The sequence below is a fragment of the Callorhinchus milii genome, unplaced genomic scaffold (genome assembly GCF_018977255.1).
Source record: "Callorhinchus milii isolate IMCB2004 unplaced genomic scaffold, IMCB_Cmil_1.0 Scaffold4, whole genome shotgun sequence".
NCBI lineage: Eukaryota > Metazoa > Chordata > Chondrichthyes > Chimaeriformes > Callorhinchidae > Callorhinchus > Callorhinchus milii.
In genome coordinates, this window is record NW_024704745.1 from 42843954 (window position 1) to 42988132 (window position 144179).

At 38.8% G+C, this 144179-nt stretch overlaps 1 long non-coding RNA gene across 1 annotated transcript; it reads right to left on the reverse strand.

Annotated features, from left to right (window-relative positions):
* Positions 1-16536: 16536 nt before the first annotated feature.
* Positions 16537-117309, reverse strand: LOC103186407. The gene is made up of 3 exons (XR_006085065.1): positions 117286-117309; positions 116646-116799; positions 16537-16586 (listed from the first exon to the last, which is right to left on the reverse strand). It is a non-coding gene; the product is annotated as an uncharacterized LOC103186407 (long non-coding RNA).
* Positions 117310-144179: the final 26870 nt, after the last annotated feature.

The following is a 144179-nucleotide window of genomic DNA, read 5'->3' on the forward strand; positions in this document are numbered from 1 at the left end:
TTCTTTAATATGTGATATGCTGTTATTGCAGTTGTAAATTTACAGTGAGGATCACAAATTCACCAAAATATATGCATCTTCACAGTATATTTTCATATGGAAAACATTGCACTAATCAAACAATATTTGGCAAACTTGAAGAGTCTAAATTCTAGGCAAGAATCCTGTCATTTCCTAGTTGATCACTTTATACATGAAACAAAATTGGACATGTTCTGCATAAGATTTTGATCGTAGAATATAAAGTGGTTCAGTGCACATTCCTGGTGTATATTCCATTTTGGCAATTTAATTTTTTTATGTCCATTTCCAACTCCAGCCAACCTGAAGCAGGGAAGTATTGTTAAACTACCATAACATTGAAATTAAAAAACAAAGCTTAAATGATGGTAGAGAGCAAAAACATGTTTTATTGATTGGAGGCAGCATGACTATAATTGGAATGTAGTGTAAGACAGTATAAGTCACTGACAACTAATTTCATATGCTTATTTCCTATTTGTGTTCAGTGTTCAGACTTAGTGCTGCGTGACATGAATATATTTTAGGAATCCGCAACCAAATCTGTCAGTTAACTTACACTTTCACAGAGAATAATATAGGGCCCGTCTCTTTTAGGGATGGCTGATTGGTATTATATTCAATGCCTGATTTACGCATCAAGAGAGAGTGACTCAAGGGAAGTGCTTTTTAACCGCTGCATTATTAAAAATAAATATCAATTTCCCAGTGGCTTTGGTTCTGGGTGGATCCCTGCTGGATCTCATAACTAACTAGGCTTTTAGATAAATAGGGGTGGCGGAGGTTTAGTATTGTATCTGGCTGTGAAGTGACTTCCTTCGGGAGGAGTCCTGTAGTTTAGTGGTTAGAGCACTCCTCACAAGTGAGAGGACCTGGTTTTGATTCCCAGTAGGGTGTAATCTTAGGCAAGTTTCTAATTCCACAAGCCTCTGTTTATCTAGCATCAAGCAGGAACCCGCTTGTTAGTTGATTGGCGGATCACTTTTCTGGGGCTAATAATCCCTTCAAAAACAAAAAAAAGTAATAATTTGGTCACTCATTCCCGATTGTTTGTGGGATACTGTTGTGCACAATTGGCTGCCGCGTTTCATCCACGAAATATACAGTCAATTCATTTTACCGTATATCTGTGAAGAGCTTTGAGACATCTCGAAGACGTGATAAAGCTCTACATCAAATGCAAGTATTATTATTCTCAAGCTGTTTTCCAGTATTCATTATCCTTACTTAGGATAATGATCACTTCATTCTGGGGTTTAGCAGGATTCTCTGCATGTCATGGTCTCAAAAAATTAGATATCATTCTCTATGCTGGGAGTGACGGATCTGGGCAACAAATACAAGGCTTGTCACAGATGACTTAAAGAAGACATGCTCCTGAAAAGTAAAATCTTGGTCCTGAATGCACTAAATTTACATCATCCTTCAAATAATGGAACACTTACCTTGACTTCTCTATAAGATCACTCCATATAATGTTGCGAGTAACGTAGCTAATCATGTTTTCAACACATCTTTGAGAACAATTCTGATTACTGCTTCCCTTCAATAGAGAAGAGATCCATTTTCACGATGTTTCACTACATGTTCCCACTTGTACCTCTAGCAAATTCAGAGCATTTGCCTCCAAGCATTTGTGTTGCCAAGACTGCTAATATCCATTCTTCATACCTTTATAAATTATCCTTATAAATTATCAATCATAGATGTTGAACCTCTCCTTGCTATATTCTGATTGCTCTCCCTTTGGCCTGTTCTGTTCCCTCTAGACTGTGCACTGGCCTTGAACCATTGCCTGCCTCCAATCCACTTGACATCCGAATACAAAGCAGCATCTCAGCAAAGATCAAATTGTATTGTACAAGTCATATTTTACTTAAGATTTGCCAGATCAGCCCTTAATGATTAGAATTATACAGCACAGAAGGAGGCCATTCAACCCTCATGTCTGTACTGGCTCTTCGAATAGAGCTATCCAAATCAATCCCATGGCCCCACTCTCTCCTCATAGCCCCACAAATTTGTCCTCCCTGTTTCTATTACCAACCTGCCCGCCAGTGGAAATAGTTTCTCCTTGTTCACTCTATCAAATCCCCTCATAATTTTGAAAACTTTTATTAAGTCTCCTCTTAACCTTCTCTGCTCCAAGGCGAATAATCCTAGCTTCTCTTGCTTCTCCTGATAACTGAAGTCCCTCATTCCTGATACCATCCTGGCAAATCTCCTTTGCACCCTCTCCAATGCCTTGATATCCTTCCTAAAGTGTGGGGCCCAGAACTGAACACAGTACTCTGATACCGAACCAGTGTTTTTTAAAGGTTTATCATAACTTCCTGACTTTTGTATTCTATGCCCCTATTTATAAAGCCTAGTATCCCATATGCTTTTTAACAGCTTTATCTACCTGTCCTGCCACCTTCAAAGATTTACTTATATGAATCCCCAGCTCTCTCTGTTCCTTCACCCGCTTTAAGATTGTACCATCAAACTTATATTGCCTCTCCTCATTCTTCCTCCCAAAATGCATCACTTTGGAGTTCTGAAGCTCAGAGGTTAGAGCACTCGCTTTGGAAGCGAGAGACCTGGGTTTGATTCCCAGCAGGGTGAAACCTGGGCAAATTCCCTTACTCCACATGCCTTATAATAATCCCTCAAGAAAAAACCCCAATAATAAATTGGTCACTTCAATCCATGACTGTTTGTGGGAAACTGATGTGCGCAATTGGCTGCCACATTTCACACACAAATATACAGTCAATTCACTGTACAGTCTATTCTGTGAAGCACTTTGTGATGCCTAGAAGACGTGAAAGGCACTATATCAAATGCAAGAATTATCATTATTATTATCACTTCGCCTTTAAACCTCATCTGCCACATGTCCGCCCATTTTACCAGTCTGTCTATGTCCCCTTGCAGGCTGCTACTATCCTCCTCACTATTTACTGCTTTTCCGCTTTTACATCATCTGTAAACTTGGAACTTGTACCCCCTATACCCAAGTTCAGGTAATTTATATAGATCGAAAACGGTAGTGGTCCCAATACTGACCCCTGGGGGACACCACTGCACACTTCCCTCCAGTGAGAAAAACAACCATTCACCCCCATTCTGCTTTCTGTCTTTCAGCCAGTTCTGTATCCATGCTGCCACTGTCCTTTTAATACCATGGGCTTCTATTTTGCTTACAAGTCTTTTATGTGGCACTTAAATAATTTTCACTTGTATAGCACTCTCCACGCAGGATAGCCTCTCAGAGTATGTAAATCAGTGGTGGAGCCTGACTCTGAGCTGGTGGAGGGAAGGTAGCCGGAAGCACGGTCGAAGAGGTAAGTTTTCAGGTGGGACTTAAAAAAAGTGAGAGGGGGCAAGGCAGCGGGACTGAGGGAGAGCGTTCCAGAGTTTTGGGACATAGTGGCTGAAAGCGTGACGGTGCGAGGAACACGCAGGAGGCTGGTGCTAGTCGAGCGGAGGTGCTGGGTGGTGGATTGGGGAGTGAGGAGGTCGGAGAGTGGAGTGATTTGAACACAAGTGTGAGGATCTTGAAGTTGATCCATTCGGTGATGGGGAGCCAGTGGAGTCTGGCCAGAACTAGTGAGATGTGGGTATGGAGGTTGGTCCGGGTAAGCTTGCAGGTGATAGAGTTCTGAATGAGCTGAATCTTTTGGATAGTGGAGCTGGGGAGACAGGCAAGGAGAGCGTTTGAGTAATCCAGGCGAGAGGTGACAAACGCATGCACGAGGGTTTGGGCTGCATATGGTATGTGACTATCGGAGGCGGGCAATGTGGCAGAGGTGAAAGAAGGCGGTCCTGGTCAAGGATCAGATGTGGGGGAGGAAGGAGAGCAGGGGGTCAAAGCTGACGCCGAGATTGCTCACTGGTTCAGTGAGGGAGAGTCTAGGGAGGTTGAGGAGTTTAGATCCACAGGAGTGAAGACATTGACGGGAGCCAAGGAATATGGCTTCCGTCTTGTCCACATTCAGCTGCAGGAAATTTGCACTCATCCAGTCCCTGATATCTGCCAGACAATCTGATAGAACATCAGCAGATCTGGAGTTGGTACTGGAGGAGGCAAAGTAGATTTGTGGAGTCCTGTAGCTCAGTGGTTAGAGCACTCACTTTGCAAGCGAGAGACCTGAGTTCAATACCAGGCAGGGCGAAACCTTGGGCAAGTTTCCTTACTCCACACGGAGCCTAATAATAATCCCTCCAAAACCAAAAACAATAATAAATTGGTCATTTTCAATCTACGACTGTTTGTGGGACATTGCTGTGCGCAATTGGCTGCCGCGTTCGCCCACAAATATACAGTCAATTCACTTTACAGTGTGGTCTGTGAAGCGCTTTGGGATGTCCTCCCGACGTGAAAAGCGCTATATCAAATGCAAGGATTATTATTATTATTATTATTATATCCACATACATGTGGAAGTTTACCAAGTGTCTGCGGATGACATCACCCAGAGGGAGCATATAGATAAGGAAAAGAAGAGGGACAAGGATGGAGCCCTCAGGTACCCTGAAGGTGACTGGGCGGGGGAGGGAGGAGAAACCATTTGCTGAGATGAAATGGAGGCGGTTGGTTAAGTAGGACTCGAACCATACGAGTGAGGTCCCACTAAGGGAGCAGAGCTGATGGTGGAGGATGGTTGGATTGACTGTGTTCAACCCAGCAGAGAGATCCAGAAGGATAAGGAGGCAGAGGGAACCCTGGTCACAGATAGAGAGAATGTCATTTGTGACTTTGACAAGCGCTGTCTCTGTGCTATGGGCAGGGTGAAAACCAGACTGCAGGGGCTCGAGGAGGGAATGGAGGGAGAGGTGTGACCGAGATTGACCTGCAACAATGCATTCCAGGACTTTGGCAAGGAAGGGTAGTTTAGAGATAGCTTAGTAGTGTGTGAGAAAAGAGGGATCGGGGGGGTGTTCTTTGAGGAGGGGTGTGAGGAGTTTTCAGGGGGAGTGGAACAGAGCCTGAGGAGAGAGACGAGTTGACCGCGTTATAATAATAATAATAATAATTGGTCAGCAAGGGGGATTTGAGTGGCAGGCAGCAAGGTGGGGAGGGGGTCAAGGCAGCAGGTGGTGAACTTTATCCGGGTGATTGTGGTTGAGAAAAAGGAAAGAAAAATGGGGACAAGAGTGTAAGGAGGGGGAGTGGCAGAAGCCGTGGTGGAGGGAGAAGGCAGTGTAGATGGTCTGGGTGGTGTGGAAGGGGACATGGGGGGTGGGAGGACGATGCAGCCAAGCGCATGTTTTCAATCTTTGAGGCGAAGAAGTCTAGGACCTCTTCTCACTTGGCATTTGATATGAGGATAGAGGAGTTTGAGGGGGAGGTGATGGACGGTGGAAAACAACATCTTTGGATTGTTGTTTGCCTCCAGGATGACTTTGGAGTAAAAGTCAGTTTTGGCCTGTGAAAGGGAGAGGCAGTAGGTGCGGAGGTGCTCGAGCCAAAGCTGGCAGTGAATCATGAGGCGGATTTCTGTCATCTGCGCTCGAGCATCCGGATTTCTGGTTTGAGTGACTGTTGTACCAGGGGAGCGGGGTTTGTGTTCAGTTTAGTTTAGTTGACTGCAAGTCCGTGCTATAATATCGATTCTTTGAACAGGCTCAGATAACCTGTATAAACACAAAGTCCAGTACTGTATAATAATAATATCTATGATCAGGATTTATTGCTTGCCCCGGGGCATCCAATTCCTGTAAGAGTAAAGTTCTGGACTCTAACAGGTAAATCAAAGGCAACCAGTCAGGTTGACTGAGCTCCTGCATATTTCAAACCAAAAAAACTTAGCACTGTTATAATATAATAATAATCCTTGCATTTGATATAACACTTTTCACGTCTTCTAGACATCTCAAAGCGCTTCACATGTTATACTGTAAAGTGAATTGACTGTATATTTGTGGGTGAAACGCGGCAGCCAATTGCTCTCCACTGTTCAATAAGAGAGACAGGATTGATGCTTATTTGGAGTGCTTGAGAAATAAAGTATTTTAGAAATTCTTGTCAGTTTTAAGCTGTCTGAAACACACATACACATTTCACGAAGACATCAACAACCAAGAGTTTTATTTTATCATTTTAATTTCCAAGTTCTAATATAGCAAATAAATGAATCGCAAAAATCTTGATTATAGTATTTTAGATCATGGAAAAAATAACATTTGGTTTATTGTTATAATGTTTTGTCTTGGTGATAATTATAACAGTGGATCTATTAAGAAATAGGAGAATTTCAGTCGATAGTTAACAACTGATTTTGAGTATGGGAATGAGCATCCATCCCTTTCCTGAACTTCAACACAATGCTTGCATGCAAATGTATTCGGACTTTTAATGTTGTTTACAAATGTAGAGAGTAGGATTTCAATGCCCAAATCAAGGGGTAACCTGGTGAAGCAATAGTCAACACACTGACTCCATATTGCGAAAAACAATCGGGTCTGATAAACAATCTGAGATTTCGGTGCTAAATTTTGAAAATGAGTTTCAGACTTAACCACAGTGCCAAAGTTGGGCTAAGAGTGTTCACATGTCCAAACCATTGGACAATTATTGAAATTCTTCTGTTTTATCTCAATTATCATTTGAATCTGCTATGAAGTGCCATTTTTACCTTTATATTCCAATAACAAATATCACCTACAAATACAATCACTACACTTCACAATATAATCTTGGAAAGCACTCTGAAACACCTTGATGATGTGATAGGTGCTACATCAAAGGCAACTATTATTATTATCCACATATATGACTGGCACTAGAATTAAACTATGCATTGATGTTGTTGAACATGGTGCTTAAAAAATATTTGAAGAATATTTTAAAGCTCAGGAATGTATGGTTTAAACTTTAATCGCAGACTTGTGGAACAAGTAGTATGGCTGAATAACAGTTTCATTAGATGCAAGCATTTTTATTATGTGTACTAGAGCGGTAGACTTCGATGCATTCCCACTTTTGTGTTAACAGATTCATTAATAGGTGTTAATGCAATGTTATTAATCTGTGTGAATAGAAAAAAAACCTGAATGTCATTTATAATAAGTTCATTGCCAAGAAAAAAAACCTGAAATGATAAATAGTTTGTTCTCACTTGGAACAATTTGGCTGCTGTTGGGCAATTATAAACAAAAGTTGAATACTTGGAATACACTTGCGGAAGTATGTTGCCTCATTTTATGACAAGTGGAAACGGACATTTTGATGGCATACATTTTCTCTACATTCTTCTCCAGTCATACTAAAATTACTTTGTGTGAGAATGTGCCATTAAGAGAAGGATGGAAAATGGAAAGGATGACACCAAAGATGCACTATCATTACTGCAATCATTTACCTTCTTTCCTTTTGGTGGCCAACTCGCAATGCAAACCAGCTGATTTCATCAACAAGAGAAATCCATCTGAATGCTCACATCTGCAGCAGATCTGAGCATTAATATAAAAGCTTTTAGGTGCTGTATGTCACTCATGTGGGTGGATAAAGGCAAGATATAAATCAATGATAGCTTGCTTACAAAATACAAAGATACTACATTTTGCAGTAAATCTTGTGAAGTTCTTAAGAAGTCCACTTGCTGAGAAACGCGTTACATTAGATGCAAGCATCATTATCATGATAATATAGTCTAGAACAAGAGTTCTCAAACTATGGGACGGGCCTACCTAGGGCACTTGATAGTTTGAGAACCTTTGCTCCAGATTACACAATAATAATAATAATAAATGCACAAACCCCTGCTCCCATGAGCGTGCGTACACCAGCCTCATGAGAATAGTTTGAATTCAATCTCGCCAGGCTGGCACATGTACACTCATAGCCAGTACCTTCTTGCACTCAAAGATAAGAATTTTCAATTCTTTGTATGAGGACTGATGAGCAAGATTGACTGGAGTAAAAACAGGCTTATGTTGAACAGCAGATATTGGGGAATGGATAGATATTCTGCAGTTTTGGTCAAATACTTTTGCAGATTAGGGTGTATTCAGACAGGTTTTTTTCTGAAGAGATTCATTGAAGGTGGAATTTAGGGTGAAACGTAGTCTGTGGAAGAAGTGAGCGATATCGGCAGAATGACATATTTTTTCTTCCATACATTTTTATTCTGTATGGTGAGGCACAATTATTTTTTGAGAACCAGGTTCTCAAACTTTGTTATAATGAGCCTCTCTAAGTTAAGAACCATTACGAGTCCAGAGAAATTAATGTGTATGACAAGACAAGGATTAGATATCATTGGTACACGTGAATCTATTTTCTGTAAAATAGCTTTTCTGTAAAATCATGATAATATTCTACTTTAGAGCCTTTTTTACCCTGAACATTTCCCCAATACTTTGTTCCCTACAATCTTCTTGAGATACCTCATGAAGATGAACTAGATGCCAATAGATTACTTATTACGTCTATAATCACAATTACAATAGTACTTTTTACATTTCTAAACTATTTTTGTCTAGCCTTATAATGATAAAAAACAATACTTGTATGTTTATTTATTAATATCTATTCATCATAATATAGTGCAACAACAATTATCAAAGGCTGCCTTCTGTCTCGAGAATGATTCCAACCAGCAGTCCGTGACTGAAAGATGGCAAAAGCCTTCAGTTGCCATGTGGCTGCTGATAAAGTAATACCATTTCACAAATCTGTTTATTTAATGTAGCCATTGCTAAGGCACAGATTGGCATTTGGTGAAAGATACAGAATTACTTTTCTGATACAATAATAACAATAATGGGAAAAATAATAATCCTTACATTTGGTATAGCACCTTTCATGCCAGCAGGATGTCTCAAAGTGCTTCAGAGGGTATACTGTAAAGCGTGGTGACTGTATAACTTACAGGTGAATGTGGACGTCAATTAAGGCACTTCTGGCCACTTCAAGAACATAATGAAACAGAAATCAAAAACAACTCGCGTTTATATAGTGCCCCTCACATAGGGAGCATCCCAGAGTGCTTGACAATGGCGGAGCACGACGCCGAATCGGGGGAGATGACCATAGGCATGAAGAGGAAGGTCTTCAGGCGCGACTTGAAAATGGGGAAGCAGGGGCAAGGCGGAGGGATGTAGGAAGAGGGTTCCACAGATTTGGGGTGCAGTGGCTGAAACTGGCCAACGATGGGGGAATGGAGATGACGAAGAATATGACAGAGGCTGGAGGCACTCGAGCAGAGGCAGCTGTTAGTGGATTGGGGAGTAAGCAGGTTGGAGAGGTAGGGAGGCGTCAGGGCATGAAGGGATTTGAAGATGAGTGTGAGGATCTTGAAATGGATCCATTCAGTAATAGGGAGCCAGTGGAGCCTGGCTAGAACTGTTGTGATGGGGGTATGGAGTTTAGTGCGGCTAATAATAGTACTGTCATTTTTCACTTCCATGAGGAACAACAACAACAAAATTACATTTGTATAGCCCCTTTCACATCAGGAGGATGTCCCAAGGTGCTGGGATTTCAATAAAGCAGGTTCCCAAACAGAATGGAGGGAAGAAAAGGGATGTAGAAATTCTCTTAAGGTGCTTGTTAGGTGCCAGATTTGCTCAGTTGGTAATTCTCTTGCCTCAAAATAATAATAAATAATAATAATATTCCTTGCATTTGATATAGCGCTTTTCACGTCTTCTAGACATCTCAAAGCGTTTCACAGAATAGACTGCAAAGTGAATTGATCTTATATGTTTGGGCGAAACGCAGCAGCCAATTGCGCACAGCAGTGTCCCACGAACAGTTGTGGATTGAAATGACCAATTTATTATTGTTTTGTTGTTTGGAGGGATTATTATTAGGCGTGTGGAGTAAGGAAACTTACCCAAGGTTTCGCCCTGCCTGGAATTGAACCCAGATTGTCTCGCTTGCAAAGCGAGTGCTCTAACCACTGAGCTACAGGACTCCACAAGGTTATGGGTTCAAGTCTTACACAGCAACTTTGAACTCATTCTAATAACAATAATAATCTTTGTATTTGATTATTACGTCTGCGAGATGCCTTAAAGTGCTTCACACAATATACTGTAATGTTTAGACTCCCCACCATCGGAGGTCTCGCTTTCAGCCACTACACCGCGAAACTCTGGAACACTTTCCCTTAATCCCTCCGCCTTGCCCCCTTTCTCCCCTTTTTCAAGTCCCGCCTGAAAACCTTCCTCTTCGACTATGCTTATGGCTACCTCCCCCTCCCAATGGCTCAGAGTCAGGCTCTGCCACTGTTAAGAGCTCTGAGATGCTGCCCTGCGTGGAGGGTGCTATATACATGCAAGTTGTTGTTGTTGTCTACTTATTCCTGTGACACTACTGAAAAAAGAGGAAGGATTTTCTTCTGGAGGTCTTGCCAATAATTCTCCAGATAAATAGATTATTCACTAATAATTGTTTATGGGTCCTTGCTGTGCACAAGTTGTTTTATAATAAATATGTCATTACTGCACTTGTTGGCAATTTCATGCAAAGTGCTTTGAGATGCTTTGAATTTATCAGCATTGTATCAAATGTAAGTTTTTTTTATTACTTAGCACATTAGTCTCTGGACAGTGCTAGTCTTCCAATAATATTTAAATGGAAAGGATGTAATATACTCCATAGCACCAATATACAAATAACTAATTTATATTGCTGGAAGTGAAGCTAGGTAATCAACAACAAGAACAAGTTGCCTGAAAAGATGTTAGAGACCAGCATACTGGATTCAATTAAAAAGCAGTTTAATGCAATGATGGGAGAAGACACGATGGATTTTCTGGAAGCATGAGAATGGAAGGGCCGAAATAACTTCTTCATCCAGACGGATCTTGCAATCTTGTAATTTCACTGTAATTTTTGTGATGTGGGGAGGCTGGCTTGCAAATGTGCCCATTCACATTATTTTTCTTTTATTGGTATTATTAAGAGCTCATTTTGGGACACAGCTCGAATTAACTAACACTCGCTATATTTATACTGCAGTATAACAGCGCTGCCAAAACCACCTCCTTGAGGTAGTCTTGGCTTCAGGCCTTCCACATCCAAATCACACTGCTCAATTCAGAGTTACTTTGTGCTTTTTACAGACAATTGCAGTGAGAATCATCACATGGAGCACAGTATAAACACAACATGAGTTCCTAAATAGAGGCTGTAAGTCACAAGTTCTGTAAACTGCAAATGCTAAATCTTCAGAAGGTACACAGAGACCCCCAGACACATCACCTGTTAGTGAAGGTTTCAGTGAATAATGCATTAGTGAGAAAGTCCTTGACACCTTTTCCATTTACAATAGAAATAATGGATTTTAATTCAGAATATGTGAGACAGCCTTACTGCAGATAAAAGGGATTTTTTAACATCCTAGAAGGAGAGAAATCATCTCCAAGGAGCAAAAAAATACGATCATGCGCTGAGTGGGCATTTATACCCCCTCTGTTCTATGTCTGCAAGTGAAGTGACAAGGCTCAGGAGCAATGACAAAGACATGGGGATGGAATAACAATATAATATCAATGAGAGGATACACCAATGATATGCACACCCTGTGGCAGCACTGTTTTACTAACTATCAATGTAAAGGCATTTCAATATGATCCTGTTAAGGCAAGAAAAAATTATACTGAACAATTCCGAAAACAAATCTACTTCAAACCATTTTGATGTTTTGTACACCCACAATTTACAGAAATGTAATGATGTTTGCTGCAATGTTCAGCCCCAGGTGATCCAATTTCAACTGTTAACCTGAATTCAATTGGTTCAGCAAAGTAGATATATGGAGCAACAATAAATTAGTGAAGCTCATTCATAAGGTTAAAATGAAGCTTAATGTAAAATTCAGATGTATGGCACACACATGTATATTCTGTATGATGTGGAACAGCTTAATGACCCATTTATTTTGGACGAGTTTCCGCTGGTTACTTGTGACTTCTAGGTTATCGCTGCAGTAAAAACGTCTGGATTGCAATTTTTAGAACTAATCTGAGAACATGTTGAGGTGACTGCAATGCTTCAGGTGCAGCATTACAGAGCTTATTGTCTCATCCAAAGGATAGCAGCAGAAACAGCGCAATCACTGTATTATTGGAGTGTCAACTCAGTCTCAATCTAGTCTGAGAGGCACACATCCTGCTCACGATAGATAAATGGAGACTATATTTTTTTTAGTTTTAAGCCTGCTGTACAGTCTGTACTGTAATATTCACTGTAAGATGAGTTTCGTAATGTAGCACATGACCACATAAACCTGGTAGACAGTATATTTGGTGTGGGGGATAATTGTTAACCCCTTGAGTATGGATTTGGTAAGGGCTGAAATACAGAACAGTTTCTAAGATCAAGAGGGGGAAATCAATATTCTGCTTGTGGGAATTACTATTAATATATTACTGCAGGTGATGGAAATCACCCCCCTACCCCCATAACTGTTACAATAGAAATATAGATAACACAAAACAACTTTTGAAAGCTCAACTTATTTTTTGTATCCTTATTGCATATCATAAGTTACTGCTGGTTAAGATATATCACAAAATAAGACCAGAGAAGACATGTTCAAAAGTTGTGATTGTGGAGTACTCACCAGCCTTAATTGATAATTTATAATAATAGCAAAAAAGGGATCCTTCCATTAACAATCTGGATATTAATCCTTTCATTGCCATATTTCCTCCCTACAGCACTTATCCTAGAAGGAAAGATTTCACCGGTGGCAAATGTTTGGGAATAGGGAGAAATTTATGATGTATGGAATGTGTTACAAAACACCATATTTTGCACCCCATAGTGTTCTAGGGCATGGATGAGAGCCACACAAACTCACACAGTCTTAGCATTAAGACCATTCTCTTAAAATATAATGTGCAGAATTCAGGGAAATTCTTAAATTTATCCTTAATATGGAAACTGCTTTTCCCCAGTACTTTGTACCAACTGTGGAAAACTGGCTTTCTAATTAAAAGCCAGTTTTCCACAGTTGTCAGTTTTATATTTTCTCAGGTTAGGCATGTCAAGTAATTAATATGATTGGTTTAATTCTTACTCCTTTTATGATGTGAGATGAATCCAAACTAAAAGAAACAGATGCAATGAAAGCATCAATGTGTCAGCAGACCAAGTGTGGATCTATGGAGGATCTTCTTTTAATATCCTTTCCAACATATGGTTAAAGGATAAAATAATTAAGTTTGAACAACTTAATTAGAACAGCAGCTTAACGTGTTGTTGCAAACCATCTTTACTGATGTACTGGAATGTGTTTGTTGTGCACAATTACAATTCTGTCCACAAAAGTTGATGGTAGTATCTATAATCCAGAAATCTGATTTATTTTCTATTATAAAAAGTATACAGGAAGGTTATAGTTTCTCATTTTTTTCATTAAACATTTTATTTGTTTTCTTTTGAATTTTCTTTATTATATCTTGCCATTGAGTCCTGTTGTGCTCAGAAATCCAGTATAATGTCACCATCTAGCCATTTCCCCATCACTAGAGCATTGTAAGTATGAAAGTGGCATAATAACATAATAATAACATAATAATAATAATAACAATAATAGTCGCTGCATTTGATACAGCGCTTCATCACATCTTCGAGAAGTCTCAAAGTGCTTCACAGAATATACTGTAAAGTGAATTCACTTTGTATTTTGTGGGTGAAATGCGGCAGCCAATTGCTCACAATAGTGTCCCACAAATATCATGGATTGAATGATCTATTGCCAAATCTATGTGGACCACCTCAAAATTTGCCACCTCACAGTGTACCTCAGGTCTCTAACCTCATTCTCCTCTTTTTGTTCATTTATATGCTCCCCTTCGGTGACATTATCTGCAAATGTAGGGTATATTTCACTCGTATGCTGATAAAATCTAAATCTACCTCTCTGCTTTCACTCTTCATTCCAGGTCCAGGTCCATTAATGTTCTGATCAGCTCACTTCTGGACATCAAGCCTTGGTTGACAATCAAAATCCTTCAGCTCAACATGGACACAATGGAAGCCACCTTACTCATTGCCTCCCTATCTCCAGTTCTGATTATCTCAACCTACTTGGCTGTTCTCTCCATGACACTGAGCCTGTGCACAATCTTGGCATTCGATTTGACTCACAGCTTTTATCCCTTCCTTCCATCTGGGCCCTGACCAAGATTTCTTTTTCTTTATTGACTCCCTCCCAAAATTTCTCTATCTCTTGTCTTCAAAAGCCTCCTGAAACATATCTCTTTGACTGTGCCAAATTCATTTCCCTTCTCTCCACTCCCTCCCTACTCAGGGTCAGGCACTGGTTCTGTGAAGTGCTTGGAGGCATTAGCCTGCAGTAAAGATCCTACATAAATAGGAGTTGTTCTTGCTGCAAACTTAATAATTAATAATAGATTTTTTTGTCAATTGTGACATTGATTAGTATTCTCTCCATATGAATGCTTATAACCACATACAACACCAAAATAAAAGCAACATAAACAGTTTGCAAGTGAGAACTATAAGGAACTATTGCTTTAATGCCCTGTTTATGCACACCGGTTTCTCTAATTGAGATTGATAGCAGGCCTGCAACCTAATTTTATCATCTGGGCTTTCAACAAAAACTGTAACTTGTTTTGGGATACTTGGTGCTAACAAGGTTTTCTTTCACAGTGATTAAAAATAAAAAGTAATTTTAGTGCTTGATGCTTAAATTGATGCATGTATGGCGAAGAAGGAAATAGAGAGGTATGGGAGAATGGATGAGGAGGGGTAAAAGCACCGGCAGGGGCTAGTTGTGCCAAATGACCCATTTCCATCCACTAACATTCTAAGTAATTCTATGTTGAACCACATACTGCTCCTCACAGCACACTATAATGTGCTTTGTGATTGAAGAAGCACAAAGACCACAATAAAACTAGTGTTTTATTTGTCACTTTTGTGAATGTTTTTGCACTGGCATAATAAAGCCTATTCATTTTACTCAAATTTGATAATTTCTTTCCATGACAATCTGAGTTGTGGTGCAGTCCGCAGTTTGAGGTCATTTTCAGTGTTCATTTTCGTTGTTGTGGAACACAGCCTATAACATTATTTTCTGGTGCGCACGCAACCATTCTGGGCTTGTATTGCTTTGACAGAAAAAGAGATGAATTGTAGCCTTTATATTTCAACGTAGATAACATATGGAAGGATTATCAGAAACCGGGTCAAGTTACAATTGAAGACAATTCTGAAAACAGCACAGTTAAAATAAAACCATGATCACTTTGCATATCAAATTTGTATTTAGTTAAGTTATTATGTTATCAAGCGTGATCAGCAAAATTTAGACCAAGCTTATCACCATTTCAGCAATAACAAACGTCCAATTCTGACCTCATCTATTCAGCAGGAAATAAATGAGCTGTTTCAGCAACATTTGCTTAGCAACAATAAATTATCTGTCATAAAACTAGCAGTGTAAGACTGATCCATGGCTCATCAGACTGGAACTGGACATATTTTAATTCATGAGGAATTATATAGCTATGATTAAAGAGTAAATAGCGTTATCAAGATCTTCTTAAAATATATTAAATATCCTGACATATTAGAAATTATTCCTTTTTTGTTCTGTTCATTTTGCTTGTTTAAACTATATGTAAGTGTTGACGATATTAAGGGTACTAGCTTGAATGAGTTACTGAGACTGATATTGTCAATTAAAGCTGAATTATCCTTACGAACTGTCATTAATCAAGTAACTTTTATTACCAATTGTATATATTAATTCAGCTCTCTCACTTTGTCGGGTTCAGAAATTGTTCCAAGCCAATACCGCAGTTGTGGCACCAACACATGCCCCAGAAGCAAATATAAAACTCAGAAATGCATGGGAAAAGCAAGAAGGTCTATTAAATCTGCTCACAATTTTTTTGCACAGATTCATTTTAAACAGTGGGCTTGAGATTGTCATTCACAAGCAGAAAACTTTGAAACATGGCATCTCAACTGCTGTCCTACTCAGCACAAACCAGGTTCAACAATGCACTGAGGAGGCTTCAGTTATGGAATTGACTCATTGAATTATTTAACATATAAGTCACAGCACATTTAATAAAGTGTGAATACATGTTACTGTATGTGGATAATCAACATTTGAGGAAGCCACAAGCTGCATTAACCAATAAAGCTGGAAGTGGACTATGGTATTTATAGTCTTCAAATGCCATTTTTTACCATGAAAAAAACTAGTAGCAAAAATACTTCAGTCAATTTACAAAATTTACCAAAAATCTCTTGGAACTCTTCTGTGATTACACCACTACCCAACATCACTCAACATGCTAGAAGATGGCTTCTTGTCTTCTTTAATGGCTCCTGTGTTTCAAATCCATGATAGAAATGAACATAAATGAACCTGGAAGATTGTAAAGATTTCTGTTCTGCCCAATTGCACTGAACTTCTGAAGAATCCACGTTTCTGTATCCTGAGCATAACATGCTGAAGAACACTATTACACTATTACAACTTATGTTGTAAACTCAGACTTACCCAGCTGGACCTCCACAGCATTATGTCTGTTTTCTAAAGGATAGAGTACCTTGGGTGGTTTGTCTGTCATTGGAGCTGTAAGAGAAATAACCACATATTAAGATACAGTACAGCAGACTAATTACCAATGATCCATAATGCACATAATAATTCTTGCATTTTATATACTGCTTTATCACATCATTGAAACATCTCAAACACTGTCATCATACTTCATACAAACATAATACAACATATGTGTGTACTTAGTGTGCCAGCTTCCACATGTACAGCATTTTGGTGCTGTAACCTAGTTAATTGAGTTAATTGCTTTACTTAACACAGCACAAAGGTTGGTGCTGCAAACAAGATGTGTCAACTCTTTTATGGAGGCAGTTAGCAGTGACACCATATCATCTTTGAGAGGTCTCAAAGCGTTTCACAGAATATACTGTAAAGTGAATTAATTGTATAGTTTATGGGTGCAATTCAACAGCCAATTGCACACAGCAGTGTACCACAAACAGTCATGGATTGAGTGACCAAATTATTATTATTTTGGTCATACCATAACATCATACTGCCTGTGAATATGCCAGAAAACTACTAAATACATCAACAAAGAGAGATTTTAATTAGATATTTTTAAAAATACAATTACACAATGAAAGACATTCACTGCAAAAACATAACTGTGAATAACTATCTGAAGTGTGCATTCGGTGAAGATGGAGTCAATATTTATCTATCTAGTTTTTCAGCTAGACACCAACTGGACAAAGAGCATGTACTTCTCATACCTATCAATGACACATCTCCCATTTGACCATTCCAGGGAGTGCAACTGCCACTGGATATGAAAATTAAGCCAATGTCACTTTCATAGACCAACTCTTTTAATTGAAAAAATGTGGCTACGTCAGTGGAAAAGGGACAAAGGGGGAACAGGGAAAAGTAGACACCACTCATTTTTAAACAATGTCATTTTTTGGCCATAAATATACAAAGTGAATAATATGAACCAATTACTAGACTTAATATGCAGAACACACCTCTAATGTCCAACTGTAATTACTAATTCAATTTTTATCAACTAGTTCATTATTAAAAGTATTTTATCTCACAAACAGCTATCAAGTGAATAACTTCCAGTTAATGGGAGCAACCATCAATTCCTTTTGGGAGGTAGTTAGCAGCGATACTGTAACATCACACTGCCTGTGTGTATGACAGAAAACTACTAAATGTGTCAAAAAAGAGAGGTTTTAATTAGTTATTTTAAAAAATCTAATTACAACATGAAACACATTCACTCCATTGGAATACCATTTGAAGTGCACACTAGAGAAGTGAACTCCAACACACAGAATGGCTACATTTCTGTGCATTTCAGGTCAGAGAAAGTTTTGACACATTACCAGACAATGTAGGTTGCCATTGACCTCCCTGAAGTATTTAAATGCTCCCGTATGTAAGTGAAGATCATTAACTTTGAAACGTTATTGCAATAAATTAAATAAATAACAAATTATAATAATCCTTGCATTTGGCACAGTGCTTTATCACGTCGGAAGGACCACTCAAAGCATTTCACAGGATTTACTGTGAAATTAAGTGACTGTGTATTTGTAGGCAAAGCAATGTCCCACAAACAGCCATGAAATGAGTGACAGATTTTATTTGGGGGATGTTGGCAAGGTCACATTAATATTAGGACTATATAGGGAAGTATTACATATAAATTGTGTATTGCATGTAAACTATTTGAAAGTTGGGTGCGGTTTGTTCCATAATTCACACACATTTAACTTCCCATGAACCATGTCATTGTTCATGACCTGTAAAGTGAGGTGCATTTACTTATTGACATTTATTATAAAATATCTTTATAACATTCTTTCCTAGGGAAAAGGAAGTCGTTTTTCATTTGCAATTGTAGATTTTCCATTTATTTCAATATTAAAGAGTCAATCATTCTCTTAGAATGACAGCCTGGTGCAATACAAATTAAATATGATATCCAATGTATCAACTTTTTAATTTTAATTGTTACTTCTATAACTTTTATAACTTTACGTGAACAAAGATGAAATGTTCTGCTCTCGTAGATTGCTCTATGTTTAGTGGAGAAATACCCAGCTGTTTTTTCTGTTAATACCCACACTCCTCAATGTACTTTATTGGAGTTCCCTGAAATACTAGAATGTATTGACAAACTCCCAGGTATAATCCCACCTCTCCTGCTTTATCCTGTTCTAGACCTTCCAGTCTGTGTTTAAACCTGTCCAGATTCCAACCGACAAACAGGACTGAGAGTGCCAGACCAGGTCACCAACCATATCTTCTAAATCTGCAATTAGGGCTTCCTAACTTCTTCAAATCCTTCACCACTTTTGATACCATTGAGTTGCTTCAGTCATCTCTAGATTTGTTTTCTTAAATGTTCTCTTCATTGACCTCCCTAGTTTCACCTTGAGCCATACTAGGCACCAAATGACCCCTGCTCCCCATTTCTGCTGCTCCACACACTTGGGTTGCTGCATTTCTCTTACTCCATCCATGCCATGATTCAAGGCCAAACTGTCATCATTGGGATGTCTTCCCAATGTGAAAAACACTAAAAGTGTAAATTGGATTTTATCTCTATGTCCCAACTTCCTGGAATTCCTTTCCAAATTTTCCTTGAAGATACTTATTATTTCACTTGCACACAATTAAATACCTGTAGTATATCATGAATTTCCTTCAGCTAACATTAAGTCCTGTAGTTTAGGGGTTAGAGCACTCGCCTCACAAGTGAGAGGACCTAGGTTCGATTCCCGGGAGGGCGAAACCTTAAGCAAGTTTCCCTAGTCCACATGCCTCTGTTTACCTAGCAGTAAGTAGGAACCCGGTTGTTAGTCGATTAGCAGATCGCTTTTCCGGTGGTAATAATCCCTTCAAAAAAATATTAAAAGAAGTGGTTACTCAATCCACGACTGTTTGTGGGACACTGCTGTGCGCAATTGGCTGCTGCGTTTTGCCTACAAAATATACAGTCAATTCACTTTACAGTATATTCTGTGAAGCTTGATAAGACGCTATATCAAATCCAAGGATTTTTTTAAAGTTATTATTAATGGCATTATAATAGCATGTTTAGTGGTTCATCTGCTTTTTAAAAAATCTGATGGATTTTGTGACACAACGTACGAAGTCAGTGGCAAAATAGCTGCATAGTACATATAACAAAATCATTACAAGCGGAGAATTCTTGAAGCAATCACTGTTCTGCTGTCATTTTAAATCTTATTTCACCATTACTTTATATATCTTCTGGCCATGTTGCCTTAATCAATAAATATAAAAAGATGTGCAATCTCATTGTCCTTGTTCAGTGGTAGCATTTTATCTTCTCCACTACATTGATGCTGATACAGTATTACAGGCAATGTCATACATTTAGGTAACCAGTCATATTTCTTTTTTTCATTACCCTTCATACCCCCAAGCAGGGGATCAATCGTAGCAAATGATATTTCAACAATAAGTACAAATAATCCAACCACTACAATAAAGCACTGTCACTTTGTTTTAATTCTCTATCCCAAGAAATGAAAACCTAACTCTAAACCAATGCAATGATTTAACTGCACTGTTAATACATATTTTTCCTGGCAATTTAAGCCCTCTTTATAACTAAGGGCTATAACTTAAAAAGGTTCTTTTATTTTTGAGGAGTACACCATGTTAAAAATTATATATGACATGCATTTTCTGCAAGGCTTTTTTTAATATAATAAACCTACCTTATGTTTTTGGTCAGCCGGGTGACTTAACACTTGCGGAAATCCAGTACCATGCTTAAGAATATCCAAACCAAATTGAGTTCCATCCATCCCACCTACTCGTAAAATTCAAGAGATGCTTGTCCAGCTAGGACCATCCTACCCATTAGGCTTTGGCTTGCAGGGTTAACGGAGCTAAGTGGGGAATAGTCCTTGCCCCAGGTGACTGATCTGCTCTTCCAAGCCGTGCTGATGCACCAGATTGGCGGTGTTGTCATCAGCAGTGCCCTGGAGTACTGCAGACCTGCCTGGCTCAGGAACAGGACGACCGAGACTGTCACAGAGGGTTGGCTCAATTCTGACATTTCATTGGCAAACATGTTACCTTGGCATCAGTTCAAGGAGGATCCCCAAGGAGGGTAGTCATCAGTTGGTCATTTAACATTAGACAAGCATGGGTTTGATCCCTCACTAGGTGGATGACAGGTACCAGAAATTCCCTGCGAGCTTCCTGGTTGGCAACATAGCTCAGCATGAAATGTGAGAGAGCATTTCCACCATCTTCCTGCCCACAACTTGGACACACGTCCCTTTCCATTGAGCGATGGTTCCACCAGTTGGAGGTGCGGAGCTTAAGCAGCATCTGATTACTTTTGCAAACCAATCAAGGTGGATTCCAAATTGTGGATGCACAAATGTGTGTTCATGCACTCAGAGTATAGGTAACACCTTCGAGCAGCTTTCACCCCAAGCCTCGGAATTTCAGCTATCTGACGGACATCATCCTTTGGCAAATAGGCATTCACAATTTATACATTTATAAAAGTAGACACTGTTTTTAGAAATACTAACTGATTCACCAATGTGCTTGCAGTATATCTTCATTTAGGACTGCTTTTAAATAGATATTTCAGTGCTTTCACTCAATTTTTGAAAGCATTCAAGTGTCCACCTTTTTGTGTTCAAAAGAATGTCAGCACAGCAATCATTTAAATGCAATCCATTTTTAAACGGCCCCACTATTTTTTAAATTATTTTTGAAAAGCCTCGTCACCACATTTCAGCTATTCCTTCAAAAACTGAAAAAAAGGAATAATGCTGAGTTGCTGCATGGGATAAAAAAGAGTAAATATACAACCATAATCTAACTATACATAGAAAACTCTTATGAATTATGAGACAAGTGTAAATAGGAACTTGACCAGTGCACTTTGGCTGACACAGTGTAAAAACCCAATTAATATAATAAGCCCAATTGTACTGTTCTTCTATCACCACTCTTCCCAGTTTCCAAGCAATAGAAAAGGGTTTGTGATAATAATAATCATCATCGCGTTTGATGGAGTGTCTTATCATACCTTTGAGATGTCTCAAAGCACTTCACAGAATGTAATGTTTGTCAAAATTGTTTAATTTGGGAGTGCCCAAATTATTTATTTTTTGAAGGATTACCCTCAGAAAAGCGATCTGCCAATCGATTAAAAACCAGGTTCCTACTTACTGCTAAGTAAACAGAGGCGTGTGAAATAAGAAAACTTGCCCAGTGTTTGCATCACCTTGGAATCAAACCCAGGTCCTTTCACTTGCGAGGCGAGTGCTCTAACCACTAAGCTACAGGACTCCACTTGTAGTGTGTGCGATGCAATCTTTAATCATTGAAACACACAAATAGGTCTTTCAGCTAATTAACTGCAACACTGTTGCTGTGCTTAACGTTCTAATATAAAACAACATTGATTTTTACTACTGAATTCCAATACAACTATGAAAGTAATTGTTGTAAGATAACTCATACGTGTGCTGGTAAACTTCTTCATTTGTCAATCCAAACACTCATAAATCCATCACTCTACACCACACACTTTGTCCTATTCCTGTGTCTGTGTCTGTGTCGCCTCGCAGCGAGATCGCGGCCGGGACCGACCTATCTGATCAGGACGGTGCTGCCTGTCCCTCTGCGGGGGCGAGAACACGGCAGAAGTGTTTTATAGAGAGCCTAATAANTTTTTAATTTAATTTTTTAATTTAATTTAATTTAATGTTTTACACAGAGCCTAATAATATTCCCTCCAAAACCAAAAACAATAATAAATTGGTCATTTTCAATCCATGACTGTTTGTGGGACATTGCTGTGCGCAATTGGCTGCCGCGTTCGCCCACAAATATACAGTCAATTCACTTTACAGTGTGTTCTGTGAAGCGCTTTGGGACGTCCTCCCGACGTGAAAAGCGCTATATCAAATGCAAGGATTATTATTATTATTATTATTATTATTATTCCCAGTGTCTATTGTACTTCCTGCCCTTTTTCTCATTGGCTCTTTTATTAATTGTCAATTTACTCTTAAAAGAGTATCCAACAATAGTCCTCCTATAACTATGATTGGCAATATGGTTACTTGTCTAAGTTGGTAATGGCCTTAGCTAGCATCTACCAGGCAAGACCATTTTCAACTCGTGGCAAAGTGAAGGCAATGGCTTATAGTTTGATTGAATGCAATAGAACGATAATAATGCTTGCATTTGTTATACTACCTTATCACCGCTAGAACATGTCTCAAAGCGCTTCACTCGATTTACTGTAAAGGGTATTGTATGTATGTTTGCAGGCGAACACCAACAAATCTCTTCGACAAATCACCAGTGATAAGGGAGACTAGGGGCGTGGAGAAAGAGTAATTTTCTCAGTTTCTCACCACCTATTTTGTTCATTACAAAACAATGCTCTAGTTTTCTGCATGGTTGGATTCATATTCTCAGTCAGGCATGACTCCAGCTTTGCACATTGTCTTCTTTTCTCCCCTCCTTTTCAAAATGCTGTTAAATGCTAGTCTACTGTTCTCTGGGAGCCTGCAGCCTTCTGGTACTAGCCCAAGTGGCCAGTCTTCACATTGTGAGCCAAGAGAATTAATTGCAATGGCCTATTTAATAGTGGAGTGCAATCTGTCTTCACTATAACTTCATACCCATTCATTATCTGGTAGTTGTCACTGGTAACAAATAAGAGCGAAATGTTGTATGAGATACCTTACTTTACCAAGGGACACTGATGCCGATGTTTCATTTCTTACCCTGAATAAGATCAAATAGCTGCACAGACCATGAATCACTTCAACAATACTTCTTATCTCTATGGCTCAGTAGCACAAGGAATATACTGAGTAGTAGACAGGGAGAATCACTATTTTGCCAATAATAGTTATCATTTTTCCATCCATTCAAAATTCCACTCTTGGGCTAGTTGTCTTCTCGCTCCCCATTAGTTTCATTACCATATTTGATGACCACTGTTGGGAAACGAACATTTTTAAATAATGAACTCAAGAAATAATGGTTCAAATGAGCTGCATGCCATAAGGTATCAGCCTGGCTCAGGTGGTAGCACTATCTCATTTGAATCAGAAGGTTGTGGGTTTACATCCCACATCGGGACTTTGAACTCATTTAGTCGATTGCGACAGTTTTCACTCCTTGATGAATGTGCAAATTTTATAAACGCTTTCGTACTAAGTGGCCTCCACTTTCTCTCCTAACCTAGTCGGTGTGAGTCCCTATTTCAAAGGTGAACCAAGCAAGTCACAGTCACACACAGACAGGCATTCCCAGTTAACGCCAATGTCCGGTAACTGGAATGTCTAATCGGAATTTGATCTCTCTAGTAGACCTCCGATCGGACAACTACTCTCCGAAGTGTTCACTCCTTTTCTTGTCTGGAATACTAGAGACTCGAGGATACATTCGGTAGGAACAACGGCTCTTTATCAAAACCTAGCCACCCTAGGCTACCTTACATGTAGGGAACACAACAATGGAAGATAAACAACAATGGGATTAAACATAACCTCACACATAACTATTACAACTGGCAGCACAATGCTACATCAGTAAATATATATTAAACCAACCCTGACTGTACAGTAGTCCTGTAGATGTCAGTTCGTACCGAATGACGACCATTAGTTAGCAACCACGAGGAGTGCCGAGCATTGCTTTATATAGGCGTGCGCCTCCGCCCACTTTATGATGTGAATTCGAGGGTTTTTTCCTGCACTTGCGCTCACGTGCTTTTTAGCTGACTATCAATCAAACAGCCCTGGACCTATACATTGTTACAACTTGTGTACTTGCTAACTCTATTGCAAGCCGCTTCTACCACAGAACCTATTAAAGGGGGCAGGCTTCCCCAGTTCCCTTAAATAATACTATATAGTTACATATTATTTACACATTACAAAAGACTGCAAGAATAGGGTAATCGTGACACTATGCTGACACTCCAATATTGTGCTGGAGGTGTGCTATAGTCAGAGGTACCGTCCTTCAGGTAAGATATTAAATTGTGGTCCTGTGTGCCCGTTTTGATAGACGTTAAAGATCTTATGGGACTTTTGAATAAGAGAAGGCAGTTGACCTGGCCAAAAGTCCCCCAGATACAACTGGTCATTCACTTCATGGCTGTATGTAGGACAATGTTGTGTACAAATGACCTACAAAATACAGTAAAAAAAATACATGGCTAATGCGTTCGTTGCAAAAGGGTTAGAGAACAAGAGCAGGGAAATCTTTCTGCAGTTGTGTAAGGCCTTGGTGAGACCGAACCTAGAATACTGCGTGCAGTTTTGGTCTCCTTATTTAAGAAAGGACATACTCGCCTTACAGCATAGATTCACTAGGTTGGTTCCTGGGATGAGGATAGGTTGAGTATTCTCTAGAATATAGAAGAATTAGAGGTGACCTGATAGAAACTTATAAGATTCTTAAGGATCTTGACAGGGTAGATACCGTGCGACTGTTTCCCCTGTTTGGAGAATCTAAAATTAGGGGTCATAGTCTCAAGATTAAGGGTCAACTTTTTCGAACTGAGTTGAGGAAACATTTCTTCACTCAGAGGGTAGTGAATTTGTGGAATTCTCTACCCCAGAAGGCTGTGGACACTCAGTCATTGAAAATATTCAAGACTAAGGTTGATAGATTTCTAAAGGATAAAGGGATATGGGGATAAGGTGGGTAAATGGAATTAGGTTAGAAGATCAGCCATGATTTTATTAAATAGCAGGGCAGGCTCGAGGCGCCGAATGGCCTACTCCTGCTCCTATGCCTTATGGTCTTATGGTCTTAATATTCAGTAAATCCTGTGAAGTACTTGGAGAATGTCTTTCCAATATGAAAGGCACTATATAAAAATTATCATCATCATAACAGCTTTGTGCCACTGGTAAATGCATACTTATTTCAATAACTGGTTAATGCAGAACTATTTTGTGTTCAGTTTACTATTCCCTAAAGTTAAATCAAATGTAGCCTTTTCTATTCTTTATAAGTTTTGAAAAAACAGACGAAAACCAAATAAACCTGCTTGTTCCCTCCGCTTGGCGGGCACTGGCCTGCTCCAATTTCCCTGCATTGTCCGCCTCACCATTGTCGGTCTGACCTTCACCTTTTCTGCCCCCACCCTGCGAAACTCCATCCCGGAATCCCTCTGCTGCGCCGCCTCAATACTTTCCTCTTTGATCATGTTTCAGCCACCCTCTCACCCCCCTAACCCTACCCCTCTTGATTCCAACCCCCAGCCTCAAGTGCAAACCCTTGGGACATCCTTCCGACGTGAAAGGCGCCATATTAATGTAATTTTGTTGTTGTGCTCTTGTTGTAAATTCGTATTGACCAATTCCAGCCTGAAAAACTCTAAATTTTCCAAAAATAGTTCTGCAAAAGCTGATTATTAAAATAAATATACCTTTAGCATGTCAGACAGCAAGAAAGCTGTGAGACAACAAAAACAAAAATTTGTATAGTGCCTTTCATGTCGGGAGGATGTCCCAAGGCGCTGGACAGACAGAATTACGGCAGCAAGAAAGCTGTTTGATTCTCTGTTGTACAAAGTGCTGTGGCATCACCACAGTTTTAATCTTTGATGGATTAGGCTGTTCTTTTATGATGCAATTCATTTCTGCTGAACAGTGCTGTGGTTATTTTCTCTCCATTTAGAAACTTAATATAAATGTCAATTTTTTTTAACATAACTATCTTCAGGTGGAGATCAAAGAACTTCCAAAACAACTTTGATTCATTTGTTAATGAAATACAGGTTAGTTTGTATGTAACAAAAAAGCAGACTTGCATTCCGACTCTCTCTCTGTCTTGCAGAAAATCACTAGGAAATTCAGTCACAGAGCCTGTAGAGCACAAGTGCGCTTGATAGAAGAGGTAGAACATGTCAGGAGAGTCTTTCAGTAAATACTTTTCAGGTCGTATGCAGAGGTCCCAGTTCTGCACTAAAGGTTTGTAGTCTCCTAGTTTTTAAGTATGTCACTCACACTTCCTTTTGGCATGCTGCAAATTGGTACTGATCCACACAATTTTGTTTGAATTCAACCTCTTTCCTCACCTAATAATGGATTTTTACTCAAGGGTATCCTTGAAGAGTTCTTTCCCTGCTGCAAGCCACAAATAATGAATGTTCTCCAAAAGTTTAAATACAGATGATTGAGTTCAAATAATTTCAATTACATTTGTTTTTGCTTTAAACTAGCCAATCTTTCTCACTAAAAGTATCAGGCACCTTCTGCAAGACCGTACAGAGTGTTTTAGCTGCAAGCCATAAAAGAGTAAAATGCTGAAATGAGAGTATTGCCATAAATTTTCAAGATCCAATTATTTTGAGTATATTGATTTTGTGTTAAATGAATTTAAATGGATTTCTCTAAAGCAAGTGGGTTTGAACTGAAATGGGTTTCCTTAAAGCAAGTGGGTTTATGTGCTAGAACTAAAAAATTGCAGAAATCACCCTATAGTTAAATATCTACCCATGTAAAAAACAATATAGAAATGTATTCATTCCTCATCAATGAACATGGACTAATATGCATGTAATCTTTATTAAGCAACAGGTAATATTTTGAATGAGTTTTTTTCACAATTCATGGATTATTCAGGGTTAAGACATCTCAAACACAGGAGTAAGTTAAGACCATCAAAAGTCAGGGCCTTGCAGATTAGTTTTACAACAGCACCAGGTACCTGGAATGAAAGGGATTTAAAACTATAAAGAGAGATTGAGCAAACTGGAATTATATTAGTTGGAGTTCACAAGGTTAAGGGTTGATCTGATTGAGGTGTTCAAAATAATGAAAGGTATTGACAAAGTAAATGATTCTTCAGTGAAGATTCTTCAATGCAGGTCAAGTGGACAGAACTTTAAAGCTAAATAAAAATTGGAACTGAGCACACAATCTTTCACAACACAGCAAGACCCCATCATAACGTGGTATTTGGTAGTTGGTGTTCATAAAATCCTAACCTGCTTTATACTGGGATGTGCTTGCCAGTCAGCTCTTCTGTATTGCAATGTTACTCATGACCTGAATCGTTACTGAGTATGAGGCCAAAAAAAAGGCCGACGTCCTCATCGTTAGGTTGCCATCGCTGTCACTTCCTACACACTGCACATGCAGAAAGCTGCTGATCGCATAATACACAACCAAGCTTATTCACACTAGTTAATCACATCCCCCACCTCGCCTGCCCCACCATTGGTGGGCGGGCTTCAGCCACTTCAGCCCCCACTCTCTGGAACTCCGTCCTATAGTCTCTTCACCTCGCCCCCTCCAAAACCCGTTTCAAGACCCTCCTCTTCGATAGTGCCTTTCATCACCCTCCATCCCCCCTGCCCTCCGCACTCCCCGATTCCAACCCCCAGCTCGTGTCCAAAACACTGATTGTCCAGCGCCTTGGGATGTCCTACTGACGTGAAAGGCACTATGTAAATGTCATTTTGTTATTGTTGTAAATAAGTTTGTGGATTGTCCTGATGCCCGCACAACCCTACTAGATTGAGTAGGTCAAGTTGTACATTGTCACTCCTGAGCATGTACAGCTCAGGAATACAGCTGCAAGTCCAAAGGGCTCTTGTCTTTATATGTGAAATCTTGTAGCTCAGTGGTTAGAGCATTCGCTTCACAAGCGAGATATCAGGGTTCGATTCCCAGCAGGGCGAAACCTTGGGTAAGTTTCCTTACTCCACATGCCTGGTAATAATCCCTTGAGAAAAAAAACAATAATAATTTGGTCACTTCAATCCATGACTGTTTGTGGGACACTGCTGTGTGCAATTGGCTGCCGTGTTTTGCCCACAAAAGTGCAGTCAATTCACTTTACAGTATATTCTGTGAAGTGCATTGAGAGGTCTAGAAGATGTAAAAAGCGCTATATCAAATGCAAGGATTATTATTATGTGAACCATGTCATAACAAAACAGAGTATGAGGGAATTGACTGTATTTGGAATTGCCCCATGATGGCAACCGGTTTCCTACTTACTACAAGGTAAACAGAGGTGTGTGGAGTAAGGAAATTTGCCTAACATTTCGCCTTGCTGGGAATTGAACCCAGGACCTCTCGCTTGTGAGGTGAGTGCTCTAATCACTGAGTTACCGGACTCCACAATGTGATGTATAGTTCTGAGAAGAGATTTTTTTGTTCGAGACATAGTGTTTAGCTTAATCAATTCCCAAATGCCCCATACTGTCTGGGTTACTTTGGAATTAGTACATATAGAGAATAAAAATCCTCTGGGAGCAATATTCCTCTTGTTGGTCATGAGGACCTTTAAGAAAGAAATCATTTTATGATTATAAGATTGGTGATAATTTTCCATGAACTAGCTCCATGATGTCTATAGTTTAAGAGTGAAGCATCCACTTAGGAAAAAGTCGTAGGAAGCACTGAACAGACAACTGATAAAGTCATTACTCTGTATAAGAAACAAAGGATGCAGATTTAGCAAGGGATTGGAGTAACACAGGATAGGCATTTATATAGTGCCTTTCAGTCGGGGGAATGTCTCAAAGTACACAATATGTAGAAAAGTGTAGTTACTGTACTTTGTACAGTAGGACGTCCCATCGTCCTCCCGATGTGAAAGGTGCTTTCCAAATGTAATTTTATGTTGTATTTGTAGGTGCCTAGTATTTTAATGACTGCCAAACTAGCAAGTCAACCCCATTTTATAGAGGCAGAAGACCTCCAATACAATTGTGGAAGAAACAATGCAATGTTTGACTTTCTGATCTATGGCTCAAGGAGAGAGATGGGAGTAGATGGCTTTCTTTGAAAATGCATCTTCCATCATTCGTCACATGTGGCAAGAGGTATGGAAGAGATCCCACGATGCAAAGAAAGGCTTATGTTCTGAGGTTGGATCACAAGATGTGAAGACTTGACAGTGTGATTGTGAAGAAGCTAATATGGAGTTGAATTTGTGCCATGCCCACATGGAAGACCCAAGCTCTGCCACACCCTCTCTTCAGTCGGGTCCAGGTCCACAGATGCAGGCTCCTGCAGAGACCTCTGTATGCCTCCTATTCAGCCCTTTCATTCTTGGTCATCACAGTAGCTGCAAAATAAATCTCACGAAAGGATGGCTCACAAATTGCCAAAACTAGCACTCTGCAAAACCTACATGCCTACATGATTAAATACCACAACATTTAGAGAGAACAAAAAAGTGAAAAAGTTAGATTTCTTCTATTTATTGTATTAATTAGCATCAATTAAGTGACTTAATGTCTCTTTTCAGAAGGTTCAGAAACTGCTGTGGGTCACTTTTAAAGAAAATCACCAGCTCTGCTTCTAAATACTGCTAAAACTTTGATTATCAGCCTCTTAGCATTCCATTTAAATTTTAAAAAAAAACACAACGGGGGAAACTTGCTGGATTCTGCCAGATCAGCAATGACAAAACTTTTATTTTTGGTCACAAAGAAAGATAATCGTTGTGGAGGGGAGTGAGGGGGAGTATCAAGTATTTACCTTTTTCTCAGAATGGTCTTACTCTGTGGAGTAGAGTCAAATGGCCTATTCCTATTGCTATGCCTCACTGCTGACAGATATTGAGCATGGCTATAAATATTTCAATTTTGGTCTGCTCTTAATTAGATTTTTGTGTGTGTTCTATTATGGGAAGAATTTCACTTTGATTCAGTTACAGAGCTGCTATACAAAATGTGTCAGCTGGGCTCAGTGGTAGCACTCTCACTCTGTATCAGAAGGCTGTGGATTCAAGCCCCACTTCAGGAATTGGAATCACACAGTCTAAGCTGATGCTTCCAATGTAGTGCTGGGGGTGTATTGCATTGTCAGAGGTACCGTCCTTTGGATGAAACGTTAACCCAAGGTCCCATCTGCCTGTTCAGGTGGAGATTAAAGATACCATGGCATCACATAAAAAGAGAAAGGTAGTTCTCCCATGTTTCACCCACAAAATACACAGTCAATTCACTTTACATTATACCCTGTGAAGCACTTTGAGATGTCTTGATAATGTAATAAGGTGCTATATCAAATGCAAGGATTACTATCAATTATTAACAACAAATTACATTTGAAAAAGCACTTTTAACGTCAGGAGGACATTCTAAGATGCCAGACAATCTGAGATTTGGACCCGAGCAAGCGTTTGGGATTAGGAGGGGTGGAGGGCAGAGAGGGTAGGGGTAGGAAGGTGGCCGAAGGCGCGGTCGAAGAGAAGGGTCTTGAGATGTGTCTTGAAGGAGGCCAGGGAGGGAGCAAATTGAAGGGACTGTGGGATGGAGCTTGAAAGGGTGGGGGCAGAGAGGCTGAAGGCCTGAATGCCGATGGTGGGGCAGGCCAGGCATGGGACATGTAGCAGACCAGAGACTGCTGAGCGGAAGGAGCAGACAAGTCGATTTGGTGATGGGTTTGTCAGATACCCAACTGACCAAAGTAAAGTTTAACTGGATGGTTCTTGTTCACATATACACAGAATTGTAGCTACAGATACAAAGGTTAATAATAACAATAATAATAATTGCTTATAACAATGTCTCACAAACAGCCATAGAGTGAGTGAACAATTTTATTTGGGGAATTGTTGGCCAGCACACCTGGAGAAACTCCATTATTTATAGTACCGTGGGATTCTCCTGGTTTACTGCCCCCCCCCCAAACCTTCTAACTCCATCCTCACAGATATCTCCTCTCATCTCTGTCCCTCTGCACAAAACTCCTGCTCATAACGGGCAATTTCAACCTTCATCTCATTTCCCCTGCCTCATCTCCTCTGACTTCACCACCATCCTTTCTTCCTGGACAAGCAAATAGATAATCTTGGGCTCATAGAAACCTGCCTATACCCAGGTGACCCATCCCATCGAAGCCTCCCCACCTAGTTACACTTTCCACCACACACCTCACCCCCAATCAATGAGGCAGCAGGGTGGCCCTCATCTCCAAAACCTCTACTGAGCCACTGAGAGTTATTCAGTTCCTATTAACCAGGCAAGCCAAAACCCTAATGGGTAGGGTGCTCCAAGCTCATAACACACAGAGGTGCACTTCCATGCTACAATGTTGTGTATCTGTGAACAAGGACCATCTGGGTAAACTTTATTTTGTTCAGCTGGGTATCTGACAAACCCATCACCATGCTTAAGAGTATACAAACCAGATAGAGCGTTCCACATATGTGTGCCAACTACACTTGAAATGTCCCTGTTTCTGGAATGGATTATAGGACCAGATTTCTTAAAATAACCAATGTGAAAACTCCAAAGGAAAAGATTCTTATATCAAGCAAGAAATGCATTGAACAGATTACTTCTCAGACATAGACTCCCAGTTCAACCTCCCAAAGTACTCTTAATCTGAGACAACGTTACAAGCACAGGTATTATGTTCCTCAGCAGACTGCCTAAATTGTGCCCTGAACCTGGGAAAAGTGGCTTTAGTCGTAAAATACATCTCTGCAGGGAGACCCTATGTATATCAGCTGATCTGCAAGAACTTGGCTTTGAAGTGATCTTGGGTTGCTAAGGTGTCACTGGTTGACTTGATATAAATGGGATTCACCGGAGAAAAGCCACTTTTTGTCCCAAAGTGCTTTTTCTTGCATTAAAGCACCATTTACTTTGCCATTTTCCCAGTGAGCTTCTTCTCCGTCCTTTAGTCCATATGTAACTATTTTATTATGTAACCACATGCATTATTTTAGATCGATTGTTAATAATGGAATAGTTTTGTTAAATGATTTATTTTCTGTACAATTCTTTTATCAAATGAAAACAGTGTCTGGTCAGAATATGCAAGGTAGTCTATTGCAGAAGTACAATGGACTATTGCAGAAATGACGAACACAATGCAGCAATATTGAATTTTCACCCATCATCAAATAAAATATATATACTGTACTTTGGCGTTTTCTGCTAATGAGGCCAGAAGAAATATGGGATCAGCGATGAACATGCAACAAAGATATTTTTAGTACTAAAAGGCAAGCAAGAACAATGTTGGTAACTAGTCAGTCTGCTGTGCAGCACAAAGCACAACCTGTTTTGTAACAGTTAATAGCACACTTGCTCTCAGTGAAGGCTGACACACCAGTGCAGCATTAGGAGAGTGCTGCATTGTCAGAAGGGTGTCTCTTGTACGAAGCATTAAATCAAAGTCCCACCTGCTTTATCAGTTGGCTGTTAAATATACCATGAGAAAGGATTTTCACCTAGTGAACTGAATAACAATCTTCTAGAAAGATGAATGATCGTTCACCCCATGGCTTTTTTGGTGGGACCTTGCTGGTACAAATGGATACCATGTTTGCCTGCAAAAACTGTTAGTGCACTTGATAATAATTTGACGTGATCACTTTGAAACAGTTCGACATAATAAAGTGCTACAGAAATGCAAATTTTTCTAACAGATGGTGATTCAGGTGTTAGATAAAATAATGGATATGTTGTGAGTGATTTCCATAATAATAATAATCCTTCCATTTGCCTTTCACATCAGGAGGACATTGCAAAACACTTCACAGGATTTATTGGGAAATGGATTGATTGTGTATTTGTAAGTAAACATGACAACCCAATTGCACACAGCAGTGTCCCACAAACAGCATTGAAATGAATGACCAATTTTACTTGGGGGATTATTGACCAGAACACAGAGAGAAACCCTCTTCTCTTTTCATGTGGTGGCATAGAATCTTTAATGTCCGCCTGAACAGGTAGACGGGATCTCGGTTTCACATCTCATTCACAGGATGGCATCTTCAACAATGCAACCGCACCCACCCACAGCTCAGTGAATGTGAGTTCAAGTCCCGACCTGGGGCTTGAACCCACAACCTTTGGACTCAGAGTAATCCTAATTGAGCTAGCAGACACTTGCTGATAAACAATGCTGATGAGCATCCAGCAAGATGGTCAGAAGAAGATCAAAGTGTGACCAAAAGATGAATTAGATATGATTCATAAACTCTACTTAATGCAAAAATACTCAGAAACTTGATATATACTAAATATAAACATGAAGGACAAGGGAATAGAAGGATATGGGTGGGAGTAAAGAGATTGAGACTCATGTGGAATATGAACATCAGCATGAATTAGTTGGGCTGAATGGCCTGTTTCCATGCTGTACAATCTATGTAAGTCTATGTAAACCTTAAAAAAAGTTGCCTTCACATTACCCCCTATTTTGAAATGCATTTTCTCCTCTCTTTTGTTCTTCCCAGAACCACACATTATTCTCAAACTCAAGAGATCAGCTCGCAGGGAATACATCTTTTAAACTGTTCACAGGATAATGGACTGAAATGACTCATCCCTTTATTTTTCTCTTTTCTTTCTGTGGACAAGCAGCTAGGCTATGTTCAACACCTACCATAACAGTGTGGCTAAGATAATTGCCTCACCATTTGAGGAGTCACAGGCTCCAAACTAATTCTACTTTACCACCCCCTAACAGAGCACAGTTCTTTGGAGAATTGTTTTTAGAGTATTATTTTAAAAAAATATATATAATTTACAACTATCATATTGAATACTGTAAATAAAATATTATAGAAACTGAGGACTCCGAATAAAATATCAGAATAAAGATTATCAATACTCACAGGAAAGACCTTTCTGATCATAAAATCCTGACTATGAAAGATATCACTTTATTCCTTAGACATCACTAAGGAGTCCTGTAGCTCAGTGGTTAGAGCACTCGCCTTGCAAGCGAGAGACCTGGGTTTGATTCCTGTCAGGGCAAGTTTCCTGATTTCACACGACTGATAATATTCCCTCAAGAAAAAAAACAATAATTTGGTCGCTCAATCCATGACTGTTTGTGGGATACTGCTGTGTGCAAGTTGGTTGCTGCGTTTCGACCACAAATATGCAGTCAATTCACATTACAGTCTATTCTGTGAAGTGCTTTGAGACGTCTAGAAGATGTGAAAAGCTCTATATCAAATGCAAGGATTATTATTATTACAATGAAAGGACATTAAAATGTTTGAATAAAAACTATTTATGTATCAAATTAAACCTGTAATGATAATATTTAAGGCAAAGGAGAAATCTTTCTGAAAGCAAAAGGTAAAAGTAGAAACTTTTAAGATTTTGCCTTTATAAAAGAAATCTCTGTAACATCTCCAAAATGTTGAATCTGTACCTAACATTACTACAATTTCAAAGATGCCATTGACGAGGATAAAAACTGCATTTCATTTCAGTCATTAAAAAGCTAGAACCAGTTAAACCACAAAAAGAAGCCAAGCAGAACAAGAAAGGCATCTGTAACTTCACAGCAAATCTGACCATTTTATGTTCACCAAAGTTAATCATCCATCAATAAACCAAGTTGACAGCCAACAGCATTATTGCTCAAGAACCGGCCTCTGTTCACAACAAAACGAATATTGAATATTATGAGAATTGAAAGATGAAATAAGGGCTAGGGAAACATTGCCTATACATTTGTATTTGGTAAGTTGAGTAACACTGTAGTGAATACAATTGAGTAATACAGTAATGTGGTCACTATGGAAAGAAGATTGGGTTTGATTAGTATGTAATTACTTAGTGTAAAATTACTTTTGTGCAGTATTCCTAGGGCTCTGTCTTGGTCTTCTCCTCTTCAACATGTATGTGCTCCCTCTTGATGATATCATCCGCAGATATGGAGTCAACTTCCACAAGTATGCGGATGGCACCCAACTCTATCTCTCTGTCTACCCTTTGTCTAGCTCCCTCCCTTGCCTCCTTCAAGGCACATCTCAAGACTCTCCTATTTGACTGCACTTATGTCCAGCCTCCTACCCCTACTCTCCCTACCCTCAAACCCCACTGATTCCAAACCCCTGCTCGTGTCCAAATCAATGACTGTTCAGCACCTTGGGAAAGACGCTATACAAATGTGATTTGCTGTTGTTGCCAATTTTGCAGAATGTAGCAATTTCACTATTGAAGAGAATGGTTCAGGTTTTTAGGATTTACAATAATGTGGAAATTACAACTGCAATGTTTCTTACAGATTCAATGCTTTACACATGAAAAATGTTGAAGACCACAGTTCCTCCCCCCCACCCCCCGCAAACTGACATGGCTAAAGATTTTTTAAAGTCATATGACTCATTCATTTTAATCATCTGCAGAATGGCTCAGTGGTATATCATCTAAAAATAATGGTTTTGTTTTTCCATTGATAAGCCTAATGTCCTCATCTCTGAGACTGGCATGTAACAAGTCAGCTCTCTGTCATTTCGTGACATAGCTTTGTTACATTTCATAGCTTTGATGTTTTCCAGGAGGTTGGTAACATTTTAAAGGAGATATCAAAAGTCTATGTAGTGACTTTGTCCCATTTTGTGATCACATGCACAAAATGCATAGATTTATCAGGTCAATGTGTCTCCAGGTCCTAATAAAACTATTTGCATAGATCTGTTGAAATTTGACTTAACTGAAACAAGAAATTTGAAAAACACATTGTACAAAGTTACTGCATCCCGCATTCACGTCTTTATATGCGCTACAAACATAGTTACTGAAAACATCATTGTGGCATGAACTGGTGTGCAGACACCTGGACATATTCTGTAAATGTAAACGTAGCAACCAGTGTGTAAAGGTATATCAATAAGGGGAACAAATGGTGAATCTCACCAGGTCAGCTGAAGGTACTGGAGGAAAAAAAGTCTGTTGTAAAAGAGAATACATCATATATTGCGATCTTCAGACAAATATGAGACAATGCCAGCCCATTCCACCATTCTGTGTACGTCTGCTTGCAGTTGGTTACAGTCCTCCTCGCTATTTACTACCCTACCTAACTTTGTATCATGTTCTCTGCCCACTTCTTTTATGGTTGAAAAATGTCAAGAACAACTTCCACTGGTCCATGAGCCAATAACTGTAATAAATACATTTAAGATCATTACCATAATATTAAATAAAGGGAAACATTATATTTTTCTTTTTCACAGAGAGTTATGAAATGATGGGTGCAGCAAAATATATAATAGAGTTTAAAAGGGAATTTGAAAAGGAAAAAATATTAAAAGGTATAGGGAAAAGACAGGGACACAAGACCATACAGATCATATGAGCCAAATGGCCTTTTTCTGTACTATGATTTTATGAAACTTAACCTCTAGATTTTGAAGACCACTTTGATACAGGTCATGAAAATACAAAGCGTCCTTTTCCATAACACTATACATCATTGTCATTTTATAATTGAGGTAAAGCATTCAAGTTGCTTTTAACCACAAGCACTGGAGTGCTGATGAGTTGTTGTTTTTCTTAACAGTGCAGGTTAAAATTGATTATTGGACTGTTTGCTTATTTCAGCACCAATTATTTTCCCTGACTTTATTCCACAAAAATACATACTTTAATAAGATGTGCTAGGTGGACACAAAAGATAACCAAACCTGCAGAGATTGAAGTTACCAAAATATTGTTATTCAAAACTAGGACTAGTTTATATTCTGGAGTATTTCTCGCTCTTTGCAGGTTATTGAATGATATGCTTATGGAATCCAAATATTATTAGTTACTTACCTCTAGGTAGTAACAGTCAACAACAATAATAAAATATCTTGGGAAAGATTTTCCCTGGGATCCTTTTATATGTTATTCATCATACAAAGTTGTAGATTTTTTTTTCTTGTGATTATTATGAAAAGTGACAAGTTGTGAACTGGAATTTATGATGTCAGACTGGTTCCGTTGGTAGCACTGAATCAGGAAGTTCTGGGTTCAAGTCCATTTTGGGACTTTGAACTCATAGTCCATGCTGATACTCCAGTTGGAGTGCTGTGTTGTCAAAGGTACCATATTTTGTATAAGTCGTTAAACTGATATCTTGTATTCAGGGGGATGTTAAGGATTCATTGGCACTATTCAAAAAAGGAAGTGTTTTTTCCTGGTGTCCCGCATAAATTGCTCATTCACTTCATGGCTACTTATGGGTCCTTGCTTTGCACAAATTGGCTGCCACAGTTGTCTACAAATACGCAGTCACTACAGGACACAGGTCCCAGTGAAGTCCATTGAAATGTTTCAACATTATAGGCGTGATATCAAATGCAACTATTATTATTGTCCATTTCAGATGTGGTTCATCCTTTCCAACTCATCACTATCCAAATATATATTTGTATTTTACACAACTGGATATTTGTAGTTTTTAAACCATTACAATGATTCTGTTTCATATTGTTTTTGTTCTTTTTATTAATGTTCTAAATATTATGCTGAGAGAGAACAGTTGGCAGTTTGATACTATCGGCACTCTGGTCTGTCACAGGTCACTGGAGGTTTAGTAAGTGTTTATGGCCCTTCACAGTGAAAGCATCTGTGTAGGAGATATTGAAGGAGCAGCAGCAGGAGGACAGCTGGGATACAGAAAGAAGAGAATAACCAAGAGTGGGCTGGAAAATAGAGAGTTTATTAAAGGGTAATACATGCAACACGAAGCAGAGATAGAATGAAAGGAGACTATTATCTGCTACCTTATTCTATATGTTATATGTACAGGGTTCTATAGATCACACCTAACAGTTGTATAGGGTGCAACTACCAGTTTAAAAAGGTCAGATTTACCAAACTATATAGATTACACCTTCCACAATATATAGCTTATAACTATCAGGTTCTATAGGTTTACCACTACCAGGTATAATTGAAAATGTGATTCTTATTTAAAAAAAATCAATCATAGCGTATTCTTACTGAAGGATTGACCTCTTCAAATTCTCCCACTTTATAAAAATTGGATTCCGGATTTGGGGGCATAGTTTATGTTTTTTAGTCAAACTCATTTACACAGACAGGGAAGCCCAAAATACCATGGTTTCAGGTAAGATTTATAATGTTTGCTCTAATGGGGAATTTTTAAAATATTTGCTTCATTAAACTATTTTGTAATCTATTATTTCCTGTTGCTTTAGATTCTATCCTCTCTCTATGTCATGTGCCATTTCCTGGTAAGAAATGACAAACGTAACTTAATTTCTGACAACTGAAAATCCTGTTCTAGAACTGGCTATGGGAAGGTGCAGATTTTCAGAATTGGGTTGAAATCCCTTTCATCTTTCTCTCCCATCATCACCGTTGATGGTCATTCTGGGAGCTGGTGGGTGTCAGCATGGGGAAGAACATCCCCTGTACTAAACTATTGACTCTGGTTAAAAAACGAAAGCTTTTGGGGTCTGAATAATCTTCCTGTGTTCACTATGTACCATTCCTTGGCGAAAGTATACTACCTCAGCTAACTAGCATTACCAGATTACCCAACAGCCAAAGTGTCATAGCCATCAGGTTCCGTGCAAATCAAATTCTGTAAAAGGGTGATGTTTAAGTTATCACACAGAGGATACAGTTCAAGAGCCTGGTCCTCAGTTTCAAAGCCCTGCATGGTCTTGCTCACCCCTAGCTCTGGACCTCCTAATAATCCTTGCATTTGATATAGCGCTTTTCACGTCGGGAGGACGTCCCAAAGCGCTTCACAGAACACACTGTAAAGTGAATTGACTGTATATTTGTGGGCGAACGCGGCAGCCAATTGCGCACAGCAATGTCCAACAAACAGTCGTAGATTGAAAATGACCAATTTATTATTGTTTTGTTTTTTTGGAGGGATTATTATTAGGCATGTGGAGTAAGGAAACTTGCCCAAGGTTTCGCCCTGTCTGGAATTGAACTCAGGTCTCTCGCTTGCAAAGCGAGTGCTCTAACCACTGAGCTACAGGACTCCTAACCCCCTATCAAGCTGCCTGCTCCCTCCACTCAGTGGGCTCTGGCCTGCTTCATGTCCCCATTGCCGGGCGGGCCTTCTGCCACTCTGCCCCCTGCCTCTGGAACTCCATTCCGCAGTCCCTCCACCTCACCCCCTCCCTTACCTCCTTCAAGACGTGTCTCAAGATATACCTCTTCGACCGTGCCTTCAGTCACCCTCCTTCCCCCACCTGCCCTCCATCCCCCCCGACCCCAGCTCGGGCCCAAAACACTCACTGCCCAGCGCCTTGGGACATCCTCTCGACGTAAAAGGCTCTATGCAAATGTAATTTTGTTGTTGTTATTGTTATTAATGAAGATTTTTAAAACACTTACACATGAAAAATGTACATTCCTTTCTCATAGGAAAAGTTGAAATATATCTACTATTTGAAACAGAAAGTGTCTGTGCTATTCAAATCCAGCTTGGGATGATAAATAATAAAATCTTTGCTTTATTATTTGCCTTATCGTGTCATTGAAACACCTCAAAGCACTTCACAGGATTTACTGTTTACAACTATACATATTGTAGGTGAACAGAGCAGCCAATTTGTGCAAACAATGTCCCACAAACAAGCATAAAGTGATTGGCCAAATCTATCAAGAGGATTGTTGGCCGGGACACCCTGGGAAACTTACTTTTTCTTGCAAATAATGCCTATGGATCTTAACATCCAGCTGATCAGGTAAATGGAAACTTGGTTCAATGCCTCATCCAAAGGACGACATTGCTCAGCCAATGTAATACTCCCCTAGCATTGTAGTGGCTTGTGATGATTAACTCAGAAGTTCCTGCTTGGGGCTTGAACTCAAAACTTTCTGACTCAAAGATGAGAATGCAACTAACTGAGGGAGGCTGACACCTAATCTCTGATGGGAGCTTTTTCACGTCCAATTTGATACTAAAGTTACCTTGATTTTCTACATCTCTCTCATTAAGGACTGAGTTTTACAAAGCACACTCTAATTGAGATATCACAGTGTCTAATTTGAGTATCTATTTCTTTGAGTTCTGCACCAGCTTTCAACATTTCTAATTAACTATGAGCTATCTGCCTACGTAACACATGATCTGCACTTAACAAGACTCATTATCATTACATTTCCAATTAACCTATAATGTTTCTTGCTTGTCAATGTCAATGGAAGCATAGAGAGCATGTCTGTACAGATTTTCTCTATATGTCTCACATCTGCATTCATAATTATATTATGAATTCCATTCACATTTGGTATTTTAACTAACAAAACATTTGAAGATGCCTATTAACTAAACATTAACTCAACCTGCTTTAAAATAAGGTCATCATAAGTCTGAAAGTTAATGGCTAAACCAGCTCCATAAAGTCCCTCTGTTTTACGAATTAATCACAGTGATAGTAGAATTACATAGAAAGTTGCGAACAGATATAAGCCATTTGGCTCAGCTAGTCTGTTACTAATTCTCCACGCGAGCCTCCACCCTTCCAATGCCCTCTCCCATACCCATCTCTTGTCTGCTCCATCATGTATGCCAATAGAAAATAATCATAGAAATATTTTTTTTCTGTAAAAGCATTAAAAAATATTTACATCAAGATAGGTTTACACATGTTTAATCTTAGCATACAGTAATGAATTAAATGTAGATATTTTTCAAATGTTGTTTGCATTCAATAAAATTGTATATTTATATCAGCAGTAAATAATTTCTAATTTCCTTCACTAGTTAAATGATCTAAAAATGAAATGCTGTGAACTTTTGAAAATAGAAATATTCCTCTCTGAAGGCTTTGACAGCACATTCCTTTGGGAACACAAAACAAAATTATTTTCTTTCCAACAGACATGTCATTTGAATTAGGAAACATGCATATTTGTGGTGGAGCATCTATCTTTGATTGCAGGAGGTTCATAGTAAAGTCAAGGCTGACACTCGATACGGTGTTGGGCTGTGCTCCATTGTTGGAGATGTCATATTTCAGATGAGACGTTAAAATGAGATCTCATCTCCCTGTTCAGTTGGATGTTAAAGATCCTATGGTACTATTCAAAAAGAGAAGGGAGTTTCTTCCAGTGTTCTGGCGTACAGTCCCCCAAATAAAAGTGGTCATTCATTTTGTGGCTTTTTGTGGAACATTTCTATGCCCAAATTGGCTGCTGTGTTCACCTGCAATTTACATAGTCCAAGTCATGTAAAGTCATATAGTCTATACATCTCAAATGGCACCTTTAACATCTATTTGAACAAGCAGACGGGACATCAGTTTTGATGCTTGACACTGTCTCGGAGTGTCAGCACAGACTGCAAATTCAAAGTCCCAATGTGGAGCTTGAACCCACAACCTTTTTACTCAGAGGTGAGAGTGCTACTAACTGAGGGTGACACCACAAACAAACAAAAAACTAAACAAAAATACAAACAAGGACTGAGGCAATGATGTCAGTCAGTAAATGTATACACTTACTTGATTTATATAAAATACTGAAATACTAAAGAAGCATATAACAGCATTAATATTAATATCGCAGTCTTGTATAATTCGTTTGATTTGTAATTTTAATTAAAGTTCATTTATTTGAAAGCTTGGAGTGCAAGATGTTATATCAGACTTGACTGATTATTTAAACAGGCTTATTTATTTTTTATCTTGAACATTTTCATTTCCTTATAGATTGAACTTTCTTTTATTAACTTGGTATTTGATTGCAGCAAATGCTTTCATAAGTATGATATCAGCACCTGTCAGACAGTGACTGTGTTTATATATCAAACTATATGTGCAATGAAAGAATCAAAATCTTGAATGGATTTAATTTTTTTAAAATCGCTTAATGTTCAAGTGCATCATCCTTTATTTAATTCCATTTATGTTACTGAAATTAGTTTTGTGGTTGTTCTTAGAAACAGACTTTACTCAAGTTTCATGTTTGAATTAAAAATATATAATCACAGTTTCTAGTCTAGTTTTACAGCAGGAAATATTTGAGCCCTGAAATCTCACCTAGTCTTAGCCTGTCAAAGCAATTTTATCTTAAAATTGAAGATGGTACCGAAATTTATAAAATTAATAAATGCAGGTTTAATTTGGAAACTATTATTCACAGTTCTATAAAAAATAACTGGCTTCCAAAGTGATACTGAATTTAATCATTTTCTACAATTCTATGCCACCTTAAATATTAACATAAGTGAGAACAACGTAAAATATCAGACATTTCATATTCAATAATCCTTTACAGGATTTTACTGTGAAGTGTGCTGAATGCGTATTGTGTAGGTGAATGTGGCAGCTAGTTTGTGCACAGCAATGTCCCAAAAACAATCATGAACTGAATGACCAATTTTTTCAGAAAGACTCTTGGGCAGGACACAAGGAGAAACTTCCTTCACTGTGGATATTGCCATTGACTGTTTAGCACCTGAACAAGTAGACAGGGCTTTGGTTTAATGTCACATCCGAAGCACAGCACCTCCTTCAATGCCACAGACTGCATTGGAGTGTTAGCCTAGACTGTGAGTTCAAAATCCCGGTGTGGAACTTGAACCCACAACCTTCTGACTGAGGCGAGAGTGTTAGTAACCGAGTCAGGCTGACATAATGACTAAATGCATTGAATGACACAAACTCTTATAGCTTCAGTACAGTTCAGAGGCTCGGATTCTGATTGTGAGAAGTGGTGCGAGACTTAAAAGCAAAGTTGGAAAGTTTTTGTGGAAATCTCCATAGGATCACAAAAACATTACAATGCTGTTCTAATTTAATCTGATTCTCCCTTTGTTCCCAATAAAAATGCACAAACTCCTATTTTGCTTGAATGTTGCCAGAAACACTAGGCTGCCGCTGTGCATTGCTCAACTCTGTGCATCAGTTTGACATAGATATATAGTAAAAGTGGACCAGTACAATTACCCATAGTTTCTGTATTTTTGGATGGGGCCTGATCCAACTTTGTCTCTGAAAATTAAAGTGCAGTAATCATCTACTTGTAAAATGGTTTTATCTTTCCTGCATAAAATAAATCTTCTGCTGATAATATACTCATCTGTTTCCAAGTACTTTAACTAAAGAAAAGTATGATATGCAAAATTTTTACATTATGCCAATGGTCACCATATTTCTTGTGCATGTAACATTCACAATTTTGGAAGCTTTCACAATCATGATGCATAAAGCTAATGTTGGCATGGAACTCTTTATGAAATAATGGCTTCATGTGCTATGTTTTATTTTAAATAATAGTTTACGACTTCAAACAGAATTGTCTCCCTCTCTGCAAACAAATCATCTGGTTGTTCAAAGGTCATCCAAGAGGTCAAGAACAGCTCCAACCTCCTCTTCTCGACCACCAACTACTTTCTTTAACTTCCCTCTCCTTGTGCCCTGAATTCACACCTCAGACACAAAATTGGAGAAGCTCTGCGATTTGTTCTTCGGTATCCAAGATTTTATAATAATGTACAATAGAATATAAACTTAGAAATATAAATTTACATTTATATAGAGCCTTTCACATTGGGACAAAGTCTCAACAGACTTAACATTACTGACTGGGTACCAGAGCTGGGGTTGGAAGCCAAGGGAAGTCAGGAGGAAAAATTTTACTGGAAGTCAAAGAGGTAGATTTTCTGATGGACCATGAACGAGATGTGGGAAGGATGTAAAATATATCTGGACATCAACATTTCTGTTCCATCCTTTTTTTTCTTTTTTGAAAATATGAGGGATGCGTTTTGCATAAAGATATAACTGAGTTGATAAAGATGTTTGTGGTGTGATCTACTTTATGGGGCCAACCTTTTTATATGAGAGAGAAAGTACTGTGTTTTGTAACGTAATATATTTCAAATAATATATTAATAATCCCTGCATTCTATATAGCACCTGATCACATTGATGCAATGTCTCAAAGAGCTTAACAGGAATTATTGTAAAAATGGCTGTACAGAAAGACAGTAAATTTCCTACATATTTGTATGCTCCTTGGATGTTATCTGAAATGATAAATCATGGTTCAGTGACTTTGAGGGTATAAATCACATCAGTATCCTCTGTGGTGAAATACTGAAAATATTTATTTTTAACAGACTTAATGTCAAATTATGTCTGTTAATGCCAATAAAATCAACTTTAACCACGTAGAACAACTTGTATTTATATAGCGCCCTTCACCCTGGATGGCATCTCAGAGCACTTAACAGTGGTGGAGTAATTATTTGAAAGCATAATTTCCAACTGTTCTTAAAGACTGGTCGTGGAAAAAAAACCTCTATCCCTGACCTCCATATATTGGATTGTTTGAATATCTGATTTGAAAAAAAATTCACAGCCGCCTTAACATCTGGAAACTGAAACTGGTGTTTGTTTCTAAATCTTGGAGGCAAATTTGAATGTCGCTTTACAGAATACCAATTTGTTCTCAAATTGGCTGATGTGATCGCCGAAAAGATACTCAGTCCCTACATTTTACAATACATCTTTAAGATAGTCTGTGGACATGAAAGGCGCTATATTAAATGCAAGGATTTCTATTTTTATTTATATACCATCAGTTGTTTGCTGCACCTGAATGCTGATCTAGCTGAGAGAGAGGGTTACTGGAATGGTGGTTATAGGTGGCTTTAGAGAATAAAAGGAAAGTCCTCATACCAACACATTTTCAATCAAGCATCCAACACAAATTATGGAATGTGTTTTCTAAACTGTGAGCTTCTAAACACAAATGCACATACCAATTTCTCAACAAAAAAGTTCAATTACTCTAATCAGAAGGTGACCAAGAACTGATGATGCAATTTGCTGTGAAAAATGGGAGCTTTCAGCTTCATTCTGATTCATAGATATTTGCACAATTGGAAAGAGAAAACATGTTTTATGTTTACTATTTAACTCAGGCATGCTCATATACTTTGTACAAGTATTAATCTGGATATTTTATTGGGACTCAAGACAACTGCCAAATTCAAAGTGGGCCAAATTGGCTCTGTTGAGTTTTATTTAGAATAATTAGGATGATTGGGTTCCTTTGTATTCAGATTTGTTGGTTACTGGGATACTGACTATGCACTGATTTGGATTTGTTTAGTTAAACCAATGTCCTTTGAATTGGCAGCCTAATGATACAAACCATGAGCTGGAAGTACACTGGATGGCATGGCCAATGTCCAGCTGCAACCTTTGAAAAGGACGACAATAATATTAATAATAATCCTTACCTTTGATAAAGCACCTTATCATGTCACCAAAATGGCTCAAATTGCTTCAAAGGATTTAATGCTTATTTGTAGGCAAACAATTGTGTCAGGCAATTTGTGTACAGCCATGAAGTGGATGATTAATTTTATCTGGAAAATTGCTCACCAATAAAACAGGAGAAATTCCTCTTTTCAAATACTGGCACAGGATCTTTAACATCCACCTAAACAGGCAGATGAGGCCATGGTTTAAAGTTTAATTTGAAGGATGGCACCTCTGACAATACAACGCTCCCCCAGTACAACAGACGAGACTGAGCTTAACGTGGGGCTTAATGTCAGGGGACTGTGTCCAAGCACCATCATCTGGGGACAGTCAGTGTGTTAATTATCAATGGAGTGCCTGCTCACCTGCTTGTGTTAATTGCAATATTTAGTGTTAATTAGAATATTCGCTGCGATTTTCACCCCGAGGAATTTCAGACACTCCAAAATTATTTCAGTGCACATTACTGCTTGGAATGTTTTCATACGTCCAGGTAAAAATATAAGACATAAGTTAATTGATACATAAATTATCAGAAAGAACAATGAGAGTTAAAGTACCTGCCAGACTCTCACAGCCTAAGGCTATGACAGAAGCTACGCTATTCAGATCTCTATTGTTCCTAATGATAGTTAATGACCTGTCGCATATTCACCTATAATCATGCATCACTTCATTTGCTTTTGAAAACTATATAGTGGAAAACTGTACATATATTTGACTTGCTGCTCCGTTAGCCCATGACATACAGAGAAAGATACTTATGTATCCACAATTCAGCAACCTGAAAACAGTTATGATGAAGGTTAGTTGTCACAAACCTCTTAAGAATCGTACTTAAAATAATAATCCTAGCATTTGATATACAGTAGTTCTTTCTCATGACGTTGAAATGTCTCACGGCACTTCACAGGATTTTACTGTAATGTGCCTTTGTATTTGTTGGTGAATGAGCCAGTCAATTTGAGCATAGCAATGATCCACAAACATCCATAAAGTGGGCAATACCAAGCATCTCTTAAGTTCCAACCGAAGGGAACACTAGCTAAAGTATGGGAACATACCAATTGCCTGTAAGGAGCTTTAGATGAAGCTGGGGTAATACAAAAAATATTTTACACTTCAATTTTTTTGGCATGATGTGTAAACACACTTGTACAAAGAAATTTACAAGCGTTTTTCATTCTGTAATAAATATCAAAGCAATAATAAAATGAGTAGAAAGGGTAAACATAGAAAGGGTATGTCAGCCTGGGTTCATTTATTGGTGGAGGCATTATACCCTATTTGGAAAATAGGAGTTTTGTGCTAGTATAATGCTGTTGAAGAGATTGTTCTCAGCAATCTTTATCCTTACAACTGTGGTGTCAGCCTGCAACCTCTGAATCAGAAGGTTGTGAGTTCAAGCCCCACTTCAAGACTTAGAATTCATATGCTGACACTCCAATGCAGTACAATCTGGGTGGGGTGGGGGCTGCCACATTGTCAGAGGTGCCGTCCTTCGGATGAGATGTTAAACCAGATCCTGTTTTCCTGTCCAGGTGGACGTTAAACATCCCATAGGACTATTCAAAAAGAGAAGGGAGTTTATTCCAGTATCTGACCAATAAACCCTAAAATAAAAATTGGTCACTCATGTTTTTGGACATTGCTATGTGCAAACTGGCTACCACGTTATGCACAAAGCCACATCATTTTACAGTATATCCTGTGAAATGCTTTGCAATGTCTCAACAATGTGATAAGACACTATATCAAATGCAAGGATTATTATGATTATTATTATATATACTGTACCCTACGTCTTCATTCAAAACTCTTTTTACAGATTTGGACAAACACACAGAAAATTGGTATGTCACAATCACTATCTAATCAATCTATACGTTATGTCCTCCTGCTATTTACTCACCATTGCAATGGGGACAAGAATGTTCTTGCAACATCCAAGAAAATATTTGAATATACCTTAATAGATAACTGTAATGATAATGAGCTTTGTATTTTGATATGGCGCCTTATCAAGTCATTGAGACATCTCAAAGTGCTACATAGAATCTTACTGTGAGTCTAGTAGGCAAATTTGATTTTGCGCACAATGATGTCCCACAAACACCCAAGAAGCAAATGACCTTTTGTATTCAAATAGTATCATGGGTTCTTAACGTCCACCTAAACAGGCAAAAAGGACCTTGGTTTATCGTTTCATCTGAGCAAAGGCATCTCCAAAAATTCAGCGCTCTTTAAATATTGCACTGAAGTGTCAGACAATATTTTGACCTCAAAGTCCTGACATGAATTTGGACACATAACCTTCTGACTTACTCAGAGCCAAGAATGCTACCAACTGAGCCAGACTGACACTTAGTAATGTATAGTGGACAATTTTCCAGGTTCTCAAGATGCAAAATGTTAAAATTAGATTTTTTAGATCATTGGTAAAAAAATAATTTTTTTTGTCAAATTTAGACCAATGGATCAAAATATAACAATAAAATCTGTAAGTAGTTCTTCATGCACGTAACTAGATGAGAGCTAATTTTCTTCAGTTGAATGTCAACAAGACCGAGGCTCTCCTAATTGGCTCCCATCAGCGCCTCCACACCTCAGGCACTGACAGCATCACCATCCATGGTTGCACCCTTTAATTTACAAAGCCACTCCGGAACCTTGGGGTCTTGTTTGATCCTAAACTATCCTTTCTACCCCACATCTTAGCCATGTCCCGCTCTGCCTTCCACCACCTCCACAATATTCCACCACTGTCTCACTCCGCAGGCCGCCAAGACCCTCATACACGCTTTCATAACATAGAGGCTTGACTCTGCAAACTCCTTGCTTGTTGGCCTCCCCAAATCCTCCCTCCAAAGACTGCAGATCATCCAGAACTCTGCAGCCAGTGTCCTCTCCCGCACCAGGCTCCGTAACCCTATCACCCCCATCCTTGTCCAACTCCACTGGCTTCCCATCACACAGAAGATACAGTTCAAGATCCTTGTCCTCACCTTCAAAGCCCTCCATAGTCTTGCTCCCCCCGACCTCTACGACCTCCTAACCTCCTACCATCCTTTTCGCTCCCTCCGCTCAGCACGGTCTGACCTAATTCACGGCCCCCGCCTCTCTCGCCCCACCCTTGGTGGGCGGGCCTTCTGCCACTCTGCTCCACCCCTCTAGAACTCCATCCTGCAGTATCTCCGCCTCGCCCCCTCCCTTGCCTCCTTCAAGACTCATCTCAAGACCCTCCTCTTCGATCGTGCTTTCGATCTCCCTACTTCCCCCTGCCCTCCACCCTCCCCGACCCCGATCCCCAGCTTGCGTCCAAAACTCTCTCTGTCCAGCACCTTGGGACGTCCTCAGGACATGAAAGGCCCTATACAAAAGTAATTTTGTTGTTGTTGTAACATATAAATAAGTTTATAATGTGGCTTACAGTATTTAATAGTTTGATTCAAATTGTTGCAGTTGAATTGTGTGTACCTCTGTTACCAAACTATTTAGGAGGAAATCATAGGAAAACATGGTGTAAAAAGAGATGACAAATGAAATATCAGTGCTGTATCAAAAAATGTTTGAAACAACATCAAACTATAGGCTGATAGTCTTTTCATTCAAGGCATGTGCTATTGTAATTCCATATGCACAAAATAAGCCTCGTAAATCATTTGTATTTTGACAAACTGTAGCCTAAAAGTCAAATTGCACCATACCGCTTCAAGAGCCATGATCATAATTCTGCTGAAAACATCTGGCACTGCATCCTGTGCCAGGTTTTTGACAGGGAACAAGAATGTATGCTTTTATACCAAACTCTTATTCCCAGAACATCTGAATAAAAGTTTAGAAGTGTGTTCCTCCCATGCCCACCCTCTGGCTTTGTTAATGTAATGGATCAATTTAAGTCTATAGTCGAACTGATGCGTTATATCTTCAGGGCTAAAAATTATGCACCAATCATCAGCCTCAATTCAAAACTGTAATTCGTCCCATCTGTACTGCAGATGAGCTCCCTAATCCATGAGTTAGAGAAAGACATCAACAATGATGGATTAAACAGGGCAAGGTTGATACAGAAACCATTCTGATTAATTGATCCAAGAAAAATTGTTTGGGATAGCTTGTTGATCTGAAAAAACTAGTTTTAATTTTGGTATTGTGAAGGTAGTGATTAGGTCCCAGAGCTCTTATAACCGTATTGCATGTCATAAATATTCTAAGATGTTTGTAGATGCCCAGGATTCAGTCCCCTGATACATAATTTCTCCCTAGTAGCTCCTGGAATCCATCCTCTATGAAACTAATGTGCTCTGAGGGCTATATTTGCTGAAAAGCAGTTTTGTAAATATTTGTGCCATCTGAAAGATTGCTTACAGAAATGCCAATGGGATTAAGTCCTCAGATAGGTTAATTTGTACTACTCATTTCTCCTGGCAGCTATCAAAGCCTTTTTTTAAAAGACTATTAATCATTGCATTTCACATAATGGCTTACATCTTTGAAATGTCTGGGCAGTTACTTTATATTTGTAGGTGAATGTGGCAGTCAATGTGCACTTGACAATGTACCAAATGGCAAGTTTCCTTACTCCACACGCCTAATAATAATCCCTCAAAAAAAAATTGGTCACTTCAATCCACGACTGTTTGTGGGACACTGCTGTGCGTAATTGGCTGCTGCGTTTCGCCCACAAATATACAGTAAATTCACTTTACAGTATATTCTGTGAAGCACTTTGAGATATCGAGAAGATGTGAAAAGCGCTATATCAAATGCAAGGATTATTATTATTACCACAAACAGTTATAAAGTAAATGATTAATTTTATTTGGGGGATTGCTGGCCAAAACACTAGCAGAAACTCCCTTCTCTTTTCAAATAGTGCCATGGCATTTTTAACATCCACCTGAACAGACTGATGGGAACTTGGTTTAATGTCTCATCTGAAGGATGGCCCCTCTGACAATGCAGCAGACTCCCAGCATTCTACTGGAGTGTCAGCCTAAACTATGAGCTCAAAGTCCCAAAGTACTGCTTGAATCCTCAACCTTCTGGCTCAGAGAAGAGGGTGCTCTCAACCTGGTAATAATTATTCTGCAAATCTTCACCATGGATCAATGAATCATCACAATCACTTAATGGTTTAAATGCCTTAAGCCTAAAAATTAAACTTTCCCCGGAGGCGATCAATATGTTGGCTTCCACCTCCTCCAATTTATTTTCCACTTCAGTGCACAGTAATCCAGATTGGTTCTTATTCTCTGAGTCTTTATTGGGAGAATATAATCCTGGTGATGCCCATTACTAGACTAGCTACTAATAGCAGCATAAAAAATGCTTAGAGGGCACACTGAGTAGGACTACAGAAATCAATTCCTTAGCCCCTTTATGGCTTCTGTAAAGATCTCAAAACCTGCTTCAATAAATGGTATCTTTAGGATTGCTGTAGGATCTTCATAGTATAAAGGTCAATAGATTCTGAATTTCTGTTACAATAGTTATTAACTTCTTGCATGGAAAAGGATGGATTTTAAAAAAACTGAAAGTCCTAACATCCCACTAATTGGAATCAATGGCTGTGATGAGCAAGTCCAAAACCGTGGCCTTGGCTTCAAAGGTTTACTATTGAGAACGGTGGAAATTCTCCAGCACATCTGATGTGATAAATAACTTGTGCGCTGAAAATTCAACCTAGTTGTAACCATTGCAAAAGGTTACAACTCGCACATCTGATAATAAATGTCAGTGTAAAAATAAGAAAACCTTTCCGAAAGCAAAATCTTATTTGACAAATTTGTGCATGATTATTTATGCTCAATTTTATGCTCTAGTCATTACAACTGATAGTAGGAGAAATAAATGATCAAATATAATGCTTTTTAGTGATGATAAAAGTGAAAATCTAAGATCATCATGTTAGGTGAATGAATTATTAAAATATTATTTTATTAAAATAACCTTTTATTAAAATAACCTTTTTATTAAAATAACCTTTTATTAATGGAATGTTGGCCTTTATCTCAAGGGGCCTGGAATACAAAGGGGAAGAAATGATGCTTCAGCTCTATAGAGCGTTAGTCAGACTCCATTTCGAGTACTGCGTTCAGTTTTGGACACCACATCTCAGGAAAGATATATTGGCCCTGGAGGAGATGCAGTGCAGATTCGCCAGAATGTTACCAGGCCTAAAATGGTTAAATTACAAGGAAAGGGTGTGTAAACTTGGATTGTATTCCATTGAGTTCAGAAGATTGAGGGATGATTTGATTGAGGTATTTAAGATGATAAAGGGATTTGATAGGGTAGATAGAGAAGTTATTTCCTCTGCTGGGGGAATACAAAACAAGGGGACATAGAATTAAAATTAGAACCAGGGAATTTAAGAGTGAAATCAGGAAGCATTTTTCACTCAAAGGGTGGTAGAAATACAGAATTCTCTCCCCCAAAAGGCTTTGGATGTTGGATCCATTCACACCTTCAAGAGTGAGGTTGATAGATTTTTGGTAGGTCAGGGTATTAAGGGATATGGGGAGAAAGCGGGAAATTGGAATTGAAAGGATTAGTTGAGGTACAGATCAATGATCTAATTAAATAGTGGAACAGGTTTGAAGGGCTGAATAGTCTCCTCCTGTTCCTATGTGACGTTCAACAAACAAATACATGTTATTGCTATGCCTGATTTTATTTCTGTCTCTGTAGCTTCATATCCATTTCTTTGTTAGCTACTGATTCAATCCATTAGGATTTAGTAACAGAGAGAATAATATGCACTCACACCCATGGTAGTGCTCTTTAATGCATTGTAATATGTTTGCATCAGCAATTTCTGAAGCCATTTTGGTTCTGGAAGTGGTGTAGGTTGCAATATAATAAGAGCTTTCCAGCAGCAGACTCCAGCTTTCAAATTCTTCTGGACTGCAGGAGACTGAGATGCAGCAAGATTGAACCTTCCAGATAAAAAAAAGATAGACTGTTCCTTGCACTGATTCCAAGAGGCGACTCACATACTTGTGATTGTACAATGGATCTGACACCATCTGTTGTTCATACTTATAATAGATTGGAAATTCATCTTTTTTCATGTTACACTAGTTTATCTGGCTCAAGAGAAGAGGATTACAATGACAGCAGATGTGAAAGCATTACAGCCCTTTGCTCCAGCAATGACAGACACACAGCAAGACACTCTTCCATTCCATTACCATTATTCTTGTGTCGGATTGTGGCAACTATCATTAGTGCCAACAAAACTTATTCTGTTCTTGCTTTTTTCTCTCTTGGCCTATTGATGCCATTTTTCTAATGTAGCCAATCCATCAGTTGACAGTTTTTGCACTTAAGTCCCTGCAGTACACTTTGAAAATAAACTGGCCCTTCACATGTTTACCCTGATGATCCTTGGTCTCAACCGCAGCAAACATGTTCCACTATATCAGTCAACCTGTCAACACACTAATCAATAGTCTCAGCAGGTCTCTCCTTTGGATGTGATCTTTGTCACCATGGCTCAATCACGCACTCTTTGTTAGCAAACATTTTTTTCTACCCAACCGTCATCTCCTGATAATTAGGTGAGGTGCAAACTCTGAATTCACGTATGCTATACTATGATTCTTTAACACTGTAACAATGTCATTTGACCAATTTTTCAAACCTGTTTAGCCATGAAATACAGTTCCTGGTGAGTTAATACTTTGTGTCCCATGTTGACGCAGCAGCAACTCTCTCTTTCTCTCTTGCAGTGTTCTCTTTAAGAACAAAAGGGTCATGAATTATTTAGTGATAAGCCACGACTGAAGCTAATCAAGGGTGGAATCGTTTTCCATCATCTCTCTCCTCACCCCCTCCCCTCCTTTCCCCCATAGAGGTTCAAACTCAACAGAGTCTGATGTGATGACTCATTTAAGTTTTGTTAACAATGAACGAATGATCGGATTTTGGAATAACTTCAAGGCCAAATGTTTCCAGCTGAATGTTCTCAGCATATACTTGAACAGATTCAATAGTGAGATCAGAAATCAACAACTACAGTGCAACCGATCTGTGGAAATAACAATTCTGCATTTCAAAACAAATGCAATAGGAACTCTCTTACAGGATTTATTTAAGTTTTGCAGTATTTTTAAATTCTTGGGATGATTTATTGGTGTGGGGCACAAACACCCAACCTGGCCTGAAGCCAAGCAGCAATGAAGAAGTTTAAAGATTCATTGCATACAACTTATTAGTCATTAAAGGTGATGGACCTTTGAAATAAAACCATAAAATAACAGCTCAAAAATAAAAGTGATTGTACTTTATTTATTGTTGATGACTGTCTAACTTAGGTGGATGCTAACACTAGTTGATAATTTCACTGTGATTTCAAAATTTGAATTTCATTGTGGTGAAATTCAGTTTTGAGTTGGAAAGAATTCACCTACAATATGTAACGCCAATGCTTTACCTTGGAGTGCTTGATCCTGACAGTGATTGCAAAGTGTGGCAAAGTTTATTTTTGCACATTACAACCTACAGTATAAGAAATTCTAAAACATCACCAAGAGCAGAAAACCCTAGAGCTCTTTAGATTGTAAATATCATGAAATGGGTCTCTTAGATAATGAAAAACAAGATGTAGAATCAATACGCCTGATTTCTCTTGGTGATTAGTTCAGGAACAGGAAATATCTTAGGATTTTGTTTCAAAATAAACTATTATGACAAGAATATAGCACTGCCTGTAGATTCTAATCATTTAAACAACACTTGGGATCAATGTTGAACACTCAACAATTTTGCATTGATCCCCATGTTTACTGCAATTGACCTGGAACTTGGCACTTTTTCAGCGCTAGGTCAATAAGGCTCAAACAGTGGACCTGTGGTATCATGAACATTCTCTACCACAATGTTGCTGTAATAAATTATATCCATTCCTTCCTAGACTACTGCCATCCCCCAAAACACCTAGCTCATTCCTCTTATACATCTCCTCTCTCCTCTCATCTCTCTGCTTCTGAATGAACCCCTGCTCATAATGTGCAATTTCAACCTTCACCTTATCTCTTCCTGTCCCATCTGAGTTCTGTACCCTCTCCTCCCTAAACCTCACTCTCCACATAAACTCCCTGACCCACAACCGTGGCCACCCCCTCAACCTCATGATAACCCATGGCCTTGATGAGGAGGGACCTTCTTTCCCTTTGGCCTTCCACCTGCGGCAATCTCGATACAGCTGTCAAGCGTTTCTTCTCAACTTTTAATTCCCTTGCCCCCCTGAAATCCAAGACTGTCTCCAATCCCCCGCCCCCCCGGTATAGCAGCTATCTCCACTCCATTAGATGTCAAACCCAGAGTTCAGATAGCACAAAGCCAGCCTCATGATAATAATTATAATAATCCTTGCATTTTATACAGCAACTTATTTCATTGAGATGTCTCAAAGCACGTCACAGGATGTACTGTAAAGTGGTTGACTCATGGTTCACCGCCAGATGTGGCTCCAGCATCTGCATACCTATCGCCTCCCCATCTCGGCCAAAACTGCTTTCTTTTCCCAGCCTGTTCTAGAGGTCTGTTGTTCTTGAACACTCATCACCTCCTTCACTTAACCCCTCAACACCCCCTCCCCCCCAGTTTTCATATCTGATGCCAAGTGCAAAGAGATCCTGAACTTTTTGTCTCAAAGATAGAAAACACCCACATGGCTGCCTTCCATTCCTCCCCTGTGTTCTTCAGCACCCGCCACCCCCCATGCCTTCTACATCATCCACTCTTTTTCCCCCGCCTCCCCGGCTCAGCATCAGGCTCTGCCACTGCAAGCACTCCAAGATGCAACCCTGGTGAAGGGCACTATATAAATGCAGGTTGTTGTAGTTGTAATATTACAGCTGTTACACAATCTTTTTAAATACAATGTGAGCAGTAGTCAATTTATTTGAAATTGGAGGTAAATTTGGATTTGGAGGGGAACACGGTATGAGACAAATGGGATAATTTAATAGTAACCATTTGCAATCAGATTCTCAAAATTTTATGCAGAGGAGGTAAATAATATTGCTGTACCTTTATTCTCATGTCCCTCAAATAATTTACATTCATTCATTGAAAAAAAGCTTTTTTATTATAGGCTTTTGATAATTATAATACACTGTAGTTTAATTATGAACCAATTTTCTCTCTTTAGTCATTCATTAGATAGAATTTGTTTTGTGTCAACAACAAAAATGTGCAATGCTTAATAAGCAGTTTGCTTAAGCCTAATTTTAAGTGAAAATATGGTCCGTTTCAAATTTGTTATGCTAAGATAAATTTTTGCCATAACACGTTGAGTTTGTAAATTAGCATTGCTTTCTTCTGAAACATACACTAATTCAACTAATTATCTCAATTCACCTCAGAAATGGTCAAGAAGCAGTGTTGGGCTGTACCCCTTAAGAAATACTGTACTTTTCTTATTGCCAATGACCTTACCAGGAATCCAGAATGTAATAGTTTGAAGTATTTCAATTGTTGTGAGGAACTCATGCCTGTGCTGAGGTCAACACAGTTCAGAATAAAGTAGTTGTGGCAATTTCAATCGCAATCCCATTGGACAAGATTTCAAACTGTAACTTTCCACTTTGGTAATTTTAGCTCTGAGAGACCTGCGTTGAAAGGGCAACAAATGGAAATGTCCCAAGTGAAATAGAAACTTCATTTCTTGTAACTCCATTCCAGTTAAGGGCACACTATTAAGACAATGTCAAAAAAGTAACCAGCATAGTTGCAGGGTTAAATTATATGGATTATATGAAGAAACCAGTATTGTACTTATCACACATACAGGAAAGAGTATGTGTGATAGTACAATACTGAGAACAAAATGTTTGAATAACTAATAGCAAGGTTTACCAAAATCTTCTGTTACACTCACTCAAACATTTGAGATAAAGTATTGTTATAAGCAATTGTTAGAAACCATAAAATCCTAACCTCTGCTATTGCAAGGCCTGTTTCTACGCTACATGTTTGCAGCTGCCCGGCTTGCTCCCTGTGTGCTCGCTGGCTCCTGTGCTAGGGACATGCTCCCACTTGGTGACATCGTCCACAGACATGAGGTCAACTTTCACATGTATGCGGATGACACCCAACTCTCTCTCTCTGCCTCCACCCTTGACTCCAGGACCACTGCTGCCTGACAGACTGTCTGTCAGACATCAAGACCTGGATGGGAGCCAACTTTCTACAGTTGAAAGTCAGCAAGACTAAGGCCCTTCCGATTGGCTCGTGCCAGTGCCTCCGCACCTCAGGCACTGGAAGCATCAGCATCCACGGATGCACACTCACCTCACCAAGCCAGTCAGGAACCTGGGCATCTTGTTCAACCCTCAACTGTCCTTTCTTCCCCGTATCTATGCCTTCCCTCACCTCCACAATATTGCCTGGCTCCACTGCCTCACCCCTCAGGCCACCGAAATCCTCATGCACGCATTCGAAACCTCAAGGCTCGACTACAGAAACTCCTTCCTTGTCGGCCTCCCCAACACTTCCCTCCATAAGCTGCAGATCATCCAGAACTCTGCAGCTCGTGTCCTCTCCCGCACCAGGCTCCATGATCCCATCACCCCCACCCTCGGCCGGCTCCACTGGCTCCCTACCTCTCAGAGGATAGAATTCAAAATCGTCATTCTCACTTGCAATGCCCTCCATGGCCTTGCCGCCTCCTACTTCTCTGATCTGCTGAGCCCCATCAACCTGTCTGCTCCCTCATTCAGCAGGCTTTGATCTGCTCCATGTCTCCCGCCCAACTTGCCTCTACCATCGGTGGCTGGGCTTTCAGCCTCTCTGTCCCCACCCATTGGAACTCCATCCCACAATCCCTTCATCATGCTCCCTCCCTTGCCTCCTTCAAGGCACATCTCAAGACCTCCCTTTTCGACTGTGCCTTCAGCCACTCTCCTACCTCTCTGCCCTCCCTCATCCCAACCCTGCGCCCCCACGCTCGGGTCCTGATCCCCGACTGATCAACGCTTTGGAATGTCCTCCTGACGTGAAAGACACTTTATAAATGTAATTTTGTTGTTGTTGTAGGGAGAGAAAAAGCCAGATTCAGCAAAGCAGGAAGTGACATCAGAAGCAACCTTCTAAATTTACCTGAAATTCAACCATTTTAGCGCAAAAGTTGGCCACTTGAATCACAAAAGGAGTTAAAGGAGAGGTGAGAAAGCATTTCTTTACACAGAAAATAGTTAAAATGTGGAATTATCTGCTATAATCTGTAGGCGAAGCAGTCTGTTAGCTTGGTTGGTAGAACGCTCATCTAGGGGTCAGAAAATTGTGGGTTTGTGCCCTATGCCAAGATTTTAACTCAAAGTTTAAGATGATACCACTGTGTGGTACTGAGGGAGTGCTGGATTGTTGGAGGTACCGGGCTTTGGATGAGGTGCTCAGGTGAAATCCCATCTGTCAGTTCAGGTGCACATTAAAAATCCCATGACACTGTTCAAAAATAATAGGAGTTTCTCCCTGTGCCATGACCAATAATCCAACTGATAAATTGACCATTCATTTCCTGGCTCTTGTGGAACATTGCTGTGCACAAATAAGCTGCTACGTTTTTTTACAAATACACATTCATGACACTTGATACCAATTCCATGTGAAGTTCTTTGCTGTTTCAATGTGAGAATTGCTATACCAAATGCAAGGTGGATTATTATTGCTATTGCTGATCATATATTCTTTTTTAAAAAGGAATCAGATGGATTGTTAAAAGAGAAATATTAAGGTATATAGGGAATGAGAAAAAAAGTGGAACTCAATTAATCATGTGGAAAAACATGGGGCAGCCCTAATGGGCTGAGTGATCTGTTTCTGTGCTGTAAGATTCTATGATGTTGGCAATGTTTCACTGTCAAATGTGCATGATGAATGAGGTTTTAGACAATGTGAGTCATGTCTGAACCATGCTCCTGAAGATGCCTGGAGGTGTTAGTTTCAGAAGCAATGCAAATTGCACCATAGACTAGAAACTCAGTGGGTACATATTACTAAACTCGCTCCCTACTCTCCTTTCAAACCAGACAGCTCTGTAACTTTCTGCAGATAATTTCTAACAATATTAAAGAGCTGATTCCCTGACTAGCTTTTTAATCAGGTTAAAAAGCAAAATGAATAATATTGTGATCTGTAGCATGACAAAATTGGGTTGGTTATTTTTCTAGCTTGGATTAAAAGGAACTGTATATCAGGTAGTATAAACCTACTCCATATCTCTATACAACAACAACAACCACGACAAGATTACATTTGTATAGCGCCTTTCACATCAGGAGGACGTCCCAAGGCTCTGGACAGAGTACAGCATTTCAGACCCGAGCTGGGGTTGGGGGAATAAGGGAGGGGAAGCGAAGGGGGGTGGCCGATGGCATGGTTGAAGAGGAGGGTCTTGAGGCAGGACTTGATGGAGGCTAAGGAGGAGGAAAGGTGGAGTGACTGGGAGATGGGGGATACTGCCAAGAGAGAAACAGCGGCTCTCTCCCATCAGTGCAACTTTAAAACACACATGGGAATAGCAAACAATACACATGTATGTAAGTTGCTATGTTAAATGTAATGATTTGGAAAAAAAACAATGAATATTATTGCATCCTATCACAAGGGAGTTCATGAACATTTCACACAGTCTCAGGGATGCTCATGAACATTTCACCTTGAACTTCCACCATGATTTATGTGAACAATTAATGTCTTTTTAATCATGGTACATAACCAGGGTTGTAAACCTAACTAATAATGTTCTATTTTACAACACTCCAATTGTAGTAAATTGAAGGGAGTTTCTCCCAGTGTCCTGGCCAACAATCTCCCAGATAAAATTGGTCATTCCCTTCATGACTTGCTGGGACATTGCTGTGTGCAAATTGGCTGCCTAACTCACCTACAAAATACAATCACTACACTTTGCAGCAAACAATATGAAGCGTTTTGAGACACCCACCCAATGTGAAAGGCACTACATCAAAGGATTATTTTAAATAAATAATATTTATTTGGGTGTTTTTTGTTCACATTTTTCATGCTGTAGGAATTTGGTGTGACACAAAATAGTTCAGTGTTCATTTCCACTAAGAATGAAAAAAAGGAACCGCAAGTTGAGTTCAAAAGTTGGTGCCCTCAGGGCAATGGGGAGGGGGAGCAGAGGTGGGAGAGGGGACAGAGGGGAATAGGACACCACCACCTTATGACCATGCAGTGTATTACAGCACGTTAGTGTAGTGAATCTCGTAACAATAAAACCCCACAAATCGTGGTGATAATTTATTGCTGGGGTTAATGCCAGCATGAAATATCAAATTCTGCAAATGTTTCCTATAAAGATGTGCAACTGCTACCTCTTTTCCTTACTTTTTTTTATTAATCCTACTTTTCTGCTCTCATCATATTGCTTAATGTTTTTACATAGGTCAGGAAAGGTTAGCTTTCCCCTTTTCCGGGGTGGATTTTTTATTTTTCATCTATTCTTTGTCACAGATGGGCTCTGTTCAAGCAACACATAGTTACAGGCAGGTTAAACTTTTGCTCCTTTGCTAATTGCAAGCTTCAAGCGGAGATTAGAAAATCGTAGATCAGCAATGATTCAAAAGCCATTGGTCTTCACAGGGTTTCAAGTGTTATCACTTACTTCCCATCCACCTACTCATCAATTAGTTGAACGTTAACATCCCCCATTATAAGGTGGTTTCCAAAATGCAACCTTATGGAATGTGTAAATTTCAAAAGAGAACAATGGTGAATGATCATTCACATGGTTAAACACAATTTGCAAAGGCTCACATAGGATTAATGGAAAGGATTACATCCCTCAGAAATGATGGGGCTTATACCATAACAAACACAAACAAACAAAAGTGGTATTTGTACACTGCTGAATCAAGTGACTACATGCAATGAATCATTTATTTTATGTGGAAACATAAATTTTGTATTTATCTATTTGCATAATTTCCAATTATCGCATTTTCCCCAAACTGTGCTGCAAATTAGCATTTGTAATGATTTGGCAGACCAGACAGGCTGGCACATTTCTCCCATAAAATTGCTAAAATGTCTTTGCTGACGATTACAAAGTGAAAATTAATTAGAACTGTTGTACCTAAAACACAAAAAAGACACGAAAAATAAGTTATTCTTATTTATACTAGGCTATAACATCATCCTTAAGATATGCTACACTTACTGGAAATCATTCTTGGTTACTTATGCATTCACTTATTTGTGCATGATAGTATTACTGTTCAGCTCATTTGATCTCATTGTTCCAAAATACCAACCATACTTTTTCAACAGAGTCGAGTTGTTTCATATACAGTAAAACTCACATAAGTTGTATCAGTTGGGACCATAACATTTAATATGATTTACACAAAGTGGGAAGTTGCAGACAAACTTGCGTAAATCATATACAATCATCTACATTGCACATGCGTAATTCAATGCAGCTAGTAAGTGCACATGGGGTACTCCATCACTGTAGCTGGTAAGTGCACATGTGGTAATTTGTCACTGCAGTCAGTAAATGCACATTCACTCGCATCTTTATAAGATGGGTTAAGATTATGGGTCAATTGCTGTGTGCCCATTTACCAGCAAGCTTTGGAATTACATTAAATTGTGGGAAACAAAGTTCTTCTACGCACATGTTGATGGATCAAGACTACGTTTTCCGCAATTAAATTTAGTTTTGACCCATACCTGCAATGCACAGTTTCCAGCTGCAGTGACAACATTCACCATGCACACTTACTGTCTGCATTAAATTACACATGTACAGCGTAGATCATTAATTAACTCAGATTTTCTACCATTTATACAGTTTGCCTGCAACTTGGACTTTATGTAAGTCATATTAAATATTATGGCCCCAACTGATGTAATTATGGAGGCACACTTATTTTAATGGTTTCTTCGAAAGGAGGTTGAATAGTCATCTAAAGGGGTGAGAAGAGTTTTGACCTATGATTAAATATGATTAAATGAGTGAGAGAGTTACTAGAGACTGGTTGTGTCTTGGAGTCATTTGGGTCACTTGGAGACAGGGGAATGTAAAGGTTGAAGAGAAAAGAAAGTAGTTGAATGAAGGATAATTTGGTTGGTAACCCATGTCTGAGACCCATTTGAAAGAGCCCATCGCAACATTTCTCAACTTGAATAAATTAGCACTTTAAGCAAAGCATTCTTTTCTGTACTTCTATTTCACTCAGTAAGTTTAATTTGCCACACTTAGCCTTATTTGAGTTAATCTGATTCCATTAATGTTGTGTACTTGTACAGCAATGAAATGACAATGCAACGTAATTAAAATACAGTTGTCAAGCCAGGATTTTCTAAATCTTAACATTTAAAAGCATAATTTAGTAAATCAGAAGATTAAAATTAAGGTCTTAATGGTTCCAAATATTGAAAGTCAGGATTTACAAAATCTGAAGATTGAAAGAAAGCACTTTGTGAATTAGGAATTCCTAAATAACCATTTAATTTATAAATCCAGAACATAGATGTATCATAGCTAGACTTCAAATGAGAGAATGGTTTGAAAATGAAGATATGAGTTTAAGTAATACGTCAATATGCATTAAAGTTTTAATATGTATAACCTTAATATATTTATACAACTCTAGACTCTCAATTTAGATCACTGCCAACATTACAGTAAGCAAAAGTTTAGGCCAGGATAAAGAGGGATATTTGTGCAAGCCATTGGGTTTCATAGGGAAAAAAGGAAGATGTGAAGGAAAGTGGAAGAATGCCTCCTCGTCCTCCTTGACCTCTCTGCTGCCATCAATACTGTTGACCCATCTATCCTCCTCCACTGCCTTACCTCTCACCTCAAACTTCAATATCTTCAATATCTATATGCTCCCTCTTGGTGACATCATCTGCAGACTTGGGGTCAACTTTGACATGCATGTGGATGACACCCAACTCTATCTCTCTATCAACCCCCTACCAACCTGCCCGCTCCCTCCGCTCAATGAGCTTCGGCTTGCTTCAGGTCCCTGCTTCACCCGCCCTAACATTGGCGGGTGGGCCTTCAGCCACTTTGACCCCACCCTTTGGAATTTCATCCCGCAGTCCCTCTGACTCTCCCCTTCTTTTTCCTCCTTCAACACCCTTCTCAAGATCCTTCTCTTCGACCATGTCTTCGGTCACCTTCCTTCGCTCCCTGCCCTCCATCCTCCCTGATCCCGATCCCCAGCTTGGGTCTGAAACTCTGATTTTCCAGCGCCTTGGAACGTCCTCCTGACGTGAAAGGCGCTAATACAAATGTAATTTTGTTTGTTTGTGATCTATGATCTATGATCTCACCAGAAAACGAAATGCAACAGTATCATGTTCATTTCCTCCAAGTAATTAGGTTTTAAGTGTTCCAGTTATACTATACATTTAATGTCAATTTGAAGTAGCTTCCATATCAAATTGATACTAAAAGCATACAGATAACTCCTGACACTGATTAGATTTTGAATTTCCACTCCCAAAACCAGCTTCAGGGGGTATTTTTCAACATTTAATCAATACATGTAGGTGTTGTATAAATCAGGGTGTACAACAACCGATGTAAAGAGCCCCCCACCCCAACAAAACTCAAAGCTCAGATAATTTTAAAGTCACTCCAGATAAAGAAAAGAAAATATAGTAAAGCAGCATATAACCTCATGAACAACTGTCTGCATATCCACAGAGTGATGACGGCTGTGATGTCAGCAAAAATTTTAGTTGCATGTATGTGGGTTTGCGATATTTCCGCATGTGTGAGATGAAGATCAGATCCAGGAAAGTATAGGACTGGAAAGAGAGACACAAACATGCAGAGACAGTCAGAGAAACTGGGATGGAGAGATAGGTAGAGGCACACAAATATAAAAGCAAATGGAAAATAGAAAAATGTGTTTTCTACATACGTGCACACACACACACACACAACATACACAAGAGACCTGATATCCTCACTGCCTTCATATCCACAATGGGACAAATACTAATTGAGCCAATATTAGGCTGTCTTCTTTAAATGCCTTCAATGCCTATTGGCTGCATTCTGCTCATGTGTTTAGTGATGTGTGAAAAGAGCTCCGCTTCTTTTGTCTGCACTCTAAACAAGGGTGATTTAGAGTTCATAGTATAGTGTAACTGTAGTTTTCCATTCTGAGTCACTATTACTGGTAGGGATGTCACATCATATCCTCTAGTATGTCTGAGAGGAAAACTCTTTTGTCACCATCAGTAAAATGCATAGGTTGGCATGCTTCTGAAGCAAACATAAGTTTTTTTTAAACAAAAAGACCTATATTTTTCAAGTGAACAATTCTTTGTCAACAATAAAATAGCTTAGAATGGAATGCCATTAAGCTAAATGGTTATCACTAAAACAGCAGTCTCACAGTGGAATGACTGCAATAAAATCTAATCTGTGAGCTCTCACTGATTCAATACTACTGACGGAAATCTACCAGTGGCTCAGAAAGCAATAAAGCTGAGATAATTTTATTGACATCCTGTAAGATTCCTATGTCTGTTAGGAGAACAGCAGGAAAGCTGAAGGGAAGTGGCTCAATTTAGGTAAATTCAATAATGTTTGAATTTTCTGTTTGGGCCCTTTAAATAAGATGCGCATCTGTCCTTTGAATAAAAAGATATACACACACAACTGCAGCCTTTTGTGCACTTTGTTCATTTAGGACCACGGTGCATCAATATTGCAGACGTTTCCGAACAGTCATATTTCACAGAATTCAGGGGATTAAATATTCCCAAATTGTTTGAATCATTGCCTTAAAAATAAAGATTGATCTGAATTTAGAAGAAAAATAAAATAAAATAATCATAACTAGAAAGCCAAAAGGTAAAATACTGCAGATGCTAGAAATCTGGAATAAAAACAGAAGTTGCTGGAAATACTCAGCAGGTCAGGGAGCATCTGTGGAGAGAGGAAAGTGAGTTAATGTTTCAGGTCGATGACCTTTCAGGTATTTTTGGGGGTCCTGATAAGACAATTTAACTTTTGGTTCTTGGAAGTCCAGGGAAGTTTTATCCTGTTTGGGTTGTATGCAGACACTTCGCAACAAACTTCTTATTTGCACGCCCAGAACCCCAAATACTCAAATGCTCTTCCTTGGTGCTGATTATGTTATGCCTGGATAATATATAATATTCTGGATCATCAAATAATAGAACCAAGGCTGAAAAAAGTTCAGTTCACAGAAAGTTGGGTGACAATGATAATAATTCTTGCATTTAATATACAATAAACTCCTGATAATTTGACACTGATTTAACTTGTCACGACCATTTTAGTCATCATCATAAAATCATAGAATTCTACAGCACAGAAGGAGGCCATTCGGCCCATTGTGTGTCTGTGCCAGCTCTTTGAAAGAACTATCCAATTAGTATCACTCCCCCCGCACATTCCCTATAGTCTTGCAACTGCGTTCTTTTGAAGTAAATATCCAATTCTCTTTTGAAAGCTATTATTGTATCTGCTTCCATCACCCTTTCAGGCAGTGCATTCCAGATTGTAACAATTTGTTGCATAAAAAAAATCATGCTGTCAAATATCCTTGCTGAATTTAATGATGTATTTAAGCATATGCTTATCTAGCCACTCCGGGTAACTTGTCATCGAACCATTCTCCTTGGAATGACTAGTTATCAGGAGTTTAGTGTAGTGTTTCATATCAAGAGGACATCTCAAAACACTTCACAGGATTTACTGTAAAAATAATATAACTGTGCATTTTGTAGGCCAGCGGTTGTCAAAAGGAGGTGATCTTTCCCCCTTTGACAACCGTTATTTCCCCCTTTTGACAATCACCTATTTCTCAGTCTAAACATTCATCCTAATTAGTTATGCATTTTACAAAATAGGAGACTCAACTTAGCTATTAATTACAATAATACTTAACTCCTTTTTTCTAAGACCAATATGAGTTTTAACAAATGAATCTAATCCCATTGCTGATTTACAGTAAAGTAACATGTCTGAATATGGAGGGCAAGAGTGTTGGTGAATGACTGCACTGTACACAATACCATGATACAATTTCAGACTGCGATTCTCCACATGGCAAGTTCTCAGTCTGAACTGAACATGTTCAGTAGAGATCAGCAAGCGGGGCCTAAGCAATTCCCTACAGGGAGGAAAAGGCACAGTTCCTGAATGACATTGCAAATAGTCTAGGAACAAGTTGGCTTCCCACTGGGGAATGTAAGCCATTGCAAGAGATTTGCTATAACAAAAGATGTAACAAATAACCTAAAAAATGGATTAAGATATGGTTAGGATTCAGATTTGAAGTACTGCCTCATCACATATTGCAAACACACACTGACACACAGACACGTTGATGCCAAACAACTCTGATCTTTTTCAACTATGAATTTCATTTAATATATTTTCATTGAGGTAAAATTCTTGACAGGGAATTTACACTGGAAACAATTGATAATAGAACTTTTTCAGAGCAATAATAATTGAATAGTAGATCAAAAGCTTAGAGCTTTTGATTTCTATACATCGCATAATTGCCCAAGTCCCATTCAATATCCTATTAAGTCCACTTAAGTTTAAATGCACTAGTCGTAACTTGGAACACGGCTACCGTTACCAACCTTAGCAGCCGCCGGGTCAAAACTTAATTTCCCGCGCCTGTCTCAAAGGGAATTCAATATGAGATTCTGAACTCTCTCCACATCCTCAACATCAACGATATTGTGCATAGCAGGGGGGAACGCAGAGATGGAGGGAGGTGAGGAGAGAGGGAGAGAGAGAGAAGAAAGAATGATTGAGAGAAAGAGAGAGAGAGGGAGAGAGCATGAGGGAAGGGGATAGAGATAAATAGCGAGTGAGAGAGGGGAAGTGAGATCTGTGGTTCTCAAACAAGCTATCCGGCCCACAGTAGCCAACAGGTCATAAAACAGTTCATTTCTGAAATCTGTTTGGTTGTGCCATTCATTGTACAGTACATGTTTTCTGCACATGCAGTACAGTGCTGTGCAGTACTGTATATGGAAACAACAACAACTTGCATTTATATTGCCTCTCAAGCGGAGTAACCACCCAGAATACTTTGAGCAACCAAAGCTTTAACATGCCTTAAACATGGTACAGAAACCTTACCTTCATGTCACCAGTCAGTACATTACTAGTGTGCAATACTGAATTTGTTATGTGTTTGTCATATAAAATCCAACTTAAACATAACTTTACAAAAGTCATATATGATAAGACTTATGCAAGGTTGACACAACTCACACTTGCATAAGTCATATTAAACGTATGGTCCCAACAGATATGACTAATGTGAATTTTACTATATATAACCATTTAACTTACAATTGTCTTTCATCAATTTAATAATGGGTGAAAATTCAAAAACAACAACTTGGATTTATATAGCACCCTTCATGCGGGGTAGTGTTCCAGCGCCCTTAATTCAATGGTCAGTAAGCTTACCAACCTTGATGGTGTGGATTATAATGGGAAAACATCTGTTTAATATTACAGTAAACATCACAGAAGTCAATGAAAGAACAACCGAGCATAATCACCAAACACATGTAGTGCTACTTTTCCTGTTAAAATAAAAATAAATTCTCCTTGCTTTATTGAAAAACATGCATTAAAAACATACCCTTCACTTAACCAACACAGCAAAACATCACCAAAGTGGTCAGGGACCTTTCCTTCAGTTTTAAGTATCAGCCAAATCACAGTAATAAAATAATAACCTACCCTAAGGAAAGGCAACATCAAAACCTTTTATTTTCAATATCAGGTCTAAATAGGGAATGTGTGGACCCTTAAGAATCTATTGCGTATTTCATGTGAATTGCAAAGGAAATGCCATTTTGACATCAATGAAGTGAGTGTAATTTTTGAGATGGAGATAAAATTGTATCTGTTCCCACCAGGCTGCTAAAAATACAATTCTGAAAAATACGAAGGAATCAAATTGCTAATTGCCAGCTGTGTGTGCCATAATGATCAGGGGGAGGAACAATGAAAGTTGACCTTATTTGATACTGGATGGGGCATACCAAGCCAAAGTCTCATAATAATGAGGACAGGAAAAATAGTGAATGATAGTCTAGTTAATTAAAATGAAGTGTTTATAGTTTTGCATGGATTAGTCCACTGACTAATAAAGATTAAGCATCTCACATTTACTTGCCTTACACTGTGGACCTGTTTAAGGGTAACAATTATAGAGCTATGTTAAAGTTTTTATTAATTTTATTCCTTGATGGTCCTTAAAACTGACGAGGAGAGCCAGCACAAATGACCATGCTCTGAACAGCACTAATGGTCTGAATGTTTTTTTTAACGAAAACATTCTGTTAGTATCTAGTGTTCTGATAAGCACTGGCTGTTTTTTTTATAAGCGGGTCCACAAAGAAATGGCCTTTCATTTCAAAGATATAATAATAATTTACATTTATGTCACATATTGTGAGCGTGTCTTTGTCTCTAGGTGCTTCAGAAATAAAATTGTAAGACATCCTGATGTAAAACATGCAAACCCACTCTTCCAAAAGAGTTGCTTTATACTCTTCAGTCAACCTTCCAAAAATCAATGCAAAGGGTGATGCACAACAGACACTCTCTGAAATGTTTTATTTATGTAAATTGGTCTGGTCATCAAAGCATGCCAAACCTTGGAAGTTGAAAAAATCCGCTTGCAATGACAGTTTTTGATTGAGAATAAACTACACAATTTATTCCATATCTGTAAACCATAAGCTTACTTTCACCCAACCCCACCCTTAATTTAATGCTGAGGCACTGGGTTTAATACCTGATTTTGTAGTTGTAGCCAAATGAATTTTATTGGCTGAGATCAGACTTTAATTAAGCAACTCATATCGTGCACAAAAATCTTTTTAATTCATGAAAGAGGTTATAGAGATAAATATGATATAAGATCACATGACGTGGCAGAAAAACAGTTATATAATATAATTTTAAAGCATGTTTCATTTGAGCTTTCCTTAATGTTTGAGGAAATTGATATTTTATTAAGTATAACATTGAAATTAGTTTCATTAAATGTTCTAATTTCAAACAAATTGTTTCTTGCAATTACCAATTGTTCCAGAGGGAGCAATCAGAAAGCAATAACGCATGCCACCACAATGTGCATAGATATCTTCGTGCAACCATTTGTATGTGCAGGGCAAAACCTCCAAATCTTCATTTTATTTTATTTAAATCGGTTAAATCTAATAGTTAACTTATAGCTAACAAAAGTCAAAATGTGCAATAAATTTTGAAAACTGGTGTATGATCATAGTGCAATGCATTGTTGGCAGCTGTGGTTGAAGCAGAAAGCATCAACATATTTAAGAGGGAATGCGATGCACACAGGAGAGAAAGGAGAGTAGAGGGATATGATCCTGGAGGGAATTTGGAAGGGTGGAGGCCCATTTGGGGTATAAACGCTGACACCAGCCACTTGAGCTGAATAGCCTGCATCTGTGGTGTAACAATCTATGTAATTCTATGAGATAACACATGATCGGTACTAGCACCAGTGCCAATGCTGAAAAAACATTTACATCTGTGTACTTGTGGAAAATTTTAGATTTTGCTTTGCTTTGCCCACATTGGTGCATTTCCTTCTAATAACTGAAGAGGTTCCTTTCAAAGAAATAGTAGCTGGAAGTATTATTCTTAGCTCTTGAGTGCAACATTGTACGAATTAAAGTGTTCACCTTGCCATTACCAGAAACGATAAGACAAATAATGATAGAATTAATATTTCTTTAATTCAGCATTTCAATTTCAAAGAAGATTGTAAATTAAATATTCATCCATCTTTCAAAGCCAAATTATAATTTGTATTCAGCAACCATTATTCACCAAACATAAAAAACAGAACCTAAATGCAGTTTTATGTAAGGCCAAGGTGGCTTGGGAAAACTTCAAAAGGATTTTGTATGATTTTACATTTCATTTCAACTATCTCAGAGTAGGCAATGTTGTAATATCTATTTTTCAATATCAAAATTGCAACCAATGAGGAGTGTCATTTAAAGCAAGTCTGTTTGCAATCTATTTCCTGCAGTTGACCATATTTGAGATTAACATATCAGACACTGAAAAATCTCTTTTTAAGACCGTATTCCTGGTGGTTCAGGATGAAGGCTTTAAAGCAAGAGCAAACTGATCAAATAGGGGAAGGAATGTATTAACGGCTAAGCCTGATCAGGCAAATCAGAAAAAAACGTTTGCAAAAGGACGTATTTGCAGCTTGTGATAATATTGATAACATCACTAAGAGACTGCTGAGAGCACAAGATGGCCACAAGATGGGGCTAAGAAGGTAATGGATGTTTCACAGTGATAAACTTGTGAAGATAAATGGTAGAGACACAATATTTGTAAAGGAGGATATCACAGCTGTTGAAAGGGTGGAATATAACAACAGAAGAGAAATGGCTGAAGAATTCTTTATAAAAATTAGCAATGATGAGAGTAACAAAGCAATAACTGGCAAATCCAATCAACCCTTATCTCAAACGCACACCTAAAAACAATATTTGCATTCGCTACAGCTTCTCGTTCTACTAAACTGTGTGAATATGCTTCAGAGAACAACTTCCTCTGAAAGTGAAGCGACTTGTATGTTGGCAAACACAGCAGCTATTATGCACCAAATACAATTGTATATAATCTACAAAACTGAAACAGGCCATTCGATCCAAATGTTTACACATCACATGAGCCTTCACCTCTCTTAATCTCCACTCCCTAACCTTCTCCTATTCCTCTCTATTCCCTTCACTATCATATATGGCTTTCTCGATTCAGCAACATTCCACAACTAGAAATAACTTGACCTGGTCTTCTTTTCGTCCAGCTGAACAGGCGGGTGGGTCCTATATCATTATTTCGGGAAGGCAAGCAATGATTCTCATTGTTTCATTTTATGTGAATTCCATTGATGATGTTGACATTGACGAATTCCACAAAAGAACAAAAACTTATAAAAGATGAATGGAAAACTGGATACAAGTGCAACCATATAAACGTTTTGTTTGAGGGATTAAAATTCCTGATAGCACTATTTATAGCAAATGTAAATAATTACACTTACAATAGGAAAAATCCTGCTAGAAGCCAAAGTTAATGAACGTTTGTAACACGTTGTCAACGATGCTATTCTTAACACCAACAGGAATTTTAGCCATCTGGATTTGAGTGGAAGATTGTCAACTGATCAGGAAAACAACCTGAATAGAATAAGTTAGTGAAAATCTCCAAATGGCAGATGAAGGGTCATTTTGACATTGTGTTATTCAGGTCACTTTGAATAATTGGATAAAGTGGCTAGGCATTGAGGAGAGTGAGTTATATCACACTAGCTGTAACCGTTGCAGCTTTGCTTGCAATCACAGGATCCAATATGAAATGTAGATTGACACACAGGCAGACACACAGACAGACATTTTGTCTTTACCTATACTCAACTGGGAGGACTTCTGTGGGAGGACTCCTTTGGGAGGATTCAGTGAGAGGAATCCTTTAATATATTTTCTCTCCCAGTCTCCCGTTCTCTCTCAGTCTCTCTCTCTACCTATGTCTCTCTCTCAGTCGCTTTCTCTCTCTCTCTCTCTCTCTCAGTCTCTCTCTCTCTGTCTGTAACCCATGACAACCAGAAAAAAAGTGCCATACATTTGTTGCAGAATATAGATGTATCTCTCTGGTGATGATGGTTTCCTCTGTTGCTACGTAATTACAGAATACGATGCAAAGCTCATATTTTGGGGTTTAATGAAAGCATTTTTTAATAATAATAATAATCCTTGCATTTGCATATAGCTCAACAATAGGAGATCCCCCCAAAAAATATGGGCGTGACACCACCAGATGCAACACCTTTCCTATCAGGTATAAATCATGTCTCTACATCAATTGGTTATTGTGTGATTGTTGGATACACTAACACCAGATAAACAGACATTTTGCCTTTATTAGTATAGATGATATAATCTCTACATCCTGTGAAATTTTGACAACAACAATTTGCAATTATATAGTGCCCTTCACGCGGGGCAGTGTCCCGAAGTGCTTGATAATGGCAGAGTCTGACCCCGAGCCAGAGGGAGAGGGAGAGGTGAGGTGGCCATAAGGACAATCAAAAAAGATCTTTAGGTGGGATTTGAAAGTGGAGAGGGTGGGGGCAAGGCAGAGGGATTAAGAGAAAGAGTTCCAGAGTTTTGGGGGTTGTAGCTGAAGGCATGGCCACTTATAGTAGAGCAGAGGGGCAAAGGCTGAACAGGAGGCCAGAGTCAGATGAGCAGAGGCAGTTGATGGTGAAGTGGGGGGTAAGAAAATCAGGATAGGTAGGGAGGTTTGAGGGCATAAGGGATTTGAAAATGAGTGAAAGGATCTTGAAATCGATTAGTTCAGTAATTGGGAGCCAGTGGAGCCTGGCAAGGACTCGTGTGATGGGGGTACAGAGTTTTTTGAGGATGAGAATCCGAGCGGTGGAGTTCTGAATTAGTTGAATTTTGTGAACGGTGGAGCTGGGGAGAACAGCGAGGTGGGCATTGGAACAGTCCGGTTGGGAAATGACGAAGGTGTGGATGCTTTCATCTGCTTTTGTTGTGAGGTACGGATGGAGGCGGGCAATGTGATGGAGGTGGAATAAAGCGGTTCTGGTCAGGGAATAGATATGGGGTAGAAAGGAAAGCTGGGGATCGAGACTGAGAGAAAACTAGCCAAGCTATATGATATTAATGTAATATTACAAAATAGATAATTTAGTTCTTCATAAATTATATAAATGTACAGTGCTGACAACACTGGAATCATTCTGTAGAAAATTCCTAATTTAGTTAAAAATAAATGCCTGTGAACAGTATGGGCAAAGAAATTCACATGTCACTAATGGTAGTGACACAGCTAATATGCAGGATGGAAAGCCATGGTTAGTGGTAAAAATATTGTTAATGAAATCCTGGGGTTAGCACCAGTGATATTTTTAACTTTGAACCCAGTTTTCCTTGGGCTGTAAAATCGACCATTTAAAGCAAACTGGGGCTTGGATGGTGGAACTGTAACCAAAGACCTTGTTAAAACTCACCCTTTTCTGGGAAATTGCACCGCTTGCAACAAAGAAATAGCGACAGAGGATCAGACCTCCAACATTACAGTTCCAAAGATTTTTAAGTTCAATTTTGCAGGTTCAGAAATGTCAGGTGAACAGTTAAAAAATATTTCTATCGCTAACACCCCAGTAACATCCTTATATTGATACAGTGCCATATCACAATACTACATGAGTAACTTGAGGAATTTTACACTCATGTGTTCCACACAGGTTTTAACCATCTGGACCAGGAAAATTCCAATAAGTTATAATCTTCTTCATGATCAAATTTATACAATCTGTGCTAACATGAAATATTTTATTGGCTTTTCTTGAGATGACATTATAATGGAGACCAGATGGTGCAGGCAGCAACTGATATAAAGTATTCTTAGTTGTGTTTTACCACAAAGTGATGATGCCAAGATGTTGCTGGCTTGAAAAATCACACTGATATTTAAAGGAAGAGTTAGTAATACAAGTAAGCACTGTTTGGGTCACTTCCCATCAGTAAGAAATTGCTAAAAAAAAAGCACATTTTTTTAAAACTGAAAAATTATAAATGTTTCAAAATATGAGTTATGATGAAATGGCTGGTACAACTGGATAGGGACCACATATCAGAAGCTTGAAGGAAAGATTTGCAGCTGACAGCAGCAAGAGAATCAGTGGTGAGGTGCCTTGTCATAAGATGTCAATTGGAGCTGGTTATCATGTGTTGTGTACCATATTCCATATTCTATTTCTGTGCATATCTTCTTTCCAGAACTTAGCACAAAAATATATGAACAAAAAAATCTCATTTAAGTTTAACCTTAATGGTGTAAACAATATCCACACTTGCAAATTAAGCTTTGGAAATGGGTTTTCGCAGGGCTACTGCTTGGAAGAACTTAGAAATTTACAGGACAGAAGGCGGTCGTACAGCCCATTGTGTCCCTGGCTCTTTTAAGAGCAAATTTTTCAGTCCCATTTACCTGGCCTTTCACGATACCTCTGCAGTTCATTCCTTTTTATGTATTTATCTAGTTCCTTCTTGAAAGTTAATATGGATTCTGCCTCATTCATCGCTCCTGGCAGGATATTCTATATCCTCACACCTCTGTGTGTGGAACAAAAATCTCTTCCCCGTTTGCTGACTATATTAAATTGTTACCCTGTAATCATTGATTCACCAACTACTGGAAATCATTTCTCCCTATCGACTCTATCAAAAGATTTTAAAAAGGTGAAACTACTTCTCTCTCATCCTTCAGAATCTGTATTTGAATCTAGCTCTAACTGATAACTCTAACTGCTTGAACTTCTCTTTTTATAGTCGAATGTTACGACCATTTTGCGCACAGGGAAGAGAGCATAAAACAGACACAGCACAAGATGAGCTTAATTTGGTAAAAGTTTTGCAAATTTAAACCTAGGCTTTTACATTACTATTCTGACATACTTTTAAAAATGATTCATTTCCAATTTATGTCATGATTGACCTAAGCTGCATTGATTTTGTATGAATTGATTTAGTGTGCACATTGTAGGTCAATGATCTTATTTCAAGAACATGCAGATCAAATACCATAATTCAATGTTTTAACATGCAACAACAACTTGCACTTACACAGCGCCCTCCACGCAGCGTAGCCTCTCAGAGTGCTTAACATTTGGCCGAAACAAATCAAAAGAGAGTCACAAAGAAAACCAATGGAAACCTAATGCCATTCATATTAAAGATAATAGAGTTACAGCTATTTAAGGCTACCTCAACAACTCTTGAGAAGGCTCTTTGTACAAATGGGAGATGACATGAGGTTGTCCTACTTAGAACCACCCACACCCTGTAATAATACAATGGTGGAGGTGAGGTAGCAGCTAGTTACTCATATGCAGAATGGACATCTCTGTAAATCCATGACTGACGAAGATACTCTGGAGAATAAGTATTATAAACCAGTTTAACTGTGCAATACAGATTTGGCACAACCACATCAAGCAGTGCTTGTTATCCCTCACTGCACCTCAATCTTCATATTTACTCGAGTTATCCTGAATGCAAAGGCCACCCGATCTCTCCTTCTCCACTAACCACTTTCATCTCCCTCCCCTGCCCATATCCTTGAATACAAAGCATGAGGAATTCATGGTCTATGTATAGGAAATAGAAACCAATTACTTGTTCAACTCCATCTTATCAATTCACTTCTATTTCCTGCTTGAGTTTCAAGGCTTCAGATTTTGATCCATCAGTGGATGGATTATTTTTGCAATGGAACATTGCCTGCCTACATGCCTAGACCTTCAATGCCTGAACCCTGCCTTCTGCCACAGAGTTAACACTGGTACTAAAATATATTTCCCCCAACGTAACAGTAGTATTTCCAGTGATGCACCAAGTTAGAAATAGATTTGATTTTAAACATTGCTTTGGTGATGAACATTCTCTGAATGAGTGCAATGTCTAATTAAGCTGTTACCACTGTACAAAATGTCCCATTGTTAGTATTTTTATATCGGTCCTTGAAATTATACATCTGTGCCCTTATTATTAAAAGCAGTGTAAGTAATACAATGACCAGTAATGGACATACCTCACCTCATTTCTGTGAGTCTGTTTGTAACGTGCCCAAATTTGGCCAGCACCTTGGGACATCCTCCTGACATGCAAGGTGCCATATAAATATAAATGTGTTGCTGTTATTGACACCCCTAACCTCTGGAACACCCTCAACAACAACAACAACAACAAATTACATTTATAGAGTGCCTTTCACATTGGGAGGACGTCCCAAGGCACTGAAAACTACCTACTACCCTTCCCTCTCATTCCATCATTTATGTGTCCCAGCTTAAAACTTACCTCTTTGATTGCCTTTGTTCACCTCCCTCAATCCCCTTACCCCATCCCTTGGCTCAATGCTCCACTCTTTCTTTCTAAAGTGTGCTGAAATATTATTGTAAATGAAAGGACTATAGAAATGACCTTGAATAACAACTCAGAAAACATTCACGTATAGTACAAGTTCATTATATTTGGGAAGTTGTGCCATTTTTGAAGTGCCTGGCATTGATGTAGTACATGATAGTTCCATCAAATTTGTAACATTTGTGCAAATTAGATGGCTGGTACATCCACAAATTATACCAAAAACAACTACAAGTGTGTTTCTCAAGCTGCTCCTCTGCCTTTTCACGGGAACCATTGCAGTAGCTTAAAGATACTGTAGGAACACACCTTAAAACTAACAGGCAGCAAAGAAATGACTTTTACTGGAACAAATGCTGAGAAAAGAAGTTGCAATCCTGAAAATATTTGAAACATTTATTTATAGCAGAATGGTTGATTACAGTGAAACACGACGGCACAAGAGAACATTCAGAAATTTGAAACTGTATTAAATTGCTCTAAAATTACAATCAATTTAAAAAAAAATTGTACTCATCTCAAGTGTGCAAATGGTAGCAACAGACTTTGACAGTCATGCTTTTTTTGAGCAATTTTCCCATATGGTTGTAAATATCAACAAGCAGGATTACACTTGCTTTGCAGCTGGCTGCGATGGGGAATAGTTCACTGGAGATACAATTTGAAGTAGTGATCTCAAGAGCATTTATACTAAACAATACTAGTTTCCCAGATGAGGTACTATTATGTGAGGACAGTACCTCCACTGTTCAGAGGCCATGGTGAACTTATGCTGTACAGAGCAAAGGACATTAATAATCTGGTCACTATTTTTTACCCATGGCTGCTCATATAAGTATGAAAGTACATAGCACATTACATTGCAAGGGTACAACACAGCGGAGGTTTAGTATAAATTATATTGGAGCTACTTAACATTCAGTCATAGAATCATACAAATGACCGAATTGAGGCCATTTGACTCACTTTGTCTGGCAAAATAGATGTATCAGATGTTTTAGATTGCAGATTGCAACTCTGAAAGTAATGTAGTGACCATAAGAGTATTTTTCTTACATGGAAAAGTAACATATCAGATTATAAGAGCTATCAGACATATCAGATTATTGGGCTAGTCAAACCAAGCAGATTCTGCTAACTGCAGGAAGAATAATTGTCAGCTATCGGATATCTCCTGGAAGAGGTGGTCTTGCATCAGGAGATTACAGTAAAATAACAGCTCATATGAAACACCACTAAATAAAATGAGATATTTAGAAGCAATAAATAAAACAGTGGCTGGGTGGTAGTTGGAATGCTCCAACTGTTTCCGTTGCCTCTGAGAGAACGCTAGTGAAATGTGACCAATGTCTCTACTGTTGAGTATTTTATCTGGGGGATTGCTGGCCAGCACACCAGGAGAAACTCTTTTCAAATAGTGGCATGGGATCTTTAACATCCACCCGAACATGCAGATGAGACCTTGCCTCGCAAAGACCTGGGTTCAATTTCCGGGCAGGGTGAAATGTAAGTTTCCTTACTCCACACGCCACTGGAGTAAGTAGAAACTTGGTTGTTAGTCGATTAGCGGAGCGCAATTCCGGGGGTAATAATCCTTTAAAAAAATTGGTCACTCAATCAACGACTGTTTGTGGGACACTGCTATATATATTGGCTGCTGTGTTTCACCCACAAAATATAGTCAATTCACTTTACAGTATAATCTGTGAAGCACACTGAAGAAATGATAAGGTGCTATATCAAATGTAAGGATTATTATTATTATTAACATGTCATCTAAAGGATGGTGTGATGGTGAGCTCAGAAGTTTTGATGTGTGACTTACATCCACAACCTTCTGACACAGAGGTGAGAGTGATACTAATTGAGCGAGGCTGACATCTATCATGGGATACATAGAAACGGTATAGAAGAGTCAGTGGTTGGCAAATGTTGAACTCAATACGAGTCAAAACCTTGATAGGGAGAATTTTTTTTAAGATTGTAAGTGGAGGCGAGTGAGCAGTGCTCCATCCTTTCATGCATAGGAATTCTGCCTTCTCTTCCGTCTTCAAACCTATCTGTCTGGGATTTATAGATGTTGCTATTACATTTTATTTTCTCTGAAAAGGAGAAAAAGGAAGAAAATGCTACAGAAATAAATATATTTGAGGATCCATAGTGCAAGTGAAAGCACTCTATTGCAGTGGGAAAATCTGTAGCTTTAATTGAGCACAGGTGGTTTATTCCTTTTGGTAGAACTGAGCAAAGTTGCCTACATATGAAATATGATTGAGTTCAGAATGACAAGATTATCAGCCGATGGACTAAATTAGAAGGAAGGAAAGACAATTGTAAACTCATGTAAACTTTTTATAAAAAGTGAATTGAAAAATATCCTTGATATTTCTTAACAATTTACATTTATTTGACACCCTTCACTTTGGGAAGATGTTTTAAAGTGCTCATGTGGCTGATTGGGGAAACAGAAATTCATGATAAGGAATCTTACTTAGAATTCCTGTCAAACCCATCAAGATGCTACTGTGTGACATGGCTCCTGTTATCAGAAGGAGTCCCTATTGGTACACATCAGATTCTCATTAAAGAATCCTTTTAAGAAATATCACAAATCAGATAGCAGAATACTTCATTAGTCAGGAGAATGCTTCTCCTTGACTTTTATTTTGCTCCTGGAAAAGTGATTTGAGGTTTGTAGTTTAGGTCCGTCTGCCTATATGAATCCTGAATACTTAGGGAAAACAGGGAAAACAAGTTATTTCTAAACTTAGGGAAGTTTACAAAGATCTTATCTTCCATGTTTGACATCAAGGACTGTATTGGTGCTTTGCTTGGAAAGAGGAATCAGCCATCACTTCTGTTAATTTCTCATTGCTTAACAATTGTGTTCAACAAATACCTAGCTTGCTCTTCCAATTTATTGTGTAATTATACTCGATTTATAGTGTACAGCAACTGGATGACAGTTTTACTTAATTATGGGTGAGTCACCAGGAGTAATCTTTGAAATAAATAGCTTTCAAAATCTAGAAAGATATAAAATTATACTTTTTTAAAAAATTAAGAGTGAAATCAAGTTGACATGCAAGACACATCATAATTCATGCACTTCAATTTTCTTTTTGAATGCACAGGTTAAAATGAGCTAGTTTAACTGGGCTAAAAAATGTCTGAGCTGCACAGTTATAACCTTAGGCATAGTGTGCACAGTGTCTAATGCACAGCAGGGTTTTGGGTTGCAGCTGAGAAGAACACAGTCAGCATTTGAGACTGAATAACAGAACACTTCTGAGCGTAAGAATTTTCAGAAGGTAAATCTTTGTTATGCCCGGGATATTTTTCATCAAAAGAAATGATATATGCAACCTGCTGAATATAGGAAATGTGTATTAAAGTGCATCTCTTGTTGTAGAATATAATTTATTTTCTTCTTAAAATACTCATCTATTTGACTAAGAAGGACGTTTTCTGAAAAGTTACAAATGATTCCTAAATATGGCTTTAGGCTTTGTGTAAATTTAGTTCATTTGAATTGATCTTTGTCCTTCCCTGGTGATTATAATTTACAGATTTAGAGTCTATTAGCGTTTGAGTTACACTCATTACTTCAAGCTTCTGTATGACAAGTGATCAACACAAGTAAATTCACACAGTACATATGTATCATATTTGTTATTAAGATGGACGCTTCAAAGATGAATGACAATAAAATGTGACATGCTGTACTTGCGAAAATGACCCAAAAGTTAATGAATTAAACAATTTAAACTATCTGGCTGTGCTTTAAGATAAATTCTGAAGCTGTCCTTTGGGATACAGCTGACAAACTGAGTAGAAAACATTAAATTAAAACATACCCTGAAGTCAAATCATAAATTTGTTGCTTTTAGTTCCAAAACATGAAATGGCACAATATCAGTATGATTATAGCAAATAATATGAATGAATAATCAAACTGTAATTTTGATCTTGACATTGGACGAATGTTTAAGATGATTTTGATCTAAAAGTAAAATAAGAGGAAATGAAAAATAACAATAGCTACCAATGTGTTAATGTTTTTATTCACATCTTAAAAATTGGCTTAGGGTTTTTACTGTAGCACAAGAACATAACTGCGGTCTCCCACAGTTACCAATGCTAATAGCTTAGAACCCAAAAAAATACAGTCAATTCACTTTACACTATATTCTGTGAAGCGCTTTGCGACATCTTGAAGAATTGATAAGGGCTATAAGGATTATTATTAACAACAAATTGCATTTATACAGTGCCGTTTACAGTGAGTGGGAATTAGCATAGTGATAATAATAATCCTTGCATTTGATACAGCGCCTTATCATGTCATTCACAGAATACAAAGTGTAATGACTGTGTATTTTGTTGGTGAAACGCAGCAGCCATTTGCCCACAGCAGTGCCCCACAAACAGCCATGGATTGCTTGACCAATTTATTTTTTTTTTTGAAGGAATCATTACCCCCGGAAAAGCGATCCACTAATCGACTAACAACTGGGTTCCTACTTACTGCTAGGTATATAGAGGCATATGTGTGGAGTGAGGAAAACTTGCCCAATGTTTCGCCTCATGCGGGCTGGAGTTAAGAGAGGTGTCTGAAGACTGAAGGCATGGTCAAAGAGGAAGATCTTGAGATGGGCGTTGAAGGAGGCAAGCAAGGGATTGAGGCAGAGTTGGGTCCAGGATGGAGTTCCAGAGCTCCAGGCTGGTGGCAGAAAGGTTGAAGCCCCTCTGATGGTGGAGCAGGCAGGGTGGGGTACATGGAGCAGGCCAGTGCCCGCTGAGCGGAGGGAGCAGACAAGTTGGTAAAGTGTTAGTAGGTTGCAGAATTAGGAAGGAGCAAGACCGTTGAGCACTTTAAAAGTGAGGATGAGGATCTTGAACTTGATCTTCTGGGGATGGGAGCCAGTGAAGTTGGATGATGATGAGCGTGACAGGTTCACGGAGCTTAGTGCGAGAAAGGACTTGAGCTGCAAAGTTCTGAATAATTTACAGCCTGTGGAGGGAAGAGTTGGGAATCCCAGTGAGTAGGGAATTAGATAGTCAAGCCTGGAGGTATTGAAGGTGTGGATGAGGGTCTTTCAGCCTGAGGAGAGAGGGAGTGGCAGAGGCAGGTAATGTTGCAGAGATGGGGGAAGGCAGAACAAGAACAGGTCATGACACGGATGTGGGGTTTAGAATTCAGTTGAGGGTCGAACAAGACGCCAAGGTTCTGTACTGGGTCAGTGAAGTGGAGTGTGCATCCATGGATGGTGATGCTGTCAATGCCCAAGGTGTGGAGGCGCTTACATGAGCTAATCAGTCTTGTTGACGTTCAACTGGAGAAAGTCAACTCTAATTCAGGACTTGATAGACATTCCATCAGGACAGTAGTGGTCCTGGATTCGAGGGTGGAGAACAGAGAGATAGAGTTGGTTATCATCTGCATATATGTGGAAGTTAACCCCATGCCTGTGGATGATATCACTGAGAGGGAGCATGTAAATATTAAAAAGAAGATGACCACGGACAGAGCCCAGGGGGGCGATGCACATGATGGTTTGAGGGCCGGAGGAGAAGCCATCGGTGGATTCAAATTGGAGGCCATAGAAACAATAGGAATCTACTATATAATATTCAACTGATTGTATTATTATAGTGTTTGCTTCACCAATGAAGCCATCTATCCTAATTGCATGCAGACCAGTCCGCATCTTGATGGATTACCTCCACTGTTCCATCAAGCCTCTTCCAGTCAAGTTAGACTGAAATATTTGCTTTTGAAATTGACCACAATAAAAATAATGATATAGTACTTTAATTTATTATTGTTCAAGATTTGTTTACCAAACAACTATTTTGCTGCTGAATGTGAGTGTGAGGACTGCTTAAAGTTTTACAATATTGAAAAACTGTTCAGAAATCAAAAACAACAAAACAGGAGATAGCAAGCAAAAGAGTGTGATTAGATTATGTGGAGAAAAACAACCAAATAGCTGTTTCCGTGCTGTAAATTTTTATGATGAGGATTAAATTGAAGTTCTGCATTATTAGCATCTGAGACAGAAAAGTGTTAATTGAAATGAGGGATGCCATTTGCAGCATTTAGGTACATTAAAGCAGTATTCTTCCAGCAAAAGATCAAAAAAAATCTCAGTGCTTTCCAAATATGCTATTTCAGCTGACAAAACTTGGGTGGGAGTAATTACTAAGCTATTAGGCATAATATATTAATGAGTTATAGTAGTAAATTAAGTTAATTAAAAACAGATTCAAACAAGGGAAGCATAACAGCTATTAGAGGTAATCCATTCATCAAAAATACTAACTAGATTCCTGACATAAATTAGTCATTTTGCCTAGAAAATAAACTTTTCCCTAATAATTCAAACTGTAAGCCTCATCTTGATGAAGCTGATGAAGCCTGAGTCAGAAGGTTGCGGGTTCAAACCGCATGTTGGGACTTTCAACTAGACTTTGTAGTCAAGGATGAGGGTAATCAGCTCACAAAGCTTATCAGTCCATAATCATATTAAGCATCAAGATGGCTAACACTGTGAGAAAATTCAATGTTACAGAAAAGAAACCATCAAATTTATCACTAAAATAAGTGAATTGTGTATCAACTACATGTTATTCAATTCATTGTTAATCCCTGTGCGATTCTGATGTTATTGTAATTGCATCTTTTTGTCCTTTCCTATCATATAGCAGCAGTCGGCTTCAAGAAGGATAATTCTTATCCGATCTTACTGGTCTCCAGGCAAGCAATAGATAGTGTACAGAAAACTTACCTTCACAGTCCATTTCAATGACCATGATCCAAGGACTTTTATTAAACTAACCCATCACTCCATGGAATCTGACTTACCATTGCATTTTTTAAATAGATAATACCACACAGCTATATTTGGTAGATATAAAAATATATTTCCAACTAACATCACATCCAAAATCAGCACTTCATTGTGGAAAGAAATAGAGATGAAAGACCTGAATTCTATCTAAACTTAGCCTGAAAGACTATTTTGTCTATACATTTAAGACTCCACAAAGTGTAGTGATTGTGTATTCTGAATGGCAGCCAATTTGCCAACACGAATGTCCCACCAACAGCCAGGATGCGAATGAACAGTTTTACCTGAGGGATTGTTAGCCAGGACACTGGGAGAAACTCCCTTCTCTTGTTAAATAGTGCCATGCGATATTTAATGCCCACCTGAACAGGCAGACAGAACCTATGTTTAACATCTCAACCGACGGCACCTCCGACAATGTAGTACACTCTAGAACTGCACAGCACTGTTAGCCTAAATCACATGAGTTCAAAGTCCCAATATGTGGCTTAAAACCACAACCTTCTGACTCAGAGGTGAGAGTACACCCACTGGTAATGGAGAATTTGACAAATTGTTGATTTCAGTTTCAACTTTGTAATTGGTTTTGTGTAGTTCTTTAAATAGTGTACAGAAAACCGACTTCAAGATTAAGATTGTGTTTAAGAATTTGTTAAATTCTGGGCAATCTGAAATACTAGTGAAGTGATGCAAAAGTGGACCCAAATGGAATTTCTCCCAAATAGGTTGCTAATTTTTTGACCATCACTTAACCTGACAAAAAAACAAAGCAGAATGTGTTGCTATTTTGGAAACAACCTTGACTATCTCAGATATCATGCAGCAATCCCAAAAGACTCATGCTCTGCAATATATTGTCAGGACATCTGTGAAACTCGATGTGATTTATTCAAAACACAAATACTGCAGATGCTGGAAATCTGAAACAAAAACAGAAGTCGCTGGGTACAATCAGCAGGTCAGGCAGCATCTATGGAGAAAGAAAAGAGAGTCAACGTCCCCAGAGCTTCTGGTTTCTTGCCTTTTCAACTCTCTCTCCCCCTCGGTCTCTAAACTCTCCATCCATGGTCTCTTACGCTGTTCAAATGAACCACAGTGCAAGCTCGAGAAACAGCACCTCATCTATCTGCTAGGGACCTTACAGCCCACTGGCCTCCATATTAATTTCAATAATTTCAGACCATAACAACTCACCTTCCCCTCCCCCTCTTCTGTGACCATTACCACATCATCTGGGTCCCAGACACACCTTTACTCTCTCTGACCTGCTTGTTTTGTTGCATTCCCCCCTCCCCACCCCACCGCTTTGTTTTGCATTATTAACTCCTTGTTTCCCCTGTGTCGTTGCAATCCCCCTTTGTTTTTCATGATTAACACCTCGTTATCCCATCATTCCTTGCCCTCTACCCCATTTTCTTCTTTGTTTTCCTTGCCCTGCCTCCCCCCTCTATGTTAGTCCTTAAAAGCCTCTCCCTCCCAACACTTCTGACGAAGGGTCGTGAACCTGAAACGTTGACTCTCTTTTCTTTCTCCATAGATGCTGCCTGACCTGCTGAGGTTTCCAGCGACTTCTGTTTTTGTGATTTATGCTTGCTATTTTTTGAGAGAATCAGTTCATTTTATTAGCCAAATTCAATTTAAAGTCACATAGCTTCTCAGGAGCCTTTCCACTGATCTAGCTAGTTTGAGAGCTCAAACAATAAGTATTTTGACTCTGACCTTGCCTGGTATCTCCCCATGTGCTAACCTGAGTTGTCACTATCAGAACAGAACCTGCAGCATTATCCAATACTAATATACAATACCCAATACTAATTGACATTTGTTTAGTGCATTTTACATGGGGAGGAAATCCCAAAGCACTTGACCTGATCATCACAACATCACAAGCAAGGCTGAAATTTATAGCATCATAATAATAATTCTTGTATTTGATGTAGCGCTTTTCCCATTTTCTAGACGTCTCAAAGCGCTTCACATAATATACTGTAAAGTGAATTGACTGTGTATTTGTGGGCGAAATGTGGCAGCCAATTGCACACAGTAGTGTCCAACAAACAGTCGTGGATTGAAGTGACCAATTTTTATTTGCTCTAACCACCGAGCAACAGGACTCCACATCATAGAATTTTTGCACCATAGAAAGAGCACATTTAATCTGTCATGTCTCTGCTGGTACTAGCTCCTAACTGGAGCTATCCTCTTCATCGCATACAACATACAATATCTACACTTTACCCTTTAATAATAATAATCCTTGCATTTGATATAGCACTTTTTCACATCTCAAGTCCTTCACAGAATATACTGGAAATTCAAGCTCTGGAGCCATGGTGGGTGGGCGGGGGGTGGGGGGGTGGTTAAGGCACATTTGCGAGTCTCTTCCCTTCCTCTCCTTCTACCCCCTTGAGTATTTATTTGTAAATAACACATGTACCTTTTTTTCCTGTATATAACCCCAAGCGATCTCAGCCATTCAGGTACCCAGTCACAGGGAGGCAGTCGTTTTGGAAAGACATACACACACAGGGGAGGAGTCCCAAAGAGTAGTGGTTAGTGCGCTCGTCTCACAAGCTCAGGGACTCGGGTTCGATTCCCGTGTAGAGCAAAACCATAGGTAAATTTCTTACTCCACACACGCACACCTCTATTTACCTCACAGTAAGTAGGAACCTAGTTGATAGTTGATTGCGGGTTTGCTTTCCGGGGGTGGGCAAAAACATATCTGGTCGCTCAATCCAAGACTGTTTGTGGGATACTCCTATGCACAATTGGCTGTCGCATTTCACTCACGAAACAGACAGTTACTCCACTTTACAGTATATTGTGGAGTCCTGTAGCTCAGTAGTTAGAGCACTCGTTTTGCAAGCGAGAGACCTGAGTTCAATTCCAGGCAGGGCGAAACCTTGGGCAAGTTTCCTTACTCCACACGCCTAATAATAATCATATATTCTATGAAGCACCTTGAGATGTTTCAACGACATGATAAGGAATTATATCAACTGCAAGAATTATTATTATTATAATTATTATATTTTGTGGATGAAAATAATACTATTTTATTCTTCAAGCATTCATCCAATTCCTTTTTTAATGTTGTTACAAATTTGGAATAAGTTATTCCTTACTCTAACAATTGTTTGTATACACATGTATATCCAGATTGATACATTCTTGTGTTATGGCGTTTGCAGGTAACAGACCTAATGGATCAAGTGGCCTTTTACATAGCTTGAAAATGACATTTTGCTATGATTGCTGGTTGAGTCAATCATTGTGTGGTGCGAATATCAATTAAATATGAAATAGTATCAATATAGTCTATTCTATCATCACAATTATGCTTGATGTCAATCAATATGTCAAAATCATACAAACACAAATTGTCTTAAATATACAATATATTTGTTGCAATTTTTCTTAATATCATGTGTGCATTATGCTTAAATTGCATTTGCCACTAGACCACTAGAAGGTAAAGGATAGTGGAATGCACCATCTTGCACATTGAGGCTAAATAGCTACTTGGAAAATGTACAGTCTACTCAGGATTTTTTTAACGTTGTTGTACTTCTGTGGGGTCACATCTCTTGCCAGAAGTATTGCACAGCAGTGCCAAAATTGTAATGCAGTGTTGTTCTTTAAGGTATTCTTGCTGTAACTTTTTTTCATTGATTGTATTCAGAAATATTTCTTGTAAATCATTGTGTTTTCGGAGTCGGTATCTCGGTATCTTTAAATGCCAACAGTACGTAATAGTCTGCAAGGCTTTATTTGCCATTCATTTTAGTCAGGAGTGGTGTGATCAATTTTCAAGCACTTATTCTGGTCAGAAGGGTACACACACAGAAACCCATCACCATGCTTAATAGCATTCAAATCAAACTGAGAGTTTATTGGAATGGAATGGAATGCACACTCTCTCCTTGGAGGGATGTATCCTCTTATCTAATTCCAGAAATTAGGCATTATGTGCAGGTTGGCAAGAGCGAAAGCTTGAGGCCCCAGAATGTGCATAGGGGTGCTGCTGGAGTCTCACTAGCTAAAACTACATAGCTTGCCATTGAGAGCATTACTTGGCAAGCCTTCCCACTGCTTGGCCGCTGAAACCCTCATACAAGCATTCATCACCTCAAGGCTCAACTATGGAAACTCCCTCCTTGTCGGCCCTCACAACTCTTCCCTTCACAAGCTGCAGATCATCCAGAATTCTGCAGTTCGAGTCCTCTTCCGTACCAGGCTCTGTGACCCCATCACCCCCACCCTCGCCCAGCTCCACATCCCTCAGAGGAGAGAATTCAAAATCCTCGTCCACACTTTCAAGGCCCTCCACGGTCTTGCCCCCTCCTACATCTCTGACTTACTGACCCCCTATCAACCTGTCCGCTCTCTCCACTCAGCAGGCTCTGCTGTGCTCCAGGTCACCTTCCCGACCCACCCTACCATCGGCTGCCGGCCTTTCAGCCTCTCTGCCCCCACTCTTTGGAACTCCATCCCACAATCCCGTTGCCTGCTCCCTCTCTTGCCTCTTTCAAAGCATGACTCAAGACCCTCCTTTTTGACCATGCCTTTAGCCACTCTCCTACCCCCTCTGCCCTCCCTCATCTCATCCCTGCCCCCCACGCTTGGGTCCTGAACCCTGACTGTTCAGCACCTTGGGATGTCCTCCTGACATGAAAGGTGCTTTACAAATGTAATTTTGTCGTTGTTATTTTACAGTTTTCTCAATATGGGATTATTCAAAAAAATGGTACATCACCAGTTATGTTGTGTTATTCTTTGGACACTGCCAAGCTCAGTTATATGGACAAAATGTTGTTTACAACAAGCCTGGGGACTGCAGAGTCTTGAGGTACTGTTACAGTTTCATCAGCTCAAGCTGCAAAGCTCGTCATTGAAGCACGAGCTCCACCTGATATTCAGAACTTTGGCTCACAGGGTTAACAGGAGCTAAGCCGGAAGAATCCCTGCTCCCAGTAATTGCTCACCATTTCACCATTTCAAGTCCTGCCACAAATAAGCTGACTGGACCTTACAGCCGTCCTCACAAGGCTTCACTGTCTCCTTACCGATTTCAAAGTTCTTACCCTCATCTATAAATCCCTTCGTGCCCTAGCACTTCTTTATCTCTGATCTACTTCTACCCCAATCGTCTGCTTGTTTCCTCCACTGAGCTAACTTGAGCGTGTTGCCCATTCACCGCACCACCATCAGTGGCTGAGCCTTCAGCGACTACACACCTAATCTTTGGAAATCCTTGCCTTTACACCTCCATCTCTTTCTACGTCCCCACTTTGAAATCCCACCTAAAGACCTTCCTCTTTGATTGTGCTTATGGTTACCTCCCTCCTCCCTCTCCCCTTGGCCTGGGGTCAGACTCCACCATTATCAAGCACTCCGGGATGCTACCTCGCGTGAAGGGAACTATATAAATGCATGTTGTTGTTATACCTGTATAAATCTAGCCTAGATAACTACGTTTTCCTACTTGAAGGGCATTTTCCTATGTAATGGCCACTAGATAAATGCCAGTTGTTGATATTATCTGTTATCAGCAGTGCCCTGGATTATTGCAGACCTGTATGACTCAGGACAGACAACAGAGACCACCACCACACCACCAACAACAACAACTTGCATTTATGTAATGGCTTTCACATAGGAAAATGTCCTTCTACCCTACATCCGTGCCATGTCCCGCTCTGCCTTCGCTCACCTCCATAATATTGCCTGGCTCCGTCACTGTCACATACTGCAGGCTGCCGAGACCCTCATAAACGCATTCATAACAATGCAAACTCCCTGCTTGTCAGCCTCCCCAACTCCTCCCTCCATAGGCTGCAGATCATCAGAGCTCTGCAGCCAGTGTCCTCTCCCACACCAAGCTCCACTACCCTATCACCCCCATCTTGTCCAACTCCACTGGTTTTCAATCACACAGAGGATACAGTTCAAGATCTTGCTCTTCAACCTCAAAGCCCTCCATGGCCTTGCTACCCCCTGCCTCTCCGACCTTCTAACCCCCTCCCACCCTGCCTGCTCCCTCCACTCAGCGGGCTCTGTCTACTTCACGTCCCTCGCCCCACCATTGGTGGGCGGGCCTTCTGCCACTCTGACCCCACCCTCTGGAACTCCATTCCGCAGGCTCTCCGCCTTGTCCCCTTCAAGACCCATCTCAAGACTCTCCTCTTTGACCATGTCTTTGGTCGCACTCCTCCGCCCCCCCTGCTCTCCACCCTCCCCGATTCCGACCCCCAGCTTGGGTCCAAAACACTGATTGTCCCGTGCCTTGGGATGCTCTCCTGACATGAAAGGCACTATACAAATGTAATTTTGTTGTTGCTGTTATGTAGCTCCCGTCACACAGGGTAGCTTGACAGTGGCAGAGCACGACACTGAGTCAGAGGGAGGGGGGAAGTGACATAGGCACGGTTGAAGAGGAAGGTCTTCAGGTATGACCTAAAGATGGGGAAGGAAGGCGGCAAGGCAGAGGGATAGAGGAAGAGTGTTCCAGAGTTTTGGAGCATAGCGGGTGAAAGTGTGGCCACCAATGGTGGAATGGAGGGCACGAGGGACATGCAAGAGGCCGGAGACAGTCAAGCGGAGGCAGGGGGTAGTGGGTTGAGGAGTAAGCAGGAGGGAGAGGTATGGAGGTGCCTGAGCATGAAGGGATTTGTAAACAAGTGTGAGGATCTTCAAATTGATCCGTTTGGAGATAGAGAGCCAATGGAGTCTGCCTAGGACTAGTGTGATGGGGGTACGGAGTTTGGTATGGGTGAATATGTGGGTGCCAGATTTTGGATCACACCACAGAAAGTTGACTTAATTCTGATATTCCGTCGCCAAGCACATCACCTTGAAGCCAGTTCAGCTTGGTTAGTGCTTCAAATTGGCAATGAACTTGGTAGTGGTGTATAGAGCAAACAAAGACAAGCCGCCTCCTCCTGGTGTACTTCATCTGTCATAGTGACAAATGATCTGTCCAAAACTGAATTCAGTTCTAGACTTCATTGCAAATAAGTCTGTTTTACCATTCAGAAAAGATGGATGGCAGTAAAGTTTCCCCAAATCAAACTGAACTAATCACTGCAGAAATTAACCTAAGAAGAAGGCAATATTTAAAAATTAGTGATCACAATCTCAAAATTGGGTTAATTATGTACTTAGTAACACATGTCACTCTGTACCAAAATCAGATACTAGGCGTGGCCTCTTAGTGCACTCAATGTGTGCTGTTACCTTGCACAATTCAAGGGTCAAACAAAGAAACAACATGACCTGACAGCAAAATTAGATTATATTGTGGCCATTAAATTAAGATTTGTTTATTAATAGTGGAATAGAAATCCCAAGCCCCTACTTCTATTCCTAACCTAAAAGGTAGACCAGATTCTTCATTCAGTAGATTGAAATGGGATTTTCTGTGCCCTTGGATTAATTTCAGCACAGTCTAAACCATAGAACGTAGATTAATCATTGGCTACATTGAAGCAAAATAGTCTAGGCATACTCACTTCATAAGAAAATGAAAAGCAGTACCTTGTAACCTTTGCAACATGCAGTTCCATTAAAATGAATTTGCATTGAAAATTCTAAAGCAAAATGACAGCATGAATGATCAAAACTATTCAACAATTTGCGAAACACAGTACTGTAAAAGTATGAATTTTGTAGAAGTTTAGGTTAAGCTTATGTTGCTCATAAATCAGTTTCACTACCTAAAAATGCAGTGACATTTAACTTCTACGCTTCATATTTCTTGGCTTCAGTATTTCAGGATATTCTCTTCACTTACTGACTGATGTGCTCATTGACATTAACTGACACAACCTAAATTGGTATACTTTTTTCTACTGTATGATCATGAATCAAGAACAGAAACCTGAGTGGTTTCTTGGTTCTTTAAAGGACTGTTATTGTCCTTTTGGGGGTGTTTTCAGGCATCTCTCTGAAACAAGGAAGAACACAGCTACTCAAAACATTTTGTTTCAGAACTGCCATATGGACAGCAGGGATAGTTTCCAATGTGGGAGAAGTAATACATTAAAACTCACAAAAGTCGTATCAGTCGGGACCAATTTATCCATCCGAGTTAATAAATAATCTACATTGCACATCTGCAATTTAATGCAGCTGGTAAGTGTGCATGCAATAGTTTGTCACTGCACTGTAAGTGTGCATTCGGTGATGGATCAAGACTACATTTCCCTCGATTCAACGTGTCTTGATCCATTGATGCATGCGCACTTAGCAGCAAACATGGAATCGCATTGAATCATGCAAAATGAAGTTCTTCTGCCTGATGCATATGCATCAAGATATTAAGAGACTACGTTTCCCACCATTCAATGCAGCTAGCCAGAAAGTGGACATGTGTTGATGGATCAGGACGTCATTTCCCATTAGATTAGACTCCACGAGCTACAGGACTCGAGTCCTGTAGCTCAGTGGTTAGAGCACTCGCTTTGCAAGTGAGAGACCTGAGTTCAATTCCAGGCAGGGCGAAACCTTGGGCAAGTTTCCTTACTCCACACGCCTAATAATAATCCCTCCAAAAAAAAAACCAAAAACAATAATTAAATTGGTCATTTTCAATCTACGACTGTTTGTGGGACATTGCTGTGCGCAATTGGCTGCCGCGTTCGCCCACAAATATACAGTCAATTCACTTTACAGTGTGTTCTGTGAAGCGCTTTGGGACGTCCTCCCGACGTGAAAAGCGCTATATCAAATGCAAGGATTATTATTATTATTATTATAGATGTGCAGTGCAAATTATTGATTAAATTGGATAGATAAATTGATCCCTGCTGATACAACTTATGTGAGCTTTAATATATTACTTCTCCAACATAGTAAACTACCCCGCTGTCCGTATTCAAAGCAGCCGGTAAGTGTGGGAGTAATGGGTGGTAGGGGAGCAGTGTTACAAGTTAGGAAGCGATTAATTTGAGTAATGCAAAGACATCTAATGGTTTTGATAGGAAACTGAATGGGACTTGGTTGAATATATGACTCAGGCGATTATACGATTTATAAAGATAATACTTAAGACTTTACTGTACCTGTGTTGCCACAATTTTTTTTTGAGAGACATTATTACTGAATGTGAATGAAGTCATCACTGTGCAAATAATAGTAATCCTTATATTTGATATAATGCCCACAACATCATAATATCTCTAAGTACTTCATGGGTAATTTGTGTTAAGGGAAGTGATTGTGTATTTGTAGGCAAACACAGAAGCCAATTTACACACGCTAAGTTCTCACAAACAGACATGAAATGCAAGGACACTGGGGGAAAAGCTCTCTTATCTTTTCCAATCGTGTTATGAGATCTCTCACCACAATGGTGTCCACACAAATAGATAGATGGGACTTTGGTTTAAAGTCTCATCTGAACATTTGATAATCTGGGACTTTCTCAATACTGCAATGGAGAGTTAGCCTAGATTGCAAAGTCCTGACATGGAAACCTTCTAGCCTAGAGGTGGAAATGCAACCAAGTGAGGCAAGCTGACAGCTACCATTGCAAGACTACTTGCATGTGAATGCAAAAAAGCTTCACCAAACTCTAATAAGTGATAGAAATATCTTACAAAAGTCATTCTGTAACCTCAATAGTAGAGGAACAGCAGCTACAGAGAGAGGCAGGAAAGGATGATTGGGTTCTCACAGGCTAAGTGTAATTTTAGTCTGTGCACACATTGACAGGAGTGAAAAGAAAAAAAACAAACCAATAAGTCCTTATGAATTCAGTTTCCTGCACTGAACATAGTATGAACATAGTGTGAAGAAAAGAACTTGCATTTTTAAAAAGCAGTTAGCATGTCAAAACACCCTAAGACACTTTTCAAGTCAAGTGCATTGATTGTTTTCATAACAAATGGGCAACTGTTTGAGTAACTTTCTATGAGACTATGAGATCAAATCCTGATAGGTGTAGTGTAGGTTGCTCCAGAAAGTTAATATTCAGTTGCATCTTGTTTGTTCTTCTGAAACTGATATAATTAATGTTGGTAAATTGCCTAGGTGACACGGGGCCAAATGAAACAAAGAAAGGCATCTGACAAATTAACAAACCCAAACCATGTTTATTTAAGGGACGTTGGATAAAAATTACACTTCCTGGACCCAACAGCCTCTTGCCCTGCACTGGGGGGAATGGAAGGAAGAAAGGAAAAACTTGCATTTTTGTAAAGTACAAGCTCAATTGATTTGCAATGCCTGCCTTAATACTACAGCATTTCAATAAATGCACTGCAAAAATTACCCCCTGAAGAGGGTCAGCAGCCAGCCACCAGCACAATTCGCTTTCAGATCACGTGGATCGACCCAGATTTATACCAAGCTTTTCATGGGAATTCAATAACAGAAAAAAGATCTCACAGCATCTGTTCACACTAGATAAAGAACATGGAATTTAATGGTACAATTTAGAATGCCAAGATGGATGTTTAATGTATCTAGAAATACAAAAACAATTTGGAAATGGGGAGAAAAACAGCACTGGCAATTTCAAATTGGGTGGGATTGCTAATAAAAGAAACCAGTGATGGGTGACATAGAAAGATGTGTATACAGCAGAGGTGACTGGTTAATAAGGGGTGTAAAAAAAAGGCAAGGCAATGAAATCAAAATTAATGACTGAGCAAGCTAGCTAGGCCAAATGCTGTTCCTTTGAATATTAGATGTGCACAGGCCGAGCCATTTGACACCATCAGCAAAATGGACAGTAGAGGCAAGGGTTGCAAATAGGATTTGAGGGTGGATACAAAGTGAGCCAGAGTACAAATTACAGGACATAATGGTGGGCCTGGTACAAAGCATTGACTGGGTTCCATCTTATTATCTTGTGCACATTTGAGGCTCAAAATTCCACCTAACCTTAGCTTGTCTTTTGTCTTAAATATGTTAATATTTTTGTCTTAAGATCATGCAGAATTGTAGTATAAATTCTTAAAAGCATTCTTAATTTGAATGCCAGACTTTTTAAATACTCCTGTAAAACAACCTCAAAATTAAGGGCAAAAACATTATGAACTTACATTGAAGATAGTCTTGGAAGTTAAGATTAGGTGGATGTCAGTCCTCTGATGTTGAGGAACGTCCTGACATTGAAGAATGATGGGCAACTAAATTGATTTATGTTCTTAGGTACCAGAGCTACATAGAGTGACTGCTAAAACTGGAAATGTTGACATAGGAAAGAAGATGAAGGGCTGATCTATTGAAGCCTTTTAGATCCCAAGGATATGGCCAAGCTAAATGCCAATCAAATGTTTGATATACTCAATAAATTCACAAACAAGGGTCATGGACTCGAACTCAGAAGGGGGAAGATGAACACAGTTTTGCTTTATCAACTTCTATGGACAGGAGGTTGTAAACATACAGAAACATCAACATTCAGAGTTTCCCCAGAGAGGCAGTGGAGCTGGATGATGGAGTTGAAAAAGCAATCCTTGGGAAAGTGGTAAAGTTACTCGTTCATGGATGTCAATAAGTATAGATGGTGTGGTTTTAATACATCTCATAATGTAGTGATGTTATCAAACATATTAGATTTTTGGACATTGTTTCAGCTCTGTATTTTGGACAGTTATCAACAGAGCGATAATCCATCACCGATCCATCTCTATAGCAGAGATAGCGCAGCTACAGCAAATGTTATTTGCTGATTTCCATTGCAATCTTCACACTCAATTTACATTGCTCCAGGCATAAATCTGTGGTGCAATATATCTAGAGATTGCATCCAAAAATCTGAAATGTGGGACAGAGGCTCATTTTCACACAGTAAATTCACAGCTTAAAAGAATAGAGAAAAGGAATCACTGATGCTTTGGAAGAAATTGTTTCACGGTACCTAAGCTTGATGCTCGTGGCTTCTCTGTGGACTGATCATGCAGTTAAGAATAATTCTTATTCAATGAAATCTACAAACTTTTACAGTTCAGAAGCCAGATTGCTGCATAATGTGGGCTGGAAGGTGGAAATTCCAGGACTTAAAATATCTAACTTTAGCAGAAGAAAGAACTTATATTTTGATGGAGCACTATCATTACTAAACAACTCATCAATATTTACAGTTAATTATTGCCAAGTGACTGTTTATGTAGGCAACTGTATAACAAGTCTGAACTTGACTAAAGATTTAGGAGATGCTAAAGTTGACTGCTCAATGTTCCATGGCTGTTTATTCCAGCACCTTTTGTTAAATAACCAAACCAAACATAATGAACAACAAGTGTCCAATACCATCTCATCTGCCCTTTGGAGGCCAGAGCTTCCATCCAGTCTTTCACCTCCATGTTCTCCTCCACAATCCAACCCAACACCCTTCAAATAAACAAAAACAGAAGTCACTGGGAACACTCAGCAAGTCAGGCAGCATCTACGGAGAAAGGAAAGTGAGTCAACGTTTCGGGTCCACGACCCTTCCATCAGAACTTCCCAGACTGTCTGTTTTTGTTTTCAGATTTCCAGCATTGCACTATTTTGTGTGTTTTTTACTCCTTAAATAAACATGAGTTGGATGTGTTAATTTGTCAAATGCCTTTCTTTGTTTCATTTGGACCCCTGTTGCTAAGGTGGCTTTACTCTACCACAAACTGAGACAGATGTTTTGCATACAAATCGGTCCTACAAATTGACATGAAGCAAATGACCAATTTATCTGAAGGATTGGTCAGGACACAAGGAGAAACTCCCTTTTCTTTTCAAAATATTGTGGATCTTTAGCAGCCATGGGAAAACAATTAAACATAATCAAATTAGGAAATCTATCCATGTAAATAATTCCTGTAGATCTATCCAGTTTCATTGAAATTCAGCTGTATTGCACTCTAGATGTATGTCATGGGCTAGGAAGGGGTCAGAACATCAAGGGATTGTAGCTTGTAATTGCCACCCAGTGATTCCTGCTGGAAACTACACATGCTGAATGAAGACAGAATTGGGTTTAGATGTGATGCCTTCCACATCAAATCTCTTGCCTTCAGTCAGTGTCGAGGTTGACGCATAAAAAATGGCTACTTGAGTGAGGTATTGGAGGGCTCCTGATGACCCTTCAGGTGGTGCTTGTGTAACTGTACCTCATCCCAAAATGATGCCTTAAGAAAGAGATGGATGGAAATCTGAAAAGGAAGATTTTTTGTGAATCTTCTTAGGTGTACACGCATACACATGTAACTTTAGGTAGCTAAGGTTTCTCTGAAAGAGCAGAAGTGGATAAAATTTTTATCCTTTGAAAATGTAATTTATTAAGGTTTGGATAAGGGTGTTGATATTAAAGACAAGAGAAAAGCTATCAACCTAATATTCACCCTGCACATGGGCCTCATTATGTAGGAAATTCAATTCAATGATCACAAAACTTGAAAGAGGTAAAAGATACGTCAGTCAAAAAATTCAACCCAAACAATCCCAAGCAATAAAAATGTTTTTAATCATATGCATTTATATTTACTAAAGGGAGGAAGGGAATTGATAAAGAAATTTGAATGTTTGATTGCTCAGTCTACATTGTCACATTTAATATGGGGCTGTGTAACCTCACTGTCAGCTATAGGTATGTGCTGGTCAGTGAGCTTGTGTATTTCATTTGTATGTTATAAACCTGATTTATAACATACAATGGTTAAATGTCCTTAATGCAGTGATTTGGCTTGAATGAACAACAGTAGGAATCATCATAGCTGATCAATATATAATTTATCATTTTGGTTGCATTAATTAAGCAAAAGATCACTGTTTTTAATTTGCAAGAAAAAATCAATACAATGGTTACTAAATTAAAAGAAGCTGAGCAGACTTTGAACAGAAGCTAATGTAATGCAGTTGCACATTATCAAAATAGATAACATGGGACAGAGATTCAGCTGTTATGTTGGCTTCAGTAATGTATTCAAGCCCAGTGTTACCATTTTGTGGCACAAGCCTCTTCAAAAGGACATTACAAGCTATAAATGTTCCAACCAGAGATTTTCCTGGCAAAAGGAAATAGCAAACACTAATTTTATTATTTCAGAGTTTGGATCCTAGGGAGTAAACCAAATCTATTGGTAGTGCCAGATTCACTGCCTACTTAAATAATTCTGCAAAGGAGGGACTGTATTTCATTGAAAAATGGGTCCTCCTAGGCAAATGCTTTGAAATTAATTACGTATCTTAGAGCACATGTTAATAATCTGAGAAGCTACAGCATCTAATTCAGCAAAAGACTTTTCCAAGCAGGAACTAGCAGAGGAGAAATTAATTTGTTCATACAGAAATCAGCTGCCAGCTCCAATAACAAGCCCAAGTGCTGAAGCATCAGCTCTTTCAAAGTTGAAATTCAAGTAATATCATGAATTGTGTTAATCAGGCCTTCCCAATGGAATTCTCAATGTGGAGAATATCCAAAGTGCTTGAATATTAAGTTCCTTAACAGGGTGACCAAAGTCACAGATTCATTTTGTTTCTGGTTTACACAATATTAAAAAATAATATTGCAACGCAACCATTATTTCACACATTTCTCCAATTACTGAGTTACTGGAAAGTCTCATCTCTGAGACAGTCTTGGGGATTGATATATTCTCAGGACTCTTGGCAAAATGGAATAAGATCTGCAGTATTCCCTCTTAGCAAATAAATTTTATTTATTGATTAAACATGGCATAATGTCTCCTCACTTCCCTTCTTGTAGTGAACGTACTCCTCTCAGCCTTTGATCCGTGCAGACATTCTTCCACATTAGCTATAAGCAATCGTCCAGTGAAGAAGACACAGAAAACAACTTTCCTAACCTAGGCTTTAGTCATGCAGGCCATAATTCCATATAAAGAGTGCAAACACTGTTAGAGGAATTCCAATATTTACACTTTTCATTTGGAGTTAAAACAGACATTCCTCAGCTGAAATCAGGAACCTTATTTTGTAGTGAATTTCCTGCATTTTTCCACCAGGCTGTGGATAGCTAGTTGATCTGTAAGAGTGTCCAGGTAGATCAGAGGCTGACAGCAGTATGCTCATTGCAGTGATAAATCAGGACACTTGACATCAGGTCCAATTAAGGAACAGATTTGCATATGTTCCTCAGCGTGTTCCTTGTGCTAGTTAAGACCAGTCACGCTATAGGAAATGCAGCAAATTTTACACCAATATGTATTAGAGAAGTGGACGCTAACAGAGGTCTGAAATGGTTCATGGTTTAGCCTCAAGACAATCGTTTTCAAATTAAAATTGTGCAGGATTTTTGAAAAATAATTTTTCCGGTCCTAACCTGGAAGTCAGTGCAATGGAGGGATTTTTTTATAACTGTGGAAAACTGGCTTCCAAATTAAGACTGCCTTTAAGAATTTTCCAAATTCTACACAATCTTGAATTTTAAATCAACAGTTTTAAGGCTGTGTCCAGGAGGATTTAAGGCTTCAGTTTAGTACATTTGTCATTGATAGCATTTTCCAGAGCTTTACAGAAAGAATAAGTGGTGCTATTTGAAATTTTAAAAAAATCAAGCAGAAGATTATAATTCAAACAATATTATAACTGTGAAGAGGGAAGCCTTAACTCATAGAAGTTTCATTATGTATTAAAGGAATCAGCAGGAGGCAAATAGGTGGCCCTGCTCAACAGCTCCCGCAGAGAGCAAAATCTGATAGAGCATTGTAATTTATAACCGCCTTCACACTCTTCACCACCCCAGACTCACCACTTCATCCCTTTCCCATTCGCTGCCTGTATCTGTCTCCTCCCCACACTCCCCCACTCCCCCCATGTTGCTAGGAGCTTGCAATCCAATGCATTGCTGCTACCAGTTATAATTTGGAATGTTAAACTATTACATTCCTATTTCTCCGATGTTTAAATATATTATTTTTATTATTATGTTATGGAGCTTCAAGATGAGGAAATACCCCCAACATGCTGCAGTACCAGTAAACTATCTTGTATCACATGCAAATCTTCCAGTGATGTGGTAAAACGAGATAGCAGGAATCAGGAGTGAGGGAAGGCAAGGAGGTGGGAGGGCGAGGGAAGGCACGATCGAAGAGGAGGGTCTTGAGACCGGCTTTGAAGGAGGCAAGGGAGGAAGCGAGGCTAAGCGACTGTGGGATGGAGTTCCAGTGTGTGGGGGCAGAGAGGCTGAAAGCCCGCCCGCCGATGGTAGGATGGGTTGGATGGGAGACATGGAGCAGGCTGGAGCCCGCTGAAAGGAGGGAGCGGGCAGGTTGGTAGGGAGACAGTAGGTCAGAGAGGTAGGAGGGGGCAAGGCCATGGATGGCCTTGAAAGTGAGGACAAGGATCTTGAGTTCGATCCTCTGAGGGATGAGGAGCCAGTGGAGTCGGGCGAGGGTGGGAGTGATGGGGTCATGGAGACTGGTGCGTGAGAGTACATGAGCTGCAGAGTTTTGGATGATCTGCAGCTTGTGAAGGGAAGAGTTGGGATTACCATAATCATGTGGCTGGACCAGAATCCTAGGATTCAGTCGTAACTGCTTCAACTATGTTTGCAATATCATCTGAGTTTCCATGTGTATGGAATAGAGTTCAACCCAACCTTTATTTCTCACCAGAGAAACTCTAAAAGCGCTTGATTTTGGCTTTGTGTTTCAGCACACAGTTAATCATTCTAATTGATAACATTTTAATCCATCAACCTTAAAAGGGCTCTCAATTTCCCAACCTGGGCATTCATTGGAAAGCATGCTCAGTGAAAATTGTATTCTGTGCTGACAACTGCTGTTTCCTGACAGCTTTCCTGCAATTTGCATTTGGCGAGTCTATAAAAGTGTCAGCAATGCAACACTAGCACTTCTGAGTTTCACCAGGGACGGATGTAAAAAAAGGCTGCACAGAAATACAAGTCATTCTTTCTCTCACATGATTTTTTACCTACAAATACAGTTACTATACTTGAGCAAAAATCCTGTGCACTGTGAGACGTTTCTATGACCTGATAAGAAGCTGTAACAAACACAAAGATTACTATTTTTAATTATTATTTTCATGCTTTAATTCTTTTTGCTCTTTGTCCCATTCTTTTCTGGCTCCTTCCATCCTTTTCTGATAAATAGACATTTCTATTCAGAAAGAATGTCATCAGAAACATTCAGTATCGTGACCAATAATTGGAGGTGGGAGGGCGAGCAGAGCAGAGTACAGTTACAATAGAAATTTAACATGACTTCATGACTTGTTCCTTCAAAATAAAATTTTACAAATCCTCTACTTCATATGTGAGGCGAGGCATTTTTCATTCATGTCTCACAAATGTTTAATTTAATTATCCCACATTATATGAATTGGAATATCTATATAGCATAATGACATTTCGCAATATTAGAAAATAACACTTTCACCATTTTTTTCCCTGAAGAAATAATAGAAATGTAACCACATATAAACAGTAATTTAGGAGTATTTTTCCTTAAAAAAGTCACAGCTATTTCAATTATAGAAAAAAGTTTTCAAAGCCAGTGCATATTAATATACCATATATGGGATCCTGACTTTTATTACGTTTCCAAATGAAATATTCGATTCAATTTTCTTTCTTCAAATAATTCCATTTTCTCTCACAAAGTGTAATTTCCTCACAGTGTGAAATCCTATGATAAAATGTTAAAATGGATTTAATGTAGGTAGCAACACAATTAAATATTGTTGGTAAGATACCACTGAACAACATGCTCAGATAATAATATTAAGAATCCTTAAATTTGGTATCTTTTGAATTACATTTGATATCTATTTGGTAGCACCTTTCACATCAGAGGACGGCTCAAACTACTTCCCAGGATTTACTATGAAGTGGAGTGACTGTGTTTGTGATGTGTAAGCTACTTTAAAATAATCCTTATTGTATTTGATATTGTGCCTTTTAAATCAGGGGAATGTTTCAAAGTACATTACAGGATTCATTGTAAAGTGTTGTGACTGTAGTTTGTCTATATGTATTTCATAAAAGGTTATAAGATAAGCAAATTGATGTTGCAATGAAGTTCATGAAGTTAGCTACATATTTTAAGGTTCTGAGTGCAAGTTCAAATATCCGATGATGGATAATATAATTAAACATGTGAATAAAATATCTAATCGGCAGTAGGTGAATAAAATATACCATCTTGAGGGTTAGTTTTGTTAGGAGGATTGAAATTACTTTAAGGATTTGAATGGTTGTGAGAAAACGTTGGGAGAGGTACTATATTTTTGTGTATTGGCCACACTCAAGATGGCATATCTGCACCAAAGACATGATGTGGACATTTGCAATACTACACCATTTCAAAAGAAATTGCTATTCAATTGGAAAGAAGGTAATGGAATTACACTCAACAAAACAAAGGTGCTCGGTAGCAGGTAAATTGTGGTCTCAATATTCGATGAAAGGAATCCCAGCTAATGTACAGCTGCATTATATATACATACAATGAAGCACAGAATGAAGATATTAGGAAATGATACGCACAGGGATAATGATTCCTGGAAACCAGAGAGCATCTCTTCAAAACAGGACAGGATAGTTCTATGATGGATAATCAAGATTTGAGTGAGCTCTTGCACCGCTTGATGAATATTAAATTATATGGGCTGTTTTTAAACTTATTCATTGACTTGTGGAGGGGTGAGGATCAAATAAGTGGATAATAAAAATAATAGTTTTCACTCCATCACCCAGATCCATTTGGTAGAATATTACTTGTAGAGGTTGTTTAAAAGATGACAGGGATTTTATAATGTTCTGAAGAACTCTGTAGACGTGTTTGTATTATATTGTTAAATACTGTACAATGTACAATAAAAACAGTTCGATCTTCGTCATTAAAACATTTTTAAAAATTAGCTGTGATCATTAATTGTAACAAAATAAGTTGAAATTTTCCCTCACTAAATTAGAACGGGCAAAGGGAGAATTCTAGATGGTAGCAAACTGTAAGATGTGTTTTGTTTTAATTAACCATATTAAGTATTTCACCTACAAGAACCACAAGTAATAACATAAAAGAAACAATGTAAAAAATACACATGGAGAAAGAATTGTTTGATGCAAAAAGGATTGATACCGACATGCACTTCTGAATACTAAGCCTGGCAGATGTCAAATATAATAATAATCCCTCCAAAACAAAAAACAATAATAAATTGGTCATTTTCAATCCACGACTGTTTGTGGGACACTGCTGCGCGCAATTGGCTGCCACATTTCGCCCACAAATATATGGTCAATTCACTTAACAGTATATTTGTGAAGTGCTTTGAGACATCGAGAAGATGTGAAAAGCACTATATCAAATGCAAGGATTATTATTATTATTATAATAAGGTGAAAGTCAGATATATTTTATGATTATATTTTCATGGAATAAATAATAATAATTTGGTCACTCAATCCATGACTGTTTATGGGACACTGCTGTATGCAATTGGCTATTGCGATTCGCCCACAAAATATATAGTCAATTCACTTTACAGTATACTCTGTGAAGTTCTTTGAGACATCTTGAAGATGTAATAAGGCAATATATTAAATGCAAGGATTATTATTATTATAAATTCCATTTTTTTTAAGTTTCAATTTGATAAGAAATACAAATTGAATTGAGGGGTTAACCTGAGTTGCAGGTTCTTTACCTTGCATTCTAACCTGGCTGCAGATATATTTTTATCATGATCAAAAACAAATACAACCTTTGTCCTTTTAACATAGAAAAGTAAATACTTAACAGTGTGAATTTCTAGAGTCAAGGCAGCTCTTCAAACATGCCACACTGAATGGATGTTTTTGAAGAGACCTCCCAATGGTTTAATACTGTGATCTTCTTGATCCCTACATCTAAGAAAATGCAATATGATCCTTAGAGGACTGTTGTGAGAGGCAATGTTAATCTATTTACCTATAGATCCAAGCTTTGTGGGACTACTGTAAACCAGTTGACAAGTAGCGTGATGATTTTGCAGTACAGCACTAAACTCCAGCCTCAGTGGTGGGTCTATAATGCTTAAAGCATATAATACAATTTAAGAATCATCTTAATTTCTTAAAATGGTTTCTGTAATTCACTTCAACAAGTCTTATGGAATAAATGCCTTCAGTCTCTTATAATCTAGGGAAGAAAGCAGTGAGGCATTGACTTTCAAGCGTAACACAAACACGTATTTTCCTTCCTATACAGTCCATACCATAGCATGTTGAGCCAAATGTTTCTGTCAAGCCTATGACGTGGGTGTAAGGACAGAAATAACAGACATTAATTTGACTTTTAAGATTCCTCAGTAACCTATCTTAGATTGTTTACATGTATCTCTTCATCACGATGCCCAATTCCTTGCTTACCATTTAGGAATCATGGTGTTCTCTTAACAGATGAGAAATTACCGTTACAATCCACCTATATAAACACAGAAGTCGCTGGAAACACGCAACAGGTCAGGCAGCATCCATGGAGGAAGAAAATTAGTTAATATTTCAGGTCTATAATAATAATCCTTGCACTTGATATAGCGCTTTTCATGTCGGGAGGACGTCCCAAAGCGCTTCACAGAACACACTGTAAAGTGAATTGACTGTATTTTTTGTGGGCGAACGCGGCAGCCAATTGCGCACAGCAACAGTCGCAGATTGAAAATGACCAATTTATTATTGTTTTGGGTTTTGGAGGGATTATTATTAGGCATGTGGAGTAAGGAAACTTGCCCAAGGTTTCGCCCTGCCTATGACCTTTCATCAGAAAGTGGATTACAATTCGCTTGCTGGTTCCGAAGTAAAATAATAATTCATACTCTACTTCCTCTCTCATAACTTTCAATCAATTTCTTTGCCAGATAGCTATTCAGTTTACTCTTAACTTTGCTGAAACAATCAGCTGACCTCCACCCTTTCCTTCAATAGTTCCCTCCCCAATTCCCATTGGCATTCGCTATATCAAATGCAAGGATTATTTGTATTTATTATTATATTTATTATTATTATTATTGCAAGAGAATGGGAAAATCTTCCTTGCGATATTGTGGCCTAAAAACGTTAAAAGTAATTTTTTTTATTTATTAATAATAATCCATGCATTTGGCAGTCTTGCAATTAGGGGTATCAAAAATAATCTTCACTATATTAAGAAATAAACATGGTGGTGATTCAATCTTGAACATACATTACTGGCAATATTATTGCGGTTGAGTAAAAATATTCAAAATGAAATGTGGGAATATTTAATGGAGAAAAATATTGTGTTTTAAGTACTTAATACACCCTAATGGGAAATGTGGGAAAAGTGAGATTTTTAGTAACACAAATTTATAAAGCCAGCCACCAATTTATCTGTATTAAAAAAATACATGGTTAATATACAAGATATTAAGATTCAATGTGCAAAAACCATAGTGATCTACATTTGTACAGTGCCTTTCACATTGGGAGGACATCTCAAATTTCCTCACACAACTAACTTGAGAACAGAGGGGTGAACAACTGAGGAGAAGAGGGTAAAAGTGGTGTCCCAAAGCTGCAACACCAAAAGTCCGACTGACCTTTTCACAATGGATTGTTACATCCTGGGCTTTTGTTACATAAATATCAATAATTCATATTTAAAATTTTAGGTTGAAAGGGTAAAACAAACTCTTGTCATCTCTTGGGGATTTTTTAAAATGTACAATCTTGAACAGCAACAGGTATAAAGAGCCGTGGAGGGGGAACAATTCAGCATACTAGTTCCTACAGCATTTCTGTGTTCTTCTTTTAGCTCTTAATAATGGAATATTCATATTTCAGGAGCCTGATTTAAACATAGCATAGGTTAGTTTCGCAGCCAAACTCCTATATTAAATCGTTCCAGCAATACCCCTAAACCCTAAATTCTGAACAGCAACTCGGTTGAGCGATTTGGATCAACTGACTCTTTGCCACTTAAACCAGTTGAAGCTAAATTAGGGACATTTTATTTGGGTTGCATTTAATAGGCACTACAACAGCAATTACGATTTGCATATATATAGCGCCCTTCATGTAAGGTAACGGTAGAGCATGGAACAATGTTGTAGTTTGATGGGAAGAAAGAGAAAGTGACTGAAGGCATGGTTGAACCTGTTCAGGGGTAATCTGAAGATGGGTAAGGAGGGGACAATATGGAGGCATTGCGGCAGGTAGTTTCAGAGGTTTAGGGCATACTGGGTGAAAGCACAGAGACTGATGGTGGAGTAGAGAGCTTGAGGGAAGCGCAGAAGATTTAAGCCATCCAACCAAAGGGGCAGGTAGAGGAGTAGGGTGTCAGCAGGTTGTAGAGTTTGGGAGATGGTTTGGCATGAAGTGATTTATAGGTGGGTGGGTGTGAGGATCTTCACAGATTGTCAACGGAGCCTGGTAAAACTGGAGCCTGATAGCGATGTGGAGTTTGGTATGGGTGAGGATTCAGGTGTCTGAGTTCTGAATCAGAATTCAGGTACCTGTATTGAGATTTCCAAACCTAGCCAGTTTTACATAGAGCACTTGCAGAGAGTAGATGGAAAAGACTTTCACACCATCCATCAGGGATAGATTCAAAATCAATTTGTCATAGATAATGAGACCATGCTAATACATACTGACATTCTCCCTTTCCTCCTCTCACCCCCACACCGATAACAAGTGTTATCAGATTTGAATTGGTAAGTGAAGTTGACTGTAGTGAACAAATTATTCAGTGTGAAGAAAATATCAGAAAAATGATTTTTAAATTCAAATAAAACTAAAGTTACTCATCGTGGCACATTTATCTCCTAAAGATTACAAATTCAAAATATTTATTATGTATTGTGAGTGCAATGCAGATACAAGGAATCGCAAGATAAAAAGGAATCAATTTATGTGCGGCAGATATGGTGTGTACAGTATAGTTAGTGCATGTTGCAGTAACGAACTCAAATATAAATAGAGTATGAATGATATTGGCTGGGTAAATTCACAGCAGCAAGAATTAGTATTTGAGATAAGAGAAGCAACTGAATGCTCACAATGAATGGTCACATTTGTAAGGGAAGCATTCATAATGGTGGAAGTGACTGCATTTAGTTATCTGCACTTCCTATTTGTTTAGCATATGAATAAGCATATCTCATATGTCTGATGTCTCCTTTTTGTGCTTTGTATATTGTGCTTTGTTTCATATTCTGCCATCCACAAAATGCAACAGCAGCAAAATAAATATTTTTACTTGGAGAGGAATGCATAATTAACCCTTGTGGCAGTGAACTGAATCAATATAAACAGAAATGGTATAGTATTTGTAGCTTCAAAAGTATGTGAGGCAAAGAGTGGTGAGGGACAACAAATCACAAACGTAGGTAACCGTTCACTCTAGGGTCTCTTTGATATAGTGTTGTCTGTCACTACCAAGAGTGCCGGAAGGTAACTGAGGTTTTTGCACTTGTACTGGTAAAACATCGATTCATAAACCAAATCTGTCTCTGTGCACTCAGTATCTATCTGACTCTGGTTTTCTGCTGTTACACAATACTTTGATTGAGGTCAAAGAGAACCAAGTGTGATTTAACACTGCAGAATAATATCGTCACATTATGGGCAGGAGGGTATATAACAACAAAATTATTTTAAGCTCCATTAAGCAGGATTATAAAGGCAAGTGTAGAGGCAACATATATATATATATATATATACATAGCATCAGATTTAATCATTCTGGATGACTGTCCTAACAATAAATTTAATTATGAGCTCTTCCCGGCATGCCCTGGGCCAATCAATGCCAGTGGCTTCTCAAGTACAGTTAAGAGAAAGAACTTATACCATCTCATCTATAATAATAATAATAATCCTTGCATTTGATATAGCGCTTTTCACGTCTTCTCGACGACTCAAAGTGCTTCACAGAATAGACTGTAAAGTGAATTGACTATATTTGTGGGTGAAATGCTGCAGCCAATTGTGCACAGCAGTGTCCCACAAACAGTTGTGGATTGAAGTGCATTGCACTGTTCGAGGTGATGTCCTTTCAATGGTACCTTAAACTGAGATTTTGTCTGTGGCACTATTTGGAAAGATAAGGGAATTACTCCTGATTACCGGGCTAACAATCCCTCAATTAAAATTGGTCATTCAGTTCCAGCGTCTTAGGACATCCTTCCAACATAAAAGGTCCTATATAAATTTAATTTTGTAGTTGTTGTTATTCATGCCTATTTGGGGGCCTTGCTATGCACAAACTGGCTTTTGTGTTTGCCTACAAAATACACAGTCGCTACACTTTACAATATATCTCCAGAACAGACAATGGTCCTCTCAGTCAGTGACTTGGCCTAGGAACAGAGCAGGTGGTTTTGATGGTAGTTATGAACACAAAATATTCATAAACATTATAAATATATTTCTCCCCTATGTCTAAGGGGAATTTCTGAACAGAAAAGTGACACCAAGTTGGGGCCATCGAACTGAAGAACAGTGGGGAAACCATTCTCTGGAAGTCAGAGGGGTTTTCTAAAGAGAGTTGTTTAGTGATGTCAACAGTCGGAAGTTCCGTCTTTGAATTAGTTATCACATAGTAATAATGATCACATTGAATAATTATAAACCTTGCAAATTTCACTCCAGCCCCAGGGGTTCATTATTTAGTGTTAAAAAATCATAAAAACCTCTATCTACTTAAAGTATGTAAACATAAATTAATATTTACTGTGGCACCTTTTAAATTATGTGCAATTCAATGAATACTTATTGGTTCTATTTCTAGTTTTATGCAATGCACGTGAATAAATAGTGTATTGGGAAATTGCTGAGAGAGTCGGGAGTCCAACTGAAGTCTTTACAGGTTATATCATAAACAATGGGAGTGAAGGGTGAGTGGGTAATAAATCGTATGAAAGCTGGGAATATTGACAACCTTTAACTTCTTTCCTCGTCTTCGGTATTTTACATGCCATATACAGCATTTCTGAAAGCTTGATTTGTTTTAGCTGCTTTTGGTTGTAGTCTTAGGGATGCCATTTATGTCTAGCTGACATGGTAGCAAAATGACTTTCACTTCCCAATGCACTTGTGCATTGTTATACTTGGTCAACAGAAATGTTCAATGCTCCTGCAAGCAGCATCTTTTTGCTCTGAAGCTACCATACTTCTGACCATTGCTAGAGAGAGAGAGAGAGGCTGGGGAACAATGGGCAGTATTTTTGTTAAAGATGTTTAAGGAATTTAAAGCTACAACCAGGTTTTAGTATGTCTTTTTAACTCAATCCATCATGTTCAGTCGGAGTCCTATCCCACCGGACTCCAGGCTCTATTGATGGATTATTTCAGTACAATTAAATGCAATGTCAGCTTTTTGATAGAAATTAGGTTAATTTCAATTTGATCTATAAAGATAATGTGATTATGATTCGGATGGGGGAGGGGAACCGGGGAGAGGAGAATTTATTGCTTGTTCCATAAAGCTGTGAATCCCTTCACTGGTTAAATGCTGACTCCAGCTGTGAGTAATCAGGAGAAACCATTAACCTGGTTAAGTGACACAGTACATTACCAGTTCACAGGACACTATCAAGTGACACAGTACATTACTGCTTCACTCCTCCATTGGCAGTGAACTACTAGACCTTTATGCCCCTCCAGGAAGAGAGAGTGTGCATAACCATTCCAACAATCTATCTCTGGGATTTCCATTTGTATGTGGGATGCATGGAAATCTCAACCTGGTTTGGATACTCTTAAGCACGGTGATGGTTTCTGTATGTGTCAGACACCCGGTTGACCAAAAACAAATTCTCCCCTCCTCTCTCCTGAAGGTGTTTGTTTATTTTCTTTCTGCTGACATAGAGTTCAGCAGGCACCAAGGCTCCCTCTTACATCTTGCCAAGTGGCCATTATTCCTGTGTGAATCTCAACAGTGGTAGTGTCACTGTCACCTTATTTAAATTAATGATCTACCTTTTATTAAGGTTATTAATGTAGATATTCTGTATATATTGAGATTTTATGCAAAGTAAGATGCTTTTGCTTTAAGCACATTTATGGGCTAAGCACAGAAATATAATTTAAAGGACAGCCTTGGTGACACAAAGTCTGTAACCTGGGTGAGTTACTGAAACAAAAAGGCGGGAAAGGATCACGTGGGTTCTGGAGGGGAAATCTACTGATACACTGAAAGGGGAGGAGATTGAAAATTGGTGGTGGGGGGGGAGGTATCAATGCAATTCATTGGAAAGGAGAGGAGTTAGGACAATATAAAAGGAGGGGGTTTGTTGAACTTGGGGTCGCTTTTTGCCTTGTGTGTCATCAATGAGGTATGTACCTGATCTGAGAGCCTCATCTCCTGGTCAAGATTGTTATTTCTTTGTTAACTAACTTTGGATAAAGCTTTTAGTGCATTCTGTAATGGGGGAGTGGGATCGATTTGGATAGCTCTTTTCAAAGAGCCGGCACAGACAATAATGGGCCAAAAGGCCTCCTTCTGTGCTGTATGATTCTATGATTCTAGTGCCATAGTTTAGTGTCAGGGCGTTTTCTATTCCTTAATGTTGCGACAGTTATCATGTTCCAGGCAGTGTAAGTTAGACATAGGGTTAAGGACCAATAAAATACCATTGAGTTTTCTATACAGTGTTTCTTGAGGCTCTGTAAAAATCAAGGAGGAATGCAAGAAACACAAGTAGGTTACTGCTGAATTCAGCTGTCTGATAGTGCGAAGGACTGTATGCATCCCTTTGTTGCACAATAAAGCATTGGGATTACCTGTTGTCATATGTATATTCTCATTAGTGGAGTTTCACTCAGAGAGAGAACTTGCACGCTATAGAGAAAGGACTGATACAGAGACCGCCTGGTACACTGAGTGCTTTAACATGGGCATACAATTAGGGGTGAGAACCGTCGCAGTAGTTCACAGGCTGTTCAAGCTTGGGGGCAGGAATTACAGCTCATTCAATATCCAGTGCTCATACCTTGCACATCTCACACATCTGGATAATGTTGAGGAGGTGGGAATCCTATGTATGGTTTTCCTCTCCATCACCCAGAGTGCAGATCAAATTCGTAACATCCAACAACAACAATCATTTGCATTTATCGTCCTTTATGCCTCTGAGTGAAACCCAATTGCTATCTTGGATAAATCAACTAACATAATTCAAATCTGCTTTGTGGTCTTTCATGGTTCAATGTTACATTGGGCAGTATCTTTAATGCAATAATCTATCAGGAGGCTTCTATTCAGTACTTACGTTCTTTGGAAAATTACAGAATGCAATTCTGAATGTTCATCCAAAAGGATATTGTACTTCTTTGATGTGACTATAATCTAAGTTTATTTTTGGAAAATAATCTGAAATGGCATATACTTTAGGAAATTCTGTGATGTTTATATTTAAATTACAGCTCTGAATTACTCAATGCATGGCTCACATTGTATAAATGCAAAACTGTTAATTGAATGAGTGTTATGATTCTTGTAAATTTTGGTATAGAACTCAAAGCATCACAGTCAAAGATTCCTTTAAGAATCACACAATTACTAAAATTTGTCTAGGTTTGGAATTGTCTTTTAACCTGAATTTGGAATATCATCACTGTACATTTGTGTGATAAATTAAAGCTTTTTGGCATATGGCACACTGAATCTGTGAAAAGACAATCATTAATTACATTTCAGTGGAAGAGTCTACAAAACATTAGCTGTAGCCTGTAGTTAAGGCTACCTTCGGCAGTGAGAATCATAATGTTTTCTTCTGGAATGTGCTTATAGTCCTTTACTGAAATGATAATAATCTCATGATTCTTTTCTTTATCTTCACCAAAAGATAAATTGGGATCACTCAAAGCAAGAGCCAATTAACTCACTTAAATATAGTGTTAAAACATGTTTTTTTTTCTTTTTTTTTACATTGAAGAGAAAAATAAAAGTTGAAGAGGTAGATTTGCTGGATTAATAATAATAATAATAATCCTTGCATTTGATATAGCGCTTTTCACGTCGGGAGGACGTCCCAAAGCGCTTCACAGAACACACTGTAAAGTGAATTGACTGTATATTTGTGGGCGAACGCGGCAGCCAATTGCGCACAGCAATGTCCCACAAACAGTCGTAGATTGAAAATGACCAATTTATTATTATTTTGTTTTTTTGGAGGGATTATTATTAGGCGTGTGGAGTAAGGAAACTTGCCCAAGGTTTCGCCCTGACTGGAATTGAACTCCGGTCTCTCACTTGCAAAGCGAGTGCTCTAACCACTGAGCTACAGGACTCCACAACCATGTGCACTTACCGGCCAGCTGCAATGAATCGCGGGAAACATAGTCTTGAACCATTGCCTGATGCGCAAAAGAACTTCCATTTCCTGCGATTCAATGCTTGCTGGTAAGTGGGCATGCTCCAACGGGTAAGATGCACTGAAATCAGGAAACGTAGCCTTGACTCGTCACCACATGCACACTTACCGGCTCCAATGACGAGGTACCACATGCACACTTACCGGCTGCATTAAATTACTCATGCGCCGTGCAGATTATTGATTAGATCTTACTTATTCGATTTGTAGTTTGCCCACAATTTGGATTTCAGGTAAATCATATTGAATGTTATGGCCCTGACTGATATGACTTATGTGAGTTTTACTGTACCGTGGCTGTACACAGTAAACTCAAACACATGGACTAAATATTCACATTAATTTATTAGGATTAAATTACGTAGCACAATTGCCTGGGTACAATATCTTTGATGCCACTTTAAAAAGAACAAAAATCGACTTCTGGATTGTCAGTTCTGCAGGAAGCATCACTGACATCACTTCTTTGTGAAGTATCAGCCTAGTTAACACTCAGTTAACACTCTTGCCTCAGGATCAGAGGGTTGCCAGTGTAAATCCTGTGTCAGAGCTTTTAACCTCATGGTCCTCATAATCCAGGCTGACACTCCATGGTAGTCCAGGGGAACCACTGCATTTCAGAGGAGCCGTTCTTCAAATGAAATGTTAAACCAAAGTCTCATCTGCCTGTTTGGGTTAAAGAAACCATAGCACGATTAAAGCAGAGAAGGGACTTTTCCCTGGTGTCCCGGCCAACAAGTCCTGGGATTAAATTCATGATTCACCTCCTTGCTGTTTGTTACTATGCGCAAATCAACCTTTGCATTTACCTACAAATACAGTCACCACACTTAAAGGTAATTACAGTAAAGCGCTTTCAACATGATAATGCACTGTTTCAAAAGCAAGGATTATGATTATTAAAGACTGGAACTAGCTGAATATGATTGTATCTCATTAGGCCACATTTATTTATAAAGTTGAGTACAGTAATGTGGACTACAGAGCATTGACTTTGACTTGTACGTTGGCATACGATTGGAAGATTGCCTGAAAGGGTGGTGGAGGCCGATTCGATAACTACTTTTAAAAACGCGGTGGACGGGTATTTGAGGAGGACGGGTTTGCAGGATTATGGGGAAAGGGCTGGGGAGTGGAACTGACATTAATTGCTCTATTCAAAGAGCCGGCACAAACTCGATGGGCCGAATGGCCTCTTTTTGTGCTGTACAATTCTATGATTCTAAGATTCTCATTTGACAACTACCATGTTAAAATCCATCTAGTAATAAAAGAAAGAACTTGCTATTTTAAAGCACCTTATCAAGGATTTCACAAATAATTACTGGCAACTGTAGTGACTGTTTCTATGAGCAAAGGAAAGATTTCATTGTGTGAACAAATGTTACAAACAATCTTAATTACGATGGGATTCAGGAGCAATTCAGTACATCCTTCTTTCACTCTCCATTGAACAATTCTTTCCTCATTTAAAAGACAATTTTTTTTTCCTTTTGGAGAACCACATTATCTCCATTGATGCACTGCAGTGTGATCCTTACATGGCCCTTCAGGACAACACTGAGGTTGATTTATCTGTGTTGTACCTTAATCAAATGTTATAATTTAGTAGATTTATAGACGATAAATGTCAGATAACAGTATATCAAGGGAAAATAAACTATCTTGTGATGCAGGACAATATAATTCATAAGCATGACAAATGCTCATGAAGTAGGTTGTCACATTATTAGTTGCTTTTTGTTTAACTTGAAAGATTTTTGTGGTGACCTATAATAATAATCCTTGTATTTGATATAGCGCCTTATCACGCCTTTGAGACTTTCAAAGCGCTTCACAGAACATACTGTAAAGTGAAGTGACTGTATATTTTGTGGGTGAAACACAGCAGCAAATTGGGCAGTGTCCCACAAAGAGTTATGGATTGAGTGACCAAATTCTTACTATTTTTAAAAAAAGTGAAGGGATTATTATCTCAGAAAATGGATAATGATTCCTTTATGGTGAGTGGAGTTGCAGTGGTTGGAAAGCTATTGCTGTTTGCTGCAGTCTATCAAAGGTCACTGTCACTGGGAGATTAATCTGTGATTATCAACCTCAATGTTCACACTGAGATCTTTGTAAGATGAAGCTGAAATGGAAGGTAGAAGGGAGGAGGGATGTCACGATAAAAAGGTCAAGCAAGAGACTGCAGACAAAATAAATACACTTCCATGGAGGAGAAGCGAAAAACTCAGAAAATACTGTAAACAGATGGCTGGGAAGAAAGCAAATAACTCACTAGGAGGAGGTGAGGTGCAGATGGTTCTAGACATGGTATTTAAATCGCTGCACATTTGACAGGGATAGTGAAATTATAACAATTAAATAGCATTAAAAGGAACAGATAATTCTCCAAATGGTTGACTTGATAAAAGCCACTGCCCAGTATGATACACAGCTATAAAGATCTGGGTCCCCAGGTTAGATCGTTGATCCCGACTGATTTAGTGGAACTAAGTGAAGGTCATTGTAGAGGAATGAGAATTACCTCCAGGTCTCCAAGGCCAGGAAGGGAGAAAACAACAACAACTTGCATTTATATAGCGCCCTTCATATGGGGTAGCATCCTGGAGCGCTTGACAGTGGTGGAGTCTGGCAATGAGCCAGTGGGATAGGGAGAAGGGAGGCGTGATGAAAAAGGAAGGACACTAGGCATGATTCAAAAGTGGGGAGGGAGGGGACAAGGTGGAGGAATTGAGGGAGAGAGTTCCAGAATTTTGGGACGTAGTGGCTGAAGGTATGGCCACCGATGGTGTAACGGAGGGACACAAGTGACAAACAGGAGGCTGGAGCCAGCCGAGCTTAGGCAGCGGGTGGTGGAATGGGGGGTAATTTCCTTATGTAGAGTTACAGCTGTATTGAATGGTCTATATCAGGTAACAGACTATATTAAAATCAGTTTCCTGTTCGGAAGTCAAGATGGTATCGGGAAAAATACTGGGAGCAGGACACCAAGTACAGTGAAATTCAATTAACTGAATTTGGATAATTTAATAACTTAGTTTATAGAATTTAGGATTCCTAAACTATTTCTAAGAATATAAATAAATTGAATACTGGATATATAAATAATTTGGTTTATTGGATCATTTTCCTGTGACTTTTGTATAAAACCAATTAATCTGTGTCCGAATAAACGCATCACCTCCTTCTACAGTGCAACGTGAATGTTGTTGCCATCCTCTCCTCCTTCCCCCTCCCCTCGCCTCACTACCTCCCCAGATAGTTCACTGGAGATTGTTCAATTGGCCATGTGTGAGTGAGGACGTGTCTGACTGGGGGAAGAGAACGGTTCCGGGTCAGGTTCTGGTTGGAGGTTGCATTGCTCAAGCTCTGGGAGGTGAGTCTCCTCTTATATTTATTCTAATTATATGAATAGTTTAGTTTATTGAATAATTTTCTTTGCCAAATTGAATGTTCAATTAATAGAATTGCAAGTCTTGATTAAAGGACTCTTGGACTGAATTCCTACCAAGTTTGTAAGGCCAATTTTGCCTTACAATTTAAAGTCACAGCAAGGTGTGTAAACTTCTCCAATTCGGTCTAAAGTTAAAAGGGGGTTCTGGATAAATGGCTACCAAATTCGTGTAAAAATGTAAGATCAATGTGATCTTAAATGATAAGACTAAATGGTGTTCCAGACTAAGAAATCAAATTCAAGCTGCTTGGTGCTACTCAAGTAATAGATACACATGATACATATTCCTCAACCCATTCATACTTTCAGCTAATTAATGGGTTAAGACTGAAGTGTTTTTAATAAATAATTGTGATTTCAAAATGTGTTCCGTTCCTTATTTAAGGAACACGTATAGGAACACCAGCAGGTAGCACCCCCTCCAACTAAGTAGGTTGGTCCACAAGGTCTGAGGGCTCCCATTTTAGTTTAACAACATGGCAGTCCTTGGCCCTTGAAAGGAGCACACCACTTGAACAAAAAGGGGTGCCACCTACTGGTGATCCTAAAACAAAGAACAGTGTGTGTTTAGGAATTTTATAAATGCTACACAATTGTTTCTGTATTGCTATTTGTAGTCCATTATAATCAGTAGACACTACCAAGGCACACTTCTGCAGTGGGTTGAAAGATAGAAAGGATCACAATATTTTTTGTCTGATCAGATTACAGTTAATTGTTTAGAAGAGCAACACACCATGACTGTATTAATAATAATAATAATCCTTGCATTTGATATAGCGCTTTTCACGTCGGGAGGACGTCCCAAAGCGCTTCACAGAACACACTGTAAAGCGAATTGACTGTATATTTGTGGGCGAACGCGGCAGCCAATTGCGCACAGCAATGTCCCACAAACAGTCGTAGATTGAAAATGACCAATTTATTATTGTTTTTGGTTTTGGAGGGATTATTATTAGGCGTGTGGAGTAAGGAAACTTGCCCAAGGTTTCGCCCTGCCTGGAATTGAACTCAGGTCTCTCGCTTGCAAAGCGAGCGCACTAACCACTGAGCTACAGGACTCCACCTGTTAGTAGAGGATACTAGTACGCTCCCTAAGTAGAAGCTGTCTGTCAGAGGTAGGCTCCGAACTGATCAAAATGTCTTCAGAATATATATTTAACAATTCCATTGCACATCAATCCAAGGATTTCTCAAGTTTCCAGCTGGTTATGCTACTGTCCCTAAAGTACTAGAGGCAAGGGTTCATGATGACAGCAATGGAGTCTAGATGAAGCTGCTATAGAAAATCTGAATATTTCAAACTGCCCTTTTAGCAGACTCAGGCTGGTCATTGACATTCTGGAAAATGAAATATGAATTTCATTACTTTAAAAATGTCTATGTCGTGCTGACATGCAAAAAATGGGACAAATTAGAATTGTCTTCCTCCGCTCTCTACATTTTTAGGCTTTCATGAAACTGAAGTATGCTAAGTGTCTTCTCCCTTCGAACATAAAAATACAGTATATCGGTTCCCCCAAACCGCAGGATCCGTCACCTCTTCTCACAGGTGGACAGCAAAGCAATTTCCCTCTCTCTTTATGTCCATCAATTTGGGAAGATAGCATCAATTATTTTATTGTGACAACTTTCAGGCTGTTGAATTAATATTTGTGGACCTCACAAAATTGATTATCAAACATTTTCTGAAGTATCCAGACCACTTATTGGTTGCAACACATCTTCCAAGTAAGGGAATTTGGTTACAACATTGGACATAACACTCTACATAAGTTACAATATTGATTATAGAAAATGCTCAGTGAAAGAAAATATATCAGTAGACCTTTACCAAGTTTTATGTTCCTTGAAGAAAAATAAATCAGTTAAACCTTCTTTCTAATTTTATATAAAGAAAAATTAATAGTCATGAGTGTATTAGCTTCATGGTCCCAAGTTGGTTTTGTGGCCAATATATGCACAACTAGTGAATCTATGAGTGAATCTGTAAGCCCAGATCCTCAAAGGGATCAGTGTATGCCTCGAATTCATCGCTGACCAGCTTTTGTTTTGCATCTTTACATTGTTCTTTCCCCTCTTTGTTTCCACTATCAAAGATTGCTGCTGTCATGTCAGGATGAGTTGTCCACACAAGCACGGAACTTGTCAGTGAATGCAATGGGCATCTGATAGCAAATGCATAAAGTTCATTGAAACATTATCTATATGTTCTGATTTGGTTCAAAGGGGAAATAAAACATTCAGAACAGGGAGGTAAAGTAACTTGTACCAATTATTATAAGCCGGTCTGAATTATAACAATAATAAAATAAATGCAAGCAACCTACAGCTACAACAAGACAATCCTTAGAAGCAAATCTCCTAAATAATAACTCATCATAATTGATCATCAGAAGCAATAAATTAAAATAAATCACATAACTGAAAAAGATTTTGATTTCGAGCACCTACCTGTAACCGTTAATTCTGTCGTCCTTCTTATCACAAATTCCCCAAACTTCAGTTCACATGTGTAATTTCCAATATCATCTTCTCTAACTTCACGGATCAGGAGTGTGTCTTGCTTTTGGACAATAGATTGTCTCCATGCTTTTGTCTTGCATTCCTGTTCAAACACCACATAATATTGAAATGTAACTGTTTGCAATCTTGGAGCAAATTTTATAATAATCATTTGATATAGTGCCTTGTCACGTCTTCGAGATGTCTCAAAACTCTGTACAGAATATACTGTAAAGTGAATTGACTATATTTTGTGGGCGAAACATGGCAGCCAATTGCACCCAGCAATGTCCCACAAACAGTCATGGACAAAGTGACCAAATTGTTGCTATTTTTTTAAGGCATTATTATCCTCAGAAAAGTGATCCACCAACCGACTAATAACTGGGTTCCTGATTACTGCTAGGTAAATATAGGAGTAAGGAAATTTGCACAACGTTTTGCCCTTCCCAGGAATTGAACCCAGGTCCTCGCTTGCAAGGCGAACGCTCTAACCATTAAGCTACAGAACGTTTAGTCAAATATTACTATAAACAGTCAGGCAACACTTGGCACAATTGAGTTGTATATAGTAAACAGAGAGTCTTACCTTATACCATACTACAGGTTCCCTGTTTGGAACACTGAAATCCTCTATGTCTGGACACGTTATTTCTTTATTTTTGCTGAGCTCAGCCTTTTCAAAGTATTTCATTCTTGAATTGTAACAGAGTCCTGTTTCATTTTCAGCTACAATTAGTGACATGGAAACCTTCATGCAGTAGGTAGTATTTCTGTGCAGGAAGGGGGAGAGAATAAAAAAAAGAGAATTTTAGGATCATAGGATTCCAGTGATCTTTATAGTCAACTTACAAAGGGAGCTCAGAGAGCAGATCACACACCAATCGAGTGGCAAGATGATTAATTGTTTCCAAGTAAAACCAAAATACCTTGAAATAAAAGTACAGTCTTTTATGAATTTAAGAAAAACACAAATGCCAAACCCTGCAAAAGCTAATGTGTTCAAAATCCCCAAATGTTTATGGCAGACAAATGTTCAACCAGTAAGATTCCTGGCATGAGCATGGATGATATCAAACGAGGTCCAAGGAACGCTAAATGGGTCACATATTCTACTCTGTTCTTTACTTATATTGGTTCCACTTTATGCTTAACCAATCTATCATCTGTTATGTCATCTATTGCTTATCTATATATGTATTAATGTACCATATATCTATATATAGATATCTCTGTGTGCAGTATGTATCTGTGTGCATCATATATCTGTATGTATATATAACATTGTGTGTGTGTGTGTGTGTACCTAGCTAACCAGAGAATACCTAGCTCTAGAAATTAAAAAGTGTTTGAAGGCCAAGGTCAGTCATATGTGATTGACGATTGTAAAATCACTTTCAATGAGGTGGTTCATTTCATTGAGGTGATCAAGGATAGTAGTTTCCTCATTCCATATAATCAGCCTCAGCAATTAAGGGGGGTAGATATGGAAACGAGAACTCTGGTTGAAGTTAATAATATTCCTTGGAGTAGTAAATGATTCCTGATATGCATTTACATGATATACAGTGAACCAACATAATATTTCCATACATCGCTCAGTCAATAGTACAGAGCTGAATTATTGTCACGGACACTTTAATCCCCTCATTTGGATTCAAAATTTCTGCTGCATAAAAATCTGAACATAATAAATCCAGGAAAATGCAGAGTCAGAAATAGAATGCCAATTTTTACTTCACGTGTGACAGGACATAGGCATCTCATTGAATCAACTCCTGCTCATTCAGTCTTTTCTATGTCAGCTTTTTTAAAAACTGTTTTGCAATAGGTTATTAAGCATTCAAACATAATCTCAACCTATTATATACTAAAAGAGATTCCACAAACTGCACAAGAAAATTAATGCATAATAAACACACAAAAAAAATCTGATCCCAATAATTCTGACTGACAGATGTTGCTCTGATTATAAAAGAGATTAGGCTGGACCTACGAAAGTCATTGTAAAAGGGTTGGATATCTGGCTCGACTGAAAAAGTATTGAAGAAAGTCACCAATACCAAAGACAAAAGCCTAATTAGAGTTTCACAAGTCACACATCCTCTTCATGTGGCATTAAATGATTCAGCTTAATCCACCAATATTCACAGAGCTGCTGGAGTGGTAAAAACGGTTTCCAAGATCTCAGAGGACATACAATTGTTACAATATGGTTCTATATGTTTCAGCCATGGCATTGGGATGCTGAACCCTTTCCCTTTGTTATAATATAAAACTAATTCATCTAATCCATCTAATCCATCTTCCGCTCACCTGCACTCAGTCACCTTTTCACAGAATATTGTGAATTCATTTTATTTTTAGCCTTTCAATCACCTTCCTTTCAATTACTTTTTTTACACACAAGTGTCAGAGGGAACCTTATGCAAACTCTAGTAACATCACGGAAGGCAAAGTACTGATGACCAGTTCGAATCAGTCACGGAAGAGCTGTTTTTCTTTTTACAATCAAATTATTATGTAGAAAAGCAAAACTTATGCCTGCAGGATGATGTAAAGATGGGAGATCCTACTCTACAGCAACGTTGTATGTTTGGATAGCCTGAACTAGCTGTATGTCAATTCAACCACTAAAGCAAATATATAATCTGTATCTGGAGGGAAGTAAAGATCCTTACAACTTGGGAAGATTACAAATTACTGAGACCCTCTCAGCCCTTGGTCAAACTTTCCATTATGATCCTTATTGCATATTTATTTCTGGCAGCAAGACTACATTTTGAAACAAAATACCCAATTGTGGAGTTCTGAATACAATGGCACCCTTCAACATAGGAGTCTTGTAGTGAATACGCATGAGCAATAATAATAGAATAATAATCCTTTCATTTAATTATAGCACCTTATCACCTTGTGGAGTCCTGTAGCTCAGTGGTTAGAGCACTCGCTTTGCAAGTGAGAGACCTGAGTTCAATTCCAGGCAGGGCGAAACCTTGGGCAAGTTTCCTTACTCCACACGCCTAATAATAATCCCTCCAAAACCAAAAACAATTAATAAATTGGTCATTTTCAATCTACGACTGTTTGTGGGACATTGCTGTGCGCAATTGGTTGCCGCGTTCGCCCACAAATATACAGTCAATTCACTTTACAGTGTGTTCTGTGAAGCACTTTGGGACGTCCTCCTGACGTGAAAAGCGCTATATCAAATGCAAGGATTATTATTATTGTTATTGCTGTGCGCAATTGGTTGCCGCGTTCGCCCACAAATATACAGTCAATTCACTTTACAGTGTGTTCTGTGAAGCACTTTGGGACGTCCTCTCGACGTGAAAAGCGCTATATCAAATGCAAGGATTATTATTATTATCATTATCACTTCGTCGTGAGGTCTCAAAGCGCTTTTAATTGTGGTAATTAGTGACTTTTTTCACATTTTATAATAGAATTATAATAACTTAAGTTGAAATTACACTATGAACTCATCATTTGGATGTAATAATTAGTTGATTTATAATAATAATCCTTAGATTTGATTTAGCCCTTTTATTATCATCAGAATGTCTCAAAATGCTGCACAAAATGTTACTATGAAGTGTAGTGACCATATATTTTGTAGGCAAACGCAACAGCCAATTTGCACACAGCAGTGGCCCACAAACAGCAATGCAATGAATGATTATTTTGTTATGTAATTTAATGTTCAGTTGTACACATCACCAAGACCAAACAAATCCAAAACCAATGGGAACTTAGCCTATCTCAAATTCACCAAATCCAGACATTTATGCTGATTTTGTCGCAAACCAAGCACATTTACAACAAAACTGGACTACATGTAAAAAAGTCATAACAAATATTAATTTTCACATACTTCTGTTAAGTCTGCTGTGAAGTTAATTGATAACCATTGACAGTTTTGCCTCATAGCATCCCATCTTCACAATCATAGGATTGTATATAAACAATGTTGATAGAAAGTATCCAAGGGAAAGCTGAGAGAGATTAAGCTTAGGTCATTTCAATGAAGGGACTTGAAAATAGTCTTAAAAATGGAATCCAGTTAACTGGTTAACTCCATGGCACTGCTTTGCCTTTTATTTTCTTAAATATTATTGGAGTAAATGAAGATGTAAATGAGGTTTCCAGCTGTGATGAAGGTGAATCGGGGATGCAGGTGAATGATTTTGCAGAGGGAGAGGAAAACTGACTTGGTCAAGGACTAGATGAAACGTTTAAAGGAAAGGTACGGGTGAAACAAAATGCACGCTGGTTCCATGAGCTGGAGTAAGCAGCCAGTGAGGTTTATATAATGAATAATTTTAAAACACAAAATCACATTTCTGATGTGATTCAACTAACATTGATAACACAAGTGACCAAATAAATAGGCAATATTCCAGTTATGAACAATGCTTTTCACTGTACTGGATATGCTGCAAACCTGCTGTATATACACAAAATGCTTTATCATTCTGTCTTTTCTGAAAATCTAGCTGTGAAAACTGCAATTTCTTATAATAATAAATAATAAACCTTATATTTGATATAGTGCCTGATCGTGTAGGTGAGATGTCTCAAAGCACCTCACAGAATATATTGTAAAGTGGATTGACTGTGTATTTTGTGGGCAAAACACGGTAGCCAATTGCACACAGCAATGTCCCACAAACAGTCGTGTATTGATTTTTTGAAGGAGTATTACCCCTGGAAAGCAATCTGCCATTCAACTAACAACTGGGTTCTTACTTACTACTAAACAGAGGCGTGTGGAGTCAGAAAACTTGCCTAAGGTTTCGCCCTGCCCAGGAATTAAACCCTCTCACTTGCGAGCCAAGCACACTAACCACAACACTATAGGAAGGACTCCAAGGGTGCATGTTACTGGGCTGAATCACGTCAAAATTATAACAGAATATGAAAATTACTCCACCAAATCTGAACTACCTATAAGGTTGAATTATCTTGTCACATATAAAGCAAAGGCCATGTCAGAAAAATGTTGGTGGTATTCTGTGACCATATTTTGGGGTGTTGATGCTGATATAAGACTTGGCCTTGTATTGAGAATATTGATTAAAAAAAAACTAAGGACTAAGGCATTCAAAGGATATAGAGCTACCACTTGTGATTGAAAAGATCTCCTGATTTCTCAATACAGCCCACTGGAAGAATTTACTGATGTATTCATAGGAAAGTGTCAACACATTTAAAACAAGACAACTTGTAATTGGCTATTTCCCGAAAGAAACCACAAGAAGTTGATATAATGAGATTCACACCTTACACCAGTCAAAATGTTCAAATGTAATTGGATTGGTACAAGCTAATGAATAGTTATTTCTGAATTGCAAATAAGTATATCCAAATTTGTCATTGTTATGTCATGAGTTGAGAGAAAAATCCCTTAGCAGACAACACATCTCTTTTTCTTGTATTGCACCCAAGAGGCATTGAGGGGCCAAAAGAGCCTTGCAGGCATTATAGGAACAATAGTGAAGACTCTGAGCTTTGTAGAGAGATTTATTGAGTAGAAAATAACTGTTTACACTTAGAGAGTCTCTAGAGTATTGCAATGGGTCTGTACCAACTATTGTGATGCGAGGTCAGATTAGGTCACAACCAGGCAATCTGCGGTGGACAGTGGGTGAGAACCTATATTTACATATTCATAATTCATTTGCATCGACATTTACTCTATCTTCTTGGAATTTCAGAGTATCCAGCAATTTGGCAAATTCTTAAATGCAGTCTTAATTTTGAAACTGTTTTCTTGTGAAAAAAAATCTTAAGAACCAAAGAAAAAACATTTTCAATGTTAAGACTGAATTCAGCTATTTGCCAAATTCTGGACACTTTAATGCCACGAAAACAGAATAAGTCTAAATCCAGGTGGCTACAATATAATCAGCTTCTAAATTATTACAGTAACAGGAGGAAAATAGAATGGTAAGAGAGTAATGACTACCAACCACCCACCTTCCTCTACCAACAGAGGGCTCCATGTTATTTCAAGCAATGTGGTGCTTTCAAGCCTATTTTACTGCTAGTACCAGGTGTAACACCAGTTAAGCACTGCCAGTCCACCTTGCTCGACTTTTAATATTTCCTAATGTTCTCCTCTCTTATGGCATCAACTATTCCATGGAATTGGCTGCCCTCCGATAACTCACCCACATGACCATTCTTCATGTGTAAATGCAAACAGTATGAGCTGGTTTGCTAATTGATTGTGGAGGCCACTGCAGTTTGTCTTCATCCAAAATCCAAACTTTCCAGTAGGAAGCAATGGGCAGCAATCAAAGGAAGAGTCTTGGCTGATTTTCCCTTTTCCAGCTCAAGGATACGCAGACCAATTAGGAAGCTCTATAGCCTGGGCTGAGATCACCTTCCAAGGCTTGAAGGAGCCTTTGCTTCTATTTTCCTTGTGTATTTTTACAATATCACATTTTTATTTCTCAATGTTTTTAATTTTTTTCCTACATTTTTTCTATTCTATCTTCATTTGGTTTTCATTACTTAATCTTTTATTAAGCTTTTTAAAATGTTCTCTGTGGTGTAGTTCCTAATGCTATCCTGCAGAATGCAGCTGCAGTAATAATGAGCCTTTTGATTAGTGCAGCTTTCTAATGAAGGATGTTCCATGCTGCCTAACAGTCTTCTTAATGGGCTAAATCCGTACACAATAGACACTATTCATGATTTTTGGGGGTTAGCCACAAAAATGCAGTTTGGTGTAATTTGTTTATAGAAATCCACCACCATTCACAGAAAAAAACACAGACTTTTTGATCCACAAATGCTTTGTGACGAGAGATCAGTTTAGACCCTGTGACTGAATTAATAAGTACCCAGAGTGGTTGAGTCATGAGTTTGAATGCAATATAAACTTACTAAGTATATTTAAAGAATATTTGGAGTGCAGGCAAGGGCAACAGTTACAGAGATTGAGCCAAACAATTTTTCAACAAGGAATTTGAAATTAGCATAAACTACCAGACTCAGAATGAGATGTGTAATAAAACTTCACTCCTCAAAAGGCAAAACAGGCACAACAGAAAAAAATCATTAATTAGTGAAGAGCAGGAACATGTATATGATGCTGAATTGTTAGGCCCTTGTAGGAACTTGGTGCTTGTAATATGGTAAATTTCAGCTAAAGTGAGTCAGAAGTGGAAAGAGTTGCAGGGTAAAGAAAAAGATCATGTAAATGCATTGTTGTCATTGAGTATCGATCTGCTGAAGGTACTGGTTGATTAAAGCAATGCAGCATGAATACAGACCAACAATTGGTTTAAAGTTAGATGTAAACAGGGCAGCACAGTGAAGAATCTGATTGATGAATAAATTTATCACTCAATGTTGTGTTTCCTTTGCTCGTGTAAATGATGTTTTCCTGTGTTTCAGCATGGTCCCTTTTCCAAGGTGTTCATAAACTAATAGATTGATTTAGCAGTCCTGTATAAAGGCAACTCATCTGTGCAAATATCGGAGACTTTCTACTAATGGCTTTCAACTAAGCGTGCACTGAAATTGAAGAACTGTGAAAAATTGGCTCCCAAATTAAAACTAGGTAAGATTTTTCTGAAAAAATCATCTTGATCTTAACTGTTAAGACAAAGGCGAAGAGTCAAAATACATTTACAAGTTGATTGAAATAGTTATGGACAATGTTTTCAAACTACATTGGATGGAAATATTATTTTAAGAAAGACATTGCACTGCACACTTACCAGACTTTATAGGAGTTTCTAGGAAATATTTCATCTCTCAAACAGATGAAACTACTTTGCGGTCACAGTGCATCATTTTTTTATATATTGTATTCCATTTTCTCTTCCCTTTTGATATAATTGATTTTTTTCCAATCATTGTGCAAGATTCATAATGTTTTTGAAGATTCTTAAATATTGTTATCTGTGCATGTGGTCCATCATTTGTTGTTGACAGCATTGATTTTACATCATTATACTTTTTTGAATACAAATAATTATTTTGCTATAACTAGATCTAAACATTGATTGAAATAGTTATGAACAATGTTTTCAAACTACATTGGATGGAAACATGAAACATTTGGTTAAAAAATATGGTAAACTTGGTACTTTAGTCTTATTTTCCAGTTAGCGTTGTTATAGTGTATTAGGTCACTTGCTATATGACCACAGTACCCCAGTATTGCTCATTTGTAAGAATAATAACCTTACACTTGATATAGAGCCTTATCACATCATCAAAACATCTCAATCATCTCAAAGAATTTACTGTAAAGTATGAGCAGGCAAATTTAAAGAGTAGATTTGTTTAACTCCAACAAATGTCTAACTGTCAGCCGAATAACATGCTTGCTATCATGTTCAGCATTTCCATACATATATAAATGAATGCAGTTACTGCTGGCCACTAGCTGCAGTGTTGTTTAATGGCTAAATGTTGGGGTATTGCCTGTAATGTGTGCACCATTCTGGCACCACTGTGTTTGCCTGAGTAGGTCAGCACTATTGGGTCACAGTTCATCTTCTGGGTCAATTGTACTTGGAAAGAAATGAATCGAAAATACGTTGATGTGAACTACTGCAGATTATCTTGTTTATTTTATAACAAACAAAAGGGAGAACTTCAAACTATTTATATCATTCACTCAGCTGCTGATTTAAACTTTTCATGTCTCTGAATAACAAAAACAAAAAAATTACATTTATATAGTACTTTTCCCATCAAGGGCATGTCCCAAGGTGCTGGATGATTGAGGGTTTGCACATGAGCTGGGGTTTTTAATTCAGAAGAGTGGGGACCAAGCCAGGTGGTGGTGGGAAGATGACCAAAGACAGATCTTGAGATGAAGCTTGAAGGAGGCAAAAGAAAGGGCAAGGCAAAGGGACTCAGGAATGGAGTTCCAGAGAGAGGAGTCATAAAAGGCTAAAAGCAGGGAACATGAAGTAGGCCACTGTCTACTAAGTGGAGGGAAAGGATGGGTTGGTAAGGTTTTAGAAGGTCACAGGGATAGGGTGGGACATCCAGTGGTGCGAGCACTTGCCTCGCAAACAATAGACCTGGGTTCGATTTCCGGCAGGGTGAAATGTTGGGCAAGATTCTTACTCCACACGCTTCTGTTTACCTAGCATTAAGTAGGAACCCGGTTGTTATTCGATTGGCGGATTGCTTTTCCAGGGGTAATGATTCCTTCAAAAAAAATTATAATAATAAATTGGTCACTCAATCCCCGACATGGGACACTGCTGTGTGCAATTGGCTGCCGTGTTTTGCCCACAAAATATACAGTCAATTCACTTTGCAGTATATTCTGTGAAGCGCTTTGAGGCATCTCGAAGACATGATAAGACTCTATATCAAACGCAAGGAATATTATTATTTATATATACACACAATATATTTTTGTACAGTAACAAAGATCATTAAATGTCTCCTAACACCACTCAAGTTGCGACTGCCCAACGGTATTTCACCTCTGTCATTCACACTTGTAGTCATTAACAGCAGTGCTAGGTTTGACAATGCAAAATATCAGTCATCGTTAATCTTTTACACTTCATTTCCACAAACTTTAAACCAGGAATAAAAAAAGCACAAATTATTTGAAACCAAATATATCAATGATGTGAATCAAGCCAAATAGATTCTGTGGTTTACAACTGAAATTGTTGTTGTTTACATATACATTGTGAACAATACATGTGGAGGCCTGTAGCTCAGTGGTTAGAGCACTCGCTTCACAAGCAAGAGACCTGGGTTTGATTCCCAGCAGGGCAAAACCTTGGGCAAGTGTCCTTACTCCACATGCCTGATAATAATCCCTCAGGAAACAAAAACAATAATAAAATTGGTCACTTCAATCCACGACTGTTTGTGGGACACTGCTGTGCGCAATTGGCTGCTGCGTTTTGCCCATAAATATACAATTCACTTTACAGTATATTCTATGAAGCGCTTTGAGATGTCTAGAAGACATGAAAGCGATATACCTCTCCGACCTACTATCCCCCTACTTACCTGCCCGTACCCTCCGTTCCTCTGGCTCCGGTCTGCTCCACATCCCCTGCCCCAACCGCCCTACTATCGGTGGCCGGGCCTTCAGCCTCTCAGCCCCGAGGCTCTGGAACTCTATCCCCCAGTCCCTTCGCCTTGCCTCCTCCCTTTCCTCCTTCAAGGCCGGTCTCAAGACCTTTCTCTTTGACCGTGCCTTCAGCTCCCCTCTCAACTCTCTACCCCCTCCTCGCTCCCTCCCTTCCCTCCCCTCACCCCCTGACCATTTCCCCCCTCCTCACTCCCTCCCTTCCCTCCCCTCACCCTGACCATTTCCCCCCAAGGCTCGGGTCCTGACCTAACTGTCCAGCGCCTTGGGACGTCCTCCCGACGTGAAAGGTGCTCTATAAATGGAATCTTGTTGTTGTTGTTGCATATCAAATGCAAAGATTATTATTATTTTACATGTGGAATAGGTCTGTTTGGCAATAGATCAAAAATATTTTATACCTCTTTGTGCCACTTACATTCAAATAAGAAAAAAATAAACATTTGTTAACTCTCCAATTCCCATTTTATGATGTTCCTTATATTTAAAAATCGTGCCAGCATTACGCCTCGTCTTGTTCCCCTCCCCACTCCCCATTTCCTCTTTCCTGCTGTTGTGAAAAAATCCCAGCTCCTCATTTAATTGTGTTCCTCAGGTTTAAAAATGATACCAGCATTGCCCGCATCCAAACCCTTCACTCCGATGGTACAGTGTCCTTTATCCATAAGAACTGGAATTTACTCTGAACATGTAAACTGTGTAGTACAACAACAGCAACAACTTGCATTTATATAGAACCCTTCATGCCAGATAGCATCCCAGACTGCAAATGTGACATTTCTGTCAACTTGAACTGCTCTTCACTACGGGCTGTTCAAAGTAGCTTCCGTCCTTTGCAAAGAGATGCGTCCTTTAAAATTCTAATAGCTTCCAACTCCTGGACACACACATGGCGTTTGAAAGAAAATGGATTAAACAGAATCTCATTTTTGTGCCCAGTCTAATGGAAAATTGATCGACACTGATGATCAGATGAAGTACTTGCAAAGTCGTTTTAAAAAAAAATGTAAAAAGGATAGAGAGCTAGTAAAGACAGGAAATGTGAAACTGCAACGGGCAATATATCAGTGAATCGTGTAATAGAACATTACAATTTAACCCTGAAATAAAGGACAGGATGAATCAGAATTCATCGTCACCCTCAATATCTTCCAGCTATTTACAGACAAAATAGACTGCCACCCGCAAGCCTATTCACCATTGGCAGAATGCTTTTAGCCACTAGGCCCTGAATCAATCCCTCCACATTGCCCCTCTTTTCCAGTCTTTAGTTTATACCTGAAGATTTTCCTCTTCAATTGTGCTCACCTTCCCTTTCTCGCCGGCAAATTTCAAACTACCATTAAGTGCTCTGAGATGCTGTCCTGCGAGAAGGGTGCTAAATGCAAATTGTTCTCATCACTATTCCAAAGCTATGGAAATGGTCAGAGTGCGCAATCAAACAATGAAAGATGCTGTATTTGCATTGGAAAGCATACGTCCTCCATCGAGAGCAGAAATCTGCTGTACATCATGCAGTAGTTGTGTGGAAGTATGAGATAGTTCAATAGTTAGTTTTTAAGAAAGAAAACAGTCAATTGTTTCATTAGATATTTTAGTTTGACAAGGAATGGAGTTTTGATGAAAGAATAAAAATGTGATACATTTTTTGATACACCCACAATTCATGGAATATGACTCCTCCATGATCTTCTGCCACCACATCAGTAGAACCAACTCCTTTCATGGGTCCACATCCTTCCCCATTCCCCCTGAGCTGCTGACACTCACTCTCCATCGCTATCACACACATGCTAGATCCAACTTAAACCCTGTGTCCTACATCATTCTCAAATTCTTTCATCACCTCCCTTAATTATTTTCCTCTGAGATGTTCATGCCCCAATATGGAAGGCACCTCTCTTCCCTACCTGCCACTTTGGACCTGAGTTCTCTTATCTTTTCCCCCCATTCTCCCTTCTCTTCTAGCCATTAAATGCCCTCTTATTCCCCTTCACGCAATTCTCCCTCTTGTGTGTCAACCTGGCTCAGTTGTTAGCAGTCTCGTCTCTGAGTTAGAAGGTTGTGGGTTCAAGGTCAATATTGGGCTTCAACTCGCATAATCTAAGATGACACTCCAATGCAGTGTTGTGAGCGTGTTTCTTTGTTAAAGGTTCCATCCTTCAGATGAGACATTAAACCGAGGCCTGGTCTGACCGTCAAGTGGATGCTAAAGACCCCATGAAACTATTTACAATAATAGTGATAATAATCCTTGTATCTGATATAGTGCCTCATCACGTCTTCTAGACATCTCAAAGTGCTTCACAGAATATACTGTCAAGTGAATTGACTGTACATTTTGTGGGCGAAACTCAGCAGCCAATTGAGCACAGCAGTGTCCCACAAACAGTCGTGGATTGACTGACCAATTTTTTTTTGAAGGAATTATTACTTCTGGAAAAGCGATCCACCAATTGACGAACAACCGGATTCATACTTACTGCTAGGTAAACAGGCGTGTTGAGTAAGGAAACTTACCCAACAATTTGCCCTGCTGGGAATCAAACTCAGGATCTCTCACTTGTGAGGCGAGTGTTCTAATCACTGAGCTACAGGACTCCACTTGAAATGAGAAGGGAGTTTCTTCCGGTGTCCAGGCCAACAATCCCCCAAATAAAATTGGTCATTTGTTTCAGTGCTGTTTATGGGATATTGCTGTGTGCAATTGGGCTGTTGTGTTTGCTTATGGTCACTCCACACTTCACATGTTTACATTGATATGAATTCTTTAAACTGATGTATCACTGACAAAACCTGAACTAATACTTTATTTTGGACTACAACTTAATTCTTTTATAGTAGGTATGGTACTCATGTATGGTATATATTGTAACTCTTCACTTTAAAATATGTCACATTATTGACAATGTAACATTGGCACAAAAGAATAAATCACATCAATAATGATTCACACAGCTTATTCAAATTCATTCCTCAGAGGGATGATGCCATAATTTTAATTAACTTGTTGAATTACTGTATTTGTTTGTAATATAATATTTTACAATATGATTTACACTTATATAGCACCTGTCACTCTGGGAGAATGTCCTAAGTTGCTTGAACCCTACATTTTCTCTGAAGACCTTTATTAATGAACCAAATCCATGCAGCATTTAAGCATTAATTCCCTTTCATCAAAATGCTGTAATTCAATTGTTCAACAATAAAGTAGGTTAAATAGTATTAATACTAAAATAATAGTTGTAAAATGTACTTAATAATAAAAATAATAATCTTTGCATTTGATATAATGCCTTATGGCATTGTTGAGACATCTAAAAGCGCTTCACAGGATATCCTGTAAAGTGGATTGACTGTGATGTTTATCAGCCATTTGAACAAGTAGATGAGACCTTGGTTTAACGTATCATCCAAAAGACGGCATCTCAAACAATACAAGATACACCCAGCATTGCATTGTAGTGCTATCTTAAACAATGTCATTCTAAGTCGCGACGTGGGGGATGAACCCCCAACCTTCTGACTCAGAGGCTAGAGTGCTACCATTCTCCTTCTTGCCCTATCGTAATCTGTCTCCTTCTTTCTATTGCAGTCTGTTTGCTTTTCTCTATTGCAGTCTGTTTTCCGTATCACGGTCTCTCTATTGCAGTCTGTCTCATTCTCTCTCTCAACAATGGCATTCCAAGTTCTGACGTGGGAGTTGAACCCCCAACCTTCTGACTCAGAGGCTAAAAGTGCTACCATTCTCTCTCTCGCCCTATCGCAGTCTGTTTCCTTCTTTCTATTGCGGTCTGTCTGCTTCTTTCTATCACAGTTTGTCTTCTCTATCGCGGTCTCTCTATTGCAGTCTGTCTCATTCTCTCTCTCTCGCAGACTCACTCTCTGCCAGACAATCTTATAGATCATGTTAAATTAAATTCTAGGTTTGTCCATTTTCCACAGGATTTCTCCCATCTCACATTTGATAATCCTGAATCTTTTCAGCTGACAGGTCCTTTCAGAAACATTTGGTAGATTCCTGTTCCACTACCTATCATTATACTGGTGGTTTTTCCTATGTGCTTGTAGTCTAATTTGCAAATTGGGTTAACAATTCATGTGTAAAACCTGTGTCCAAAGGTCACTACAGATGCTTGTAAACATGTGTTTAACAAGCAATGAAAGGGATCACAGATGATTCTGTAATTCTTTACAGTGGTGTTTAATTATGTCTGTACATTTCCTTTATACATTTCCACATGGCTAACTCAACCCACAAGTTTTGTGCATGGGCTGTCAACACTAACCACAAATTAGACCGTTATTGCACTTTTACCAATTAGAATTCTTGCGAATTTCACATTCTTTCAAATTGAAGACACGAGCCCTAGTTAAAATTCAAAAGACTTTCAAGAAATTTATATTAAGTCATGCCAGTACACATGAACAGACTGTAATGTGAATGAGAATCTGTGCCTTCTGACAGAGCATGTATTTTTCAGGATTCAATAAAACAATCCTTAATATCTATATCACACAAGAACACATCATGAGCTGCTGCAAAGCTTACCGAGTATCTTTCATTGAGGTGAGATGGAAAGATTTTAGTTGCACAAGTTTAATATTTGATACTATCTTTAAAGATCATATAATTTTTCTTACCAGTTTAAATATGATTTAGTTACCATACCAATAGTGGGCTTGCATCAAGACTTGGGATCACATTCATTGTGAATACTTCCCACTGCATGTCCAGCTAGGATTATGCTTCCCAATAAGGGTTTGCAAGATTAACAGAAGCCGAGTGGGGAGAATCCTTGGCTCCTCCAATTGCTGTTTAAGAGTAAGGCTATCTGGTCTGTCATTAACAGAGGAACGTGGAGATGCCTCTCTCAAAAACCAAACGACTGAGATTACCACAGAGGTTTGCCATTTATCACTAGGTATGTGCCCTTGGAGCCAGTTCAATCCACAGAGATCCCACTTGACCTCCTCCTCCACCTCCCCACTCCCTTGGAGGATAGGAAATTACAATCTGGGCTGACACCCCAGAGGAGTATTGAGGGAGACTGTATTATTGACAGGTGAGATATTAAACCAACTTTAACTTTATACCAAACATGGTGGAGTCCTGTAGCTCAGTGGTTAGAGCACTCGCCTCACAAGCGAGAGAACTGGGTTCAATTCCCAGCAGGGCAAAACCTTGGACAAGTTTCCTTACTCCACACGCCTGATAATAATTCCTCAAAAAAAAATATTTGGTCACTCAATTCACAACTGTTTGTGGGACACTGCTATGCGCAATTGGCTGCCACATTTCGCACACAAATATACAGTCAATTGATTTTACAGGAGATTCTGTGAAGCGCTTTCTAGAAGACATGAAAAATGCTATATCAAATACAAGGATTATTATAATTTATGCCTGCTTTTAGATGCAGATAAAATATCCTTTAACATTATTCAAAATGAGAGGGGAGTTTCTTCCTGCATCTCTCCTTGTGGCTATTGCTACAACCACAAAATCACAACAATGCTCCTTCAAATTGTTATAGTAATCCTTACATTTGATATACAACAAAAAAATTACATTTGTATAGCGCCTTTCACATCAGAAGGATGTCCCAAGGTGCTGATATAGAGCATTATCGTGTCTTCGAGACGTCCTAAAGCGCTTTACAGAATATACCGTAAATTGAATTGACTGTATATTTTATGGGCGAAAGGCGGCAGCCAATTGCGCACAGCAGTGTTCCACAAACTGTTGTGGATTGAAGTGATCAATTTATTATTTTTATTTTTTTTAAGGAATTATTACTCCCGGAAAAGCGATCCATCAATCGACTAACAACCGGGTTCCTACTTACTGCTGGGTAAACAGAAGCATGTGGAGTAAGGTAACTTGCCCAAAGTTTCGCCCGGTTGGGAATCAAACCCACGTCCTCTCGCTTGCAAGGTGAGTACTCTAACCACTGAGCTACAGGACTGCACATATTATATTAGTGCCCAAGTTGTTTGATACATGGTAAACAGTTCAATTGGAGCTACATTCCTAATAAAAGTAAATTAGTTTATCAATATAGAGTTTCTTCTTACTGATATGGTCATTTGCCTTCTACATTTCATGTTGCATGCTAAGGTGCTAACATTTACACTGTAATGTTGATTAACTTTAGCAAACTATATTTGCACAGAAAATGACCCAAAGTGAACACTGTTCTCAGCATGCTTATTATATTTAATCAAAGAGTAATAGCATGAACAGTAATGCATATTAAAAGTACAGAACACATTTATGTATGCAGCTTGCTTGGGGCATCCTTGGTGCACAAATTCAGGCAGTCTGTGTACTTCATATAAATCAGGTTTTTATTAATAATAATTAGAAATCTTTGCATGGAAATAAAGGCAACTTCTAAATGTCATACTTGTATAAAATATTATGATATCTCAACAATGAAATGCAAGAAATAATTGTATTTATCATAGGTACAACACCTCAGGGGCCAACTTCTATTGTGTTTTGTTGACGTGTATCTGACTTGCATTTATGCAATGGTGCACTTCAGATGTGCACTGTAGCACTTTTTTTTGCACAGGGTCTGCTGTTAGTCACGTGGACTCACATTGAATCTGCACATATTTGCATTTGCTAATTGTGTATGTGATGAAAATAGGATGGAAATTGGAATTTAATGTATTTTAATGAGCCACCTGGCGCTGTACAGGGACATAGTCACTGCCTGAGTCCTCAAAATATGGCACAGAGACAAAATGGCTCAAGAGATCTAACATAGCTTTGCCAGTAAACGTCCTATTTGAAGGAAAGCTCATTGTAATGATGAAGAGCTGAAGTCCCTTTTCACAAAAGTCTTTAAAAATCAATGCCATTTATTTGGCAACAGCAATCAAAGGCAAAAAAAGGCCTTCTTCCAAAACTTGTACTTATATTGGCTGGAGATTGAATGGATCTTCTGAAGCATGAAGATGAGATAAGGGTCTTGGAACATGGTGGAATGACCTGAATTTACACCACAGAAAGAGTATTTATATGGCAGAGCAGGTGAATGGAAGTAGGGGCCATCACTTCACTAGTGACAGTCGCCACAGAACTGGTTGCAACTGCTACTTGGCAGTTGTGCATTGTTCACAGCTGCATGAACCAGTCGAGTTTGTCAAACCAAAAAATGGTTGCAGAAGTCCGAAAATTCATCGAGTCTTGGCCTATGATACCATTTTGACTTAGAATTTAAATTCTGTGTAATTCTGTGCAGTACTGTGGGGAATTTGGAAATTTTTCAGTTATTTTAAGAAATGCAATAAAATAAATGGCTTTCAAATTAAGAGTGAACTTAAAATGTTTTCCAGATTTCTGCATGATCTTAAATGTTAAGAGAAATTGGTCTTCAAGATAAGATTGGATGAAATTTCAGGTCGGTTCTGAAAAGAATAGCCCTTTGACTCTCTGTTGCTGTTCTGAGGACCTTGGGAAACTGATACGGTACGACATGAGCAAAACTTCAAAGACTTGAGAGATTACTTTCTACTTATTGATGTTTAAAATGACAACAGTATAGTTTGAAAAGTGGAAGATGGACAACATAATTCATATTGGGTTGAAATTCTAACCTCCTAAATATGGGGACTAGAAATGCATAGATTTCGACATCCTCAGAACCAGCATTTACAACAACAACAACTTGCATTTATATAATGCGGTTCACGTGGGGTGGAGTCCCGGTGGCAATAATGGTTAGAGCATATATGGAGCTAAACAATAAAATTAAGATAATTTCAGATTCCAGCACAAGGCTTTCTGCAATCTGAACATGTTCTACTATTACCAGTCATTCCTGACTTAAATTTATTGAATGTTAAAACCTAAGACATTGATTCTTTTGATCATTCACTTTATGGCTGTTTGTGGGTCATTGCTGTGTACAAATTGGCTACTGCATTTGCTTACAACTACATAGTCACTACACTTTCCAATTAATCCTTTAAATCACTTCAAAACATGTTGATGCTGTTAAGGATTATTTATTGTTACCTTGTCATACATTACTTTAGGGAGTGAGATGTTAAAATGGCACATCTGGATATACTGGTGAGCACTGAAGATCCTATTGCACAACTCCTTTAAGAGTCTGCAGTAGTGAAGAATCCTTATTTTACACAGACATTTCTATCATGCTCCACACCCCTGATAATAATCTCTCAAAATAAAAAAAATAATAATTTGCTCACTCAATCCACGACTGTTTGTGGGACACTGTTGTGCGCAATTGGCTGCCATGTTTCGCCCACAAATATATACAGTCAATTCACTTTACAGTATATTCTATGAAGCGCTTTGAGACGTCTCAAAGACCGAAAAGCACTATATCAAATGCAAGGATTATTATATCATTATATTAAATAGGTTATTTTTGGACCACGCTCAATTCATCCTGTTTCAAAGACGTGATAAGGCGCTATATCAAATGCAACGATTATTACTAATATACCTAATGCATAGCAGATTTGACCATAGAGTAGTTAGGAGGGGCAGCTTTAGTCTCTGTGTCAAATAGAAGTAAATTGAAAATACTAATAATCCTTATAATCCTTGCATTTGATATAGCGCCTTATCATGATGTCTCAAAGTGCTTTGTAGAATACATTGTAAAGTGAATTGACTATATACCCGGTAGTCAATTGTGCACAGCGGGTCCCACAAACAGTCATGGATTGAGTGACCATATTATTATTATTTATTATTTATTTTGAAGGGATTATTACTCCCGAAAAAGCAATCTGCCAATCGACTCACAACCAGGTTCCTATTTACTGCTAGATGAGCAGAGGCATGTGGAGTAAGGAAACTTGCCCAATGTTTGGCCCCGCCTGGGAATCAAACCCAGGCCCTCTTGCTTGCGAGACGAGTGTTCTAACCATTAAGCTACAGGACTCTGCTAGAAAGAAACAGTGGTGTAACCTTTGGGGATACAGCTTATCAATGATGCTAATCAAATGTAATTTACATTTGCAAATTAGTTAATTAAAAACTTTTCCATAAAACTTACAAATTCCATGTCTTGTTGCAATGAAACTTGAAGCATAAAATTGTTATATTTTTGGATAACACTAATGGATGGTGTTAATTAGGATCAATTTATATGCAGAAATTAGATCAATTAAAAAGATTTTACTTGATTTGTCAAAAAAACACTTAATACCAAGTAATTCTTGAAGAATATAGATGTTAAACCATTAGTGATAATCCATTAATGAATATGCTAATTCAGACTCATTTACATTTGCAGATTAACTGTGTTACAGAATAGATTTTACACCAGAGTTTCAAATTTATGTTAAGTTCACAAGATTGGACTGTTAATTATAGGGGTAATGTTTTGAAAATTATGATACTCAGTCCTAACTTTCATGAAAAGATGAAGGACTTTACAAGATGGGAGGTGACAGTAACAGCACAACTTTCATTTATATTGAGCTTTTCACATAGGGTCGCGTCCCAGAGCGCTAGACAGTGGAGGAGCATGACACTGTGCCGGGCGGAGGTGACCCTAGGCACGTTTGAAGAGGAAGAAGAGGAAAGGAAGAGCAATGGAGAAAGAGTGTTCCAGAGTTTCAAGCCACAGTGGCTGTAAAGTATATCTGATATTATGTGAAAAAAGGAGGAGATTGTGGGAGATTGTAACATTTTATTGCCTCACTGAAATGTTTCACAGTGCTTTGTAGGATTGATAGTAAAGTGTACTGTAGTTAAATGTTACAGTTAGAGAGCACCTTGGAAACTTGGCCAATTTAAAATCAGCCTTATGATAGAGGAAAGGAATTCAATGTCGATTTTAAGAAGACACATTTTGAAGGTGGTTTCAGGTAGAATGAAAAATGCAGATAAGAATAGGGTGAATGAGTGTATGAGTCTGTTCAAGAGGTAAGATAGAAAATGATCTTAAGATCACAAAGAATGTAAAACAATATCAAAGGTTTTAAAAATGTATACAATACAAACAGGTGGGGGAAGTAAAAACAAGGTAACCTTTGAGGGATCCCAACAGGGGTGTAGTATCAGTTACCAAGGGATGGCAGCAATCCTAAATGAATGCTGATTCATAGCATGATGAATGAATGTCTAATTGTGGAGAAATACATAGATTGCTTCTCAAAGTGAAGGTTTAAAAGGAAGATTTTTCCAGAACAAAAATTTTAAGAACAATAGATATTTTTAATAAAGATATCATGAACATTGTGAGGAGTTTTGATAAGGGAAATTGTTAGAAAAAAATTATTGGGGGGATTGGGAGTTCAAACAGCAGACTAATTGGGCCGAATGATCTGTTGCGATGCTTTATAGAAGTCTCTGTGATTCTGTTTCCACTGCTGGAATGGTTGGTACCTTGAGGCATAAATTAAGATCATTACCAAAAAGAAAAAAATTAGGACACCTTTTACACTAAGGGTTATTAAGACATGGAATGCACTACTAAATGGTAGCTATCAAACTAGCTATCAAAAGCAAATTGGATCATTTGTTTAAAAAAAGTTTTGGGAAAGGGAAGAAAGTGGGACTGAGTGGCTATATGTTTCAAAGACCAAGTACAAGCACACTGGGCAGATGGGACTCCTCCTGTGCTATAAAATTTCATGAATCTACGATTAACTATTTTGATGGAGCAAAGCTTTTGACATAGTGATGCACAGACACTCAATGAGGAAACAACGCTTAGTTGTATTTGGAGCTGCTCCAGAATAGAAAGGTGATACATAATGGAGAAAGATGATAACTCATGGATCATGGACCTCTTTGCACTGGACATGAATTATTTGGAAGTGGGGGCAGAGACAAAACTTATGATATAAATTTTAAAAATGTATACAGTACAAACAGGTGGGGGAAGTAAAAACAAGGCAACCTTATGATGTAAATTTAGTGGTACGAATCTACAAGATATGATACATGAGGGATTTGGAAGTACCCATTTTGGTAGTTGAAACTAACAGCACAACATGCAGGAGTCGTACAGAACAAACTAAGGACTAGGAATCTTTAGCTAATGGAACAGAACAAAAGCTACATGTGGAGTTGGCCACCGTATTATATCAAGCACACTCTGGCATTGGAGAGAGTCCAACAAAGCTCAACCAAACTGATAGATGCAAGTAGGCACCAACTTACAAGGAGAGGTTACGGAAGCAGTGAATGTGCAGGCACACTGGAGAAAAGAAGGCTTGGCGAAAATCTTATTGAAGTATTAAAGGTCCTACATGAAGTAGCTTACATCCAGGCTCGACTATATTAACTCTCTGCTTGTCGGCCTCCCCAAGTCTTCCCTCCACAAGCTGCAGATCATTCAGAATTATGCAGCACGTGTCCTCTCCTGCACCAGGCTCCATGACCCTATGACCCACACCCTTGCCCAGCTCCACTGGCTTCCCATCCCCCAGAGTTCAAAATCCTCATCCTCAGCTTATAAAGGCCTCCACGCCTTGCCCCTTCCTACCTATGTGACATGATAACACTATATCGACCTGTCTGCTCCCTCCACTCAGCAGGCTCCAGCCTGCTCCAGGCAGTCAGACCTTCAGCTTCTCTGCCTCCACCATTTGCATCTCCATCCCACAGTTCCTTTGCCTTGCTCCCTCCCTTTGCTTCCTTCAAGGCACGTGTCAAGACCATTCTCTTTCACCAAACCTTCGGTCACACTCCTACCCTTACCATCCCTGCCCTCCATCCCTCCTCATCTCAATCCCCTGCTCGGGTCCAAATCCTTGACTGTCCAGCAACTTGGGATGTCCTCCCAACGTGAAAGGTGCTATACCAATGTAATTTATTGTTGTTGTTAAAGCTAAACTGAACTCTAATAATGTTTCACAGTCACAAACTCTACAAAGACCATATATGCACAACTGTTTAATACCAAAGAATATGTTGGTTCCTATAGACACTCGCTTACAGACAGTGAACATTCAAACACTAAATACGAGGTAGAGCCGTGCCCTGTAATTATACCATTCAAGCACTTTTCCAACCTTGCGGTCCGGAAAGTCCATCACAAGGTTCAAATTCAGCAGAAGATAAAAGCTGAACAGACAGGCTAGGATTATGGTAATACGATTTGCATTCTTTGTAGTGCTTACAATGTCGAAAATTTCACTACTATATGGTGAGTAAGTAGAACACATTGCCCTGGAGGCAATGGAGGCAGATAATGTTGACAGGTTCAGCAAGTAATTGGATAAATACAACAATAAACATTTACATCTATATAGTGCCTTTTGTGTCAGGAGAACATCCCAAGGCACTTGAGAGTCCTAGCTTAGCACCTGAGCCTTAGGAGGGGAAATATTTGAAAGTAGGAAGAGGGGAAATATCTGAAAGTAGAAAGGAGGAGTTGAGAGAAATAGCAAACAACCCATTTAATGAAAATGCAACTGAGCAGAATGATTGGGCTATTTTTTTTCTGGTCTTGGGTATTCCTGTGCTCATATTGAACGGCAATAAAATTGAATTAAAAAAAAATCAGTTCTGCATTTCTTCTCTACTGGCATAATTTAAACACACAGTAAATAGATATATTTAGTCAGTGAGCACAGCCACTGCAGTCTAAGTGTGACGACTTGCTGAAACACTTATTGGAAAAACTCCTTGCGTTTATCTATGCTGATGATGGGATGGCTGCAGGATATTTTTTTCCATATGATTTCCTGTGTCTTTTTAATACAGGAAATGTCACTGGAAAAAATGTTAAACGTTAACATGTTTTTCTACATTTCTCATTCCAGATGGTTGTCTAAGAAGTGATAGACTCCTCACTCTCAGCATTACTTGAGATGAACTTGTGTTCATCACCACACATCCTCAGCATTCACAAGGTCTGTGCTTCATGATGTTCCTCTATATTTGCTAATTTTACCAGTGAGTAGGAGTGACTGAATAAAAATATTCTATAAGGTTTCAGGTCCTGTGCACTTGCTAAATGGCCCACTTCCTTTTTATTACCATCTTTTTTTTTATTTTCATTCATTCATTCATTCATTCATTTATTTATTTAGGTCAAGGTACAAAATATAATCAGCAGATAACAACAGGGAAAATCAATATACCGGTTCCAGAATTTAATAGAATAAATTTGTGTTTTTGTACCACTGGTAGCTCTATACATTACTTCCTTTCAAGTGTAGTGACTGTGTTATGAGGACAAACACAGCAGCAATTTATGCCAGGAAAGTTCCACAAACAGTCACAAAATAAATGATCGATTAATCTGGAGATATTTTGGCTAGGAGGAATTCCCTTCTCATTTTGAATAGTGAGATCTTTGACATCCAATTGAATAGGCAGAAAGAACCTCAGTTTACCATCCATCCAGAGGACAGCAAGTCCAACAATGTGATGATTCTGCCCCTCCACCCTCCTTCCTGAACCTCCAGCCTAGATTATGAGCTCAAGTCCTGATTCAAGTCCACAACCATCTGATCCAGTGGTGAGAGTGCTACCAACTAAGACAGACTGATATGATAATTGGGGAGGGAAAATACATCACAACCAGGGATGATGATGGTGCATTATATTGTTAGCACTTGTTGCTAGTCAGATGGCAAATTGTAATTTTATTATTGTTGCAATGTGGGCCATTCCACTCCAGACATTGAATTGAATGCATTGCCAGCAGGAGGCTAAATGTGGCTTGCTCCTCTGCAGTCATTATGGTTATATCTTTCTTCCAGCCTTTTTTCCCAAGTCACATTATTATAATCATGCCAATAGCTTCAGCTTTTCCTCAGAGAATTAGAACCAGCTGGTGTATGAATACACCCATTTAATGGGCTTTCTATTAGACAATCAAAATGCAGTAATAGCATAACCTATCTGGAATCAAAAAATCTTCAAGGAAACGCTCTGAAGAAAAATGGCTCTGATTACTACACATTACACCTTCGCAACCTCCCACTCCCACTGCATCGTTTCTAATTGTTCCGATCCTAACACTGTTCGTACGAATTATTTGGATACTCCACGATACATTCTGTATCCATTATGTAATATTTTACAAAATAACTGAGTTTGATTAGAATGCTTCTCATGTTCCACCTTGTCTTAGCCTGCGAAACCACCTTAACATTTAAATCGGCACAGAATTGCTGAAAATTCTTAAATTCAGTATTAATTTGGAAACTGGTTTTATTTCCGAACTGCGGATAACTGACTGCTAAATGAAGACTGAATTTAAGATTTTGATAATTTTGCATCCACTCAAATTTTAAAACAAAATAGTCTGGTAGGCTAAGAAAAGGTGGAATTTCGGGCTCGGAGTATCAACGACATTTTTTGCCTTCTGTTTGCCTTTCAGTGGATATTACTTGCAGTCAAATCATTCTGCTAATTACTGCCGCTCAAATACCTTACAGCTGAATTTCAATAAATCTTCTGTCTCATAGGACTTTTCCCTAAACTGATCTCTTCTGAATAGTTTGTCCTCATTATATTATCAGCTAGGAAAGAAGCTTCCAATAGATTCAGCAACAGAGTTTAAAGAGCTTCATGAACTGGGCAAGGTTTAGTCCTTCTGTTTGAATCTTGACACATCTTGATTTTAAAAACATGTTATGAAGGTTAATGGACCATATATTGCTAACTATACAACTTCTGTCTTTTCAGTTATCCATCACCTGAACAAACAAGAAAAGGCAATTCAGTTCCTCATGAAGTCAGTTTCTTCCACAGACTGTATCCAATTCATTCTTTCATGGATTTTAATCCAACCTACTTAATCTTCTGCGGAAAGGTTCTACAAAGTTCTTTTCCTTCTCAGATGTAAATCAAATGAAACACCAAAATATTGATCTAACCCTAAATCAAACATTACTCATACTTGACCGGCTTCACATTTTCATGATCCCAGCAGCTCCATGGAACATTCAATCATCTCTCTCTCTCTCTCTCTGCTTATTCATACAATCTTTAGTTCTCTTTCTCTTCACCCAGCATTTTTTAAAACTAATTGACATCGACACAGAATTAACTGCTGTTGTTGAGAGCCTTCTGCATGTGCTTACTGGCCGAAGAAAGAGGAGAAGAGAATTACAAGATACTGGTTTTCGTTTTGCTTTGATAACTCTTATGTCTTTCACATGCTCTTAGATATTTCTGATGCCTTACTATTACCTGCCTACTCTTATCCCCTTGAAGACTATTATTCTGTATTGTGTTGACATTAGCATCTTTTTTTAGCATTTCACAATACAGCAGCCTGCTTGATGTCCCCGATCCACCCCATCATTGTTGGGCAAGCATTCAGTTATTCTGCCTTCACCCTCTAGAGCTCCAACCCGGAGTCCCTCCACCTCGTTCCCTCCCCCCCTACTTTTTAAGCTTGCCTTAAAATCTTTCCTTCTCTCTCCTCTGCGCTGTCTCCTCTAGCCTTCACTATGCCAGCGGGCTGATTATTCCCCTCTGATCCCGTTACTTCCAGTCTCGGTGTGTATGTTTTGGCTGCTGCCCCCCATCCCGAGCTGCCCTTTCCCCAAATATTCCTTTCACTCCATCAATAACCTCCTAATCTACCCCACCCTGCACCACCAAGTGTCTCCTTCCTCTCAGACATCTCCTTTCTCCTCTCATCCCTCTGCCTCTCCCTCTGCACTGAACCCCTGCTCATAATAGGTTATTTCAACCTTCACCTTAAACTACTCCTTCCCCATCTCCTCTGATTGTATTGCCCTCCTCTTCTCCCCAAACCTTACTTTTCACATAAACTCCCCGACCCACAAGCATAGCCATCCCCTCAACCTCATCATTACCCTTGGGCTTGACATTTCTGAGCTGTCCATCATAGACAAAGCCATCTCTGATCATTTCCTTATCTCCCTCTCCTCTTATTTCCCTCCCTCAAGCCCTCCAATATTTGTTTCTATGTTTGGAAAAAGCTTCCTCCGTCTTCCCCCAAGGGGAGTGGGATTAATTTGAATGGTTCTTTCAAAGAGCCGTCATGGGCACTATGGGCTGAATGACCTCCTTCTGTGATGTATAATTCTATGATTCTATGAAGTCCCTCACAAATGCTCTCTCGTCCTCGGACCTTCTCCCCCTCTGGCCTTCAACCTGCAGCAATCTCAATCCATCAAACTGATAAGCAATCGCCTCTCCTCAACTTTTAAATCTCTTGCCCCATGAAATCCAGGACTGTCTCCAAAACTTGCTTCCCCTGGTATAACAGCCACCTCTGTTTCCTTAAATCCCAAACCTGGATGTTCGAGCATGATGGCATAAAACTAGCCTCACGTTTCACTGCCAGTTGTGGCTTGAGCCCCTTCATCCTCTCCTTCTCACAGGCCCAAACTGCTTTCTATTTGCAGGCCATTCTTGAGGCCCAAAATGCTACGCCCCAAGACTTTGGAATCCTCTCTGTCAATCCCTTCACCTGGCCCCCTTCTTCCCTCGTTTCGGATCATAGGAACGTAGAAACAGGAGTAGGTCATTCAGCCCGTCAAGCCTGTTCCACCATTTAATTAGATCATGTCTGATCTATATCTTTGCTAGAATTTCAAATCCAATTTCCCACTTTCTCCCCAGATCCCTTAATACCCCGACCTACAAAAAATTTGTCAATCTCTTTCTTGAAGGTGTAGATGGATCCAGCATCCACGACCTTTTGGGGGAGAGAGTTCCAGATGTCTACCACCCTTTGAGTGAAAAATCAAGCCTGAAAGATCACGCCTGAAGACCTTACTTTTCATCCAGGCTTATAGTCATCTCCCTGTGACTCAGTGTCACTCATATGCATTCTGATACACTACCCTGCACGAAGAGTGTTATACAAATGCAATTTGTTGATCCTTTTCTACAGTGCTTTTACTTGACTTCCACTTCACCCTCCTCAGCTCCCCTCACCTCCAGCTTGGATTCTCAGTCAACTGTGTGAAGCACATTGAGACATATCCCTAATGTGAAAGGTGCTAAATAAATGTAAATTGTGGTTGTTGTTGACAAAGTCATTATTGTGAGACTTTTTAACAAATTTAATAGAGTGGGGATTGATTATCGACTATTGTAAACATATATCATTCAACGGCAGCGCTGTTTTAAATGCACTGTTGGCAATTTAAAAGAGTGTTAAATACTTTGAAGATGATTCTGTCAAAAAGCTACAAAACTGAGTGTGGGATTAAAAATTCCAACTTGATCTGAGAACAGATTTACAGAATTGAATTTTTTTCTCATGGGAGAGAAGATGAACTTTCAAATCCTGAAAGGCAGGTGGTTCTAACCAGGTGATTTAACATAAAATGTAATCTCAGAACTGACATTAGTACAGCATTGGCATAAATATATATATTTTATTAAAAAAAAGTAAAATTGACAAGACTCAACTGAGACAAGAGATTAGAAGAATCCC